This window comes from Pseudorasbora parva, chromosome 23 (assembly GCF_024679245.1).
Source record: "Pseudorasbora parva isolate DD20220531a chromosome 23, ASM2467924v1, whole genome shotgun sequence".
Lineage (NCBI taxonomy): Eukaryota > Metazoa > Chordata > Actinopteri > Cypriniformes > Gobionidae > Pseudorasbora > Pseudorasbora parva.
This window is the reverse complement of record NC_090194.1, coordinates 15,241,041-15,385,219: the sequence shown is the minus strand read 5'-3', so window position 1 is coordinate 15,385,219 and position 144,179 is coordinate 15,241,041. Positions and strand designations below refer to the sequence as shown.

The 144,179-nt window shown below is 39.0% G+C and overlaps 3 protein-coding genes and 1 long non-coding RNA gene across 10 annotated transcripts; 1 reads left to right on the top strand and 3 right to left on the bottom strand.

Annotated features, from left to right (window-relative positions):
• Positions 1-18,803: 18,803 nt before the first annotated feature.
• urm1 (ubiquitin related modifier 1) lies at positions 18,804-35,071 on the bottom strand. 3 transcript variants are annotated; one of them, XM_067433725.1, is made up of 5 exons: positions 34,995-35,071; positions 28,892-28,962; positions 20,866-20,947; positions 19,914-19,962; positions 18,804-19,384 (listed from the first exon to the last, which is right to left on the bottom strand). In XM_067433725.1, exons 1-5 carry the CDS (start codon positions 35,018-35,020, stop codon positions 19,316-19,318), a joined length of 297 nt encoding a protein of 98 aa, XP_067289826.1. In that variant the 5' UTR covers positions 35,021-35,071; the 3' UTR covers positions 18,804-19,315. The 3 variants fall into 3 exon arrangements, with proteins under 3 accessions (XP_067289826.1, XP_067289825.1, XP_067289827.1); XM_067433724.1 differs by having other exon boundaries at positions 34,976-35,043; XM_067433726.1 differs by lacking the exon at positions 19,914-19,962 and having other exon boundaries at positions 34,976-35,043.
• A 4,033-nt stretch (positions 35,072-39,104) lies between these two features.
• LOC137063165 (uncharacterized) lies at positions 39,105-46,374 on the bottom strand. Its single transcript, XM_067434233.1, has 3 exons — positions 46,354-46,374; positions 42,754-43,676; positions 39,105-39,234 (listed from the first exon to the last, which is right to left on the bottom strand). The coding sequence occupies exons 1-3, from the start codon at positions 46,372-46,374 to the stop codon at positions 39,105-39,107; spliced, it is 1,074 nt and encodes a 357-aa protein (XP_067290334.1).
• Positions 46,260-116,381, bottom strand: sh2d3ca (SH2 domain containing 3Ca). 5 transcript variants are annotated; one of them, XM_067432808.1, is made up of 14 exons: positions 116,276-116,381; positions 111,209-111,423; positions 108,267-108,987; positions 101,610-101,649; positions 66,928-67,056; positions 64,369-64,796; positions 63,115-63,189; positions 62,706-62,830; positions 59,139-59,629; positions 56,140-56,255; positions 55,590-55,761; positions 51,048-51,159; positions 49,960-50,166; positions 46,260-48,883 (listed from the first exon to the last, which is right to left on the bottom strand). In XM_067432808.1, exons 1-14 carry the CDS (start codon positions 116,353-116,355, stop codon positions 48,708-48,710), a joined length of 3,087 nt encoding a protein of 1,028 aa, XP_067288909.1. In that variant the 5' UTR covers positions 116,356-116,381; the 3' UTR covers positions 46,260-48,707. The 5 variants fall into 5 exon arrangements, with proteins under 5 accessions (XP_067288909.1, XP_067288905.1, XP_067288906.1 ...); XM_067432804.1 differs by lacking the exon at positions 63,115-63,189; XM_067432805.1 differs by lacking the exons at positions 63,115-63,189; positions 116,276-116,381 and adding an exon at positions 113,333-113,436.
• LOC137062045 (uncharacterized) lies at positions 112,811-140,074 on the top strand. Its single transcript, XR_010901193.1, has 3 exons — positions 112,811-113,087; positions 119,468-119,554; positions 139,789-140,074. It is a non-coding gene; the product is annotated as an uncharacterized lncRNA (long non-coding RNA).
• The last annotated feature ends 4,105 nt before the right edge of the window (positions 140,075-144,179 follow it).

Sequence of the window (144,179 nt, the reverse complement as noted above, 5' to 3'; positions counted from 1 at the left end):
TGTTTAAAGCTTGGGAAATCTCTTTGTATCCAAATCCGGCTTTAAACTTCTCCACAACAGTATCTCGGACCTGCCTGGTGTGTTCCTTGTTCTTCATGATGCTCTCTGCGCTTTAAACGGACCTCTGAGACTATCACAGTGCAGATGCATTTATACGGAGACTTGATTACACACAGGTGGATTCTATTTATCATCATTAGTCATTTAGGTCAACATTGGATCATTCAGAGATCCTCACTGAACTTCTGGAGAGAGTTTGCTGCACTGAAAGTAAACGGGCCGAATAATTTTGCACGCCCAATTTTTCAGTTTTTGATTTGTTAAAAAAGTTTGAAATATCCAATAAATTTCGTTCCACTTCATGATTGTGTCCCACTTGTTGTTGATTTTTTCGCGTATATATTAAAAAAATGAACTCTAAATATTAAATTATGCAATCTCTATTTAAATAGTTTTAGTAGTGAAAATTTGGCTAGCTTTAACTAGTTAATTCAATTAACACTAACTTGCTAATTTGTAGATCAATGCTTTGATAGCATTAGCAGCACTTATTCAATGAGTAAAACATTTAACATACTGTTTATCTGTTCTCAAACTAACCCCCCCCCCCCCCCCCAAATACCCAACATAACAGAAAATCTCCCACTTAACATTAATATTGCACAAAAAAATATTAGATAACACTTAATTTTAGCATATATTCTCCCTTTTACATGTCATGCCAAAGCATGCTGGGAAGTAGAAATCCCAGCTCAGTTTCAGTTAAATGTAAGTTGGTTTAAATTAATAAAATTCAAAACAATGAAACAATTCAGATTACTTAAAATGTGTCAGTATTGTGAACTCAAAAGGAAAAGAAAATTTTAAATACTCAATTTGATTGAATCTGTCTCTGCTTAGGGTTTACAGTGACACAATTTCATATTATATAGAATGTACTTTTTTAGCAGTTGCAAAGTAATTGCATACCATGTGATTTCTCAGATGCAGACCAAGTGAGTCTAGTTGAGTATATTCTAGGAATTGTAAGTTATCAGGGTATTCTATGTATATAGAAAATATGCATGCCTTTTACTGTAAACATACGAAAAGTATGCTATTTTGAACATACATATTTCTGAAGCTCAAAAAAGTTAGTCTGATTAATAATACTTCCAGCACTACTGTGAAAGTACACTGCATTTCAATTATTTTCTGTCTCTGGCTGATTCTGCAAAAAGATACATCTTTAAAGGAAGAACCGCTACTGGGGATGTGTTGATAGTATAGATAAATTGACTGGTAATCAGACCATTGGGTACCTCATATGTTCCCATTTGGCCAATACTGCGAGATGACCAAAGCACTTAGACGAAATTGCCTCAGTAAATCTTTAGCACTGTAGTGATTTTGTTCCATCAGTAGAGTGGGATTCAGTAACACCTTTTTAAGCAGACACATTTCTTAACACACTTCTGCAAACCATTGCTTTTTCATATTGAAGTAATAGTGTACTGTTAACCTTTGCTGAATCTTTTTTTTATTTTAATAAAGGCATAATTCTGTTGGTATAGTGTCACATCAATGCTTCATGATCGTATTGTAGTCCCAAAAATTTACATTCTGGTATTTACTCTACTCTACCTCTACTCATTCCAAACCCATATGCCATTATTTTTTCTTTTCATTCATTGACAATGTCTTCATATCTGCGAAGCTCCAAAAATGCCCACAGATAAACTGTAAAAGTGTTCCATTTATGGTCTCAACCAAAACTCAAATGAGAAACAGTCAAATTAAAGTCATTATTCACTGTCAATCTTACAGACGTAAAATCCTTTAAACCTCATTGTCATCAAGAGTCTTCTAAATAGTGTGACATAAACATCCATACTGCAAAGGCCAATAGGGGAACAAATGATAATAATAATAATAATAATAATAGATTTTATTTATAATGCACTTTTCATTCCGAAGAATCTCAAAGTGCAACAAAGGGGGGGGGGGGGGGGGGGTAACAACAAAAAATGAATAACAAGTAAAAATATAAAATACTACAAACAATCAACCAACACAGAAAACAGAACAGAAAACAGAGCTGATGGTGAACAGAAACAGAGCTGATGGTGAACAGAAAACAGCTGATGGTGGAAGTCTCTGTTAGCTCCGCAGCACACTGTGGCCACTCCATGTTTCAGATTTTTCCCAGCGGCAGTGTCCCGATGACATCGCCGAGGCAGGACAGCTGAAGACCAGATGATGGGTCTTCATGACGATTCAAACGATGGGGATCGCCGCAGCACCATGCAGGAGGCAGAACATTTTTTCGGGCACTTCTGTGGACACACCGGGGCCGGCGCAGAAGTCCAAGCCGCTCCACGGCCGCAATGCAGGACGGAACAGCGGCGCAGCCGAGAAGCGGAACATCCCAACATCATGCCGGACGCCGATTACGATGGCCCAGATGACGCTAGCCCGGTGCAAACTTGCCACCATGCAGCTTAAGCCCAAGGGAGACCACCAGTGAGCAGTCGCGGCGAGAAAGTGAAACATCAAATGTCCACCAAACCAGAACCAACCAACCGCAGCAATTCAAACGTAAACATTAGAAGCGGTGGAAAAACGGCGAAACGAGGAACAACGTCCTCTCAGTGGCTGCCAGCAATCAGCAACAGCCCCAATTGTAGCTCTGACTGTTAGACTAGTCACAAACATAAGGAAATAAAAAAAAATCTAAATCTAATAGTACATTAACATGAAATGAATGTAAATGATGTATATATTTTGTGTTTTTATTCCTTTGAATTTATTTAAATTTTATTTTTCAAACATATTATTAAAACAATTTTAAATGTATAAAAAATGTACACTCTAAAAAAAAATGCTGGGTTGTTTTAACCCAATGTTGGGTCAAATATGGACCAACCCAGCAATTGGGTTGTTTTAACCCAGCGATTGGGTAGTTTTAATCCTGTGGTTGGGTTAAATATTTGCTTAAGACAACCCAACTGCTGGGTTAAAACAACCCAACTGCTGGGTTAGTCCATATTTGACCCAACATTGGATTGTTTTTTACTCAGAATTTTTCACTGTCATCTTTTCATTCACCATCAAGTTTATGTTCAAATGTGCAAACGCATGTTCTAAACAGGGCTTGATGTCACTAACACCAAATTGTGATTCTTGTTACTTGTTACTGTCGCGACCATATTTAGTTTCAGTCGGTTTCTAGTCATGTCCAAAATCACCCCTATACACTCTAAAAAAATCTGAGTAAAAAACAACCCAATGTTGGGTCAAATATGGACTAACCCAGCAGTTGGGTTGTTTTAACCCAGCGATTGGGTTGTCTTAAGCAAATATTTAACCCAACCGCAGGATTAAAACAACCCAATCGCTGGGTTAAAACAACCCAATTGCTGGGTTAGTCCATATTTGACCCAACATTGGGTTAAAACAACCCAGCATTTTTTAGAGTGTACCCTTAAATAGGGCACTATTTAATGAGAGAGCCATTTGTAGTGGTGTCCAAAAGCATAGTGGATGTTATGTGCACTTAATACCCCACAATGCACCGAAGTGTACAATCAATTGCTGTGTTTGAAATCATCCATCCATTTTCCAAACTACTTGTCCGATCTGAGTATACATTTTCTTGCAGGTATACAATCATTTTTAATTCCTCACCTGTTCCTTGTTTTGTTAATCGTTTAGCCCTGTGTATTTAAGCCCTCAGTTTTCCTCTGCTCATTGTCTTGCCTTACTATTTATGGATCTTGTGTAGTGTAATTGCTCTTTGTGTTAATTAAACTCTATTATCACCTGTCATTCTCCATCACGCATCATCCTTCCTTGGGATTTAAACTACACTCCTGACAGTAATATTGTTACAAATTTAACATTGTAAAACAATATTCTTTTGAATACGTGTACATTTAAAGTCAGCTTTAAAAATACAGTCAAATTAAAACATTTGATTGAAATTGTAAATGAAAATTAATCCATTTTTGGGGTTTTTAAAAAATATGTTTTGACCTCATAAATGTTTATTCAAATTGTCTCACAAGGAGAAAAGCTCTGTCGCTACATCCGTTTATCATGACTTACAGACATACTTTCAATGAATAACAACTTAAATGGATAGTTTACTCAAAAATAAAAAAGTCTATCATATTCATGTTGCTCAAAATCCATAATTTTAAAGGTTGGGTTAAAGGGTTCGCTCAAGAGCGCATCTATCCATCATATAACTGCTCCACACGGCTACGGGGGGTTAATAAAGGCCTTCTGAAGTGAAGTGGCATTTGTGTAAGAAAAATATCCATATTTAAAACTTTATAGACTAAAATAACTAGCTTCCGTTGGTCAGTATGTTGACTTACGGCGAAAGAGTAACCCCTGACCATTGAACTCTTGACGCATGCATATTGACGAACGCAGAAGCGTAGAGGATAGAGCAAAACAATACACTTGTCATGAATTGGAAGTCTAAAACAAGAACTTTTTAAGAGAAATGGCAGAGGATTTTCATAAGAGTAGACAGGCTTGAGTTTGTTGCCCAACCGAGAGGCATCAAAGATTGTGATGCTGCTGTACGTCGCGTCATGGGTTAATCTTTTAGCGAAAGTCAACTTGCGCACTGCTGACCGCCAAGAAGCTAGTTATTTTTGTCTATAAAGATTTAAATATGCATATTTTTCTTACACAAACAAGCTACATCGCTTGAGAAGGCCTTTATTAACCTCCTGGAGCCATGTGTAGCAGTGGCAAATGGTATGGTAAATGGACTGCATTTATATAGCGCTTTCAACAGACCCTATGGCCATTCAAAGCGCTTTAAATATTGCCTCACATTCACCCATTCACACTCACTCATTCATACATCCGACGGCGATGTCAGCCATGTAAGGCATCATCTAGCTCGTCGGGAGCAGCTGGGGTTAGGTGTCTTGCTCATGGAAACCTCGACACTTGGTCAGGTGGAACCAGGGATCGAACCATATGACTTGGGGTATATTTTACCTTTTAGGTGAACTATCCCTTTAACTTCTATTTTATGGTGCATTTTTGCCTTTAAAGGCCCACTGAAGCACCTTGAAACGCACAGCATTATTCATTGTCTTGACTTCATTTCCACTGAAAAAAGGAAAATGGGGTGGGACATATCGGACAGCTCATCCCTTTCTTTAAAATAGTCAATAGCATTTTGTTTATATCACATCTTGGCCAGAGCCACCATTTATCTTGGTAAAGCTATAGTTTTCTTCCTAATCTCGAACCGTTTCTCCTCCTAATCTCCTCCATATATTGCTTTAAAATATAGCATTCTGTGCGGAATTCAAATGGGTCCGAATCTGATACATTTTGTGGTGTGCGCCAACTCGCACATATGATCCGCTCTGTGCTATCGTGTCTCTGGACCGGAGCAGGATTTGGGGCTTCCATGGATTTGACTTGTTTGTTCAGCACATCCCACAGATGCTCGATTGGATTGAGATCTGGGGAATTTGGAGCCCAAGTCAACACCTCAAACTCGCTGTTGTGCCCCTCAAACCATTCCTGAACCATTTTAGCTTTTTGGCAGGACGCATTATCCTGCTGAAAGAGGCCACAGCCACCAGGGAATACTGTTTCCATTAAAGGGTGTACATGGTCTGCAACTATGCTTAGGTAGGTGGGATGTGTCAAAGTAACATCCACATGGATGGCAGGAACCAAGATTTCCCAACAAATATTGTCCAAAGCATCGCACTGTTTCCGCCAGCTTTCCTTCTTCCCATGGTGTATCCAGGTGCTATATGTTCCCCAGGTAAGCGACGCACACACACCCGGCCATCCATGCGATGTAAAAGAAAGCGTGATTCATCAGACCAGGCCACCTTTTTTCATTGCTCCATGGTCCAGTTCTGATGCTCACCTGCCCACTGTTGGTGGCTATGGAGCCCCATACGCAACAAAATGATGCACTGTGTATTCTGACACCTTTCTATCAGAACCAGCATTAACTTCTTGAGCAATTTAAACAGTTCGTCTGTTTGAACGGACCACACAGGCCAGCCTTCGCTCCCCACGTGCATCAATGAGCCTTGGACGCCCATGACCCTGTCACCAGTTCACCACTGTTCCTTCCTTGGACCACTTTTGATAGATACTGACCACTGCAGACCAGGAACACCCCACAAGAGCTGCAGTTTTGGAGATGCTCTGACCAGTTGTCTAGCCATCACAATTTGGCCCTTGTCAAACTTGCTCAAATCCTTACACTTGACCATTTTTCCTGCTTCTAACGCATCAACTTTGAGGACAAAATTCACTTAATACATCCCATCCACTAACAGGTGCCGTGATGAAGAGATAATCAGTGTTTTTCACCTCTCAGTGGTCATAATGTTATGTCTGATCAGTGTATTTACTGAATCATTTCCTACCCCCTATATAGTGCACTATGTGCCATCCACAATATAGAATAGTAATTAATTGTGTGAACAAGTGGCTGGTTTCTTGCCGACCAGGCAGGATGCTTTAGATTCTAAAGAGTATTTGATTGGACAGACAATCTGATGAGAAGCTGAAGGGCAGGAAGAACTGGGAAGTTTTGAATGCTTATCTTCTACATGCAAATGTCTTATTGTTTTTGAGCACACTAGCTTATCAGTAAGGCTAACATATTCATACTAAAAGCCCAGGGCTTTAATTGTGACAGTCACTAAGCTTTCAGGAGCAGAGCAGCATGAGCATCCTTCAAAACATCTTGTTTTTGATGCTCACAAGAATGAACTCTTTTGAACAATATAAGGGTGAGTGAATCATTTTAGTTTTTCAAATTTAAATTGTTTCTTTAACTTGTATCAATAATTAAAGAAGGGTTTCCTTGGCTTCTGTGGCCAACATATGCACAGACTATAGTGCAATTTGCCTAATGGTGAGACCAAGTGCACCTGAGGACTCCAAATAGTGCCATATTCTCTATTGCTTTATTGCTTTCTCTATGATTTAACAGCTGGCGAATGGGATTATGGCCTAATTAAGCCCTTTTTCAAGAGTTGCAGCCAACTCCTTTAAATAAACTATCCGATGTTCTCTTGAAGGTTCTCTTGAAGTTTTATTTGCACTTTAAATATCTTGACTACAATGCATGACTACTAACTCTTACAAACCGATTAGGGCACAATTGAAATCATTTTGAAAAGCCAGCATCTCTTGTCGTTGTAGTGTTTTGTGGTTGTGGCTTTGTTGCGAGTGCTGTTGGAGTGTATGTGTGTACTTAAAGCACTGTGGCTCTGTGAAACCTACAACGAGGAATGAATTTCCCTGTAGTCTCTTTAACCTAAGTCACCGCTGCTTCACTCACTGTCCGTGTTGCCTGGCAACCAGCCAACCACAGTGAAAGAATCTGTGTGCCTTTTTTCCTCTTAGTGGAGGGGGAAGACGAGAGCAAGTGAGAAAGAGAGAGCAAGAGACTGTATACAAACCCTCCTATCCAGTTTGCCAACTAAGGATGGGGTTCCGGAAGTTAACAAGAAGTGCCCGGAATGCTGGAAACCAGAGAAGTGGCAAAAATTATTCCACACATTATCTTTAATGATGTCATCAAATATTAAACACTAATATTACGGCATGTAATGTCCCAATAGGGACTGTGCAATATATGCAGAATTTATAAGTAAAATACCATTGTCCCATTGTTATATTTTGTACAATATTACAATAAACATTACAATTATTTTATTTATTTTATTATTTTAATATAAAATACAATCAAAAAAAGATAGTAAAGACTGATTTGTTTTTCAATAGATGCTGATCTTTTAAACTTTCTATTCATAAAATAATCCTTTAAAAGGTGTTTTAAATTGTAATAATATTTTCCAAATCACTGTTTTTACTGTATTTTTGATCAAATAAATGCAGCCTTGGTGAGCAGGAGAGACTTCTTTTAGAAAACATTAAAAAAATTTACAGACTCCAAACTCGAACAGCATAGTGCATAATGTACTAAAGGAGTATTAGGAACACCTGTTCAATTTCACATTAATGCAATTATCTAATCAACCAATCACATGGCAGTTGCTTCAATCCATTTAGGGGTGTGGTCCTGGTCAAGACAATCTCCTGAACTCCAAAGTGAATGTCAGAATGGGAAAGAAAGGTGATTTAAGCAATTTTGAGCGTGGCATGGTTGTTGGTGCCAGACGGGCCGGTCTGAGTATTTCACAATCTGCTCCGTTACTGGGATTTTCACGCACAACTATTTCTAGGGTTTACAAAGAATGGTGTGAAAAGGGAAAACATCCAGTATGCGGCAGTCCTGTGGGCGAAAATGCCTTGTTGATGCTAGAGGTCAGAGGAGAATGGGCCGACTGATAGAAGAGTAACTTTGACCGAAATAACCACTCGTTACAACCAAGGTATTCAACAAAGCATTTGTGAAGCCACAACACGCACAACCGTGAGGCGGATGGGCTACAACAGCAGAAGACCCCACCGGGTACCACTCATCTCCACTACAAATAGGAAAAAGAGGCTACAATTTGCACAAGCTCACCAAAATTGAACAGTTAAAGACTGGAAAAATGTTGCCTGGTCTGATGAGTCTCGATTTCTGTTGAGACATTCAGATGGTAGAGTCAGAATTTGGTGTAAACAGAATCAGAGCATGGATCCATCATGCCTTGTTACCACTGTGCAGGCTGGTGGTGGTGGTGTAATGGTGTGGGGGGTGTTTTCTTGGCACACTTTAGGCCCCTTAGTGCCAATTGGGCATCATTTAAATGCCACGGCCTACCTGAGCATTGTTTTTGACCATGTCCATTCCTTTATGACCACCATGTACTAATCCTTTGATGGCAACTTCTAGCAGGATAATGCACCATGTCACAAAGCTCAAATCATTTCAAATTGGTTTCTTGAACATGACAATGAGTTCACTGTACTAAAATGGCCCCCACACAGTCACCAGATCTCAACCCAATAGAGCATCTTTGGGATGTGGTGGAACGGGAGCTCCGTGCCCTGGATGTGCATTCCACAAATCTCCATCAACTGCAAGAAGCTATCCTATCAATATGGGCCAACATTTCTAAAGAATGCTTTCAGCACCTTGTTGAATCAATGCCACAAGAATTAAGGCAGATCTGAAGGCGAAAGGGGGTCAAACACAGTATTAGTATGGTGTTCCTAATAATCCTTTAGGTGAGTGTATATATGGCATGTCAGCTAATTAGAGAACTATTATTCATCTAACAGTGTAAACATCATTCATTGCTTCAAATATGATACTGTAAAAATGAAGCTTTTCACAAATGTTTTTTTTATTTTTTTTATTTTAAATACGGCAAATCCATTGAGGAACTGATGTCTCTCATGAAATCACAGATGTCATAAAGATGGTCAATGTAGAAGATATCTCGGGGCTGTTGTTCACATCGTTTTGTTCTATAATATATCCAGCCCAGGCAGATACTCCATACTATTTATAGATTGCACTTATGTGAAGAAAATCTATAATGCAGTTGTGATGGAATAAAGCCAATGGCGAGCAATGAAATATAAACTGTGATAATAACGGCACGAAGAATATCGTTTTAATGGAAACAACATTGAGCCTTTTTAGATGCACATAACTTAAATGTGACAACTTCAGTTTCAGTCACGCAGATAAAAAGCACACACACACACACACACACACACACACACACACACACACACACACACACACACACACACACACACACACACACACACACACACACACACACACACACACACACACACACACATATCAAATCTGAAATGTACAGCAATCGTCATAATTTCCAGCACAAAGGTATTGTTGAGAAACACAAATTAGGTGTGATTTACAGTTATAGTTCTGCATGTTGTGTAATATGTTGGCTGAATAAGGGCTCCAATAAATGAAGTGAAAAATGTCAATAACAGAATGAAAGCGAACAAATTGTCCTTCATGGCAATTTATAGCCGACGCATAAAGAAAACTATTAAAGTTTCTGTAGCTCATAATCCTCTATAAGCATCTTTCCACAGATGGTCGGAGGTGTACATTGATCCACCCTGTCCTGCTTAGCTTATATAGCGCGCTTGAGATGTTTTCATCTGGTGAGGCTTATTTTAGAATTCTCCCTGGTCCATTGTTCCCCCTCCTCCTCCTTTCCAGAGGGGCAGTTTCATTGCCTACCCCGTGGATCTGGACTCCACTCCCCCACTGCTCCTTTCAGCGTCTGGGTTAAACATTTATCTGTGAATAGGGAAAGCACAGTGCCAAAACAAATCAATGTTTCCCACTGTCCTGATGTGCATGACTTGACAATATCCTGCCCAGCTGGCCCACTGGGCAACTTGAGTTTTGTGTACTTTTCTCCCTGCTAGTGGTTTGTTGCATTTGAGTCTCAAATTTGTTGAGTACAACAATGCAAATAACTTCAGACATACAGATCCTATAGAAAGCAACAACATATCAGTGTAACAACAATCCCCCCCCCCCCAGTTATAATTTATGCATTGAACTGAACGGTTGTGAATATTAAAGTTTTTTTTTCCTTTTTTTCTTCTTCTTCCCTTAGTTAAGACTTGTATAACTGGCTTTCAAAAATAGCACCTAAAATTTTATTTAAAAGAAAAAATGTATTTCAAATTGCCTAATTAAAATGAGCTAAAGCAACACAATTGCTATACATTATCTCCAAAATTAAATTGATCATGTTCAGTCCACTTAAATAGAAGTCAAATTAAAGTTTACTTAATGTGTTTGTGTTGAGATTACATTAATGATTTGTGTTGCATTAACTGAAATTGGGCAGGGCTTGTTAGTTCCCATCATGCTTTGCATATGGCTAAATCAAGAGAGAGTAGGCTAATGTTGTTATTTTAGGTAAAAGTGTTATATTATGTATTTTTAGGCAAAATGAGAAAGGGGGAGACTTGATTGTGCTTAACAGTGTTTAATATTCAATTATGTTGGAATTATTAGAACAATTTAAATTACACTGGATTACCATTGTGGAGAAGAGTGGAGCATTTGCAGTCTGTGGATTTATACAATGTCTTAACTGCTTAAGGAGCTTTTAATGCTCAACATTTAAGATGTGTGATAGCTAAAACTTTGTTAGTGCAGTAGGGCAATAAGTCAGTTGTATAATATTAAAGTATATGAAATTGAAGTGGTTGATTGATATATGAAATTAAATGCCTGGATCGTGTCAGGGAGCCATATACAACTCACTTTGAGACTATTTAATTGGGTCACTTAAAATGTATTCATTCCATTATGTTGAAGTTACATGAACAAAATTATGTTTGTTTTTTGATTGATGTGGGACCGATGTAGCACAATTAAATCATGTAAATCCAACACACTTTAAAAAAATACAACTATACATTGTTTGTTCATGTTAGTTCACAGTGCATTGACTAATGTTAACAATTACAACTTTTGATTTTAATATTAGTAAATGTTGAAATTAACATTAACTAAATAAATGCTGAAGAAGTGCAGTTCATAACTAATGAAACCCCATATGGTTCCAGAAGGACCATGCTTATGAATGTGGTATCTCAATAATGTAATAAATATCCTTCTTAATAATTGTGTATTTTCATTATATCCTAACCTTACATATTGTTGTCTGCATGTAAAAACCCTGAATGTTTTGTCAATTATTTTGTTATTTTTTACATGGCAAATTGTAGTAAAAATGACTGTGCTCTAACAAGAGTTATCTGGGGGAAAAAACAATTGACATTCAACATGTTATAGATGTAATGAAGACCAAGTATCTTCACAATCCTCGGGTGTCTGTAAGTCCATCATTGTGGGTTTATTTTTTGTCATACATCAGTTAATGATGTAACTTCAAACATCATTGTTTAAAGTTACAGTGTCTCTTCCAATTGTTTATGTAAAAACAATTATGTTGTAATAAAACAGTATTATCATGGAATAGTGGAATATATATGTATACAATTATCAGTAATATATGTAATAATATCTGCTATTACATATATTGCATATAGTGATTATAAAATTATCATCCTGAACTGAGCTCACATGCTCTTTTAAAATAAAAAAAAGAGAAGACATTATTGGTAGGAAACAAGTTACAAATTTGAAAGTTAAAATGTATAGGTGGCTGAGCTCCAGAATTCAGTAATGAGGTGGCTTTGACAGTTATTTGAAAAACAAAAAGGCGGCAATAAAGAACCCCAAAGGTTTCTTCAGGACGATACAATTCTAAATAGGCTACAACACTTTAGCCTAGCTACTACGTGTAACATTTGTTCAGAATGTAGATCCCCCCCCCCCATTTGGTTCCCATCATTGCGATCATTTTATAGAATTAGTTTTAATTAATTTAGTTTTCATTCATTACATTTTATAAATCAAAAATCTAGTAAACATACTTTTTCGCTAGAAAAATGCAATTATTTAATATATTTTACATGCCTTAAGCTTTTTTAGGCATAAAGCATTCTTCAAAAATGAGTCAAGAATAGGCCTAGTACTATATAGAACGCAGTTTAAACCTTTTTTTCTAACATTCTCTCAGCTAAGTGCGTCAGAGCACAGACTTTATCTTTAAAATGTAATTAAAAGCATAAACATCTTCCTTAAACTACACAAAAGCCATAAATTACATCTAAACGCCAATGGGGTTCCATTAATGCTTCTATTAAATGAGTATTATATCTGTGGATAGTGGTTTAACCCTCTCAAGTATAGGCACTCAGGATTGACGCTCGTGAAGCGCCTGTGAAAAGGCGGCAGCGGGAAAGACTCTTTTAGCGCCAAATGAGCAATGGATTGCACGCGGGCAAGACACCCCGCTGAACTGAAGAGGAGGTTAACTCGCTTACTTCAGTGAGACAGATGAAAGGATAAAATAGTTTCACTTTAAGAGGGAGGAGCAGCGCCCAGGAGGCGGGAGTTAGGCCGTGATTTATTAGGAGAAAAGGGACAGCGAGGGGATCCTTCAGCTCGCGCTAGTCACGCTGATGGGTTGAGCGCTCGAGCGGGAATTAATAGGCTATAGATTGTTTTGGATATGTTACCTCAGTAGCTACGTTGGTGAAATTTAAAGGTTTAGGTGTAGGTTGAGTGGTATAAATGGTAAATAACATTTAAGTGTTTCTCTTTCAGGTGGGCCTACCTCCAAACACCTGCTTATCAAATCCACAAAGAAGAAGAAGAAGAAAAAAACATAAAAACTAAAAAAGTGTTCTCTTTCTTAGGTAAAACAGTGCCCACAAATAGGTTTATATCATTTTTTTAAAATAAGAAAACGTTTAAGGAGTTGGTTTTTAAGTCAAGTTAAAATATAGGCTGTATAAAATATTTAGGCCTTTAAATAAATAATAATGCATTTTGAATGTAGCCTATCCTATATAGGCCCCCACATAGAAGAAAACGTGGATTTTAAAACAAACAAACAAAAAACTCTGGTAGTCAAATGCCAATTTTCGTCACCCAAAATATGCAGTTTAGTCACCTCTCAGCCTATTTATTATATATTTAGTAAATACGTAGACACATTTAAAATTATTTATGTTAGTGGCGAAAAAAGAACAAAAAAATCGAGCCAAACTTTATTGCAGACAATTCTAAAATCCAATACAATGGATATTTAGGATATGGCCTATATTAAGTAGCCTATTCTTTTAGTTCAGAAAACTTTCTTTGCAGCAAAATATATTTAAACGTATGTAGTCTAGAAATAAAAACAAAAAATAATAACTATACTGGTTATTATTATTACGCTATTATTATTTTCTCATATAGCCTAGCCTATAAGACATTTATTGTTTTACGATGATCAAGTGGTCATGAATTTTACGTAAGTGCCTGGTTACAGCGTTGTACTAGCTTTCCTCACCCCATAAAGGTGTCCAGAAAACAAACGTCATGCAGTGTGTGTAAACAGAATAAACAGTGTATGGATTGTGATCACTGTTGAGGAAAAAATGGGGCTGTTGTGTCTTTAAGAGGCTGCTGGTCCCTCGCTCGCAGCTGCTGGCTTGTGTGCAATAGAAGACAGTGGAGATTCATTACTTCTACAGCACAATGGACATTTATCACCCCATGGTGTTATTCAAATTCAGTACCAAGCGAAGATCATCCCCACTCCCTCTCGCCGTTCGTCGTGGCAACACCGGTATTGTTACGAGAGCCTGAGAAAAGCCTTCATAGGAACGTGATAGCCTGTGCCATTCCATAAGAACCGTCCCATCAAGGCATTGCTGAGGGCGTGCGGACTCTTCGAGCGACCCAACGCATCCCTTCTTCTAGCATTTGACCATTTTCTCCGCTTGCGTTAGTGAGGATACAGCGCTCGCGCGCACAGGACAGAGGCTTCTTTGCATTTTCATCACCGTTGCGTTGTAAGAAGAGGCTTTGCTATAACATCATCACACTACGGGCAACAAAACTATCGAAATGGGTCGACTGGAAATGTTTTTTGATAGTTTTTCGGTCTTTGCCAATATCAGATGATGATTTTGCTTGATGTCGAGAGGTGGAACTACAAGGATGTGCGCCCTTACAGGTGCAGAAATGGCGAAGAGCTGCTTCTGTAACAAGCAGGACTTTACAAAACTGCCTTTTAGCTGATTTGTATTTGATATCTTTTTTCTTTCAAAAGTGTTTCTTATTATTATGCAGTGAGCTGAGGCTTTGAATTATGTGTGGTTTATACAAATTTCTTAACAAGCGCACTGAAAGAGCGTCAAACTTTTAACACTCTTAAAGGAAATGTTTTTTAAAAGGAAGATAGAATACGTTCGAAGTTTAGAATTTTACCATGGATTGAATTAAAATAAAGTTAGTAGTTTATAGTTTAGAACTCGACTTTATTATATTTCTGAGATGAAAGACCAATTGCAACTTTTTTTTAAATGAAGAAAATGGAACTAGAAATCCTGAGGTAAAACGTACGTATACGGAGCTATAAACTAACGTCGGATTGTCTGTTTATTTCGTTAGAACAAACAACCGGATATACATGGCCTTTTTAAGGTAAAATACAGGCATTCAAAGAATGGAAAACGCGGAACGAACGTGTTTTAAATACTAGAATTATATATATTTTTTTGTGTGAAAATCTACTAGGCCCAACAGGGACACAAGATATTTCAGATAGCCTAGTAATTTTGGTTTTTGCACATGGAATATATTCAGGCTATATGGTGTTTTTTTTTAAATGTATGTTGCGATCAAATTATCTATTTCAAAGGGTCCTAGAAACTGATTGTCCAAACGCAATTCTTGTAAAATATAATTTAAATCCAAGAATTGTGCCTGGACATCTGTTGCTGGAGATTCCACATCTTCGTTCTGGAGGACATTAGGCCCTGCTTCTGCTGTCTGCTTCTACTGTAGCTACACTAGGCTAACTATTCATTTTCCTAAAGTTTCGCTAAGGTAAGACGCTCATTATGATACAGGAACGACTATTTTACTTTATTCGCATAACTTTGATGTTCCTTAGAAAAATGCAATACATTAAAATAATTATCCAAACACTTTTTATGCATTCGTACTATCCTTGATCATATTCGTCTGGGAAATGTAATATTGTTTATTTTCGTTTAAATGAAAAACGAAATGTATGCATAACCGCAATGTTTTCTTTTTCTTCTTTTTTTGAATGTTGCTTAAGCTTCTCAAGTTATGTAGGCTATTTAAACAATTTCCCAAACGAAATTCGTAGATTGCAAGACCTATTTGTTTGTGATAGTGTTTATGCTTTTCTCATTGTGAATGGTAAGTGAATAAAAAGTCACGCTGATTATAACAGCATGGTGGGAAAATGCTTTTGAGCATGCTTGGGTTTCTCATTCACTGAGACTGCCATCTTTGCCCAAAGCTGCATGGGGACTTTTCCATCAAACGGAGTGAACTAAAACGCTATTTAGTCTAGGCTACTGAATTCATTTTCGGCCTCATTTATTAAGCCAATTGCATCAATCCAGATACTGTTTTGGTTAGATTAGCCTAGCCTTATTTATTTAATTTAGCATTTTACTATTGTCGGTGTGTTTCAACGCACTAGGCCTGTAGCCTATGAGGCACAGGGTCAGGGAAAAAAAGTGTGTGTGTGTCGGCATCTGTCTAATTCTCCAGGACTAACACAAATTAGTTTAAGCTGATTCTGAATTTTCTTAAATCCTTGGGCTAAATGCAGTTTAACAGCGGGAAGCGTTCGGTAAATAGTTGTTTTGCCTTGATTTTATATTCCATTTCAGACAGTCGATTGATTGTATTGGTAACTATACGTCCCACTGGCTGAATCAATAAACTGCTAATTACACTACAAAGTAGTTTCAGTGACGTTTTTGACAACGAAAAACAGAACACCAAAATGTTCAACGCCCCTAGCACCGGGATTTTGTTTGATTCGGAAGCACCGACTTGAGGCCGAATTAAACATCTGCACCTGCACCACGTGTTATTTAGAAACCAAAAGAAATAGGCTAGCCTACTTTAAAATTCATTAGAAACACTACCACTCGTTTCAATTTAGCCGCTTTTTCGTTTGACCATAGGCTAATATTTTGTTGATTGTTATTAAAGTTAAACGCAGGGCCAGCTGGGCCCAACAAATTCTTTGAATTAGGAAGGCTTTGAATAATCCCTATCAGCGTAATTTATCAATAGCATAAGTCTATCATGTCGATTGTTCGGATTCAAGCAGTCATACGTTTTTATAAACGTTTATTAAACCTAATGACCAAGGCCAACCTTAAGGGTTATGCAGGGAAGGCCTATTAGGCCTACTGTTTACAGAGAAATTAAATCTAGTAACGCAATTTCATAATCTGCAAAATCAAGGAAGTAGCCAGTTTTCCACTTCACAACATTCAAAATGAGTTGCAGTTTTTACTGTAAACAAATTCTAAATCATATTATTATAACGTAGGCCTACATGTCTAAAATAAATGTGGTATTTTTTCTGTCACTGTTGTGTTGATAGGTTTTTGAAAAATGCTATTGCCTTGCCTGTCGATGGCGCACTTCTAACGGTTATCAACGTCCAACCGTTGACTAAACCAGTTCCAAAAAGATGCTAATGAATGTAGGCTATTAATACAATCATATCCTGGTGGACTGGTGGATGTAGAGGTAGGCTAGTACACATTCAAAATGTTTACTTTATTTGTAGCTTGCAGTTTTAAGCCTTCATGCTGCCTTCACGTGCTCTCGGAATTATTGTAGGCTAAATACGAATTTCTTATGTAGCCTATACTTTTCACATGAACGCCCTCACATTTTGAAACTTGCATGCAATGATCTCGTAATCACGACTTCAGAAGTCGGAATTATCAAATTTCCGATAGCATGTGAAGGCAGCATTTCAAGTGTCAATCTTTTTTTTATATAAAAACAATTTAGTAACAGACGAGAAAACATAATTGTTGATAGAATGAACGAGAAATCGAGAAATTTGGAATGTTTGTTAAGCTTTATAGTAGGCCTAATTTAAAAAAGGGCTAAATAACCGATGCTAGCCTACAAATTCGAAAGAATAACTTAATTGGCACTGTAAATGAGCATTTCTGCGTTGCATATTTTCATATTGCCCATTCAAATATATGTAGGCCTAATGCTTTTGGCTACGATATTCAACACTTGTTTAACAAGTTTATGGTGTTTTTTCCCCCGTCAATAGAGGAAAATGGCTTACCGTGCTCCATTTTGTGTAGGCTACTTAATCTCATCATCAAACTATGATATCAAACCATATAACCCTTTTTTTTTTTTAAAGACAAGCCACGTAATTTAAATTGTAACTGTAACGTTGTTATAAGATTTAGGCCTATTGTAGCCTTTATACAAAGTTAAATATTCGTAGGCTATAGCTTGTAGGCTATTTTGAAAATATTCTTATAAAATAAAAACAGTTATATCGCTGTTAAAAACAGAATATCACAGGGTGCTTAATCAAGTGGGTTAATTCCATTCTCGTTCGAAAAGAATGAAATGTTCGTGTGAAATATTAAGCCTCATCTCCACTGTCAAGTGTGCAATTAATAGAGCGAATAGCCTATATAAACGGTTAAATTTGTTTTTTTGTGTATATGTGCGCTACAATATTTTAGACTAATCAGTTGGCTACTCTTAGAATGTAAAGAAACGATTATTTTAAAAGATGAATTACTGGAATTAGGACAACATATAATTTTATAATATTTTTAATAATATAACATTTTGTCAGTTTATGAGCGATAAAAAGTAAGTAGGCCTAATCATCCCTATAAATAACATATTGAAAAATAAGCTAGAAGAAGTGTGGATCAACTACAAGCCTAGTTTAAATCTCAGTAGGAAGTGTCTTTAATAAAAAGAGAAACTCATTGCCTCCCAACAGGTCACACTGCAGGAGAATCATGTTTACCCATGTATTCCCCCCTTTCACTACCCATTACATCATTAGCATCTATATTATAGTGTTACTATTATCACACGGGTTTCCGTTGCAATTAGATTCCAAAAGATTTATGCTCGACCTTCCGACATCATCCTATAGTTTATTCTAATATTCCATATAAGGAAGCACAAGTAAATCAAACATAAAAGACAACATGTCATCTGACTGGTTTCTGATGTCTGACTGTTTCTGTACGATGTTATATGCTAAAGGAATAGGTCATCCCAAAGCATCAAAATAATATTTAGAGATAGACTAGGACTACTTTCAGGTGTAGGCCTACTATAGAAGTGTAGGAATGTAATAAAACCACATCCTCACATAAATATTTAATATCAAATAATCAACCTGCTAAGCTTATGACGAATATAAAAAATTAATGCATACTGGACTGCAGAAATATCTTTATTTAAACACTTTATTGCACTAAATTTGAAATCACATTAGTGCAAATAAAACATTATTGTGGTAATATTTATTAAATTCCGATAAAAAAAATAATAATATATGGACTTACATAGTAAACATACAATTGACAGCTGTAAAATGAATGAAAATTATAACAGAGCCATTTGACATAGGGCAACCGGTCCATCATGTCTCAAGAGAATCCATCTGGACACTGACTAGACAGAGTGACCTTCCTAATGAGCCCTTGCTCCCCATCGTCACCCCGCCACGGTCCTGTAAGGTATAGGGGACAGTGAATATCCCTCGGAAGCCAGATTCCCAGCGAGTTTACGTTTTATTGGACTTAAAACCAAAAGGATTGGCCGAAAAGCCCACGGCTGGGATTGAAATTGGCCACTGATGGCGTTGTTGATGGATCATCTGATATTTGACCTTTTGAAGGGCGGAGGGGCTCCTGTCTGGGTGTGGTGCTTCTCTTTTAGAGTCAGCTAGCCTCCGTGAAGAGTAGAGATAAAGACAACGTTATCCTGGTCATGAAGCTGGTATTCCAGTTCACCCTGCAAGGGATATGCACATACACACACACACACACGCACACACACACACGCAAATAAATAAACATTTAGTTCATAAATATCTTTCAAATATTTCTACACTGAAGAACTAATGTATATACAAAAAAACTATATATTTATTGTAAATTGTAGAAATCAATTGCAGCTTTAAATCAACATTTGATTTGCCGGTTTTAGTAATCATTGACAGTTGTTGAGACATTGACTTCTTTCAATTGATTGTGTTACTTTAAATTACGGTCTGATGCCAATACATGTTTTCCTGAAAGAACAACCCAGCACAACCTTTATGCACATTAGATGAATGAAGAGAAGCTGACACTAGACCTAAAATGAGCATGTCATTAAAATAGAGATTGGAAGAAGTGATTGAGAAACTGTACACACACACACACACACACACACACACACACACACACACACACACACACACACACACACACACACACACACACACACACACACACACACACACACACACACACACACACACACACACACACACTCTTACCATCAGTTCCCAGTCTGCATCGTTAATCAATACGAGAATCCCAGGTCTACTGTGTGTGTCAAAAAGAAGAGCTCATGTAAGTGATGTGAGCTACACTAAAACATGACAGTAAAGCAGCTCTCTGATAATAAAACGCAGCCTGTTTATACACGATGAAAATCGCCAGTGCTGCGGTTTTCTAAGACCCTTGCATCCACAGTTCATTAAATGAATGAGCTTTTCTCATACAAAACAAACACATGCAAGATGAAACACAATGAAGACTATGCATAAAACATCCTCTCACAAAGATAACACAATATTTATAATTACAGAAATCAATACAATATAACACAATTGGATGTTGCTTGGTTTCCAATTAATACCTGCCTACTCAGAACACATTTGAATTATAATAATAAGGAATTTTATATTTTGTACTTTATTTTAGATTTGAAGTAGAGGTGCTAGTGTAGGTGAAGGGGTTGCCCCTTGCATCTAAATAGTCATCATCGGTGAGATTGAAGACTACACTGTGTATCAGAGGTTTACTGCAGTATCCACAGAAGATTTCATTTTTAGTTAGCAATCCATGCTGTTAACTGCAATAAAGGTTATTTACGACCATTCTCTCTATAAAACCTGTTGGAGAAAGAATCATTTCGCTAAAGAAGCATCATTTTGAAAGAAATATGATTATATTAGAATTTTAAAAAATTAAAATCCACTCACAGTTTAGTTTTTCAGGGCTGATTAAGCAAGGTATAATTTCTTATACCTGATCCATTAGGAAAAAGTTAAAGTATTTTATCGTCACTGGCCGAATCACAAAAGGGAATGTGGTGTGATTTTACATCCTTGACCTCATGGCGAATCTGCAGTGAACACGTAGCACTGCATTTATGACGAGCGCGTGTATGTTTGTCTGAGCATCGGTAACGTATTTACTGTGCATCTGCGTCTGTGTACTTACACAGTGTTGCCCTGCATAAAGAGCTCTGGGCGCTCCTTCAGCATGTTCCCTCGGATCCATGCCAGCAGCTGCTTCATGTCCCCTGTAAGAGTACCACAGAGGTCAAAGTTCACAGGTCAGAGTTCACTGAGCCAGCCCCACGGTCGATGTGACGCGACAGAGCCTCGAATGCAAGGTGGGGGGAGGCATAAAGGAGGTACATCAGGGATAGTTTGGACACTGTCATTTTTGAGTGCGCCATTGAAAATACAGCAGTGATGCCGATTAAATTCAGATTCGTAAACACAGAGACGCCATTAACTGTAGCCGTATCAACCCGGAAGCACTGACCAGGTAAATGTTACTAGAATAGGTAGGTTTTAAAATACAAAGGGTTAGCACCGAAAAGCTGTATATCTATTGGAGGGTGTGTGTGTGTGTGTGTGTGTGTGTGGGGGGGGGGGGGGAGGACATAAACCCAGGGCGCTAATGTGAATTCAAATGAAATCTAGGATGTCTGCACACCCCCCCGTAAAACAAAAATGTGTTAGGTGCTGCCATTTGTAAACCTATGATTGGCAAAAAATAAAAAATTGCTTGGAATATCTAATTTTGTCTTCTCCTGAAGCCATGCAAATATTATCCAATCAAAACCATTGGATGTTATTCGACTAATTGAAGGGCAATAAAGTTTAGTCCTCAAGATTGGTGTTGTGTGATGATTCAAGAGTATGATGATGGATGATAATTATTTTATACATGTGTGAGCAATGAAGCTCTGCTGCCCAACATGGCGGAGAACACGGTAAGTCCAACATCAACATTGTATCATCAGCATCCATTTCTTGGAACGTACCAGTTTCCTGCTCAGAGGGGTGGTGGAGACAAAGACGGAGAAAGAGTGAGGAAGAGGGGGAGAGAAAGAAGGAAAAGAGACATTTGATCTGGGGAGGAGTTTGAATTTATTGTTTGCGAATTTGCTGTGGTCGACATAAGGCTGGGCACACAAATTGCGCATTTTCCGTAATTTGTATTCTTGAAGATCGCTAGTTTGTCCGAATGAAAAGCCATTAACTATTTTGGAAATATGACATCAGAGACATCAAAAACATGGGTAGAATTACCTGACATCCATAATGCTGCTGATCCCTGTGTATGTTTAATCCTTGTGTGACAAAAAACATACCCTTGATAACTTACCCTAATCTTTGGATATAAATAGGATGGGAATATAAAATCACAAGATCTCAATGCAATTTAATTTTATACAAACCTAAGACATATTGGAAGGTGCATTAGATAGCTGGTAATGCTTGTGTAGGTGTTCTTATGTGTGTCAGCATAGATATCAGCTATAAATCCGATAAGGGATGTTTTTTTTAAAGAAGGTACATTAACTGAGGTGTTTGGCAACATTTAACACTGAACACCATTTTACACGCTGTGCTGTGGTAGACGTTTTACTGACACGCATCTCAATTCAAGCAGCAGGGAGGAATATATAAGGTCTCAGGTGGGCAATGGTTACTAGAACCAGAGAACCTTTGAGGGGGGTTAGGAAACCCTTGATGGGTTTGAGGACACATGACGACCAGAAGACAGTCGCTTGTGCCATTGTGCTATTGCTAACTGGCTATGCAAACGTGTATAATTAAACCAGGACAAATTAGCAAGAGGATGAAAGAAAAGGGCAAGTGGGTGTAGGAGCGAAGGTCTGTACAATACTCTTGACTGGGCAAGTTTCCACCAGAACTGAAGCTTTCGGAGATGTCAGCACCAATGCGTGCAAGTGTGTGCGCTTGTAAGCGTGTGGCGTGCTTCTCAGCGAGAGGAAGGGGTCGAGCAACAGAGGCTGTTTCAGGTTAATTGGATCGCTGTCAGCCTCTTCAGTTGTGTAACGATCGTTGTACCTTGCAGCTCAGCTAGCCCACAAACCTGAACCTATAAAGAAGAGTGATGCTTGCCTCAGTGCTACGCTACCGCAATGAATATTGACTAGTACCAAAAGCCGGGGCGAAAAACAGACGTGATCACTTTCAGCCACATCGGTCCTTTGATTGGGAGAACTTGAAAAACAAAACAAAAAAACTAAGTAAAAGTCTCTTGCTTCGTACAAAGGGTGGCGTATGTGAGGCAGGGGAAAGGAGTGAGGGGTCAACAAGACGCCCCATGTTTCTTTCGGGGTAAGGGAAGAATGGAAGACGAAAAGGACTGGATATGTTGTGGTGAGGTAAGAAGAGACGGAGGGAAAACACGACTAGGAGGGGGGAGTATGCGTCACCGCAGACAGGTGCATGCTGGGATAAAGCCTGTGTGGGAGGGTGGCGGCGTCTGCGTAGCATAGTGGCTGGCTAACTCTCTCCTTTCCTTTCTCTTTTCATGATGATCATCATTATCACCACTATCTTTGGGTGGGAGGGAATGAAGTCATTCATCATGCTCAGGATATGAGGGTTGGAGTTTCTATGACAATCATGTGTGTGTGTGTCCAGCAGCGGGGGGCTCTGCACTACTCATCAATCACTCAGAAGGGTCTGGACCAGTGGACAGAAAATTTAGGAGGGATTAGTGTAGACCATCAGTGTCAGACTTAGCACTCATAGCCAGCCATCCGTGATGTACTCAAATGATGCCCAAACACATGTACAGACTATGGGCTTCAAATGTGCTCCAAGGTTATCCCCTAGGCCCTTCGAGGTCTCGGTGGCCACATTCCCTCCTGCCGTCCACTTTTGTGGACCTGTTGTCGTGGATACTCTGGTGCCATAGAGCTTGACCTTTCTCTTGTTTGGCAAGGCCACCAAAGTGCGCATAGATTTGAATGTTCTCGACCTCGGAGCTGCGACAGGGATGAAAAATTCGAACACACTTGGCCAAAATTTCGAGTCCAGTTCAATACAACTCAGACCTCAAGTGATGGACGAACACTGTCCAAGAGACAGAAACAGTTACGCCACAAATCTCAACAAATCCGGGTATTTTTTTGGTAGTAATTGTCCCACTAAATAACCAGATCATCCACGAGTTACCAGGTTGACTTTGCAGAACTCGTTATTAACAACTTTTACCAGTTGAGGGAAAGAAAGGTTCTATATCTCAGGAACTAAATGTTTGTGGAAACTGACCCACATGGTAAGCTCAAAGGAACATTATATCCTAACTATTAATAAATTGATTATTCAGATGGAATTTAGGGGGATCTCCTGCCTGCTCTGTTGATATCACCATCTTCTAATCACTTATCCAATCCCAAAATGTCAACTACAATTCTTCCAGGTACTTCTGAGCATGTGCTCAGGATATATGGTATCACTATACCAATCCATATTTTCTGCTAATGTCTTGCCTTCCAATCCAGAGATGGCAGAGAAAATGTTAGCCACTCACTGCTTAAATACAGGGGGCAATACAAGCCCTCCCCCACAACCAAACATCCTACCGCTTTCACCCAAATGTCCCACCAGGAAGCTGTAGGAATGCAAGGTGTTTGTAGTAGTGAGGCATTTGTACTGTCAGGCATCCCCAAAAATGACTGCACACAAAAAGGACTTAGTGCTTTGTAACAATTGTCCCTCCCTCCTTTACTGGCCCTCCATTCTCCATACCTTTCCTGTGACCCCAGCACTAGGCATAAAAGATCCATCAACAGTATCACTGGCTGCATTTACAAGTGAAAGGAGCCCAATAATGGAGCAGTTAGGGGAAGAATAGCTGGGCACAGGGAGGCTCACAGATGTTGGTGGTTGAGGGGGAGGTGGGATGTATGGGGAAGGGGCTCAGCTCCATTGTTGCTGAGGGAGGGGTGGAGGGAAAAAAAACCCTCGATTTGTGATGGCAGTTGTTTGCCATTGGCCCAATGTCAGAGTGAAAGCAGGACTGGCTGGAAGAAAAGGTGTCCAGGGAAGCGTGTGAACCAGGGCTCGAAGAGGTCAGGGGAGGAAAGGAGGCGAATAGGGAAAAGGGCATCAGGCAGAGGGACGGCAGAATAAAAGAAATAGATGTGGAGAAAGAAGCACATAATTTGGTATGATTTGTGTGGTGTTCTACTATAGGAGTATCAGAGAACAGAAAGGCATCCTTTAGTTCTAGAAGGGCATAAGGCCAATAAGTGAATCCTACATCCGAATCTCTGGTATTGGGAGAGAAAGGGTAAAGATATTTGGAGCTAATTAAGTCATCAGCGCTGAGAATGGTAATGCACTGGTTTGGAATAGAAAAGGTGATAAACATTTGAAGTCTGACAAAAGCCTCTCAGTACTACTGCATCATCTTTCATACATTATCAATGCGAAAGTGCACTTTAGTAAAAACTACTCTTTAAGAAAAGAGTAACAAATTAGATTTTCACAGTTTATTAAGAAAACATGAGGAGTTTAGCCATGCTAAACGTATGTTATGGATTTGCTAAGGAATTCTGAATTTTTGTACATTGCTTTGTGGTTACTTTACTGTCCTCAACAAGTTGAGTTATATTTTGAAATACATGTCAAAAAATCAAATAGAGCAGGACAAGTTACAGGCTTAAGGCCAAAGCCATAGTTCACCCAAAAATGAAAATTCTGTCATCATTTACTCACCCTCATGTAATTTCCGAACACATATGACTTTTTTATTCTTTAGAACACAAAAGATGATATTCAGAAAAATGTACATTTTGTCCATACAATATTTTAGACCCTATTGCCATTTATTATACAAACAAAAAGAGTAGAAACATTCCACAAAATAAAGTCATACAAGTTTGGAACATCATGAAAGCAAATAAATGATGGCACAATTTGACACAAAACTACGCTTTTAATACTTAAGAGGTTAGTTCACCCAAAAAGGAAAATTCTGTCATCATTTACTCTCCCTCAAGTTGTTCCAAACCTGCATGAATTTCTTTCTTCTGCTGAACACAAAGGAAGATATTTGGAAGAATGTTTGTATATAAGCAGATTTTGAGCCCCATTGACTACCACAGTATTTTTTTCACCTACTATGGTAATCAATGGGGCCCAAGATCTGCTTATACAGTATTGTTCAAAATAATAGCAGTACAATGTGACTAACCAGAATAATCAAGGTTTTTAGTATATTTTTTATTGCTACGTGGCAAACAAGTTACCAGTAGGTTCAGTAGATTCTCAGAAAACAAATGAGACCCAGCATTCATGATATGCACGCTCTTAAGGCTGTGCAATTGGGCAATTAGTTGAAAGGGGTGTGTTCAAAAAAATAGCAGTGTCTACCTTTGACTGTACAAACTCAAAACTATTTTGTACAAACATTTTTTTCCTGGGATTTAGCAATCCTGTGAATCACTAAACTAATATTTAGTTGTATGACCACAGTTTTTTAAAACTGCTTGACATCTGTGTGGCATGGAGTCAACCAACTTGTGGCACCTCTCAGCTGTTATTCCACTCCATGATTCTTTAACAACATTCCACAATTCATTCACATTTCTTGGTTTTGCTTCAGAAACAGCATTTTTGATATCACCCCACAAGTTCTCAATTGGATTAAGGTCTGGAGATTGGGCTGGCCACTCCATAACATTAATTTTGTTGGTTTGGAACCAAGACTTTGCACGTTTACTAGTGTGTTTTGGGTCATTGTCTTGTTGAAACAACCGTTTCAAGGGCATGTCCTCTTCAGCATAGGGCAACATGACCTCTTCAAGTATTTTAACATATGCAAACTGATCCATGATCCCTGGTATGCGATAAATAGGCCCAACACCATAGTAGGAGAAACATGCCCATATCATGATGCTTGCACCTCCATGCTTCACTGTCTTCACTGTGTACTGTGGCTTGAATTCAGAGTTTGGGGGTCGTCTCACAAACTGCCTGTGGCCCTTGGACCCAAAAAGAACAATTTTACTCTCATCAGTCCACAAAATGTTCCTCCATTTCTCTTTAGGCCAGTTGATGTGTTCTTTGGCAAATTGTAACCTCTTCTGCACATGCCTTTTTTTTAACAGAGGGACTTTGCGGGGGATTCTTGAAAATAGATTAGCTTCACACAGACGTCTTCTAACTGTCACAGTACTTACAGGTAACTCCAGACTGTCTTTGATCATCCTGGAGGTGATCATTGGCTGAGCCTTTGCCATTCTGGTTATTCTTCTATCCATTTTGATGGTTGTCTTCCGTTTTCTTCCACGTCTCTCTGGTTTTGCTCTCCATTTTAAGGCATTGGAGATCATTTTAGCTGAACAGCCTATCCTTTTTTGCACCTCTTTATAGGTTTTCCCCTCTCTAATCAACTTTTTAATCAAAGTACGCTGTTCTTCTGAACAATGTCTTGGAACGACCCATTTTCCTCAGCTTTCAAATGCATGTTCAACAAATGTTGGCTTCATCCTTAAATAGGGGCCACCTGATTCACACCTGTTTCTTCACAAAATTGATGACCTCAGTGATTGAATGCCACACTGCTATTTTTTTGAACACACCCCTTTCAACTAATTCAACTAATTGCCCAATTGCACAGCCTTAAGAGCGTGCATATCATGAATGCTGGGTCTCATTTGTTTTCTGAGAATCTACTGAACCTACTGGTAACTTGTTTGCCACGTAGCAATAAAAAATATACTAAAAACCTTGATTATTCTGGTTAGTCACATTGTACTGCTATTATTTTGAACAAGACTGTATATAAACATTCTTCCAAATATCTTCCTTTGTGTTCATCAGAAGTAAGAAATTCAATCAGGTTTGGAACAACTTGAGGGAGAGTAGATTATGACAGAATTTTCATTTTTGGGTGAACTAACCCTTTAAAGGGGGGGTGAAATGCTGTTTCATGCATACTGAGCTTTTTACACTGTTAAAGACTTGGATTCCCATCCTAAACATAGACAAAGTTTCAAAAACTCATGTTGGACGTTTGATGGAGTATTTCTGTGTCAAAAATACTCCTTCCGGTTTCTCACAAGTTTCGGCGAGTTTTTTTCGAGTAATGGGTCTACTTGACGTTAATAAGAGCGGAAGGTCCTTGTATGGGCTGTACAGGCTCTTCTCCCGGTAGGGTGCGCGCGCGCGTGACTAGAGCACGCTGTAAACAGTCTCTCAGATGCAGATCCAGTCGTCCAGTCGCCGCGCTCCACTTTATTCCTATGGGTGACGTCGAGCGACTTCAACGCTTCAGCACAGCATTCCGGGAAGGCAGCGCTGCATTTGAACCGATTTGAACGCAGAAATGACGGGAAGCTTGACAACATCGTTTCAGTTGCGTCTCAAAATGGATTTACACGCCACTGCTGTCACAGGACTTTACCAAATCATACCAAAGAAGTGTGTTTTTGACGGAGCGGTCCCAGCGATAAAGCTTCGACGGTGAGTTAACTTAAACTGCTTCAAATGTCTCTGCTATTGGCTACCGTCGCATGAGTAAACATCAGTAAACGACACGATCGCGTGCTTCGTCATTCAAATGCGCTAACGGTTACTCCATTGTTGTTCTCTGTATAACGTTACAGTATTCTGACGTGCAAAACCGTTTTGCTTGCTACTTCTAAGGTCTAGTCGCATACAATAGTCCATAAACCGAATCATGTCCTCATACACTGCGAGTAAACACACAGAAATGTGGAGAGGCCATTAAATACAGTAACTTACATACCACAGAGACGGACGTCCTGCTGTTGCCGTTTCTCCTGTTCAATTTATTTCTCCCTCAGATTTGATTGTGGATCATTATCTGTATTAGCTGAGATAGCCATGGGTTTCTCCACGCTTGAGGACGTCACCGCTTGGCGCGCTTGTCATTCTTTAGCTCCGCCCACACGATACGCCTCCAGGCGCTCGTTTTTTTCCGGAAAGACTCGGTACAGCCTATATTTCTTTTATAAATATGATAAAACTAAAGACTTTTCGGAGATATGAAGGATGCAATACTACTCTATAGGTACTCAAGATTGACATGAGATTGACTGAAACTGAGTGTTTCACCCCCCCTTTAAGATTTAGAGGTTTGTTCCAATTATGAGTAATTGTAACAGTGATACTTGTATTATCACCCAGAAACACAACAGAACAGTTTTTTTCATACTCACATGGATCTGATTGGCCAGGGAGTGTCACATGATGATTCTTTACTCCATCAAACAGAAGTTCTGCTCCCCCTCTGAAACAGGAAAAATAGTGCATACAATGTTGTTAATACCCCTTACAGGCAGAGCTTTTAACAAAAATGTTCAGTGAAGGTTCTCCTATTTCCAAAATCATTTAAAAGTATCCTCTATGCAGCTTTAATTTACTTAACATCTACTCCATGAAATTGGATTTTTGTCCTTGACGTTTTATACATCTGACACCAGATGTCACAGCAACGTAAAAGTTGATAGCACAAGATTTAAAGGTAGGGTATGCAATTTCCAAGAGGCTAGCAATAGCAAGCTTTGAAAGCATAAAACCCTACCCTTCCTTCAGATTCCCCAAGGAATCCTCCAAAACACAAACACACACAACAGAAGAGTCTGCAGAGCGTCACAAGGTGGTGTTAAATTACCTCATGTCTCAAAGCACAAAACATTACAATAATAATGGATGTAAACAACTTGGAGATATTATTTGTACCACCTGACTGGTACAGATTAATTTCAGCGTTGATAGTGTTGACATAGAAACTAGTGCTGGCACAATAAATCGATGCATCGTGAAATGGTTCTGGATAAATTCTGAGATTTCATGAATACATCGCGGTTCTCTAACGAAATGGTTGTGAGCTTAGTTTTTAACAGCAGATGGCACTGTGTGCTTTAGCCGTGTTGTCAGACGTGTTGGCTCTGCTTGCTTCCAAATCCTTACACACCACTTGAACCTTCTAAAAAAAAAAAAAAAAAATAAGTTCAAAAAGGTTGAAGCAAATTACAAGGGTCTTTGCAGTGGGCTATTTACATTAATATTGGGTCATAAAAGCATTCTGCGGTGCAAGTACATTCTCAGACTTTTGTGGACATTTGAGCATACGGTTAAAAACTAGCCTAGAGCATTATCTGCTGTTAAAATCTAAGCTCAGAATTGATTGTAGAAAATCGCATTGTGTTTGGAAAATCTATGAATAGATTCACGAATCGTGATGCTTTGATTTATTGTCCCAGCCCAAATAGAAACGTATACATCACAGTCTGACGACGTGAACAGCTCCGGATAGAATGTCACAGGTTGCCATCTCGTATTTATGGTAATCGCAACATGGCGTAAACGCAGCAAAAGCTTGTTGTTTTGGTTCAGGAGGAATTGTAAATGGTGGCTGCTGTTTGTTTGCGACTTGGTAAAAAAAAAACTCTGGGTTACTGTCTACAGCTCTGCATTGCCTTACTGAACGTGAAGTGCAATGTTTGCACAAGCAAAGTGCACGGAGGGATGGAAATATGTTCACAGGCAGGTAGAACATCATAATTATAGTACTGGCCTAAAATAAAACATGTATATAAATCTTCTGTGGAAGTCTCAGGACCAAATGTTTTTCATCCAATCATTGCATTCGGTCCAAATGCACTGATTGGACAAACCTTTTTTGGTCCTGAGACTTTTTTAATGTAGTTTTAATGTAGACCAATTCTATTATCAATCGCTATCAGGATGTAAAGAGAGTTTCAACCAGTATAACAAAGTGTTTATAAAAAAAAAAACTGCCTACCCTTCCTTTAAAACTCATTTTTTAAATTTTCAGATATGAATATGGTAATTTTCTTTTTTTGCATTTACATCAGGGGTTTTCAAACTGCCGCAAGTAAGTGAAAGGGGGTCTGTGGAAAAGTCGAGAGAAAAACTGTAAAACATAAAATAAAAAAACTATTGGATTTAAAATAGAGTAAAGCAATAAATTAGATCTAAATTAAAATAGATTAAAATTATATAAGCAAATTGAAAACATATAACAATACATTACTACATTATAACAAAATATATAATGTAACAAACAAATTTATTATTTTTACTAATAAAAGTTTTAAATTATAATTTTTTGTGTATAAATTTAGCGTTCTTAAAAAGACAGATGCCATATACATTTTAGGAAGGGGATCCCCTACACAGGGATGATCATATTTGGGGGTCCGTGGCAAAAGATTGAAAACCCCTGATTTACATAACACCTAAACTCTAACGAATTTATGCAGAAAAGACCTACTTTAAAGAAGACATCACAGTATACTGTACATAGTTTTGTACCAGTTTAGCAGAATTTAATAAACACAAACTCAGTAAGTGACAGAGAACTGTGTAAGATTGAAAGAAGGTGCATGTCAGTGGGGAAAAAAACACAGATAGGGACATGAAGTCAGAGTAGGACTCATGTAGCAGGTGCAGACCCAATAAAGAGAGCTCACATCTCCTGGAGAATGCCCAGTTGTCCTCCAGATCGCCAGGCCTGGCGAGATGCCCGTACCCAAGCGGTACAGAGAGAAGCCAGCCTGTGTGCCAGCCTCAGAAAGGCCACTCACAAACACCACCTCTGTCCATAGACAGTCACATAGGACTCTTTTGCGACTTAAAAGCAGTGAGAACTTTGACCGAATGCAACATTTTATGCACCCGATGAATTTTGGCCAAGATTTGTTTTGAGATGCTCTCCCTTTCTGTCACTATGATGCCATTGACATTCTCAGTCACTCTATGGCTATGTTTAAAATAGCACACTGCCTACAGCTTTTTCCTTTAATATATGATATGTGTACTATCTATGCACAGTATGCAATTCATACGATACCCTGATGGCATATAGAAAACTATCCCACAGTAAAATGCCCTCAACCAAACTTACCTGATCATACCCTTAAATTTTTGTTTTGTTGGTTTAACCTAATATTGCTAAAGGTCCCATGGCATGAAATTTTCATTTTATGAGGTTTTTTGTTCCCCTAGGCTGAATATTGTCCCCAAGTGGCTAGAAATTTCAATCGGTGTAAACTGATTTTTCTCTGCCTTAGAGAAAATGAGAGCTCGTCTAATCTTGAATTTTCCTTTTATGATGTCATACCAAGAACGAGAATTTGGCACGCCCATGCGAGCACTATATTTGTTTGTCCTCGAGAGAGCATGGCTTGTGAATGAGCGAAACATGGCAGTTGCTCAGTGTTTGGATTTACAAATGTATTTTGAATGTTCTTGACCTCGGAGCTGCGACAGGGATGAAAAATTCGAACACACTTGGCCAAAAGTGATGGACGAACACTGTCCAAGAGACAGTATTTTTTCAGTTCCTTCATCTGAGCCTCAGAAGAACCATTGGGTTTATTTTATTTTCTCTGAAAATGTCCTGATCTGTGATCAGTGATTTGTGATGTATAGCTAAGTTCACACTCTTTTTTAAATCGTTTAATGCTATTTATGCATCAGTGAATCAAGCCAGTGACTAAACGAACAACTACACATCATTTCTGTTAGTAGCATGAAACAAATTGTTATTTAAAGCTACACTGTGTAATTTTTTTAGTTTATTCTTAGCTAAAAACATTTAAATATTTGTGCTCAATAATGTATATTTACTTCTTTCAAGTAATAAAGTAGTCTCGTAAATTTATAATATGCCATTGAAAATACATACGGGTAAGGGGTTTGAATGCTGGTCGCCATGTTGCTCCTCCATCTTGAAAGTACATTAGCCAAAGAGGGACATACCCGTACATTCAAGCTTCGACTTTCGCGTTTTAACATGATGGCACCGTGTCGAATGTGAAGAGGGGGATTGCTAGCCTGACAAGCCAGACCCACATCAAGATGTTTGGTCTGGACACTCACCACAGACAGGGCTCAATCCGAGGGGCGGGATAAACGGTTGTCTTTCAAACTCCCTCTGCACGCGATAGGATAGCGCTTCAACCAACCAGAGCAACGTGAAGCGGAGCTCGTTGATAGATTAAACAGTCGCTGTATCCGGTCTGCAAAACTCAGAACACATCTTCCCTTTTTAAGGATGACTTCAGTGCCGTTCTTTGTTCTTTTCTCAGAGAAAAGCTCATGGTCAAAGCTGATTCGAAAGACCACAGTTAGCCAGCTTCTGTGTTTACTAGAAGCACGCAAGCGGAACTTGGCCATCATTATGTTAAGCCCTGCCTGCCGACTCTATACAAGATGTGATTGGCTTGACCAGAGTTTTACAGGTTTTTTGGATACTCGCGGCAGATTAGATTTGCTGCCGCTAGGGTGCATCTAGATTTCTAGGCTAGCGTTCCTTCTCAGATGATGTCAATTTGACGGATTGAAAATGCTTAACCACTTCCCTCCAATCATTAATCTGCAATGAGCGTGTGATGGAGAGGAGAAGCGCTGAAGTAAAACCCTGCCCTCTATTCAATATACCGTTTCACTTGGAAATACGTCACAGCACTGAAGAAAACTCACTTGGTACTTCCGGTTCACTGGGACTTTAAACATTCTTGGAATCATTTTGGATAATTAGGTCAACAAAATACTAGGGCTGTCCTCGACTAAGGATTTAGATAATCGAATCAGAATTGTCGAATCTCTCTATGGTCGACTGATAGTCGAATCATCTGTGTGTGTGAATGGGTTGGGAGGGGCATGACACTGTCAGCAGAAGGGTAAAACTATTTTTATTTTCCTTTACACACTGCACACAGCAACAACTTTTAATAAAACGACCAAAACTGCCTGCCAACTGACAGACGAACTGACAATGGCTTTCTTATTTAGGTTTAAATAGATAAACATTCATAAACCGTTTTCTCATAACATGTTAAAGCCGGGATCGAAATACAGAACATCACACAAATATATAAAAGAACATTTTGATAAATAAATAAACCTAAAAAAATACCTGCCTAGAGAGGAAAAGAACACTTTGAGTGCGTTCACATGCACGTTCTGAAGCCGATTGTGCCTAAAGCGGTTGAAGACGTACGCCAAGCTCAGCACATTATATACACGCAAGCTCAATTTTGAATTGACTGACAGATGAGCTGCACGAAAGCGCTCTGTGGTGCAGCGGGATTTTAAACAACTTCCTGAGTGGCCGCGGACAGGCACTGAATGCTGCCGCCGGTGTGTGTACACTCATTGAACGTGTTCTAATTGAGCACCCCCATATTGCCTGAATGGTATGATCTTCATTTCATAACACCCGCGAAGATTCGACCGTGAAATCGGTGGTCGAATCAGGCTCCGCATATCGATGCATCGAATCTTCGACTACTCGGGGTCACCCCTACAAAATACACAACACTGTTCTAATGGTTTCTTGATATTTTAAATAAAAAATCTTACATATTGTGCCTTTAAATTGCTTTTTTTTTTTTTAAATATAAAATAAATGTATTTAGATGTAACCACATGAAGCATTTAGGTTACCATTTTTAGTGTACTACTACTTTTTATAATAAATTAGAGCAAAAAGAAAAGAAAAAAGCCCTTTATAATACACCACTAATGGAAATATCATACATTATAAAGACACGGGTGCTACTTGAGTGCTGTCAAAAAAGGAATTCTGATAAATCTTTGAATCTGGGTCTCAAACCTGTTGATATGAGGGGAAAAGCTCTGGCTGATATTTCTCAGTAATTTGTTTTTAGAACAGTTAAATTAGTTTTGAATAAAGTGTTTGCTTTTGCATTAGATTTGTAAAGTTTTGCATTTTATGTGGTTTTGTGTGAGTTTCGAATGGCCATAGTTTCAGAAATTATGTTAGCAATAAAAAAAACAACAACTGTAAAACATCTCATTGATGTAACGTTAGCCATTTTTCTTGTTTAGAAACATTAGGAAACCAAATTTATATTAAGAACAAACCTTCTCCAACTAAGTTTACGTCAATATGGATTATTACTTTGCTAAATTTAACCGAGTGGAGATTATTCCAGTAAATCTGAAGCACACGCGCCACCTGAATGATTGACAGCTCTGACAACACCATCCGCACGCGCTGCTCCAAGAAATGAAATAACATGCATTACATTTATATTAGGTTACTTCATAATTTAAACCGGGGTTTCCTTGTTATCACGGCAGTAAAACCGCCAAAGAAATAACAGGCTTTATCAACCAGGTCCAATCGATAAAGCTTCTGTCGAATGGGTTTGAAGACTTATCATGCATTACGTCACATGCATTAATGTAACCACTGGAACACGAGGCAAATGCGAAGAATATTAAACAAAGCGATAAATACAAACCCAAACTCCAAGTGCAGACCTAAGGGCGCTGCCATGTTGCTGCATAACCCGGAAAGAATCGCACACATTCAACGGAAATGACTTCTTCCTCTGAGGATCACATTGAACATTTTACTGGAGCGGACGTTTGTGTGTTGTTGATATTCAGAGACAAGTCTTGTGGTTCGCCTTTGGGTATTTGTTCTATTACACGTGATAAATAACTAATAAATGTTTTTGACTGAACGTTTACCTTGTAAAAATATTTAATAGCATATATAAAAATGTATAAAACGATATATTAAAAGTAATTATATTAAAATTATATTAAATAAAAAAAAACATCATATTATAATATTTAATGGATTATACTTTTAATTTAACTATATTTTAACTGTATTAACTGTGTAGGCCATACTGTGGACATAATTACATTTAATTGATTCCATTTCTGTTGGCCTCAACAATATTTTAATCGTTATTTTAAGTCTTGTTTCGTGTTCAAATTCTACTGAAAAATGGCAGGTTCCAACGACAATTTACCTGATGCAGTCCAGCTATTATATTGCTCATTCTAATGATTATTTTAATGTGATTTAAATGTTAACATAATGTCTGAACTTTCGCTCCGTCTCCTCAGGAAAGCGTGATGTATGCTGGAGTGATGTGGCGGTCCCACACCCCCTCCGCCTCTGTCACACTGGTGACAGGTCTGTCCCGACTAGGAACAGATTGAATTGCAAATCTCCTGCCTTCTGTTGGCGTCCGAGGATGAACTGGCCCTTTGCAGCCGGCCATTCATGTGGTAATGTGAAGTCTGAGGGGCAAGGGGGGCCCTGGGGCCACAGAGAGTCACATGAGGGGACACTTGGGGCTGACTTCCAAAAAATACTATTTATCACAATGAATTTGGACTATCACACTGGTATGTGTACACTTACACTACATATGTTGTTAACATATAACCATGAATAACCAAACGGATGGGAGACATACTTGAGTTTAGATATCCTGGCTTCTGTTGCATTTTCTTTAAAAGCACAGTTATTAACATTGCAGGTTGCACACGACTGACAGTGACATGAGTTTAGCGGTGTGATGTGTGTGAATAAGTGTGTGTGTGTGTGTGGTGGATGCGGCATGAGCTCTAGATTTAGATGACAAAGTGTTAAAGCACCAAGACATGTAATCCAGTCACTTTACATGTACTTAGCCGTTCAGGACATGACAGGCTGTTCCTGTGCTGTCACCAGCAGATCCGTCTGTAAATAAATCCAAAAAAGAGAGCAAGAGTGAAATCAATTCTAAAAAAAGAAAAAAAAATGCAGCAAATGTAATCAAAATATGCTGGAAAGAATGTATACTGATGTCACCGCTTTTCCCAGCTGCTTTAACACAATTTGAGGCATTTTCAGAGCAGTAATGTCAAGCCCAGAACCCTGTTGAAAAACACTTTCCACAAAAATAGCCCACAGGCACACAAAAAAACATTTTCACAAGATTGAAAAACAAAAAGAAAGTCACATACTGCAGTCGAATGACAGGTTCACCTTGAACTTCCATTTATCTTTTGATTTAAATATTCTGTTTTGCTGAGCCAAAGTGAGCCGAGCCCAGTCGACACACACGCACCCACGCACGCACACAGTATATATATATATATATATATATATATATATATATATATATATATATATATATATATATATATATATATATATATATATATATTGTCATTACATATACATATATTGTGTCTCATATATACAATTAAAATATTTTATATGTAATTAAAATATATTAATGTAATAAATATATAAATATATTTTTGATTTAATAAAATATATGCCATGTACATCTTAATATTCTTTAGTAAAGCTAAAATTTTAACTTTTTTGGTTACCAAATATATACCAAATAATATATATATATATATATATATATATATTATAAAATGGAAGAAGCTCAACATGACTGTCAATCTCCCTCGGACTGGGGCTCCATGCAAGATCTCACCTCGTGGGGTCTCAATGATCCTTAGAAAGGTGAGAAATTAGCCCAGAAATACACGGGAGGAGCTGGTCAATGACCTAAAAAGAGCTGGGACCACTGTTTCCAAGGTTACTGTTGGTAATACACTAAGACGTCATGGTTTGAAACAAGCATGGCACGGAAGGTTCCCCTGCTTAAACCAGCACATGTCCAGACCCGTCTTAAGTTTGCCAATGACCATTTGGATGATCCAGAGGAGTCATGGGAGAAAGTCATGTGGTCAGATGAGACCAAAATATAACTTTTTGGTCAAAATTCCACTAAACGTGTTTGGAGGAAGAAGAATGATGAGTACCATCCCAAGAACACCATCCCTACTGTGAAGCATGGGGGTGGTAGCATCATGCTTTGGAGGTGTTTTTCTGCACATGGGACTGGCCCACAGTGGGCGACTGCACTGTATTAAGGAGAGGATGACCGGGTCATGTATTGCAAGATTTTGGGGAACAACCTCCTTCCCTCAGTTAGAGCATTGAAGATGGGTCGAGGCTTGGTCATCCAACATGACAATGACCCGAAGCACACAGCCAGGATAACCAAGGAGTGGCTCTGTAAGAAGCATATCAAGGTTCTGGCGTGGCCTAGCCAGTCTCCAGATCTAAACACAATAGAGAATCTTTGGAGGGAGCTCAAACTCACTGTTACTTAGCGACAGGCCAGAAACCTGACTGATCTAGAGAAGATCTGTTTGGAGAAGTGGGCCAAAATCCCTCTTGCAGTGTGTGCAAACCTGGTGAAAAACTACAGGAAACGTTTGACCTCTGTAATTGCAAACAAAAGCTACTGCACCAAATATTAACATTGATTTTCTCAGGTGTACAAACACTTATTTGCAGCTGTATCATAAAAATAAATAGTTAAAAAGTATACATTATGATTTCTGGATTTTTTTTTTTAGATTATGTCTCTTACAGTTGATATGCACCTACAATGACATCTTTAGACCCCTCCATTATTTGTGGGAGAACTTGCAAAATAGCAGAGTGTTCAAATACTTATTTTCCTCACTGTATATATATATATATATATATATATATATATATATATATATATATATATATATATATATATATATATATATATATACACACTCACCTAAAGGATGTGGGGTGTGGTCCTGGTCAAGATAATCTCTTGAACTCCAAACTGAATGTCAGAATGGGAAAGAAAGGTGATTTAAGCAATTTTGAGCGTGGCATGGTTGTTGGTGCCAGACGGGCCGGTCTGAGTATTTCATAATCTGCTCAGTTACTGGGATTTTCACGCACAACTATTTCTAGGGTTTACAAATAATGGTGTGAAATGGGAAAAACATCCAGTATGCGGCAGTCCTGTGGGCGAAAATGCCTTGTTGATGCCAGAGGTCAGAGGAGAATGGGCCGACGGATTCAAGCTGATAGAAGAGCCCCTTAGTGCCATTTAGGAATCGTTTAAATGCCACGACCTACCTGAGCATTGTTTCTGACCATGTCCATTCCTTTATGACCACCATGTACCCGTCCTCTCATGGCTGCTTCCAGCAGGATAATGCACCATGTCACAAAGCTCAAATAATTTCAAATTGGTTTCTTGAACATGACAATGAGTTCACTGTACTAAAATGGCCCCCACAGTCACCAGATCTCAACCCAATAGAGCATCTTTGGGATGTGGTGGAACGGGAGCTTCGTGCCCTGGATGTGCATCCTACAAATCTCCATCAACTGCAAGATGCTATCCTATCAATATGGCCCAACATTTCTAAAGAATGCTTTCAGCACCTTGTTGAATCAATGCCACGAGAATTAAGGCAGTTCTGAAGGCGAAAGGGGTCAAACACAGTATTAGTATGGTGTTCCTAATAATCCTTTAGGTGAGTGTATATGTATGTCTTAAAAAGTGAAATATATGCACTATATATATATATATATATATATATATATATTTAAAAAGTTTAATATATGCATTATAGTATATAATATAGTGTATATATATATTGTGGTTCGGGTCAAGGATGTAAGGAAGAAGGCGGGGTCGGCGTTACTGGGACTCGTCACTTTTATTACTCTTTTACTTTCAAACAAAACACGTGCTCGAGGGCACATCAACTCATTAAACTTCACACACAGGTTTCAACACTCTGCACTGCTATCACTCCCCAGACAGGCTGCGCTCCGAGTCCCAGTCCAAACTCTCTCTCTCTCGTCTCTCTCTGCTGTGGCTTATAAGCCGTCTCTCCACGCCAACTACTGCAATCAGAGACAGGTGTTAGTCATTTGCACTTAACCCACTTACGCCCCGCTCGGCTCCGCCTCCTCTCTCCCTCTGCCGATCCCGCAAAACCACGCCTCCCCTGCCACATACCCCCACCGCCCGACTCAGGCCGGGGAGCCATCCGGCCTGCAGCCTCCCCCCCCCCCCTCCGGGAGAGGAAGTCAGCCACAGCCATCTGAGCACCCGGCCTGTGGACCACCTTGAATTTAAATGGCTGTAAAGCTAGATACCACCGGGTGATCCGCGCGTTGGTATCTTTCATGCGGTGGAGCCACTGCAGAGGGGCGTGGTCCGAACAGAGGGTGAACTCCCGCCCCAGGAGGTAGTAGCGAAGGGTGAGGACGGCCCACCTGATGGCTAAACATTCTTTCTCTATGGTGCTGTACACCGCCTCCCTCTTAGAGAGCTTACGGCTGATGTACAGCACCGGCCGTTCCTCACCCTCCACCTCCTGGGACAGGACGGCGCCCAACCCCCTGTCCGACGCGTCGGTCTGCAGAATAAAAGGGAGAGAAAAATTAGGAGCCTGTAAGAGCGGACCACCACACAGAGCAGCCTTTATCTGGGTAAAAGCCTGCTGGCACCGCTCCGTCCACTGAACCGTATCTGGTACCTCTTTTTTAGTTAGATCAGTCAGCGGGCTAGCGAGGTCCGAATAATTAGGCACAAACCGTCTATAATATCCCGCTAGCCCCAGGAACTGTCTAACCTCCTTTTTGGTCTTGGGTCTCGGAGAAGTCGCAACTGCCGCTGTCTTATCAATTTGGGGACGCACCTGCCCATGACCCAAGTGGAAGCCCAGATACTTTACTTCTACCCGCCCAATCGCACACTTCTTCGGGTTGGCGGTTAGCCCCGCCCTCCTCAGCGACTTCAGTACAGCACGCAGATGCTGCATATGGCGCTGCCAGTCCGTACTGTAGATGATAATGTCATCTAGATAGGCAGCGGCATATGCAGCGTGCGGCCGGAGAATCCTGTCCATCAGTCGCTGGAAGGTTGCTGGGGCCCCGAACAACCCGAACGGAAGCGTGACAAATTGGTGCAATCCGAACGGCGTGGTAAAAGCGGTCTTTTCTTTAGACATTGGAGACAAGGGGATCTGCCAATATCCCTTCGTTAAGTCCAGCGTCGAATAAAAGCGAGCGGTCCCTAGCCGATCAAGCAATTCGTCCACCCTTGGCATTGGATACGCATCGAATTTTGACACCGCGTTGACTTTCCGATAATCTACACAGAATCGCACGGAGCCGTCCGTTTTGGGCACCAAAACTATCGGGCTCGCCCAATCACTGTTAGATTCTTCTATTACCCCCATGTCCAGCATCGCCTCTAATTCGTCCTGCACTACCTTCTTTTTATGTTCCGGTAGTCTATATGGCCGACTGCGAACCACCACGCCCGGCTCCGTCTCAACGTGGTGTTGGATGAGGTCAGTCCGCCCCGGTAGGGGCGAGAACACGTCGGCAAACTCGGCCTGTAGCTGTTTCACGTCAGTGAGCTGCGAGGGTGAGAGGTGATCCCCCCCCGGGGCCAGAGCGAGAGAATGAGGCTTTTGGACCGCCTCCGGCCCGAGATCCTCCTCCCCGCCCACTACCGTCGCTAGCATCACTGACTCCGCCTCTGACCATTTTTTTAAGAGGTTGAGGTGGTAGATTTGACGTGCCCCGTCCCTATCTGACCGGCTCACCTCATAGTTGAGTTCTCCGACTCGCCGCGTGACCACAAAGGGTCCTTGCCACTTTGCGAGCAATTTCGAGCTGGACGTGGGCAGCAATACAAGCACTTTATCTCCCTGTGAAAATTGTCGCAGCTTCGCACCTCTGTTGTAGAGCTGTTTCTGTCTGTCCTGAGCCTGGAGCAAATTCTCCATGGATAGCCGCCCCAACGTGTGGAGTTTTGCTCTTAGGTCCAGGACATACTGAATTTCGTTCTTACTCGCTGACGGCCCGTCCTCCCAAGCTTCTCTAAGGACGTCCAGCACCCCCCGCGGCTGGCGCCCATAGAGCAGCTCGAAGGGGGAAAACCCCGTGGAGGCTTGGGGGACCTCGCGAACAGCGAACAACAGAGGCTCAAGCCATTTATCCCAATTCTTGGCGTCTTCGTGAACGAACTTACGAATCATGGTTTTTAACGTGCGATTAAAACGTTCCACCAGACCATCTGTCTGTGGGTGATAGACGCTGGTACGGATCGCCTTAATGCCCAATAATTCGTATAGTTCGCGGATCGTCCGTGACATAAACGCCGTGCCTTGATCGGTGAGAATCTCTTTCGGGATTCCCACCCGGGAGATTAATGAAAACAGAGCGCTCGCCACACTTTTCGCCGAAATCGTGCGGAGAGGAACTGCTTCGGGATATCGCGTTGCGTAGTCCACGAGCACCAACGCAAAGCGATGTCCCCGTGCGGACCGTTCCAATGGCCCGATGAGGTCCATACCAATTCTTTCGAAGGGGGCCTGCATTAATGGGAGAGGGCACAACGGTGCTTTTGGGGTGGCCGGTGGGTTCACCAACTGACATTCCCGACAAGACGCACACCACCGGCGTACATTCTCGTGAATGCCCGGCCAAAAGAATCGGGCCATGAGACGGTTTAATGTGGCCGTTTGACCTAAATGCCCCGCCATTGGATTAGAATGAGCCGTCTGGAAAAGCATTTCCCGGCGGCTTTTTGGTATTAACAATTGCGTTGTATCTTGCTTTGACTGGGTGTCTTGGACCACCCGATACAAGCGGTTGTTTATTACTGAGAAGTACGGATAGGAGAGCGGTTGTTCAGGGTGGACGCGGTGGCCGTCGATGGAGCGGACCTGAGCAAAGGCATTTTTGAGCGTCTCGTCCCGGGACTGTTCCAAGGGAAAGTCATCGCGCTCTGAGAAGATGGGCGGACCCATTGCGCTCGGTTCCCCTGGAACTGCCCCCGGCGGTCCCGAATCCACCTCGCCCGCCTGCGCAAGCGCTATCCTCCCACCTCCGTTCTTCCCCCAAGAGGCATCCACACATAAGTGCCCTAATAATTTATTAAACGCTGGCCAATTCGTCCCCAGAATTATGGGATGCCGGAGGCGCGGGTTAACTGCAACCTCAACACTATGCGTTTGACCCCTAAATTGGATATCCACGGGCACCAACGGATAGTCCACCACTTCCCCGTGCACACACCTCACCTTAACCATGCGGCTGTTATCCAATGCCCTAGGTGAAATCAGGCTTTGATGGATGGAGGTTTGGTTACACCCCGAATCCACCAAAGCCTGATAAGTACCCCCCTTGATACTCACGGGTATCTGGTACAGGCCAGCTTGATCGGGGGCGGCTTGTGGCGCGTCGGGGACCCGGACCAGCGTCCCCACCTCCATCATCGGACACCGATCAATAAAGTGTCCCGGGTCCCCACAGCGCCAACAAGCCGGCCCCGGCCTCCCCGCCGCCCTAGTGGCTGGAAGTGGGTCCAGCCCTTGGCGTGGAGAGAGGGACGGAGATAAGGACCCCGGGAAGGGATCGAGGCTCCCTCCTCCCCGGGCCGCCGGCCGGGGAGTCGCCGCTGTCTCGGCCGCGGGCCCCGTTCTCCACCTCGGCGCCGGCCGGGGCGGCACTCCAGCTCTGGACCTGGGAGCGGGGACAGGTTTAGAGAGAGACGGGGCGGGGTTAGGAGGAGAGAGAGAGAGAGAAGAGAGAGAGAGAGAAGCCGCTGGCAAGGGCTCGCCGACCCCGTGGCACGCCACCATCTGGTCTTCCGCCAACTGGATGGCCTGGTCCAGCGACGCCGGGCGGTGGCACTGGACCCACTGCGCGGTCTTCTTCGGAAGCCGCGCGACGAACTGCTCCAGCACCACGCGATCGATGATCCCCTCGGCGTCGCATTCTCCGGCCATCAGCCACTTGCGGCACGAGTCCCGGAGCTGGTGCGCGAAGATGAAGGGCCGGCCGGACTCTTCGAGCGCCAGTGTCCGGAACCGCTGGCGGTGCTGTTCCGGTGTCCGGCCGACCCGCTGCAGGATGGCGCGCTTGAGGTCGTCGTAGACCAGGAGGTTCTTGACTGGCAGTTGGTGGGCGGCTACCTGCGCCTCTCCCGATAGCAGGGGCAGGAGCCGCATTGGCCAGTCCTCCTTGGGCCAGTCCCGAGCGGCGGCGGACCTCTCGAAGAGGTCGATGAACGCCTCCGGGTCGTCCATCGGTCCCATCTTCGAGAGCGCGATGGTGGCGGCTGAGTCGCTGGTGGGTTTGGGACTGGCCTGAACCTCCCGGTCCATCCAGCTCCGGAACAGCTCGCGGTCCTCATGCTGGGCCTGGAGGAGCGCCTCAAATCTTTTTTGCTGCTCCTCCCTGACGGCCCGCAGATCTTGATGAGTCTCCTGGTGGAGGCCCGCGAGCGATTGCACCAGGTCCGCAAGTGGGTGGCACACTTCTTCCTCCCGGGTTTCGGCACCAGTGTGGTTCGGGTCAAGGATGTAAGGAAGAAGGCGGGGTCGGCGTTACTGGGACTCGTCACTTTTATTACTCTTTTACTTTCAAACAAAACACGTGCTCGAGGGCACATCAACTCATTAAACTTCACACACAGGTTTCAACACTCTGCACTGCTATCACTCCCCAGACAGGCTGCGCTCCGAGTCCCAGTCCAAACTCTCTCTCTCTCGTCTCTCTCTGCTGTGGCTTATAAGCCGTCTCTCCACGCCAACTACTGCAATCAGAGACAGGTGTTAGTCATTTGCACTTAACCCACTTACGCCCCGCTCGGCTCCGCCTCCTCTCTCCCTCTGCCGATCCCGCAAAACCACGCCTCCCCTGCCACATATATATATATATATATATATATATATATATATATATATATATATATATATATATATATATATATGGCAAATATTTCATAAAAAAAATAAAAAAAATAATAGTAATAATATATATATATATATATATATATATATATATATATATATATATATATATATATATATATATAATATTCCTTGGTAAATGTGATACAATTTGTATTAATAAAGTAAAATGATAAATATTTAACTGAATATTCACAGGTAAAAGTGATAAACTTTTTCTGTTACCAAAACAAAGGGTAGATTTTACCACTCGTTTTAGTTATTTGCACATGAAACTGAATACAAAATCTTGTTAATGTTAACAAAAACACCAAACAAGTTGGCTGTGGCTAAATTGTACAATATTCCATATTCTGGCTTTGATAAGGTCCTGTTCTCTTTCAGAGCAGATTCTGTATTTATGCTATTGTGTAACTTGTCGTTTGAGTTCACAGACCACTGCGGCCTTCAATAAAAGATTTTAATCTGCATTTCCCCAATATTTTGAACACAGTGGCGTGTGACGGGCAGCTCGGCGGGTCTTTGTGTGCTGAGTGGGCATTCAGTGCTTCATGTCCCTGTGTTTCTGTCAGTGTGCCCCGCTTTACCAGCAGTGCCTGGTGGACCTTTCTCTGACTGACACAGCTGTGCTTGGGACATCACACACACACACACACACACACACACACACACACACACACACACACACACACACACACACACACACACACACACACACACACACACACACACACACACACACACACACACACAGAGAGAGATTGCATCATGGTTTCACTGCAACCCCCCACCCCCCTCCGTAGCCACCATCTTGTCTTGGCGAAGTCACTTTAGCCTGACGCACGACAACTCAAAGCCAGTACGCATGCTCTGTCGCAGTGCATTCACAGCTGCACACACACACACACACACACACAAACACACACTGGTGCACCTTAGGAGGACATTCCATAAGCGTGATGGTTGTTGTACCATACAAACATCTTCTCTCCCCTTACACCAACCCCAACCCTTAAACCTACCCATCACAGAAACCTTTCTGCATTTTTATACTTTTAATAGATCATTTTTTAGTATTTTTTTTAAGCCATTTTATTTACAAGGACTCAGGAAATGGCCTCTTAAACAATAAATTTTATGTTGTAATACCAGTGTAATACCCATGTCATTATACAAATTTGTGTCCTCATAAATCACATACAATCACACAAACTCTCAAACACACACACACACACACACACGTCTGGTTTGCTATCTTTGTCTCTCCTTAGATAGATGTAATGGTTTTTAGACTGTACAAACTGTATATTCTTCCCCTTACACTAACCCTTCCCATAAACCTACCCATCACACAAAACTTTCTGCATAAAAAAAACAACAACAAAAAAAAAAAAACATTCTGTATGATTTATAGGGTTGTTTCCTCATTCAGGTTGAAATCCACCAGGAGAGAACAAATATGTTCCCACAAACACACACACACACACACACACACACACACACACACACACAAGCAAGGCGTGCATATTTCATATTCTGTTAACTTTGATGAACATTTGAAAGATTTATGCAAGTTTTAATTAATTGGTTTAAAGGGTTAGATTTGATTCAGCCCAGTTGTAGAAACAAATCTAAAGAAATTCACCAACATAATATGACCACTAATAGATTATATTTAGTAGTTAGACACTTAATCTTGGGTCTACAGCAAACATATTAAAATGTGTGTTATTAAGTAGGGTCAAGTGCAGGGAGTTGAGAAGGCTGACGTCACTACGGATGACTGGAGCTGAATCTAGCTTGACTCTGCTGCCACCTTTTGGTCATATTGTAGAGCTACACAGTCTTAAACCCAGTAATAGTTTAGTAAAATATATATATTTTAAATAAATATTATTAATATCATAATAATTTTAACTTATATTAAATAATGATGTGAGCCGATTATCAGACATCAGTCATTTTAGATTACAGCAGGGAAGACAGACAGACAGACAGACAGACAGACAGTTAGATAGATAGATAGATAGATAGATAGATAGATAGATAGATAGATAGATAGATAGATAGATAGATAGATAGATAGATAGATAGATAGATAGATAGACAGACAAAATTAGAAACAATCTTAGGAGCAAATGAATCACAAAAACACAAGCTTACTTTATTTTATTTTTTGAAAAAAGAGTGCAAAACATATGACATACCAGTATGTACAGCACATAATAAAAGGATGCAATCACGTGACCTTGTCCACCTCGTCTATCATCGACCGTTTAGGGGTAACTATTTACAAAACGAAATAGTTACACGTTTACCTTTACAGTAGAGAAACCAAACACAAGTTACAGTCCTAGACCAGCAGGCCTTATTAAAAAAAGTTTCAAAAGGTTCAAAACTTACTTTCATTTACTGTTTTTAGCTTACTAAACAGAGCCCTCTTCTGGCTAAAAGTGAAATTGCATACGATCCACTTTTCATCCCATAATGCTCCCCTATCTGTGACAGACAACCTAATCTACTTTCGAATGTGCATTTATTAAGATACCTGAAAAAACACCTTCAGAAAATTCCCTGGAAGTATGCATTGATAGACTGGGTGTGAAGTATAGCAGCCTGTATATGATACACAATAGATCGCGTTAGAACCAGATACGCAGAACTTTTCTCTTTATGGTACCCAGAAACAAGGGTAGAACATTTACACTGCTGACAGAGGTATACGTATGTGACTTTGGGTTTGGTTTGGCTAAATCTACCAGAATATGAAAACAGTATTGGATTAATAAGGGTTTATAAATGTGTTGCTATCCGCTGAACTCTTTCAAACTTTTTTCTTCTTCTGCAGAAACTCGATAAAAATGATATCGATAGCCTACTTGTACAAAACTCGCCAGCAGGATGTCATAGTGTTGCTATGCATATGCTAGGGTGTTTTGGGTGGTTGCTAGGTGGCTACTTACTGGCACAAATCGAAAGAGCCCACATCCAATCGCTCCAATCCCTCATTGAAATATATGAAATAAAGTTTTCTTAAATATGGAAATCATATGTGGGATCACTTAGAAAAGTAATAGCCCACCTCTCTTCAATAGATAGCACAATATGAGGTATAATTCATATCTGTTGGACAAACGGATGATTTATGCGCCAAAATAGGGAGTTTTAGCTAAACTCCTAATCCTAAACATGAGCAATATGCATTAGAATTTCAACACAATGAGCCTTATTGCCATAACATTACTTTGAATGCTTTATTTAATGTATTTGCTAACTTGTGATGGATGATCCACATTTATTGTGATCTTGTCTCATTGAGAATATGCGTTTTGCATGTAAAAAAAACAGCTAAAAACTCACAGCTATGGCCATTTTGACTAGCCTGGTCTGTCATGAAAGATATCAAAGGGGTCATATTGTGATTTTTTCTTTTTTTTTCTTTTCCTGAAGTATCCAAAGCATTTAAAATAAAGTTTATCATGAGCATTTCCACTCTCTTTTTGATTGATAATTAATCAGACAGTTTTTTTATGCTGCTGTGCCTTTAAGACTTTGTCTTTCTTCACATTTGAAATATTTCATAGAACAATGCACTGAGCACTACAACATAGGGATCCTTCTGGAGGCTCTGGAGAGCTGTAGGTGCTACACAGGGATCAAAAACAGACCAATGTGTGGTGGATTTGACCACTTTCATAGTTTTACTCCTATTATTATTTCATCAATATATGATGAAATGCTGATGTGTAAAGTGGGTGGTCATATGCTAATGAACTTGAGTTTTGGAAGTCAGAATCCAATTTTGCTATTTAGTTTCAATAAACACTCTTTTTGCATTGGAGCTTTTAAGTTACAGAATGAACTCCATTATTCCAAATACAAAGGAAAATTTGATATGACCCAGTTATACAAAAATAAACCTGGAGAGAGTGTGAATGTGAGCATCTGCTAGACACTCATTAAAAAGTGAAGGCCCAATTCCTCACAGTAACTGTCAACACCATTTTGATCAATAAAGCCATGACAGTCCTGAAAAAAGTGAAGCCCCCCCTCCGGTTTGAATGAATGATTTGGCAACTTACATTCAGACATGTGACATGTGAGTGTGTGTTCAGTCTATTCCAGCAGTAAATCGTGACTGTAACGTCAATGCAGTCTCATCTCCTGTACGGAGACACCTCTCCAAGGCATATTCGCTTTTTGTTGACGCAAGCTGATGGGAACAAAATTATGGATTCACATAAAACAGGATTCAGACCCATTTGGGTTAAAGTCAGCTTCATCACATTCTCTCTTTTTGAAAAGGAAGTGGCCTTGGTCACCGCTGAAGTCCCACCACTGAAGAAGAGATTTTGGCTTTAGATTTTTATTTCATTCCATTGCTGTAGTTCACATCTGTTTTCTTTAGGGGGCGCTATCATACTCGCATAAAGCTTATCCCCTTTTGTGCCTTGTTTTGCATGAGTCCCCTCATGGAGAACAATCCTTCATGTTCTCCATTTCTGCCTGTAAAGCCTCCCCCCCAAAAAGCATAATGGTCCGGTCCAGGAGTAGGAGTGAGAGATAGGTCAGGGATCATACCATTTTGTGGGTGTGGGGGTGCTATAATTCACTGTGTCGTACAGGAGGTTCTAGCTTGTGGGACAGAGCGGTCAGGACCTTGTCAAACTTCTCATAGCGCTCGGCCTGGCTTCCTTCAGAGCCACGACTGCCCCATAAAAGCCTCATCTGAAATTCTGTACAGAAGATTTCCAGCACCTCCTTCCGCTCCTGGAAATCTGAGAGAGAAAATAAAAACAATCAAATCTTTATTAAAATACTTTCTGTGAATTTGGGACTAGTGCACTGCAATCCAAATCACAGTATGTTGATTTGACAGCACTAAAATATATATATTTAAAGTGTACATCCGTGTATGCTTTTAGGCTAATAATGCCCACAATACCTTGTGTATGAAAGAGGAGTTTTAAAGTATTAAATTTATATGAAATTGTATATTTACATATATAAAATAATTGACTTTTATATTGTCATTGTGCATAGTACATGGTTAAATATTATCTTGAAAATATTTCCTTTTTATTTAGTATACATATATGCTGTCAAATCCAAAAGTTTGTGTTTACATAATATGTGTGTGTAATGTGTATAACTATTATGTATATATAAATACACACTCATTCATGTATATATTTAGGAAATATTTGCATGTATATATATATATATATATATATATATATATATATATATATATATATATATATATATATATATATATTATATTTATATTATATAATATATATAACATTTATATTATATATAAATCTAAATATTTTATATATAAATTTAACATTTTTCTTCAATATATACATGCATGTGTGTATTTATATATACATAATAATTATACACAGTACACACACATATTATGTAAACACAAACTTTTATTTTGGATGTAATTAATCATGATTAATCGATTAAATTAAATTAAATATATATAAATTTACATATATATACATATATCGATTAATTGAATCAAATTGATTAATCATGATTAATTGCATCCAAAATAAAAGTTTGTGTTTACATAATATATATGTGTGTACTGTACTGTGTATAATCGTACATTTAATTATTATCTGTGTAAGTAATTAAATATGTTTAGCATGGTGTTTTATATATATATAATATATATATATATATATATATATTTTTTTTTTCTATTTAATTCTTTTGAAAAAACCCTGAGGCTGAAGCTACCGTGTGAACATACTTTTAGTGTGTATTAGGGATTTTTTACTTCTGGCCTGGTTGGAGACAAGTTTAGGCATAGGTGTAACACAGGTTAATAGTTTACCCTGTAGTTTGCTCTCAGTGTTGGTACGGTACAGTCCTCCGTGGTGAGCGATGGTGCGCGCCGCCTCCAGGTGACTCATGACCACGTCCACACCAGACTCCACACTCTCCCACGACTCCAGCGCCTCCCCTGCCGCCACACCGCGCTCCAGCAGGGACAACACCGGCACCACGTGAGGGAAAGAGGTGTTGGAGAGGACACAGGTCTCTGAAAGAGAACCACAATGATTAATAATAAATCTTAAAACAAGAAGTATTTATAAAAAAAGACAAAAGTACATATATCCTAGGGGTTAATGTTGAAACTGCAGAGGGTTGTTCTGTATAGTAAATGTAAGCACTTCATATCTGTGTGTGGTCTGCAAAGTCACTGATGTATTTTTATTTGAAAAAACTGAAAAACAAAACAACTCCATTATATGCCCCCCATTTTTATGGGAATTTCTAGATGTGTGTGGTGTACTGTGGTCTCATGCCTTCATTTGTGTGTGTATGTGTGTGTTCTGGATTGTGTTGGAATTATTATTGGAAGGATCCACGATGGACCCACGATGGAAGGATCTCCCCCCCCCCCCCCCTTTTTTTATTACAACCACAAAAATGACTTGTATTCAGCATGTTTTTTTTGCATTCCAATTTCAAGTGTGACAAAACCGACAAGGTATTATACCACTCCAATGAAAACTCAATTTAAAAAAATAAAAGAAAGAAAAAGAATTTCAGGTCAAAATGACACAAGGTGAGGGTGTTGAAAATAAAAATAAAGAAAAGTAAATAAAATGATACATGAGTCAAATAATAATATTTATTTTTTACTTAAATCATTTACTTAAAATTAATAAAAAATTAAAAAAGTTTATATGAATTATAATGAATATTAATTTAATTATAAAGAATAACACTATATTGCCAATGTAATTCTTTTTAGTACTGTTTTTTGTTTGTTTCTTTTTTAATACTGGCTTCAGTAAAAAAAAGTATCATTAATAATTGCTAATAAAAATCTTTTTGTAGTGTAGTGTTATTTTGGCATTGAGCACGATTCTTTGTTGTGTTACTGTCATTGTGAAGTGAGTGACTCTACTTTACCTTTCCCATCATTCATGGCCTTCAGGAATGGCTTGAGTTTCTTCTCATAAAGGATGGCCCCTTCTGTGTGTCTCTGTCGCAGTGTCATCCACGTCTGCTCCAGCCGTGAGATCTAAACAACCATCACAGAACATTTAACATGAGAAAATATTCTGTCCTCACACAGAATTCCTGAGCGCATGGATTCCTGTTGAATACTGCCTGCAAAAATGAGCCAAACAATGGTAAATGTGACTGCACCATAAACATTCCATATAAATAATACATATATTATGATTTGACAGTTTTACAGTGCTTGCTAAGTTAAGCATTGCTATTGCTCATTAATCAGTATTAACTCTTTCTATGGCCTAGTACATGTTTGTGAAAACACACCAAGCAGACAACGAAGAACTAGCGTAGACTGTTGTCACATCGCGTCTCCAAAAAGCGCTGCTCTTGAACACACCGACATACGCACACTGATGACCTACCGTTGGCTTGGTGTCTCACCACCAGTGTTGGGGAAAGTTACTTTGAAAAGTAATGCATTACAAAATTGCTTAAAAAGTATCCCCTAAAAAGTAACTCATTGTGTTATTTAGTTACTTTTTAAGAAAAGTAATGCATTAGCAGCATTACATTACTTTTGCGTAACTTTTTTCACCTGGCCTTGGCTTGTATTTTTTTTTTTTTTAATTACAACCACAAAAACGACTTGGATTCAGCAAATTTTTTGTTTGCATTCCAATTTCAAGTGTGACAAAACCGACAAGGTTTTGTACCATTCCAATGAACACTCAATTTAAAAGAAAAAAGAAAAAAAAAGAAAAAGATTTTCAGGTCAAAATGACAAGGTGAGGATGTTGAAAATAAAAAAATATATATAATAAATTAAATATTAGGTCAGCAGCAAGTACATTGTAGCCTAGAAACCTAGACGCACCCTAGCGGCAGCAAATTTAATCTGCCCGCAAGTGTCGTCTAGCATATGAAGGTAAATTGATGCCATATAGAATTGCAAGCGTAGGGTAAGATTTGTGAAAGTGTACATAAGATTGCAAGCATAAATTAAATTTGCATGCACAGGATTAGTTTTGCAAAGGAGTAAATTGCCTTTCAAGTGTAAGAAAAAAATATTTGCAGCATTTTACTGTTATTCATAAGTGTAATTCATGTATTGTGAAACTGCAGCTTCATGTTAACGCAAAATAAATATGATCTGTATTCTTCTGACTTCCATTTTTCTGCGCTTACCCTTTTGACAAGTTTCTTTCGCCAAAATACGGCCAAAAGCATTGCACGCCTGTGAACATCGATTTGCAAGTGAAAACAACAGAGTCAGGAACTGCAAAATAGATTGAGCGTGTAAAACCAACCTTTGTGTAAAAAAAAATAAACTGTTGCAACTGTCTAAATGACTTGTTGTGTGCGTAGGGCAAAAAAGGCTCCCGAAATAAACCGATTTGTACAGTTCCGTCTTTCTTTTAGCGGCGCTTACAGTTTTGGCACGATTCTGTCACTGACTGAGTTTATCAAGCGCGAGGAGGAAGGCGGGTCCACCTTCTTCAGGAGCCAATCAAATGAGCTGCTCGATTTACTCTTATCTGATTGGTTCAACCAAGTTGGTTCAAACCTCAGACGCCAGAACACATCTTTATCTTCTTTTACTTTTAATGCACAAATACATATAAATAAACAAACAAATAAACAAACAAACAAACAAATAAATAAACCACCATTGCTTAATAATCTGTGCACCGTTAGGTTTAAGACTTATATGTTTCAATCCTGAATTCTGAGCTGGTGTGTTGAGAAAGAAAATGTATGTGAATTCAGTGCATGTATCATCATCATCATCATCATCATCATCATCATCATCATCATCATCATCATCGTCATCATCCTGCCAGATATAAGTTTGTAATCTTGATGCTGCTAAAAGTAGACCTAGTATTTGCACTGCAGGCATAATATCACCTGACTACTGATCAGAGGCGATTCCAAAATTATTATTATTATTATTATCAGTAGTAGTAGTAGTAGTATTTTGCTAAAATTAGTTCATAATAACAAAAATATGTTTTCCTTTAACATGTATTTTAAGGGTACCTCTAAATTATGCACCATTTATCATCTGTAATGCCATCGTTAAACCTCTAGATGGCGGTATATCCCTACTGTATGGCTGTGTATTCCTTGTTTGCTGAATTTTGATTCAGACATAATTAGTTAGTTTGCATTTGATTTGGATATATATATATATATATATATATATATATATATATATATATATATATATATATATATATATATATATATATATATATATATATATATATATATATATATATATATGAATCATTATAAAAGGCTACTCTTTGTCAAAGTTAAGTTTTATATTGATTTGAAGTATCAGTTTTGTATTATCCTACAGTCAAATCTGGACAAAAAGAAAGCATTTCCTTTTTCATACTAACTATATAATAGCTTGATCTGTCTACACAACTACACGATCACTAATCAGAATCAATATTGACAGTGACCAGAACGATATTTCAAAATATATAATTGATTGTTAAATACCATGAAATGTGGTCTGAAAAAGTTATTCAGAATGGTATTGTTACATGGCTATTAAAGAATGGGAATGAAATGTTTTGATTGTGAAGTTTAACATCAGCTCAGTGGCATATATATATATATATATATATATATATAAATATAATTATACAATTCCAAACCAATGACTACACTAGCTCGAAATTCAGGATGAAAACATAAGTCTAAAATGCACAGCTTATTTAGCAATCGTTATTTGTTTGTTTGTTTATTTGTTTGTTTATTTATATGTATTTGTGCATTAAAAGTAAAATGAAGATAAAGATGTGTTCTGGCGTCTGAGGTTTGAACCGACTTGGTTGAACCAATCAGATAAGAGTAAATCGAGCAGCTCATTTGATTGGCTCCTGAAGAAGGTGGACCCGCCTTCCTCCTCGCGCTTGATAAACTCAGTCAGTGACAGAATCGTGCCAAAACTGTAAGCGCCGCTAAAAGAAAGACGGAACTGTACAAATCGGTTTATTTCGGGAGCCTTTTTTGCCCTACGCACACAACAAGTCATTTAGACAGTTGCAACAGTTTATTTTTTTTACACAAAGGTTGGTTTTACACGCTCAATCTATTTTGCAGTTCCTGACTCTGTTGTTTTCACTTGCAAATCGATGTTCACAGGCTTGCAATGCTTTTGGCCGTATTTTGGCGAAAGAAACGTGTCAAAAGGGTAAGCGCAGAAAAATGGAAGTCAGAAGAATACAGATCATATTTATTTTGCGTTAACATGAAGCTGCAGTTTCACAATACATGAATTACACTTATGAATAACAGTAAAATGCTGCAAATATTTTTTTTCTTACACTTGAAAGGCAATTTACACCTTTGCAAAACTAATCCTGTGCATGCAAATTTAATTTACGCTTGCAATCTTATGTACACTTTCACAAATCTTACCCTACGCTTGCAATTCTATATGGCATCAATTTATAGCAACTCTCAATATACCCTTCTGAGCTGTATTTCTCTCAATCTGGACGGGCCAGTCACATCGTGTATAGAGTCGGTGGGCGGTGCCATAATGACGACGGCCGAGTTGCGTTTGCTGCTTCTAGTAAACACAGAAACTGGCGAACGGCGGCGGTCTTTTGAATCAGCTTTGACCGCGACTCTGGAAGACTTGGAGTTAAGCTTTTCTCTGAGAAAAGAACAAAGAACGGCACTGAAGTCATTCTTAAAAAGGGAAGATGTGTTCGGAGTTTTGCCGACCGGATACGGCGAATGTTTAATCTATCAACAAGCTCTGTTTCACCTTCGTTGCTCTGGTTGGTGTAGCGCTATCCTATCGCATGCAGAGGGAGTTTGAAAGACAACCGTTTATCCCGCCCCTCGGATTGAGCCCTGTCAATGGTGAGTTTCCAGACCAAACATCTTGATGTGGGTCTGGCTTGTCAGGCTAAGTACATTGGTCAATTAAGTGAGATTAAATGCATTAAATATTTGCTTCATTTAACAAATTTAATTATCGAAGGTTTGCATAGTACATATTTCACTGATTTTATTAATTTTGAGGAATACTGAATCTTTTTTTTGTGCAAGTGAGATTAGTAAATACAATCTCACATTTAGTCTAGAACTACAGTAACCATTATGAAACAATGCCTCTGCACTTATAAATTGTCTCATAACAATTGTCTCAACATGGGGACAGGGGATCTGTTAGTCAATAAATGGGAAAACAAAGTAACTTGCATTACTTACTTAAAAAAGTAACTCATTTTTTTTTGTAAATTTTAAAAGTAATGCGTTATTTAACTAGTTACTTTACTAGATCGCTACTTTACTAGTTACTAAAAAAGTAATCTGATTACATAACTCAAGTTACTTGTAATGAGTTACCCCCAACATTGGTCAACACGCTTCTTAAACGTTGGCACTTAAGTCATCTTGCACTTTTTTGCTACGGAGTTGAAATCATGTGGTTTGCTGAGGAGAGGTGTGTGTTCTCACCTGCGGCAGCTCCAGGGCTCTCATGACGGCAGCGAATCCGTACATGTTGCCCATGTTGCTCTTGAGTTCAGCAGCCAGCTGGATGGTTTTATGCAGGAGGGCGGCTCTCTCCTCTGTGCTGCCCGTACATCCCAACAAGTCAACCGCCATCATTATAGACATGGTGTAAAACCTATTGAACAAGTGAAAAAGAAAGTACAGCTGATTACTTCAAACACAGCAAATACAGCTGCAGTGGTTTTTAAAAAATAAAAAATACAGTAAAACAGTAATATTGCGAAATTTGATTACATTTTAAAATAGCAGTTTTCCATTGTAATATATTTCCGAATGTAATTCGTGTGTGAATGAATTAAACGTTATCGGTTGTTGATGCTTCTATTGCTCTCCCCTTTTTTGTAAGTCGCTTTGGATAAAAGCGTCTGCTAAATGATTAAATGTAAATGTAAATGATGCACACTGCCGGTTTCTGAGCTATTCCTTTAACTTAACATTTGAAACATCTTGATTTTGATATGTAAGCTATGTAAATGTGTGCGTGTTTCCTAACCTCTCCAGCAGATCCAGCCTCAGCTGGTGTCCATGCGGAAGAGTCAGCAACTCCAGCCCAGAGTTCACTCCCATCATCCTCTGCATCTCCTTGGTAACGCCCAGTATCCTAGCAACCTGCCGATGGCCACACAGTTACAAGAGCAATATATTCAACCCCACCCCTTTATTCCCATCCTAATATATTCACAGCCAGAACAGAAGAAGACGTTTAATTAGCCTTGAACTCATCACAAGATGAATGTGGTACACAGCAGTGTGGAAAGAGTTTATTAACCCTGAAGGTTTAGATGTTAATGGCAGACAGCATTGAGAGTGCAAACAGATGAAAGGTTTGGGTTGATGTCCAGACCTAATCAGATGTGCCTCACGTAATGTTGTCGGCTTTCATGGATCAGAAAACAGAATGCCGTTATAACTGTCTGCTATGGGCTTTACCTGTCGTTTTTACTGCGATGTACTTTAGGAGTGTTTGGAAATATGAATGCGGTATTAATCAGGGATAAGTAAAAAGTTAATTATAGTAAGATGTTTGGTTAAAGGTGCTAATCATGATAACAGAGATATAAATGGGCATTAAGAAACCAGAGTCTGGCCAAAACTAAGACCATGTGACCATTCCTGAAAAAAGTGATCTGTTTATTATTTCTGTACATGTACAGCTTTCAGTGACTGATTCAAATAATTTATAATTTTATATAATTAAGAACTTTTTTATTATAACTGAAGTATTATTAAATTATTATTATTATATACTTGATTTGTTATTAGTGCTGTCTAATAGATTAATTGCATCGGACATACCGGTAAGTTTGTGTGTGTGTGTGTGTATATATATATATATATATATATATATATATATATATACACACACACACACACACACACACACAGTATATGTATACATACACACATATATATTTGCAAACTTTCAAGCTAAATACGATTCATTGCGACTAACATAAAAGTTTGTAAATACATTTGTATATTTGTGTGTGTGTGTGTGTGTGTGTGTGTGTGTGTGTGTGTGTGTGTGTGTGTGTGTGTGTGTGTGTGTGTGTGTGTGTGTGTGTGTGTGTGTGTGTGTGTGTGCGTGTGTGTGTAAATATATATAGGTCCTACAGGGTGTCATAGAGATGTGAAGTGTCTAAGTCACATCATCTAGCTACTAGAGTTCCCCAGGGCTCAGTGCTTGGACCACTTCTCTTCTCCATCTACATGTCATCATTAGGTTCTGTCATTCAGAAACACGGCTTCTCCTATCACTGCTATGCTGATGACACTCAACTCTACTTCTCATTTCAACCAAATGATCCTACAGTCAGTGTTCGTATCGCTGCCTGCCTGACAGACATTTCTGGCTGAATGAAAGAGCATTCACCTTCAACTCAATCTTGCAAAGACAGAACTACTTGTGGTCTCAACCAACCCAGCACTTCATCAAAATTTCTACATTCTGCTCAGTTCATCAAACATAACTCTTTCCAGGACAGCCAGGAACCTTGGAGTTGTGATTGATGACCAGTTAAACTTCACCGACCACATTACTGCAACAGCTCGGTCCTGCAGATTTGCCTTATACAACATTAGAAAGATTAGACCCTTCCTAAAAGAACAGGCCGCTCAACTCCTGGTCCAAGCTCTTGTTATCTCCAGGCTAGACTATTGTAATGCTCTTCTAGCTAGCCTTCCAGCATGCACTGTCAAACCCTTGCCCTTATCCAGAATGCAGTGGCGAGTGGTTTACAATGAGACGAAGAGAGCGCACGTCACTTCTCTCTTTATCAATTTGCACTGGCTGCCAATAGCCACTCGCATCAAACTCAAGGCACTGGTGCTCGCCTACAAAGCAACCACCGGCTCTGCACCAATATACCTAATATACCTAATATAAGGTATATACCAATATACCGTCACTTGCGTTCTGCAAGTGAATGACATCTCGTGGTGCCATCCCAAAGAGGCATGAAATCACTCTCACAGACCTTTTCCTGGACCATTCCCACCTGGTGGAACGACCTGCCTTTTTCAAAAAGGTTTCAAAAAACGATTTTCAAAAAGACATGATTTGACAGCACTATTTATTATTATAGCACACACACACGTCTTGTTCACTATCTTTGTGGGGACTCTCCATAGACGTAATGTTTTTTATACCGTACAAACTGTACATTCTATCCCCCTATTAATCGATTTGACAGCACTACTTATTATTATAATAATTTGTTTTTATTCTACAAAATATCACCCAACTCAAAACGGTCTATATGGGGGAAAACATACAATATGTATGCAGAGGTTTAGTGAGTATAATCTATGAATCACTTTGGGAAAAGACAATATTCAAATACTCCAGTTATGGATTTTTAGAAAAAAGAACTTAACACAGTGATCATAAATAATAAATCAGGCTTATGCCATAGAGTCCCTCTGGCCCACGGTTCGGGTTGTTTTCGGATCTTCTAAAGATTCAGATCCAAAAGGACCCATCGCATTTTCTTTCACGTGATGATTCTGCATCTGCTCTTATTGCTACTGCAAAAAAAGTTATTTTAAAAGTGTGATTGAACTATCGACCTTAGTTACGTCTGCTTGGATGTCATATTTGATGGATATTGTGCTTTTTCAGTGCATGGAGCCAATACAACACAATCTTGGTCAGACTTTATTGTCACTGACATCTGATATTTCAAAACTGTAAGCTACACTTCGTACCCCTTTTGTTTTTATTTTTCTGGTTATGGGTATTATTTTGTCTGTCACTTGTTTTGTTGATTGTAATCGCCATTCTCTTCAATTTCATCTCTTGATCATTGGCAAATCTTAGGCATTGTAGTATAATTTAAAAAATATCACAAAAAATAAGAATAAAATGGTTAAGAAATAAGCAAAATAATAGTTTTAGTTAATTTAAAAAATGTCAATGAAACAAATGTATTTTAATGTAATGTATGAGTGTCAGTTTCTTCTGGTGGCAGTGAATGTATTTGTGTGTTTTACCGTGCAGTCGGCCATGGTGATGTGCTTGGCTGCTGTTTTGGGATCCACCTCCGCCAGCAGCTCCTTCACCCTCTTCAACACACTCATCTCCAGAGGTTTATTCTCAGCTGGCAGAAGAGTCGACTGGTATTTCCCAGGCTTGAAGGAGGAGTTGGTCTCCACCAGGGGGAGTATGAAGCCCTCCACCCCGTCTGGAGCTCCAGAGCCCGTGCTTTGGCCCTCCTCCACCCTCAGCCTCTCTACGTAGCTCTTGCAGGGAGGAGTGGGGGCTTGTCCGGGTCTCAGCTCGCAGTAGCTGCCGCCTTGCTCCGAATTCTCGGATGGGTAACCGTGGGCAGGTGTGGAGTGGGTGCTAGGGGGTGTGTCCGAGCAGGGAAGGTTGTTATTGGAGGAGGATGGCGAGAGATGGGGATCGCTAGAGCGCCGCATCACTGGAGAAGGCGGGATCATGGCGAGGATACGCCCACCTGACCCATGTCTGTGGCGGGAAACTGGAGAGACAAAACAGATTTTACTGGGTGAATTTGATGTGTTTTTATAATTTTATGTTTTTTATTAAAGTATTTTTTATTTTATTTTTTACTTGTCCTTTAGTGTGTAATATAGCTGTTTGTGCATGTATTTGATCTGAGAGTCATAAAGCACAAAGTCCATGCCAAAGGGAGCCTGAAATGCCTCTTTTGTAGTCCTGCCATTATTTTTATGACTCAAGGCTGATTTATACTTCTGCGCTGGACCTATGCCGTAGCCTCTACGCCGGGGGCTACGTGTGTCAATTTTCCACGTTGACGTGCAGTTACACATGCAGAAGGAGCATGTGTACCCCTGAGGGAGGGGTTCTGGCAGATCCATCACAGCGCTTGTGGTCCGCGTAAAATCGTGCGTTGTTAAAGGGGTGATGAATTGAGAAATCAACTTTCCTTTGAGCTTTTGATATATAAAAGGTCATGGTAATATAAGATTATTCTGTAAAGTTCAGAGCTGAAAACATCCTTGTTAGTCAAAGAAAAGCTTTTATAGACAACAGGCCCAGAAAACGACTTCTACTGACGTCAGTGCGCGACGAAACACCGCCTCTACAGAATAATAAGCGCGTGAAGTTCAGTAGCCCCGCTCACCGACTCATGGGATCACGCAAGCAGCAGCAATAAACAAGCTGAAGATTATAGCAAGGCACTGCACTATTCCTGGATGTGGAAGAACACAGTCGCTGCATAAGATTCCTTTGGATCTAATATTAGAAATGAGTGGTTGAACTTTATTTTTAATGAAGTTCCAGCTCAGGTGGGGGAGACATGGTGTTCACTTATTTTACCGTGGTATCGTTTGTAAACAAATCTCACTGTTACAATGCTATTCTTCTATATTGGGTCCGACAGGAATGTTGCAACACACTTATGTGAGCAAAACGTGTTTTTATATGTAATAGTATTGCATTGTTATAGACCGTTTTGCTTATGTGTACATGTCTAACAGAGCATAACTTTAGCACGCTGGACTCAGACACATATGGGCCAGGGCTCGCAAAGCCCAACGTCCCAAAGCTGTGCGTTTTCTCCCAAACGGAAGCCCGTCGGCAGGCCGATGAATCTCGTAATATTCCTTTTGTTCTGCTGTTCTCTCTCTCTCTTGACGTGACATTTGAAGGGTGGTTCGCGCTTATATCGACCGATCGTGCACGTGCAGGCCATGTAATACACAAATAATAGTCCAACCAATCGCGGGTAGGTGAGAAATATAAATAACTGTTTGTTTGATAAAGACGTACTTGAATCAGTCCGGTTGCCGCTTTCAAATAACCCTACCTCATGTGAACTGAACTGACAGGGGCTAGATATGACAGTGGAGCTGAAGCTCATTAAATATGCAAATCTTATCCAATCCTAGCCGTGGGCGTTTACTTCCAAGTCTCCAGTGCGGCACGCCCATCAAAACCCTGCGTTTTGGGGAGAGCCTCAAAAACAGTGTAGAAAATAGCCTAATACTTATTAGTTATTATGTTTTTGAATGTAAAAACCACACAAACGTCATTAGTTGACCTCAGACAACAGTATAAAAAAATTAAAAAGCCAGTTCATGACACCTTTAAATTGTTGGAGAGGTGCACATCAGAGTATGTCTTAAGCTACACGTGCAAAACACAGCCAACTACATACACTCAACGCAGAAGTTTCAATTGGGCTTTGGCAACGTCAGCATGTTAGACATTTGCATAATGCCTGTCTACTGGATGCTTTTATCTGCCCTCAAAGAACAGTTGGCTAAGTGTTTTTGTGATGTCTATTAGACACTTTTTTGTCCGTTGCTCATAAAGATTATGGTAAGGAGCGTTACATTTCCCACACACGCTCTAAGCGTTTGATCAGTCACAACAGGGTCAGCTGACCATTTAGAGCAGACTGGGTTTTTCAGAAAGACATGATTTAAAGACACAGAATCTAAAACAAGTGAGTGTTTCAGGCAGAGGATGAAAGAGGTGCAGCAATATACAGTATCAGACACGTTGTTTTTTTATTTGTTTTTTTTTACACCTGAAATCATTTAAATGTACACTGAAAAAAAAAGATTTTTACTGCTTGTTCAAATTGCTTAATTAAAATGAGCGAGAGCAACACAATTGCTTTACATTTTTTCCAAACTTAATTTGATTGTGTCCAATCCACTGAAATATAAGTCAAATTGAATTCAAACTCAATCCGTTTGTGTTGTGAATCATTGTGAATGATTTGTGTTGCATTAACTGAAACTGGGCGGGGCTTGTTAGTTCCCAGCATGCTTTGCATATGGCTAAATCAAGCGCGAGTAAATGTTATTTTATATGTAAAAGTGTTTTTTTCATGTATTTTTGAGCAAAATGAGAAAGGGGAACACTTGATTGTGCTTAATAGAGTTTACTATTAAATTATGTTGGAATTATTAGAACAATTTTAATTATTGTGGGTAACCATTGTGGAGAAGAGTGAAGTAATTTGCTTAGGCTGTGGACTAAAACAACTAATGTCTTACTGGCTTTTCTGAAGGGGTTTTTAATGCTTAGCATTTAAGATGCTAATGTGTGCTCTTACTCTCTAGAAGTTTGTCAACTAGCTAGTGCAGTATTATAATTCAGTTGTGTAACTAAAGAATATGAAATTGAAGTGGATGAATGAAAACTGAATGTTTGAATCATGACCGTGAGTCATATAAAATTCACTTTGAAACTACTTAATTGAGTCACTTGATGATGATATTAAAGTTACATGAACAAATTATGTTTGTTTAATGCAATTGATTCATGTGGGACCGATGTACACAATTAAATCATGTAAATCCAACACACTTTTTTCAGTGTATTCTAGCATATATTAGATTCAGTTATGAATGTATAAATTAGCATATTATAGGCACATTAAACAGTCCTACACTGATTTTTTTTTTTTTACATTACAAGTAAAACATTTAATTTAACATCACTGACCCAACCTATATACATTTATTTAAACCTACAAAAAATGTATATAGGCTAAATCAGGCAGAAATAGATCTTTAAATGTTCAGATACATGCATGAGAGTGTGTGTGGACTCACTGGAGCTGTAGGCAGGGGACAGAGGTGCTTCCCCCACAGGGGACAGCGGGCAGCGGTATTCTTGGATCTGGTCCATACTCATGGCGCAGTTCCTCATGGCATCCTTATGGTGCACTGTAGAGGGGCTGGAAAAGAACAAACATGCTTTTACATTCCTCATTCTTTATGTCAAAACAATCTAGGTTTAGGTATATACAGTATTTTTGGCCTCTAATTTAGGTAAACAACACACCACAGCTACAAGCCCTCTAAACTACACACATTCAGTGCTATTGTGACGACATGCACAGAAGCAAGTGAAGGGTTTCCATGTGGCCAAATCTGTTTGGAAAACTGAGTGAGGAGGAGTGAATGGGAGGGGGGTCTGTGCCAGCTGTGAACACACACATAAACATACACACACACACACCAGCTGCTGCCCTCCGCTGATTTCACCTCTGGCTCGACTCTCTGAGGCTCATCTGGCTGTGTAGATGGGGCGGCACTGACAATACAAGACATCCTACATGAGCACATCACTCCTGCATCTATGGCACATGTGTATATGGCCTATTGAAACACTGTGCACCCACCAATATGCCTGAGCTGAAATACCTGAACTCCAAGAATGTAACCAAATATTCTAAATTAGGAGATAAGGCTTGTGAAGCATAAACTTAAATTGGAATTTTAGAGATTATTTGGAATAAGGAAAACCTTAGTTTTGCCCATCATACACTACGCAATTTTATGTGATTTCTGTCAACTCCTACTGGCCAAAATCTGCAATCTGACACATACATATCGCAACTATTATTGACTTGTACATAGCGTTATAAATATACAAATATCCTGGGTTGAAACAAGAAACATTTCCAAACATGAAGCATGTTGAAACTTTCAACAAAACAGAACAAAATATTATGTTATTTTGGGACTCTGAAATAGTTGAACTCCTGGTAGTCACCAAAAACTCCAAATGAATATGGTCCAAAACAAAAACCAAACCAAAACGAATCAAAACAAATTGTTATTTTAGGGATTATGAAACAATTGAACTCCTGGTAGTCACCAAAAACACTAAATTAATATGGTCCAAAACAACAATTTTTTTATTTTATTTTGGGACTCTGAAACAATTTAACGCCTGGTGGTCACCAAAAAAACTAAATGGATATGGTCCAAAACAAAAAACAAACCACAAAAAAACAAACCACAAAAAACAAAACAAATTATGTTATTTAGGGACTCTGAAACAATGGAAATCCTGGTATTCACCAAAACCACGAAATGAATATGGTCCAAAACAAAACAAAACAAAACAAATTATCTTATTTGGGGATTATGAAACAATTGAACTCCTGTAAAAACACTAAAATAATATGGTCCAAAATAAAAACAAAAAACAAAAACAAAACAAACAAAAAAAAATTATGTTATTTTGGGACTATGAAACAATTGAACTCCTGTTAGGCACCAAAAACACTAAATTAATATAGTCCAAATATATATATATATATATATATATATATATATATATATATATATATATATATATATATATATATATATATATATATATATATATATATATATATATATATATATATTTTGAGACTCTGAAACAATTTAACTCCTAGTGGTCACCAAAAACACTAAATGAATATGGTCCAGTTAGGTCTACCTGTGAGGAATGATCTTCTCTGTGGTCAGTCCATCTGTCATAGTAACACTACGTCTCTTGATGTGCGCCCCCCTCTGGGCCGATGGTGAATGTGCAGATCCTGGTCTCCCACCAGCTAAAGCAAACGTCGCTTCCAGGTACCTCAGCGGCAGCGTTCGGTTGACCGGACACAGCAGTTGGGCTCCGGTGCGCGGGCACACGGGTCGACCTGTGCCAGCATGGTGCCTGACCAGTGTGGGGACAGAGTCGAAGCTCTCATGCTCCAGCATGTACTGGATTTTCGTTTGTCCGCTTTTGACCAGGACTTTACTGATACGACAGTGGATCACTTCCTGCTGCCAGCGACACGAGAGGACATAGTCTCCCACGGTCGACAGGGAGTCCCGTACGAGGAAGTCTCCGCTACGTTGAACCAACGTTTCTGAAGCCTGTTGACATGAATAAAACAAGAGGGTTTATTAACTGAGATGTTGCGAGCTAAACTCAAACCCACATTTCCCACATGAGCACCAAAGCTCAACATGTCAGAGGACTTAAGATAACTGCTAGGCCAATTCTGAGGCTACTATGCGTTTATTTATTTTTGAGTTGACATCACGTTTCTTTGTTTTAAATGATTAAAATCTTTTTTCTTTCTTCCCCCCCCCCTTTTTACTAAATTGGATTTAGAATCCCCAAATTTGTCTTCAATCCCAGATGAGATCTCAGACTGTTGGACTATAATTTCTTAAAAACGAATGAATGAATGAATTAATATTTTTTTCCACCTAGAATATTCCAGTGAAAAGTAGCATTTTTTTCTTTTAAATAAACATTTGAAATTAAATAAAAAATGTATTCCTGTGGTAATCCACAGCATTCATGATTGAGTTTTTGTTAACATATTTTTACTTCACACTATTGGCAACTGAATAAACAGAAATAACTTGTATATTTTACACAAGTACATTTTAAAAGAAAGTTGATTAAATGGCACATATGCTGTATGTGATGCATGCCTCTGCTCCAGCAGATGGCGCTACAGTACATTTGGTGAGGTCAGAAGTGCAGCATGGGGGCGTATCACCATGGTGACTAGCTATAGTTTTAATAGAGAGGGCTGGAGTTTTCTTTACTCCAGCTTGAGCAGGAATACATTATGCTAATGCCCAGATGGCCGCTCTCATAGTAGAGACAGTGTGGGCTGCAGTTTGACGGCTCTACGGTGCAAAAACCGACACAAACATACTCACACACACACACTTACCAACAGAAAAAGCCAAATAAACAAGTACATATAAATTATACAAAAGGCACACAGAAAGCCCTCTAAAATGGCAAACAAAAGTTCTAATGTACCGAAATCTCCAGTTGCATGCTCACTGTTTTTTTGTTTGTTAACATAGTGTGGACTTCCCATTGACATCCATTAATGTCAAAGTTGAAGTGTATAATCTTTCTGAAGTTAAAATACTGTCTTCCATTCCAGCTTAACATGCAGAGACAGCTATAAGTCATTTGTATGCGGGTTCCCTGAAGAGTGTAAACACTGGCACTTTCAAAACATTGCTCAGACAACAGATTGGGATTTTGGGAAGCATAGCCATAGACTGTCCGCAGTCCTTTCAGCTGAGCATGTGATGCATATTGCACACAAACACTGACTGAAATCTGCAGTTCAAATCTGATTGGCTAGCTGTACACTACTTTCAAGGATATGAGCTTTTTTATGGTCTATGTGAAAAAAGGTATAGGGATGATTCAACATGCCTTAGTTTTGAGGAGGAAATAAATCCATAAAATGTACTCACCTTCAAGCCATTATAGTGTATATGACTTTCTTCTTTCAGCCAAACAAAATCAGAGTTCTATTAAAAAAATATCCTGGCTCTTCCCAGCTTTACTGATATTCAATTGAGTTTTTTAAGCTCCAAAAAGTGCACCCATCCATCATAAAAGTAATCCATATGGCTCCATTGGATTAATAAATTCCTTCTGCCGGAACTTGACTCCCTTGTGAACACACGTACGGCTGTTGTCGGAAGCCATTGATTATAGTTTATAAAGTTTTAAATATGGATCTTTTTCATACAAAAACCCATCGCTCTACTTTAGAAGGCATTTATTAACCCATTGAAGTCGTATGGATTACTTTTGTGATAGATGGATGTGCTTTTTGGAGCTTCAAAAAATCAGACACTACTCAGTACCATTACAAAGCTGGGAAGAGCAAGGATATTATTTAATACAACTCTGATTTCGCTGAAAGAAGAAAGTCATATACACCTAGTTTGGCCTGAGGGTCAATTATGGGAATTCTTTTAAGTTTTGTTCAGTTCTCTTTTCGTCCATTATTGTGGTGAAATCGATTCCACATAAATTCACCTCTAAATTACACATAAAAACAAAATGAACCATGACTGGACGATTTACATGTCAGTCAGACAGTCTCTTTCTGTATTAGTGGATGGTACTAGAACAGATTCCAAAGTAGACCAGCCCTTATGTTGTTAAGTCAAAATTTGGACTGCTTCAGACAGTCAGCATTGTACCATAGCAACACTTGAAAAGCAGACGCACCTCTCGTGGAATATGGCCATGGTACCAGCCGTGGCTCCTCATATCACTGCTGCTGAGTTTGAGTTCCTCCTCCAGCTCCTTCCTGAGTTTTTCCGGGGGCGACTCCAGCAGGTACTTCTCCTTGGAGAACTGAGAAAAACAAACAGAACCAACACGTAAGTCACACTGACCTACATCATGAACACACAAACATGTAATAGAGCAAACTATTGATCAATTTTAATAAAAAAAACGACATTCTTGAGCAAGAATTACAAGGTTTATTGCATCACTTATCAAACTGACATATCAGTCCATATATGAGATATTAAAAAGTAATTTGAGTCACACAGAGCCTCATCGCACATTCTTCTTTAGAATTTATTTAACATCTAACCCTGCTGCTAGAAAACAAACAAAAGCATACAAACACAGCCTGCAGACTTTCTTGTCTCACCCAAAGAACAATACTGTCCCGAGCGAGTCTGTTTAGACAGTAGAGCTCTGGGTACAGTAGAAAGCGTAATCAATGAGTGTGGCAGGTCAGGGCAAAGTGTCAACCCTATGCGACACAGGAAAACTAATCCAAACACACGAGCAGCATTGTAATGAGGTCAATAAAAAAGACAACGGACAAAGCTGAGGGCACTAACAGGGCTCAGCAAGGCTGTGAATATAGGAGATGTGGGATCAATTTTGCAGTCTTGGGTCACTCTAATGGTCTCTTCCTCTCTCAATCAGAGCTAAACTGATTAAACATCTGCTTCCTTTCCCTCTTCGACCATCTTTTACACATAGGGAACAGGAAAAGATGCTAGATTTCAGTAATCCCACTGTCATTTAAACAGTTGTGTGTGAATGTGTGTGCGTAAAGTGTATAAAGATAGTGAGGCAAGGTCAAGTGTAGGGAGTTATTGCTTTTGTCTCTGCCTCCAGGGGCCGAATCCTCCACCCGGGTCTAACCAGAGCTCTCTGTAATCTCATAGAGGCGTCTGTAATTGTCTTTTGCTGCTTGAAGATGGCCACTAGTCTCATATATTCTTGATTTAAGTCCAAGGGGAAAATCCAGTGTGCAAGTGATAACAGGGCTAGGCTGATATGAGGACTTATGAGAGGTGTATTTTACAGGAGACCCTTTTCCGATGTTCAACTTTATTAATGTTTATTCAAGGAGTGAGTTCAGTTGTTTACATAAAGTTTTGCATATATTGTGTTTCTGAGGAAAAAAAGATGAGATGGGACCAGACAAGGCAAGACAAGATACAAAAAGAAGAGATGAATCGAGACAAGAAAAGAAGCAAGATGAGAAGAGTCTAGATGAGAAATGACCAGAGACGATGAAGTGATGTGAGATAAAAAAGGCAAAACAAGGTGAGACAAGATGCAAAAAAAGATGTGAAATGAGCTAGGAAAAGAAGAAATGAGACAAACTGAGAAAAGACAAGACGAGACAAAGTTAGGTGACAAGAGACAAGAGCGAAATAAAACAAGGGGAGAAAAGATGGAAAAACTAGAGATGAAAACAGAATGAACTAGATGAGGTATGGTGAGAAAGAGCAAGATGAGAAGAGATGAGATGAGAGAAGAAGAGATGAGACGAGATGAGGAGAAAAGACTAGACGAGGTGAGGTAAGACAAGAGCAGGACAAAACGAGGCAAGACAAAATATTAAAATGAGAGGTGATTTGAAAAAAGAAGAGAGGAGAGATAAGATGAGAAAAGACATGACGAGACAAAGTGAGGTGAGACAAGAGCGAAACAAAATGAGACGAGGTACAAAAAGAAGAGGTAAATCGAGACAGGAAAGAAGAGATGAGACCAGATGAGAAGAGATGAGAAAAGACTAGACAAAGTGAGGTGAGATGAGAGCAAGACGAAAACAAGGCAAGATAAAAAATATAAAAAGAAGAGGTGAATCAAGAAAGGAAGAAATGAGACTAGACGAGAAGAGAAAAGACAAAACAAGAATGGAGGTAAGGTGAGACAAGAGCGAGGCAAAACAAAGGGAAGACAAAATATAAAAAAGGTGACGAGACGAAACTGAAAAAAAAGGAATAAAAGAAGAAATAAGATTAGATGAGGCATGAAAAAAGGGGGATCAGGTGAAGGTGAGAAGAAAGACACAAAGCAAGGCAGGAGGTAAAAAAAAGAGATGAGCTGAGAAAAGCAGCAAGGCAAGACAGGATACAAAATGATGAATCAATACGAGAAAAGAAGAGATGAGACAAGATGAGAAGAGACTAGATTAGAAAAGACAAGAAAATACAAAGTAAGGTGAGATAAAAGCAAGACCAAACAAGGTGAGACAAGGTGCAAAAAATGTGAAATGAAAAGAATAAATGAGACAAGTTGTGAAAAACAGAGACTAGATGAGGAAAGACAAGACAATGTGAGGTGAGGAGAGACAAGAGCAAGATAAATCAAGAAAAAAGATGGAAAAACAAGAGATGAACCGAGACCAGAAGAGATGAGTCAAGATGAGACGAGATGTGAAAAGTCTAGACAAAGTGAGATGAGAGCAAGACGAAAACAAGGCAAGATATAATATAAAAAAAGAGCTGAATCAAGAAAAGAAGAAATTAGACAAGACGAGAAGAGACGAGAAAATACTAGATGTGAAGAAGTGAGGTAAGATGATACAAGACCAAGGCAAAACAAGGGAAGACGAGATATTATGAAAAGGTGACATTAGATGAAACCAGAACAGTAGAAAAGGAGATAAAAGAGAAGAAATAAGATGAGATGAGGCACGAAAATAGAGGAGAGGTGAGGATGAGAAGCAAGACACACAGCAAGGCAGGATATAAAAAGATGAGATGATGATGAGACAAGGCGAAAAAAAGGAGATGAGCTGAGAAAAGCAGCAAGGCAAGACAAGATACAAAAAGATGAGATGAATCAAGACAAGAAAAGAAGAAATGAGACAAGATGAGAAGAGTCTAGGTTAGAAAAGACAAGAGAAGGCAAAGTGAGGTGAGATAAAAGCAAGACAAAATAAGGTGAGAAGATGAAGTGAGGTGAGAAGGGACAAGAGCAAGATAAATCAAGAAAGGATGAAAAAACAAGGGAGGAACCGAGACCAGAAGAGATGAGTCAAGATGAGAAGAGATGAGAAAAGACTAGACAAAGTGAGGCGAGATGAGACAAAAACGAGACAAAACAAGGGAAGATACAAAAAGAAGCTGTAAATCGAGACGAGCAAGAAGAGATGAGACAATATGAGAAGGAAAGAGATGAGATGGCAAAAGACAAGATGAGACGAAGTGAGACAAGAACAAGACAAGACAAGATACAAAAAGAAGACGTAAATCTAGGCAAGAAAGAAGAGATGAGAAGAAATGAGAAAAGACTAGACCAAGTGAGTTGAGATGAGACGAGGGCAAGACAAAACGAGGCAGGACAAAATGCAAAAAGAAGAGGAGATTCGAGAAAAGAAGACAAGACAAAAGAAACGAGAAGAGACAAGACAAGATGAGACGAAGTGAGACAAGAGCAAGGGTAAAAAAAGGTGCCATGAGACGAAAAAGAGCAGAAGAAAAGGGGATAAAAGAGAAGAAATAAGATGAGATGAGGCTAGAAAGAAAGGAGAGGTGAGGTGAGACGAGATGAGACAAGGCAATGCGAGATGACAAGGAGAGATGAAAAAGATGCGAGGTGAGATGAGACGAGACAAGGTGAGAGCAAGACAAATCATGGCAAGATGAGTAATGAAAGAAAGCTGTGGTGAGAGGAGATGAGAGCCAAGAAGAGATGAGACAAGCCGAGAAGAGGCGACACCTGGCAAGACGAGAAAAAAAGGGGAGATTTGATGAGAAGATATGAGGTGAAATGAGACAAGACGAGATGAGGCGAGAGAACGATAAAGCGAAGCATTGTGACAAGCGAAAAGAAGAGAGGAGACTAAATGAGATCAAAAGAGAAGAGAGACAGGAGTTCTGAAGACGCTTTAGCATGCAGGTGTCGTCGTTTCTGGAGAGATTCACTCTTAAAGAGCCTGAAGAGAGATTGAAGGAGATCAGGCTGCTTTCAAACACTGATGTCTGGAGACTCCAGAGAGACACCTGCGCTGTTTCAAGTCCCCTTGCCCCACTTAGAGCTGCTCCTGGAGGGCTAAATGCCTTTCTCACTGCCCTCTTTCTTCCACGGAGAAAGCACTTCTGGCAGTCTAATGAAGCGCATGCTGGGGGAAATGACCTGACCACATGCACACACACACACACACACACACACACACACACACACACACACACACACACACACACACACACACACGCGCGCGCGCACCAACTCACAATGTAACCTCTACAGAGGCACAGGGACAGAAAGAAATTCAGGATACAGAGGAGATAGAAAGAGAGATAGAAAGGGGGTTATAGGACCTATGCCGATCACACCCCCCAGCACCGAAGCTCTGGTTGTCATGGAAACCTCCTATTGTGCGAGTCGGCCCGGTGCCTTCCTATGTATCATGCACCACACACACACACACACACACACACACACACCTCAAGCATTTTAAAGCAAGAGGGCACTGCATTATGAAAAGATAAAAAAAATATATACTTCCTGGAACATGATCTGCATCAGAGACAGAACTGATGATAAACTTCTTGGGATGTTAAATCTACACTTCCCAGCAGTTCAGAAAATGTCTTATGTTATGAGATATCTGGAAGTCAATCATTCAGATATGCTTTCTCACATTTTCCAATGGATAGATAAATCAGAAAACATGGGTTATGAGATTCAAACAGAGGTCACCAACTAGTAGGCCGTGGTTTAGATTCAGACCCCAATCTAGATCACAATATACACATCATTTACAAATAGTTTAGTATTTGCATTCATAATTTTAATACAAATGGATATATGTTGAAAATAAAGTAGGTACACAAGTATTCAACCATTAAGGTAACAAATGCCCCCATTCTCGTCTAACCTTGCGTAGCTGCGGAGAGACTACTTTGTCTGTTTAGGATTGATTATTTCATATTTTTACAAAGCTGGACAAATGCACAATAATGCACACTGCTCATTTATTTAATAGGCATTTAAGCCATGTTTGCAAAGGGGCAAATGGAGACTGGACCTCCTGAAACTTTAATTGAATATTCCTGACCTGGAACCTTACGATATATCGAACAAACTGTACTTCTCTCCGTCATAACAGTTTCTGTGTGTCAAATAAAATCTGGCATCTAGGTCTATGATGCTTACTCTCTAGAAACAATATCTTTATTTAAATCATTATATTTGTGTTACAATGCACCATAAATTTTGTTTGTTAGGCAAGGTCGACATCAGAGCCTCATGGGTCTGGGATCACTGTCTGCTGTGTTATTTTGAGTAAAGCTAAACAGCAAACAGAGTGTTTAGTTGATTCGTGAATTTGGCCTCCTTTTCCAGAAAAAAAAAAAATCCTTGAAAATCTCTAGATGAATTCATGCACAAACACCAAACCATTCAGAGGTGTTTATCTTCAGACCCCCATGGCTTGTCATGAATAACATCCAGCCATGATTCATCACCAATTCACCAATTCCAACTCAGCACCCCCATCCTCTTCTTCCACCAATCGAAGCGCTCCGTCTAACCAGACCCCCACCCACCTAATTCTATTTCCACCAATCAGAGGAACCTTTGCAATCACTCAGATCATGTGTGTGTGATTGAGTGCAGCTGCCCCTCTGGGTGAAAGGAACGCCATAGACGCACAAAAAACCATTAGGCTGACACGAACCAAAGATATGGCAGATACAGATTCACAGGTCAGTGCCTGCCATTGAGTCGGCTCTCTAGGGTAGAGCTAATCCAGTCAGCCCAGCTGAGCAATGACCCAATGCTTTGAGAGATAACAGGACAGCTGGTGTTAAAATCACCTGCCACACTGATATGGAATATGATTTAGACCATAAGTGGTTCCTTTGTACAATAACGTTCATTCTTCGGTAACTGTGGCAGTAACACCTCCATACTTTGGGGGGGGGGGGGGGGGGGGGGGGCGATAGAGGTACCATCAACTGTGGCATTACTATTTAGGTAGCTAGCTACAAACATGACCATGGTCAAGGCACCGTTTACCAAAAATCGGTGAGGTTGTATTCACTGTATAGACGAAAGAGACACTGAGACATTTTTTCAATTTTGGTGAAATTTCACAGACCAAAAAATGTATTTGTCTATGACCACCTGAACCCGATGTGAAATCTGCATGAGGAAATCCTTCACCCTTACATGCCATTTCTGATTGCGTGGATCGCTATTAAAATGACTTGATATTGGCCACAAAATTTCACCAAATTAATAAATGAGGCAGCACCTTATGCCGTACCGTACATTTTTGACAGAAACAGTTTGACAGAAATTATGAAACATATTTTTTTTGTGGATAGGGCTACCTATCTCCTAACTACCTAACTCCACCCCAATGAACCGGGTGCCAGTTCAGAACCAGTGCTAGTGTCAGTTCTAAGTTGGTTTGACTTGAGAGCCTTTAAGAACCGGTTTGGCTTTCCACAGGCTAGAGAGCCACCAGAGAGCTAGGTCTTACGTCACTGTATACGTCTCACCTTTCTCGCTAGCGTTTTAGCAATGCTAGCGAGGCAGTGGGAAATACAAACATACCAGGCTCATTCCAGATGCATCAGCGCTGCACGGACCGATCCGCGTGTGATATCAAAATACTGCGCGAGCGATTCAAAAGCATAAGGAGTCGTTTGCGCTCGCTGTACTTTGATGCCATACGGCGATCGGTCTGCACAGTGCGTCAATGCATCTCGAACGAGCCTTCCCTCAATGGCTCATGGCTTTATGATCCTACATCGGCATCAAAACACCATGAATCCAACGCATTTTACAATCGGAGATTACAATCGAGCAGCTGTTAGCTTGATTAGCTTCTATTTAAAAAATGGCAGTCACAAGTTTGTGTTCGTCTTGTTGATCACGGTAACTCTGCCTCCAGCGACTGACGCGAGAGTTTCTTACTTCTAGCCCAACAAAATTTGGGTGCTATACTTAAGAACCCCTTTTCCTGGCTCGGAGCTGGTACTTGGCTGTGGAAAGACATAGAACCGATTTGAAACTAGGCTCTGGCTCCGAATTAGCACCAGCACTGCCTTGGTGGAAAAGGAGTAATACTAACTTTTACTTACTAACATTTGGTTCACTAAGCTGCTCCACCATGACAGCTGTTGACCTGAAAAAGCAAATTGACCATAGAGGTTTATGCTTAACATAATCTGTAATGCCTTCTGTGACCAATAATTAGGGGTTCAAGAGTGTAGCGCTGAAATTGTATTTATTACATTTTCCAAGGATCAGTATTCTCCTTCAAAAAGTGATCGGGCAGACCAAACCATAAGTCGTAGAGACTTGAAACTTTGAGGGCTGGTAGTACTCACACCGCCTACAATGTCACCAAGGCTTGCCCTGATCAGCCTGACGGGGGTGGTACAGCAGTCAAAAGTACAAAATGGCTGCAAGCTACTCCTAGGTTTTTTGCCTGATCGGAACCAAGCCAGTGCAGAAATATTCTCTGGACTGGAGAGTGAATATAATTTTCTAAGGGTATAAAAAGGTTTGATGTGACCGGGGCCACTTTTACTAAAATGGCTATTACTTGAACAAGATATAAGAGCTAAATGGAACAAGATATTTTTGCTAAACTCAGGAAATGTATGAGCTCAATCTGAGGTCAAATGAAAAAATAATTGCAACAATTCGCCACTTGTCTTTGTCCATGGTGCCATGCCTGTCTATGAGGCCATTGCCATATTTCAAAAAATATGGCCGCCATTGGTCAATGAAATTTGAGCATCTATTAGACAAGGTTAACGAAGGCAGAGTGGAATGAAACTTGGTTTGCATCATCGGCACAATGCCCTGAAGGAGCCTGATAAGTTGAGCCAGTGCTTTTCATGGGAGTCCTCTCCTTAGACTCCTGAATCCTTGCCGAGTCCAACAATACCAAACATGCCAGGTTTCGACTTAAGGCTTACTAGCGCTTAAAAAAAACTTTTGGAAATACTTTCGAAACCGATCCGAGGGGAAACCACCGCTGGAAATTCAAAGACATAGGTCGATGACTAAACAATAGTGCTCAAATGCCAGCATTTTGATAGGAAGTGACAAACAAATCCAATCAATTTTAACCATGTGTAATTTTTATGCTCTCATAAATATAAGTAATAAATGACTTGTTAAGTAATATAGAATACCAGCAGCCATATCACCCTGTAGACCTCCTGGGAAAAGTAGGTAGCTGCTGGAAGAGGTGTTAGTGAGTTGGTGGTGGTTGAGGAAATCCCCCCGTCCAAATTAAGCGCTTTGTTACAATGTAATGTATGTAACATATTATAAGTGTCAATAACTTATAAGATAAATTCACACCACATTTTACACACACATATGCATGGGCACACTCTGAGGACACTTAAATTATTTCTATCTATGATCTAAGTGGTTACATGCTTGCTAAATAAAACATAATATATTTTTACGCATGTGCTTAAAGGCCTTAAAAGCTTGAACCCTGATAATTGCTGCTCGCAGCTATATTAGTCCACCTATTTGGTTATGAAATTCATGGTCATAATTATTTTAAATGTTTTAATGTTTAAGGCATTTTGTGTTGGATTGCTATTTGATGTTAAATGTAAAGTCTTGGTATTGAAGCACAATCACTGGACTATCTAGTAGGTTTTTAAAACTTTTACCCAGAGTATTTCTGGGTAATCGGACAATGTTAATATGACATTTGATGTGTTTACAACTGTGGTTTGAGCAACAGTTTCTTTCTCTTTCGCCAGAGAAAAACACACATAGTCCTGTGACCTTTTCCTCAAGTCCCGATTTTAAGACGTTGTCCATCTGCTGCCCATGCAGTGTTGTTGTCCCTTTATCCCACCTTAAGCCATCTTAATGCTCCTATCATACCCTTATCTCCAAGAAAACCATCTTTGCATTATCCCTTCATCTATCCCTGCTGTCTTACACCACCCAAATCTCCACCAAATCCCCATTTCTGTCATCGCTGGCCAACATCCCAACACATTAGGTCTTAAAACGATTTCTGTTTCTTAGATTTTCTCTCTCAGTCTGTCTGTTTCTCTTTCAACCTCCCCCCCCCCCCCACACACACACACACACACTGGTGTTTAACAAGCACATATCCAGGTCAAATGAGGTATTAGATCTTATATGGCTCTATTAACAACAAAACTAAGCTGACATTGTGCATATTTAAGAGGTTTAAATAGATAACCATGTTTACATGAACATCCATATCCACATACTTTAAATATTTCTGAACTCATCAGTTCCATCAGGCATCAGCTCCTTTGTCCAGTAAGATGACCTTAATTATAATACAAGAGGCCAAAAGTTCATATCACATTGATTTCTTAAAGAAATAGGTTCCCAAAAAATGAAAATTCTGTCATTTACTCAATAATTCGATCATCTTGCTCATATAGTGTAATTTTCCCACAAAAGATGTTAGGAGAATTTTCAAGTAGTTTTTTCCGTACATTGAAAATGGATGATGATTTACAAAATTTCAAAAAAGCACCATAAAAGCATTCTATATTTCAAGTGTTCTAAAGCCAAAATGTCTCATCTGTTATAGATCAAATCTCAGATCTCATTAAATTCCAAGTTGCTGCTTCCAAATATTTTGAGGCAAATTTGATATGGATTACAATGCACAAGTAATATGTACTGCTTTTTAAGTATGTTTATGGTGCTTTTTTGTCATTTTTGGAGCTTGACAGTCTAAATCTCCATCTATTTTCACTTTATGGATAAGAGAAATTTGTACGTTCTGGAAGAAAGACAACTATACATTTGGAATGACATTAGGGTGAATAAATCATGACAGAATTTTCTGTAACTATTTAATACATCAAACCTTGAAGTTCAACCAAAACAATATTTTTTTTATTTCCTATTAAAACCAAATTTCTTTTGAATTTAAATGAACAGTTTACCCAAAAAATTTTATTCTGTCATAATTTAATCACCCTCAAGTTGTTCCAAACCTGTATACAAAGGAAGATATTTGTAAGAATGTTTGTAACCAAGCAGATCTCTGCCCCCATTGATTACTATAGTAGGGGGAAAATACTATAGTAGTCAATGGGGGCCGAGATCTGCTTGTTACAAACATTCTTCCAAATATATTGCTTTGTGTACAGCAGAACAAAGAAATGTATACAGGTTTGGAACAACTTAAAGGTGAGTAAATGATGACAGAGTTAAAACATTTTAATTGAAGAATTCACTATAACCTTGAATTCAGCCAGTCTCAGAGAAGCTAAAGGAAAGGTCACTACAGTGTGTGGTTAAAACAGTTCTTATCTCCATATTTTGAGTATCTGAGTCAATGTCCTGGAGCGCCCTGAAGAAACGCAGCACATGGTTTGTGGTCAGACTGCATGGGCAGTGAATCTGGAACATTTTATTAATTCAGTACGCATGGGATGATGCTCTCTGGATCGTGAATGGACTTGTAAGCGTGATATCAGACCCCCTAAAACAACATGTTTTGATGTGTGTGCAAATGTGTTTAGCAATGTTTTTTTTTCTTATAACTTTCCATTTAGCTTTTCACACTGCGTTTAACACTGGGTTACAATCTTTTTAAACCCCTTGCAGGCTGAGGCCAAGGCAAATGAGTTAACTGTAATAAAGATACCATACTATTTGTTTAAAACAGCCATAGCAGACTTATATGATGATGACATTTTCAAAGATGAACAAGCAATTATTAAACCAGGTCAGGTTCAGTCAGTTTGTTGTGAGCTGTATTCATCCAATCAGTGTTATTGACCTCCTGAATATGCACATAAAAATGTGAACTCAAGGTTTACAAATGTAAAGTCTGACATTTTATACCTCTTGTATAATCTCAGCAGTCTTTCTAGCTTGGAATCAGACCTCAGTCTCTCTGTCCTTTCCCCTTCTCTCCTGTTTCTCTCTGTTCTGTCTTCTGCACGTGTTTCTCCCTCTTGTGCTTTTCACAAAAATTGAGTTGTAATGACTCTTGACTGTGAAGTTTGTAGTCTTGAAGCAGACTGTATTGCTGCCATCAAGTAGCTTTACTTAAACTCTTAAGGTCAACGTGAAGTAAAAAAATACTGTGGCTGTACTACGGTAGTTTTTTTTAATGGTATTACCATGGAACATGTCCGAAAACTCAGAAGTTTCTCTTTTATAACTTTTGAGAAAACAAAGTAGTACCATGGTATTTTTAATTGATAACACAGACAATACAGAGGCACATACACTCACCTAAAGGATTATTAGGAACACCTGTTCAATTTCTCATTAATGCAATTATCTAATCAACCAATCACATGGCAGTGGCTTCAATTCATTTAGGGGAGTGGTCCTGGTCAAGACAATCTCCTGAACTCCAAACTGAATGTCAGAATGGGAAAGAAAGGTGATTTAAGCAATTTTGAGCGAGGCATGGTTGTTGGTGCAAGACAGGCCGGTCTGAGTATTTCACAATCTGCTCCGTTACTGGGATTTTCATGCACAACAATTTCTAGGGTTTACAAAGAATGGTGTGAAAGAGAAAAACATCCAGTATACGGCAGTCCTGTGGGTGAAAATGCCTTGTTGATGCTAGAGCTCAGAGGAGAATGGGCCGACTGATAGAAGAGCAACTTTGACTGAAATAACCACTCATTACGACCGAGGTATGCAGCAAAACATTTGTGAAGCCACATGTGCAACCTTGAGGCAGATGGGCTACAACAGCAGAAGACCCCACCGGGTACCACTCATCTCCACTATAAATAGGAAAAAGAGGCTACAGTTTGCACAAGCTCACCAAAATTGGACAGTTGAAGACTGGAAAAATGTTGCCTGGTCTGATGAGTGTCGATTTCTGTTGAAACATTCAGATGGTAGAGTCAGAATTTGGTGTAAACATAATGAGAACATGGATCCATCATGCCTTGTTATCACTGTGGATGCTGGTGGTGGTGGTGTAATGGTGTGGGGATGCTTTCTTGGCACACTTTAGGCCCCTTAGTGCCATCTGGGCATCGTTTAAATGCCACGGCCTACCTGAGCATTGTTTCTGACCATGTCCATTCCTTTATGACCACCATGTACCAATCCTCTGATGGCTGCTTCCAGCAGGATAATGCACCATGTCACATAGCTTGAATCATTTTAAATTGGTTTCTTGAACATGACAATGAGTTCACTGTACTAAAATGGCCCCCACAGTCACCAGATCTCAACCCAATAGAGCATCTTTGGGATGTGGTGGAACGGGAGCTTCGTGCCCTGGATGTGCATCCTACAAATCTCCATCAAATGCAAGATGCTATCCTATCAATATGGGCCAACATTTCTAAAGAATGCTTTCACCACCTTGTTGAATCAATGCCACGAGAATTAAGGCAGTTCTGAAGGCGAAAGGGGGTCAAACACAGTATTAGTATGGTGTTCCTAATAATCCTTTAGATTGCATATCATTCACTTGCATATCACTTTAAAGAATTAGTAGCAGAAGTTTGAAGAGTACAACACAGCAGAGCAGGAATTAGGTCATCTCAAAGCCGCCCTGCAGTTCCTGTTTATGGCAACCCTCTCAACCCATTAAAAATTAAGGAGCTCTTTAGCATTTTGATACAGTCAGCCCCACATCAAAACACACACACACACACACACACACACACACACACACACACACACACACACACACACACACACACACACACACCCACACACACACACACACACACACACACACACACACACACACACACACACACAAACACACACACACACACACACACACACACACACACACACACACACACACACACACGCTCCTGTCAAACACGATCAGTCAGCTGCATGCCACGGGGGGCATTTTGTTCTGCTGGGCTCACCCAAGGGTCACACAGGGTACAGGGAGAGTACAGGCTGGGTGTGTGAAAGCAGAGACGTCTCATGTGCCAAGACTGTGACCTCAACTCTCAGAGAGCAAACACCTGGTCGTGCTGTTGTCATGGAAATGCTGATTGGTCCCCTCTGATGGGACGTCTCAAGGGCGGTGCGACGTGTCTTGGGAAAATGAGGGGGAAATTTTGGTAGGACATATGTGGACAACACCCCATCAGCCAGCTGTTCTGTCTTCAACATTAGGTCTCTGCACATGGCAAGCCACTGATCTGCTGTTCTGGTGTGTTGCTGGGAATTCAGGGTGTGCTAACATAAATTACAGTTCAAGCATTTCTATAAACCAATGTCCCTTTCAGGCAGAGATAGGAGAGATAGGAGCTGCCTCTTGGGCAGCTTTTTTAGTCATGTCAAGCTCTTATCTCTTTGAATAGGGAAACATTAAATTCTCCGAAGCTGTTTATCCAGCTCACGATACATTTTTTATTGTGGCAAGCTGGGCGAGGCAGAGAGTCCTGAGAACAGAGCGAATGCTAATGTACCACCTGCACACGCCACACCGGTCTCGAATCTCACAGAGGAAGGATAAAAGGAGAGGCCACAGCGCAAGACAAGAGAGGACCATGGCTTGACATTTATGCTGGTGTTTTTATTGTTTATATGAGTCAGTTGTCTATGAGACAACTAGGGGGATACCACTTTACTTTTATTTTGTTGTTTATCTTTGGATTAAAACTTTACATTAAATGTTTGCAGATCCCCACCTCCTCTTTCCCTGAGCCTTTAAAGGGATGGTTAAACACAATTTAACTTTTTTACTGTTTAAGCATAAACAACATCTGCAAAATTACAACATTCAAAGTTTAAAGCCATTTTTATCACTGTGGAGAAGAGTAGGCTGGAGCAGTTCCAACTTTGAAAACGGGCCACAACCTGTATGAATGATTTATTTTTCGTTGATGTGTTTTCCTGTAATAGTTTGTATTGTTAATTGTACAATGTAGCAAGGAAGTTAACAAATGACAACACTGTTTTGTTCTGCAAACCAGTTTGTTAAATGCTCATTCATACCATGTGTAAAAATTGAGGTAAAAATATCCGAAAAATGACCAACATGCATCAAAAGAATGAGAAGAAATAAGGGCGATGATGTCATTAAAAAAATATGAAGTTATAGTGCTGCAGAGATATCAACCTTAATTAGCAGTAGCATTACTAGCCCCGGCCCAACAGGTATCTTAATACCAGTCTCTGCCATGGAAGGCGGTATGCGGGCAACATAACCACCAGCCAACCTGGCGTACTTGAACCTGATGTCAATTGTGTGAGTGGACGGATGGCCGAAGCCCTTGGTCCCTTTTAATTAATCTGATATGATAAAAATAGCTGTTTTTACCTAACCGGAAAAAGCGGAAGTGCGGGCCCGGCGACTGTGTCGCGTCCCGTCATAATAAAAGTCCCGGTACTCGCGAGCCGTTTAGAATAGACTCCCTCCAGTGGACGAAAAGTTGCATAGTGCACCTTTAAAGTTATCCGACAAACACCTTGCGTTACAAACTTTTTAAAAATCTCAACAGCGAACTTAGAATTAGAGTAAATTATTCTTTGATTAGAGCTTTTATATATTGTTTATCTACATGCTAGTTTATCTACAGGCATGATAAACATGGTTCTGTCTTTGATTTGGCTACTATAGTGAAGCCGATGTTTAGTGTTCATTTTGGGTTAATGGTTCTTGCAAAATATATTTGGCTGTAATCATTCTAAAAATACAAAAGGTGCCATTCAGTAGCTATCATTATTGAGCCGGAGTCTTTACAGACTACCGGTAAAGGTACTAGGCGGTTAGTGAATCACAACACACTGGGCCAGCTAACCTATCTGAGCCCATTGCGTATTTTTGAGGAACCGGCTTTATAGAACCCAGAAACCAACCATCAGACCGTTTTTACAAGGAGGGATAGAGCAGTGTAGAATAAAGGTAAAATATGAAAAATAATGCAATAAAAAAAAGAAGAAGCATGAACACGTTCAAGTTCACCCCACAAACACAATCAAGTCTTTGAAAGAAAGTGTTTTACCACCTCTTTAACTTTGCTACAGTTCATATTTTAAATCACCAATGAAATCTCACAACAATTGTCTCATAAATTGTGTTTCTAACAAAATTATGCATGTCTTGAGTTCCTGTTTGCGTTCAAGTGTACCAGTGTGTCCAAGGTGTGTCCACAATGTGCAAATAATTTAACATATTGCGCATTCCACTTTCTCCCATTCATAGTAATACGAGTGCATGTCATTGTATATGTAAAAAATTTTTTTTCAATAAACCCTGAGTGTTTCTTATGTTCTATCAGGCCTCAGGGTTTGAATGATTTCCTATGCATAGGTAATGATGATTCCAAATGAGATTGATAATTAAGCATCAATTATGAATTAGCTTCAATGCCTCTAATTCAACTGGAGAATGGTGGGAATTACTAGGATTTGCTGGATAATGGAGCGTCCCTGCACATGATTGTCTGTCTAAGAGTGGATTCGCTCATTATTTCCTTTCCTGTCAGTGTGTGTGGAGGTGTATCCACTGGTGTAGAGGATGCGTATCTTTCTACTTGGGCCCCCTCATGACATTTTAAGTCAATTATATCAGGCAAAATTAGCCATTTCTAGACAACTTTGACAGATCTAAACTGTAAATATATACAGTGTGTTTACATAGATACAGAGAGGCGATATGAGTGCATTTACGGTTCAGAAGAAAAATTACTGTATCTATTTTCATCTATGAAGATCCATTTATACTGTTTCACAAGTACACCAGCCCATCCATTCAAAATAGTTAATGGTAAATTATCTTGGCTTGCTGTCCTCGATGGAGGCTCAAGACCAAGGCTCAGCTCAAGCTCGGAGCTAAATCCCCCTATAGCGGTATTACGTAGAGGGAGAATGAGAGAAGGGAGAGAGGTGGAGATGGGGAGATAGATAGATGCAATACGCTTGGAATAATTATTGACAGAACTGAACCTACTGCTCCTAAAGATTTGGAACTTCATTCATAAAAATGAAGAGTGAAAAAATTCATTAAAATGTTTCATTCATAAAAATTAAGTGTGTACAAGTGTGTTCATTCAAGATATGTTTATTTTGAAAGACCTAAAAATACAGATAAAAATAGACTCTAGTTTCAAAAAGTCTAAATAAGATAAATCATAAACTAAAACTATACAGGCATAAAAAGTAAAATAATGATAAACTACTACAAAGAAGGTTAAACCACATGAAATGACAATTAGTCATACTATTTAACCCTGATACAAATTCTCATGCCTGACATCATAACTTTAGGCAAGGCTTGTGTCTCGTGGTTTGTGTTTGGGCCCATAAGATTGTGTGTATTTTTGTGTGCTACTGCCGGTTCATAATGCATCTCTGTGACACATGGGTCTGTTACATTGACAGGCGCAGGAGAAACATCCTGATTACTCTCTTCCCTCCGGGCTCACACACGAGAGAGAGAGAGAGAGAGAGAGAGAGAGAGAGAGAGAGAGAGAGAGAGAGAGAGAGAGAGAGAGAGAGAGAGAGAGAGAGAGAGAGAGAGGATAGCCAGCAAGAATAAACTGGCCATATGGGGTCTACGGGTGGTTTGGTCCCTATGTGTTAGGGGAGCAGCTCAAAGCAAGTGTGTTTCAGAGGGTTTTGGGCATATGGTGTCATAGAGGGGGGCAAGTACCACAGGAAAACACACATGACTTATCTTTCATCACGGGTTTGGAGAGAGCACATCTCTGTGGATAAATGCCTCGACATTCGCCGCATCCGTATTAGCCAAATAGCGTCTCAGCCCTGTGATTTAGTGAGTGTAACAAAAAGCTGAAATCATAGAAACAGTGGGAGCCTCATTCAAGATTTGAATTCCCACAAAGAGTACCCAAAACCGCAACGTTCAGAGAATACATAATGATTGTGATGGTTAACTTAAGTGCTGAAATGTTTAACTGCTCAAATGTTGTAGTTTCATTGTTAGGGTGTTAATGTGTATGCGAACACATAATAACTCTGCTTTAAATCCGAGTGCCAAGCTGTCTACCTAGACAGCACTTTATCTCTCTAAATTCATCTTTTGGATCTAATTATGAACTATTCATCTATGCACATTTATATATTTTTTTAATTAAATGTCCTAAAATGTCATAACTCAATAAAATGCCTTCTCTCTTGTGACTTATGCAGGACTTCTCCATACATTTATCCAATCCTCGCCTCTTTCTTACAAACGACTGCAAGTTCCCATTCAGATCTACCTCCAGTCAATCAACAGAACCATGTCTCACCCTAGACTTTTTAAACTTGATAATCCATTATAGACAAATGTATGCAACTGGCGCACTGACAATTTTTCTGTCATTAAACTAGCAAAAGTGGATTTGGACATGTGCTTCAGACATGTGCTCAGAGTTTTAAAATAGGGCCCTATGTGTGTTGTATATTTTTGATTATTAGACCAAATTATTAGCTTAGCAACATGTGCAAACCCAAAGACACTTGTGAGCAGATTCTTTTCAAATCACCTCAAATCACCATCCCATTAAATCAACTCTCGCTGAGAATGAATGACTTCCATTGGCCAAAAAAAACTCTTAAAATGAATGGTAATTGCATTGACTCATTAGACCTCTACCTCTACAAGGCAGTCGAGAACAAGGAAGCTCACTAGGTTTGGAAAAAGGGCAGTAATTTTTCAAATGACGCAATATTTTTGCAACACTGAGAGTCACCTGACCTGACCGCACAAGCGTTAATATTCATGAACTGTCACAAAGAGCCATTGCAGTCCGAAGACACCTCTGCTTCCTGTTTGTCTAAGAGAGCAATTAGGAGCCAATTTACGGGTTGTGAGGGGTCAAAAGGTCAAAGCACTGATGGATTGTGGGGTCTAAGGATGCATCAATATAACTTAATCAAATACTGTTATGAATCCAACATCTCTGTCTGTGAAAAGTAGCAGCATTTGTGTGTGAGCATTAGACTTGTGTAAAAGTCTAAGGCCAAGGGCTGTTTTATGTTCAAATAAACCGCACATCCCATAACACAGCACTGGGCTCAGCCCCAAAGGAGAAAACTGCAGCAGGGGTGAGTTGGCGAAGGAATATAAAGACACGTCCAATTGATTAATCAATAAATGTCAGCCGTAGATTAATTACACAGCCTGGAAGACGTACCAGCTGAAATTATGAAGAGACCAAATTCAATAAAAGACTTTGGGCAGCACTTCTGGGGAGCATCAGTTATACAATAAAAGTAAAAGGGCTATGAACACGGATCTACTCATCTGATTGGCAACAGACTTAAAATTAATCTGACGTGCTAAACTCACTCCAGTGGAGTTCATCTTGTAGGCTGTTTCCGGATTCACATGAATGGAACGGAATCTATTCTGTGCCATCTCAAAGTGAAAGGGCGGTTTGAAAGGTCAATACAAGTGAATTTATGAGAGTAACCTTACAGGCATCTTCCATCACATCCACCATCCATCTGTCAGACCTTCGGAGTGAGGTAGAGGGAGAAAAAGATGACAAGAAGTGGCTGAAAAAGCTCATGCGGCCTTTAGGAAGCACATGTCAAGCACTGGCAGTGTTTGTGCTTTGAGGAAATGTTAACGGATCATTTTGCTGATGGAACTGCAATGCTATGGATGTGTATGGATGTGTGTGTAACTTTCAAATCAAAAATCCGTGCCATTCTTGTTTTCGGCTCAAATCCAATTTTCTTGTGAGGTTGCTCACATTAGCTTTTAATTGTGGTTCTACTTGGCTCGCTCTGACCGGGATTCGAACCAGCATGGGAGGCAGGTATGCTAACATGGACCCTAAAAACCAGAGCCTCTAGCATCAGTCGCCAACATGCCTCTTGGGTAAAGTTTTTTACTAGCTGGCCTCCATACACTTACCTCTTAAACTTGACTCCTTTCTGGGTCATGGCACCAATATGTCGCCTCTGGTTCTACTCGCCTTGCTCCAACTAGGATTCGAACCAGTACTTCGGACATGGGAGGCAGGCACACTAAGAAGGACGCTAAAGGCCGCAGCCTCTAGCATCAGTCACAAGCATGCCTCTTGAGACCAAGGGAGTGAGGTTTACCCACATAGATCTTTACTAGCTGGCCTCCGTTAAACGTACCCCCTAAACCTCACTCCCATCTGGGTCACGATATCAATATTATTATTCTGGTTCTTCTCGCCTCACTCCAACTAGGATTTGAACCAGCACTTCGGACATGGGAGGCAGGAACACTAAGAAGGACACTAAAGGCTGCAGCCTCTAGCATCAGTCGCTAGCATGCCTCTTGAGACCAAGGGAGTGAGGTTTACCCACACAGATCTTTACTAGCTGACCTCCGCTACACTTACCCCCCTAAACCTCACTCCCATCTGGGCGGTTCTACTCACCATGCTACAAGCGCAATTCGAACCGGCATGGGCAGCATGGGAGGCAGGTACGCTAACAAAGAACCTAAAAACCACAGCCTTTACATCAGTTGCTAACACGCCTCTTGAGGCTGGATGAGTGAGGTTTACCCGCTCAGCTCTTTAGCTGACCTCTGATAGACTCACCCCCCTAAACCTCACTCCCATATGGGTCACGGCACCAATGTAACTCCTCCTCTACTCTAGTTCAACTCAGCCTCTACTAGCACATCCATTTATTTTGAAGGGGAGTAAGGGGACAAAAAAGGTCACATTTAGTTCCTGAGATAAACTTTGCAGAAAAGGGTCTGAATATTTAGACAAATCTAATTATTCTTTTAAAAATATTTTTTTACACATCTGGTCATATGTACTCTAGTAATCTGAATACTTTCACAAGACATTATATATATTATTAACATTAGTGGCGACATAAGAAGCAACATTTGTGGCAACTATATTTCCATAAAGAAAATCTAACCTATACTGTTTTTATATTTTAATTTGCTCATAAGGAAAACTGTAGGGGAAAACTGTCTGTGTGAGTTTTATTGATTAAAAAATTATGTTCAGGTGGAGTAATCCTTTAAATGTCAAATCACACGAATTCCAACCGAACTTTTCAAAATGAAGACACACTTCAATGAAAGTGGCCCAGATTAGAATTGAAAATGTCAAATGTCATTGATTTTTGTTGTTCACACTATCCTTCAAACATTTGGATAATTGGGCAGCATTAAACTGCATGTGTGATTGTAGCCTACGTGTAAGAGTGGGCCTGAGCACTTCTATCTTTCAGTGATGACTATCAAGTGAGTCACGACGTGATCCATACACATGCTCATCACTTTCTCTGATCAATACACACACATCAGCCTTCAGAAGGACATCAGGGTAAGGGGAAGCCTAGCTGTCACTGATGTGTCAAAACTGTCCCTACACACACACATTATACAATCTCCTATACAAATAGTGATGACCTGTGTACTGACATTAAAGATAAGCACGTCTAATCATTACATTATTTAGAAAAAGAAAAATGATGTGTGACTGTGAATGCAAGCTCAATTTCACACATTTTGTTACAAAATACAAATTCCAATACAAATAAAAATTGTAATCTCAGAACTGCCACAAGGCATGCTAGAGATAGCATTGACATAAATGGTCTTTTTCTGTGTTCAGTTTTCTCTTTAGATTAACTACAGTCATGGTAGAGAGACACAATTTAATCCTACCAAATTACAAAATAATCTTGCTCAGCAAATTAGTTCAACTCAGTAAATTTGTGGACTTATTAATAGCAGAGTACTCAAATATTACATCTAGTTCCACAGTATAGAACATTTAAGATAAATACCCTAAGTACTGTGGTATGTTATAATGCAAAAACACATATTGAAGCACCATTCACACTAACAGCAACGTTTAGCATCAAAACAAGGCAATAGTTGAGTTTCCAAGAACGAGTATCAATGACCATTGGACCACACATTAAACATTGGCCAAGCATTCGCATCTGCATTTGTATACTTGCATAGAGTATGTTTCAGGCCTATAGAGAGAAAGAGCACAATAAAAGGGTGAGGTCTGATTTTATTCCTTGTCACATAAGTACATGGAAATGTTGCCGTTCTGGTTTAGGTTATGAAGTGTTTACTGAATGTTGAAAGCCATGGCGCATTGAACATTCAGACATTCAGTGTGGTCAGCAACCCCTGGGCAAGTAGTCGTATCGTCCCAGTAGAGATGCACATACACACATTGGCAAGAAGATCTGCCTCGTAATGCCGGCTGGCAGGTCACAGAGAGATATCACTGTAGATACACACACACACACACCTGCCCTTCTGTCATCTGCAGCCTGATAGCACCCAAAATGCGTTTGAGGTCATTTCAACATCATATCTGGTGTTTGCACTGATCGAAAGGATGTCGCCACACGCTTCGTTGCATTTCTGCCTCTTTCGTTCTATCTCACCTCAGAGACACTCTCTCTGTATATCTCATTGCATTGTTGAGCTTGCAGCAGTCAGCCCTTGAGCTATGCTACGATTGGCTGGAGATGATGTCATATCTTCCGGAGAGCTCCGCAGCGGTGCATGCCATTGGCTGGCAGAGTAAACGGCGGTGGATTGCTGAGATCTCACTTTCATTCATGTACAGCTGGGGAGGGGCATTTATTGGCGGGTGGCCCGTGACCTCTCAGCTAGGGTCACATGGTAGCGGTACACTGTTAAACCGGCACAATGATACTTCAGAAATACACTAAAATGAAGTGCTAATGGGAGTTTATAATGGGATGAAAAAGTGTGGAGCCCAAGGCTTTGTTCGTGCAGCTCAGGTGTGTACAAACCCACACACACATGCGCGTTAATGTCTGCACCAGCAGGCTGAACGGTGTTCACACATTCATTACACACACATTTACACGCAGCCACATGGTGACAGGAGCAACCTAATCAGTGCGTCTCTGATGGGGGTTGGGATACGGGGGTGGGGTTGTCCGGGAGCGTGAGGCTGTCACCATGGCGACACTGCAGATGATGCACTCCTCCTGGAGTTGGGGGAGAGGAGTAAAGATGGAGAGTGCTGGGGAGCTCCCTTAGACAGATAAACACACACCAGACTGCTTGCGTGCGTGTTTAGTGCCTCTTAGCTAACCCCACTGGACATACTCTAACCCTTCTCAGCATGTGTTAAACCGTTCCATGCACACTAGGTATTAGCCAGCAATATCCCACTGTGATGTAAATGTCCCTTTCTCTCCTCTCTCACTCTCGTTCTCCACCCTGTACATGATGTCATTGTTTTTCTGTAGTTGCTGCAGAGGCATATGAACATGATTCTTTCCAGGATCTTTGTGGAGAAATCCACTCTTCCGGATGTTCAAAAATGCGCAGTTTTCTTACTGCTTTTCATGGAGGAAATCCACCAATATGTGCCAATGAATAAGACTAGAGGGCCTGTCTTGCACACTACCAGCAAAACTGGGTTAATTGAATTTAACATACAATGCAAAACTGGAGATTACATGGTATACACAAGTCTATAACTAATCCAATCCAGACAGCACAACAGTCTAAAGAAGCTTAGAAGACTCAGCTATGCCGTTTTCTGCCGCAATTTCAATTTTGTTATCACTACACTTTGCCATGGTGCTGCTGAAATGGAATTGAATTCATTCACAGCAATTAACGGTCTAATCTTTCCTTCTCATCATTTTGTCATTTAGGGTGATTTGGTTGCTGCATGGTGGGTGGTTTCACTTCAATCTCAGACAATAAAAAGCATTTTTATGATTGTTCTGATGTATTGTGTTATCAAGCGAGGAATAATTCTCTGCTGTCGACGGCAATTCACTGTAGTGGCTCTTCTAAATTGATGGGTGCTATGGCAATGTATAAAGGGGCAGGTTGGAATCCTAATGGAACGACTATGAATCCAACAAGTTGCTAGTACTCAAATGTCACAGAGATAGGAAACGCATGGTCCCTGCTTGAACTGGTCAAACACAGGAAGATAAACACAAGCCCGGCTTCATGCATGTCTGACACAAATATCCATACTTTTTGAAATACCACAACAACAATGTGAATGGATATAACATCACCTCACAAAAAAACTATAAAAACCAAGGGTTATTGCACTAAACCCTTTGCACTGATAAGACACGAAGCCACATACTGGCCATATTTTCAACACTAGATAAGGCCATTTAAAGAACACAGTTTTAGAATAACTAGGATAAAAAAGGCAAGAAGTTCAAAAGGACAAGCTATGTCTTTAAACTTCCTTTACCAATCAAGTGTATTCTACTTACATGACTGATTCTACCTGTCTACATTTAAGTGGCTTCTTTTGATGTCTATTGAAGTGCCCTCTCATATACATGCATTCCTCCTTTTTATCAGTGAACTGGAAAAGGGTGCACTGCTGTCTATTGACCCTAAGGTCAAACCAGGATAAAGGTCAAGTGGACACACAAAAGTGACCTCACTCCAGCCTAAACCACTTCCCAGCCCCCCCTTTCCTTTGGTCCCACCTGCTCCACAGATCCTTTCAGGGGCTGAAACTTTAGGACTTCTCTTCCATGATAGGGGCTTTTCTTTCACTTCAGAGGAAATGAATTCCTGGTGGTGTTGATAATCCACTGTCACTGAAGCATCTGATAAGGGATGCCTAAGACAGAGACACTTCCTGTTCAGCGCTAACAACCAATTGCACTGACCTACTGGTTTTACAATGTAATTGGCTTGGATATTAAAGCAGTGGAGAGGATGTGGAAGGGATAGAAGATAGACATGGTGAAACCTGCACTGAGAAGAGCTGAAAGGCTCTCTGTGATCTCCCCGCTCTCTTAAAGGGACAGGCGTATTAAAGAGTTCTGATGGCTTGTCATGAAAAAAAAACTCCCTTTCATCTCTGTTCAGACAATAGAAAAAAACATATCTCATTAATTCCACTTCCATTTTACTAACATATATAGAATAAATAAAAAAAACAGCACACAACCAGCTCACAGTTTCTTTGATATAGTTCACTGACAGGACTCAACCAAATTTGATTTCAACACAGGGACAACAACGCAGAAGTATAAATGAAAACCAACACGTAACTTGAGGAAGCAGCGTAGGTCAAACGCAGTGGCATAGCACCAAATTTTGGGCCCTGGGTACAAACCATCTTGCTGGGCCCCCGTACCTTGTATGTGTATGTATAGAAAATGGACTTCCCTGCTTAGGGCCCTGGTTACTCAGTACCCTTTATCCCCCCAGTCCCACGCCCCTGGTCCAACGCAAGAATAAATCAGCCTTGATCCAGGTGGTCATTCAGGAACAGAGAACTTTAGAATGGTTGAAATGTTGGCATTTGTTGGGGCAGTGTGATTCACAAACACATCCAACTTTTGCACAGATGGTGAGTGTCTAACTTAGCGTTTTTTGACAACTTCAGCATCTCATTTGTGTGATAAGCAAAGCAGAACAAACATCATTAGTCTGAGAAGTATACACAAAATGAATGAAGACTAATCCAGTCTCTGAGGGACTGCTAGTTCAGCCACATTATCAAAGGGATGAGAAGAAATTGGTACAGAAACAGTTCGGGTGGGGGGGGGGAATATAAAAATCCTGGCACTCCAAATCCGCGTGCCGTTCATTAGGAGAGAAAACAGCCCTGCGTAATTAGGTTATCCTCACATTCAGTAACAGGCAGATTTACTCTTGAACTTTTCTGTTTAACAGCTGCTAAGCCGCCGCAGCAGCCCTGGGGAAGAGACAGCAGCACCAGAGAGGATTTGGAGAGGATAGAAAGGAAAACATAAGAAAAAGAGAAGAAAGAAAGAGGGGAGAGGGAGAGTCATAGCCCTGAATATTTAAATATGAAATTAATATTTTTTTTTGTAATGGTTGGAAGGGGGAATCTATGCAAATGAATCACGCACCAGCTTAGTGAGACGACACCAAAGCAGACAATTACACTACACTTAATATGTCTGGAATCTGTGTTAATGGTAACGGGGTATTCGTTTTGGACCCCAAGTGTGATTGTGGTCCCAGACCCCTGTGGTTAAAACTGGCATGACCATATATGCAAGTGGGGTCGCAGGCGAAAGGACGGTCGAGCTGCCAGCCGGTTGAGAATAGGGGGATTAAGATGAAACAATCAAAGTGCAACTGCAAGAGACAGATGGAGGATTTGGGGTTGATGCTGTCCCTGATAAACATACAGTACCCTAACCCAATTAAAACCAAGACTGCACCATCTTTACTGGTATAAAGAGGCTGATGCAGGGACAAATTTGAGATTACTGGGAGAACTGCACACTGAATCCCTGGGTACAAACTGGATCGTAGGACTTAAATCCAAGTCTAAGGCAAGATGTTGTTGGAAAAATTGCAAGCAAAGTGTTAAAACTGTCTTAGAATTGGGTTTAGAAATATAAGGTTAAGGCTTGAGTTTCTTGGGCCAAGCTATCTAAATTAACATGCCAACCAAAATGTCTACCTATACAACTGTACATTCCATAAACCTAAAAGCAGAAATCAGTGTAACGCAAAGGTGCATACAAGGTCAAGCTACTTGACAGACAAAGAAATTCTCCACTGTCTGCATGTGAAATTCACTCAGAATGACTTTTATCAATTTGCAGCTGAGACACCGTCATCTCCTCCTGGTGAGCTCTGAGCTCAGGTGGCCAATGGGACAAACACATACATCATTACAGACAGTCCATGGACCTCATTGGCCCCTACATGGATTTGAGTATTTTCATTTTGTTCTTTGTAAATGCCAAATTGACACAACTGTGGGGTGTGTGTTGTATATGGCTTGCTCCAAGCTTGTGCTGTATACATACTAGCCAGGAGTTTTTCCTGCACAATGTAAGAACTATAAAAAAAAATATTCCTCTCACATTTGTACAGATTCGATTATACTAAAAGTATAAACTATAAAGAGAACATAGTGGTAAGGCTTAAGTAACTGCACCCTTAGGGCTAGACTGTGAAAGCTGTAAACTGTCTATAACTAAAAATGCACTGTAAACATTTTGTTTTTATATGGACATTTTTGCTATCTGAAACTAGCTGTGCATTTATAGTGAGACAGTGTCACTCTGGTACTCTGTAGTGCAAAACACTTTAATTTCATCACCTTAAACGCCCTCTGTTTAGCTTTTAAAAGGAACAGGAAAAACAAACAGAGAGAGAGGGTGAGAAAAGTAAATGAGGCAAACAAGTATTGTCCTTCTTTGTATAGTGGTTATAGCACCACCCAAACTCAGAGCCAAAATTGTACTGTTGTTATCCCGTCCAAGTTGGCTGAAATAGAGGACAATTAGACGACACCCATTCCCTTTTCCAGCCTTCCCACTGAAATCCTGTGTTGTTCTGAGATCATGTATCAGACCTCGACAGAGTAACTCAGAGTTTTTTGTATTCTGAGCCTTGCATGAAACAATATATCATTACTTTCAGATATAAAAAGCATGACCTCCAGAGCTACTTTGATGCATTCTCCTGTTTCCTGAGCCCCATTACAATCCACTACATAACCGCAGGGTGACAACAGAGCCCTGCCTGCTCATCCAACTGTGCATCATCAGCAGTAGTGTTACAGCTGAGCCAAAGTGAGCTGAGCCCAGTCGGCACATAGACTCACACACACACACACGCACACGGTGCAGTGATATCATAGCCCAGGCTGGTGGAATGACACAGTTGTTGGGTTTGCACAATTGTACCGGGCCAAACACATAGCCCTGAGGGGCACCCTTCCCTGCAAGCAGATGCCCTGAACGGAATCAGAGGAATCAATATGTATACACCACACCACATTGGAAATGTGACATGCATCTTCTTCTACTTCTCACGCAGGAACTCCTGATGGCACATTTAGAGATGATGTAATCCAGATCCACACCTTTTCTCACGCATCACACAGCGTATACATGCACATACTTTGTGGATGCATGCTCACAAACAAGCATTCAGGGGATGCCCCTCTCTCACCTGCACCTGCATGAAGGAGCCCCTGTAGAAGCAGCAGGCAGCCGCTGACAGGGCACTCCACAGGCTGCATCTCTCCGTCATGGCTCTGGTCCTCCTCTCTTCGGCTCGTCCACCCCTGGAGTCCACTAGAAGCCCCGGGTCATGCCCTATCTCCTAGCGTTCACCCGCGCTCAAGCCACTGCCGCAACTGATCAGTGCTATCGCTGTTCCACTAGAGCCAGCGTCATCCCAGATCTGCACCGGCTTCCTCTCTCTCCCTTCTCAATGTCTCGATCTCTCTCTCTCCCGCTCCGACTTTTAATGTATCTCTCCCACTCAGTCCCACTGCCTCTTACTCTCACTCTAGCGCTTGCTATGCTTCACAGTGCTGGCAGGGATTACCTCATCGCTCTTGGATGAAAGCAGTGGGTGGGGGGAGGGACGGAGGGGGAGAGAGAGGGATGTAGCAAGAGAGAGATGCTTGCAGGCACTGAGACCCCACCCACCCCCTCCTCCAGGGCTCCAAACAATGCTGGGGGGAGCGAGACAGAAAGAGAGAGAGAGGTATGTGGCGCACGCATTCAGCACCTACTCAAAGGAATTTTCCCCTTTATTCCGGTTAAAAAGACTGCAAAAGAAAAGCAGGAGGGGGGCAGTCAGTCTATAGACACTCACCCTCATGCACAGACACACTCCCACACCCACAGAGAGTTGCAGAGAAAATAGTTAAATCCAGGCACACATGACTGTTTGTATATGAGGGGTTTTTTAAAACAGGAATGGATGTTGTAAGTCTGGGCATGCAGGATCTATTTAGAATCTGAGTTGTGCTTGGAAATAAAATTATGTTTTCTAGGAACGTAGTAAAAACCTGCTAATGAGCCTCAGTCCTTGAATATTCCCTTTTGGATACTGCCCACGCATGCACACACTTACTCCAGATAAAATGAGTCTGAATCTGGCACGGCAGTCTAGGGTGGGGCGTTTGGTCCCTGGGGACTATTGTGACATCAAAATGGACGCCTTGCTATGGCAACCAACTCAAAGCCTTGACAGCAACACCTTAAAGGAATAGTTCATTCAAAAAAAAAAAAGGAAAGACTGTCATTTGCTCAAGCTGAAATTGTTCCAAACAGGAACAGGCTGGAAGTTCATTAGTTATTCACAGATAATCATTCCCTCTGTAACAGCTTTCAAATATTATTTATGCTTCTTTATGTATTAAGACTTTGCAGGTTTTACATCAAATGGCAATAGATCTTGCATGTCTTGTAACCAAAAAAGCCACGTCAAGTTTTAATATGTTAAATGAGAATAGAGAGCTACAGTGGTGGAGTAGGAATATCCATGAAAAATTACAAAAATGTCCATCTGTTACATAAAATCATATGACTTCAGAAGATGTGAAGTCGATTGGACTACAATTATGGTGTTTCTCTTTAAACTCGGAGCTCCCATTCATTTTCAATGTAAGGAAAAGAGCAGTCTGGACGTTCTTCAAAACTTCTCCTTTTGTGTTCCATGGAAGAATTCAGATTTATATAAATTATAATTATTGGGTAAACTATTCCATTAAATCAGAGGTGTCCAATCCTGTTCCTGGAGGGCCAATGTCCTGCAGAGTTTGGTTCCAACCTGCTGCAACACATTTTCCTTGTAGTAATACTAAAATCTTGATTAGCTGGTTCAAATGCATTTAATTAGGATTTAAACACTGCCGGATAGTGGCCCTCCAGGAGCAGGATTGAACACACCTGCTGGACATCCATCATCTAAGACCAGACAGCCATGTGTTTGACTGTAAGGTTCACATCAGCACCGTCTATACATTTGGTTCTGTAACAAGATTACTAAGCAATGAAGCTTACAGTATCAATTAGGGAATTTATACAATGAAAAACAAAAGCTATAATTAGACGAAGGCCATTCTGCAAAGAAATCGTACTGCTATTGTGCATTTGAAGATAATCCACTAAGAACATGTTAATTTCATGTTGAACGCTCATCAGCCTGAGACAATAGGAGGATAAATGTCAAGTTGCAGCTCTTAAAGAGTAAAAGATAGTGGTGTAATCCGTTCTGTGGGTTAACATCATATGTTATGGTGTGGGTTTGTCTCATGAGATCATGTAATGAAAAAAGGATTTCATGTTATTACCACAGATATAGTGAGGAGTCTCACATGACACACACATGGTGACAAACATATGGCAACCACAGACAGATATTTGCGAGAGATGAAATTACTACCTAAATTGACTTTTTGTAGCTTGATTTCCCTGTGGCTTTGTGGTAGTATCAAAGCATTGCTGTGCTTATTTGAGTGTCCTGACCAGAATACTACAGGAATAATTGGCCAACCAATGGTGTTATATCGGGGCGGGGCTACCTGTTTATTTAACCAATGGCAGATGGAAGGAAATTGTTTGAAATTGCCATTATTCTTCCAGTTCCATCCCATTGAAACCACGACCATGTCTTGCTACCAAGCAGTATTTGAGATGCAGGAACAGATCTGAAAAGTAATCTTTAGCTAAATTGAATCTCATGTCTAGGAGAAACAACTGTGATATTAAAGCTAACTTGATGTTTCTTAACTTCCTCTCTGTCCTGGATCTTCTTTCTGTGCTTGCTCTCTAGTTCTTGTTTTCGGTATCACGCTGTTGTGTGTATCTATGCTGATCATGGCTTTTCCATCACAACCCCTCCTCAATCTTTCATTCAATCTCTCTCTCCGTTAAATATTAATTACACAGTGAGTGTCCTGCAGGCAGGGTGCAGCGGTACAATGGAGAGGAGCTAGACTCTGTGAGAGAACTGATAATGAGGAGGTGGAGGGGGTTTGTCTCTACCTCCATCTGCCTACAGGGCCCGTACGCCTCGCCTCCCCCTTACCATTAACATTAATGAGCTCGACCCCCTTGGAATTCTGGGTATTGTGGTTGCCGTGCTATATGGCTCCGGCCCAAGTCGGCGCTGCTTTTGCTGATCAAGCAGTTTGGTCATTTGGTTTGATCTGTAGCAGTAATAGAAGACCATGAGAAGCATGTTAGTGCGTGAGGTCTAGTCAATTTACAGTGCTAATCAATGTAGAGCTGCGTAGTGATTCGATCTGACTGGAATAACTGGCTGTTCTGTATGTATTTCCATGCTGAAAAACAGGAGGGAGTGGAAAAAGAGGGGTATCACAACCCCCATCGTTCACCAGCTGGGTGTACATCAATTTGTCTCTCATTTCAGTGCCTGTCTTTCTTCATTGAATGTTCACCTCTCTATGTCTTGTTCTTTTTAAGCATAACTATTACTATTGTTATTTTTAAAACATATAAAACCCCTTGCCAAGAGAGCACAAACCATACAGCTTGTTAAGGAGATTGTGCTGTTACTTTACTAAGCAATCTAAATTATGATCTTTGCCTGGCGCACAATAAAACACCATTGAAAGAAGGACCGAGACATATCTTGCATCTCAAATATCACAGAGGCCAGGGATTGGCGTCTTTTGACCAGTAAAAAAAGCCATCTAGAAAACCCTAGGAACCCCTAGAAATGCCTAAGCAACCCACCATAACATTGTTTCAGTGAGAATTCCATGGAAAAACACCACAATTGCTATCTTTACTACTTGTTGTGTCCAAAATGGACTCTTTGAAATCAAAATCGTATGAATATGTTAGCCTTGAGGTTATCTATAAGCTAGTGCGAAAATTGTGCAAAATTTCACATTTAGAAAATATAAGCATTCAAAACGTACAGTCTTCTACTTTCGCTAATATGGATGACATCACTCTGCTTCTCATAATATTTTCTGTCCAATAAAATGCTCTCCAAAATCTAAAGCATCCCACACCCTACATTATAAAGAAGCTGCTTGATATGTCCCATCCTGTCTTCCTGTTTCAGTGGAAATTACTTTAGGCACTTTAGTGGCCCTTTAAGTACAAATATCAGTTAAGTCTTATTTTCTTTCGATACAAATGAAACCATGCTAAAATGTAACAAAAGGTACCATGGTCCTAATAATATTTGATGGACATGGTACAATGGCATACCATGCTACTAGATATGTTTCAATTGAAATAAGTATAAGTATCAAAGTAGAATCATGGTATTACTTTGAGTATTGCTCTTTCAGTAGAATGATACAATTATTGAAAGGAAACTGCTAATTGGTGTTAGAGGCAGAGCGGAAAGGTTAGAGGTTCAATCCTAAGGTGCTGGGAAAGGTGTGAGATCTAGAAACAGCCGAGATAATGAGATGACAGCCCAGCAGAAAATAAACATTTGGTATTAACGGCTGAATGGAAAAATGCAATTACGAACACCAGTGTCTGGGCCTCTGGGAACATTCTGTTCTGGAGCAAAGACCAGTTTTTCATCTCTGTTTCCAGTTGAAAGAGCTGTTTTTTGCCATTACAGTGAACATTCAGGGCATAGACTCATTTTAACTCAGACATTATTAAAGTTTCATATTGTGGTGAAGAAGAGAGCCATCCAATGAGTGGAGGGGAGGAACTCTGTGCATCCAATCAAACTAGTACAGTAATCTACTGCAAAATGAATCTGTCATTTGGTGGAAACTAGTCGAATTTAACGTGTTTGGTTTATTTCATTCTGTAACCTATTTCTAGTTCTACAGATTTTGTACTATATGGCCAAAAGTATTGGGATAAATAACTGACCTCCAAATAACTGAATGTAGGTCTTCCAATCACTTCCATGGCCACATGCGTAAAATCCAGCACCTAGGCATGCAGACGCTTCTACAAACATTTGTGAAAGAATGGGTCGCTCTCAGGAGCTTAGTGAATTCAAGCGTGGTATCGTTATAGGTTTCCACCTGTGCAGTAAGTCGATTCATGAAATTTCCTCACTACTAAATATTCCACGGTCAACTGTTAGTGGTATTATAACAAAGTGGAAGCAATTGGGAACAACAGCAACTCAGCCACAAAGTGGCAGAAAATCACAGAGCGGGGTCAGCGCATGCTGAGAAGTTGCCAACTTTCTGCAGAGTCAATTGATACAGTACTCCAAAGTCATGTGGCCTTCAAATTAGCTCAAGAACAGTCCGTAGAGAGCTTCATGTAATGGGTTTCAGCATCTGCATCCAAGCCTTACATCACCAAGTGCAATGTAAATCGTCAGATGCAGCGGTGTAAAGCACGCCGCCACTGGACTCTAGAGTTGTGGAGACGTGTTCTCTGGAGTGACAAATGACGCTTCTCTGTCTGTCAGTCTGGGTTTGGTGGTTTCCACGAGAATGGTACATACCTGACTGCTTTGTGCCACGTGTAAAGTTTGGTGAAGGGGGGATTATGGTATGGGATTTTTTTTTTAATTTTTAGGGGTTGTCCCTTAGTTCCAGTGAAAAATAGTATTAATGCGTCAGCATACCAAGACATTCTGGACAATTTCATGCTCCCAACTTTTATGGGAACAATTAGGGAATGGCCCCTTCCTGTTCCAACATGACTGCAGACCAGTGCACGAAGCAAGGTCCATAAAGACATGGATAAGCGAGTTTTGTGTGGAGGAACTTGACTGGCCTACCTAGTGTCCTGACCTCAACCCGAGAGAACACCTTTGGGATGAATTAGAGCGGTGACTGCGAGCCAGTCCTTCTCGTCCAACATCAGTGCCTGACCTCACAAATGCCCTTCTAGAAGAATAGTCAAAAATTTACATAAACACACTCCTAAACCTTGTGGAAAGCCTTTCCATAAGAGTTGAAGTTGTTATAGCTGCAAAGGATGGGTCAAATTCATATTAAAGGTCCCATGGCATGACATTTTTATTTTATGAGGTTTTTCAACATTAATATGAGTTCCCCTAGCCTGAATATTGTCCCCAAGTGGCTAGAAATTTTGATCGGTGTAAACCGAGTTCTGGCTGTCTTTCTCTGCCTTTGAGAAATTGAGAGCTCAGGTGAGCCGATCTTAAATTCTCCTGTTATGACGTCATACCAGGAAAGGTTTCCTCCCCTTCCTCTGCTTTTCCTGCCCAGAGAAATAGTAGAGAATGGATTCAGTTTATCAGTTGTGATGTCAGCAGTACAGGCTTTACCATATGGATTCAACAGCACCGCCACAAACAGTGAGTAAAAGTGTTCATTAATGCCTGATCTGGTTTCAGTGAGTTCTGATGTGTAGCTAATCATTCAAATTCACACAGACTTGCTTTCTAAATCATTTAATACTGTCAGTCCCGCCGCTGGTCGTCTTGATGCATCGGTGAATCAAGCCAGTTACTAAAATGATCAACTTCACAGCGTTTCTGTTAGTAGCATGAAACAAATCTGTTATTTAAATGATTAAACTCCAGAGAGCGATCAAAGAACACTTTTTATAATGTTCGGATCTGTCAATCACACGTATATAATCAGTGCACACTTGTCCAAACTGCCGTTAAGCTGCTCAACAGAAGCTCTTACTGTATTCATGTTGAAGTCGTGTTAGCTGTGGTGAAAGCATTTTGTGAGAGAAATAATGTTGCAAAGTTTACTCGTGCTTATTCAGAGCTCTCAGATACAAACAAAATATAAACTTGCGCTCTCAACAACAATCTTTCCCCAGCTCCGTCTCTCTCTCTCTCTCTCTCTCTCTCTCTCTCTCTCTCTCTCTCTCTCTCTCTCTCTCTCTCTCTCTCGACTGGCAGTGAGTGCTCAGGCTCACTAAACCACGCCCCCTCTGCACCTAATCTCATTTCAAATGCAAAGATGTCAGCCAATCACAAAAGTGGGTGTTTTCACTGAAGACTCACAGCAGACACGCCTCTTGAAACAGAGCATTCAAGCCCGAGGGCTAATACCAGTATATAGAAAAAATGCCTTTTATTTCTAAATTATGACATTTTTTGATGTAAAAACCATACTAACAAAATAAGTACACCTCAGGAAACATTAAAAAATAATAAAAAAATCCATGCCATGGGACCTTTAAACCCTACGGATTAAGAATGGGATGCCATTTAAGTTAATGTGCATGTAAAGGCAGGTGTCCCAAAACTTTTGGCAATATTGCGCATGCTACATTCTACATTTGAATTAAATGAGTACAACTGCACACTCTCTTAAGCATAGGCTATTTATTTACCAACAATATGGCAAGTAGCCTTTGTCAAGATATCAGGCCCTTTGATTAAAGATGCAAATGTCAGCATTTTTTTTGCAAATGTTTGTTCCTCAAATGTACTAAAATAATTTAGGAATCGGAATTGTTTACTTCCTCACAATTCCCATTCATAAGAAACATTAAACTGTGTGCAAGAGTAAGGTGCAAGAGTAAAGAGGAAGTTTCAGTATTTATCTGCACATTGTTTATATAGTGTGTGTGTAAATGAGAATGTGTGTTTTAAAGGCTTGAGGTTCATGTGGGCCTGGCCACACCTAACCTTCCCTTACACAGAGCTTCAGAGAATGAAGATCAGTTTATAGCACCATCTAGAGGTAGCAGAGTTCACTACACAGCAATTAAATGCAGACTCTAATATCTTAATGAGTGTAAATAAAGGCAGGGACAGGCAAGACATTAATTTGCACCAAATCAGCACATTCCTTAGAACTCATTAGATTAATTTCTTATTACATCTCCAAATGGTGCTTTTAGTTAATGAATACAGGGATTTTGCCTAATTAAGCATGAAATAACCATATTCAGCAAGTTGTCAGGAGAAAGCCTCAAAGAACAGACATATTGAAGTAATAGACAGATATATTAAGATAATTCTTTCCAGTGCCTCCCTATCAAGGATGAGAGATTTGCCTAGTTTAAATACACTTTATCAAGTGACGTTTTGCTAAGAGAAAGAAAAAATTCCTTACTTCCACATATTCCCCTTGGTTGTCTGTGGTGTCCAGCTGTCTGTGAAAAGAAAAACACTGTCAAAATAATTTTGTAGCACAAACTATTCATGTTATATAATTATTCAATATAGTTAACAGTCAACTAGTCATATTTGTACTTACACATTGCAAACTAGCTAAATAAATTGACAAACATTTTGTGTCATTATACAAAAGTACTATATCTATCAGAATCAAGTATTGCACAGAATTATAATACATGTTTATACCTATGAAAATTTTTGAAAATACATTTTTTTACTTTTTTGTTATGTTGAGATCACAAGAATATAAGTTGTGATCATGAGACAACTTATGTCAAGATCACAAGATAATCAAGTCGTGATCGAAAGAAAACAGAAAAATAATCATCCTCTTAGGGGTTCCGTAAACTTTAATTTAGGATGCTCTGGAATTTAGGATGAGAATGAGAGATGGATTTCATAAATAAGCTATTATCTTAACTATTCCTGTTATGATTCCTTTCACGTCAGAAGATGCTTCATAAATCTCACAGAGGAACTTAACCTTTTTTTAACATCCAAAGGAAGTGAAAATGCTGTTCACGTTCCTCCTTCAGCACGCCACATCAATGACAGGATGAAATGAGGTTCAACCAAAAACAGGAATTGCACAGATATAGCATTAACCACAGTAAACGGAATGCTACTGACATCTTTCTTTCTGGACCAATTAAAAACTTTGAAAATTAGAAAAGCAGCATTATTTTGGATGTTTTCGTTTGTGTGGAATATTTAGAATAAAAGAGGAATATAGTACTGATTCCTGAGGAATTGTCATTGGTGTAAAAGTGTGATATAACCCCAGTCTTTCCTAAAGGACAGAAAGCGTTTTTGGTATGAGAGAAACAAATATAATTTTTGCTTTCAGACTTATGAGACTTTCAGCATGGGAACTGTTTCATAAAAGCAGAAGTGTGTAAAACGTTGAAGCCACTGCTAAACACACTGACTAGACATTGAATGAATGCTCAGTCAAAGTGAAACGATGTGTGTGTGTTGAACACGTTTCTTTTTCTGAAACACAGGAATGGAAGCAGATAAAAACAACAACCGCTTTTTAAAAAGATGAGTGTTTGCCTTCGGGTGTATGCTAAGCCAGTTTTGACATCTTGAATTTTACACTGACATCTTGTGGTGTGGATGCAAAAAACACACTGCAGCAAAAGATGCCTTTGAAGAAAACTGAACTGAAAGTGTCCAAAAAAGGGTTATATTTTGAATTTGGCTGGTCATGTGATATCAAAATAGTAATTTATTTAATTAATAATAATAATAAATCATTATTGTTTTAATGTTATGAATACAATAATAATATTAATATAATTAATATTATTAATAATATGTTAATTGTATTACATTTATATTCATTTTATTGTTCATTCTTTTACTTTTATATTCAAATGAATGTAATTGCAGTATTAGTTGGAAAAAAATGCTAATGTTGTGCGTTCGGAAGGATTTGGGGGAGATCTAGTACACCCAACTTGCAGGGACGAAAAGTGTAGGAACTGAATCCTCTTTTTTTTTTTTGTCTTGTATCCCATTAATTCATGTTTAATGGTCCACCACTCATAAAAACAAAAAGTATGCATGTGTCAGCAATCTAGAAGCTGCTTACTGCTGAATACTGCCACAAAAATTTTATGAGATGGCAACTGGAATTTTGACTATGCATGATCTTCGTTTAGTGAAAGATACTCTTTTATAGTTTTATCAGAGGTTGTCCTGGTAGAGTGATGCTGGTGAAGCTCTTAAAACATTCCTTACAAAAGCAGGAAGACACTTAACGCTGTTTCCTGAAGACATTTCTCACATCCTCCAGCTGTGCTGGTTGACCTCACATCATTATTCTCTTTCAGCCGCATTTACAAATGACAGGGAAAATATCTGCCATGCAAACAACAAACCAAGTGTTGTTTATAAAGATAACTAAGTACAGTCTTCTACAATCCAGGGTAAAATGCTTATGCATCATACCGTTTGCTAGGCTAACAGTTTGCAGTATCTGCATTAAAACGCCTCTCCAAGATGAGGTACCATAATAATAATAATAATTTTCTCAAAGTAACAAAATCATTATTATTTGATATTATAACTATACGCCATATTGCTATGACCAAAGGACACTTTTGTAAAGGCTATGCTGAATTCAAAGTATACAGTATAGATTTAAAGTTCACTAATTTGTTAGTCAAGTTCACTATTTACTCAATATTAGCCTACTATCATATGCAATTTAGCCACCACTGTCATCAAGATTAAAACTGACACAAGATTATGAAACTTGGTTTTGTAGTAGCAGTCAAATAAAATTTTAAAGGAAATGATGACCCTTTTTTGACATTTACACTGCAACACATAGTACAACACTGACAATGTTAAACTTACCTTAAGTCCTTGTGCAAATTCATACCCAAATAACACAGAAAGAAAACTACAACAACAAAAACCTTTTCTTCAAAAAAGAAGGCCTAAGTTTAAAATTGTAAATTACATTTGCCAGTCTGTTGCTTCATATGGCTTGTCGAGTCCTTATGGACGCTGAGCAGATTGAACAGCAACTTTCATTTGCATCCCTGTTCATCCTGTTGCTCTCTGCTGCCCTCTAATGTGAATTTATCAGGGTCAACACTTTAGGTTGACCTCACTGATCAATCAAACAGTCGCAGATTTGTGATCTCATAGCCAGTCATTTGCATGCCAGCAAGTGAAATGGGAAATATGGCTGTAGTTGTCATGTGTGTGGCTGTAACAGGGAGAAACTTCTTTAAGGGAGAAACGCAGGAAAACACAACCATGTTAAACCATAGAAAAGATGGAAAGTAAGGTCTAAAATACACAAGGAGAGTTAGTTAACCAGAACAGAAACGGCTGATGTGAGATTGATCAGAATTAATGACCAAGGAACACAGAAAAGGAGCAGGATGAAACTAAATAGACATAACCTTGACAATACCATGCAGGGGGCGTAATAATTTAAAGCCTGATATAAAAAATAATTTTTAACACCCGCATTCCTATGATGGATCCCAACATCAAATATTTTTAAAGGGATAGTTCAGCCAAAAATTTAAATTCTGTCATCATTAACTCACCCTCAAGTTATTGCAAACCTGTATGAATATCTGCGAAACACAAAAGAAGATATTTTGAAGAATGTCTGTAACCAAACATTAAAGGGTTAATTCACCTCAAAATGAAAATTATGTAATTAATTACTTACCCTAATGTCGTTCGACACCCGTAAGACATCTTCGGAACACAAATTAAGATATTTTTGTATTATCTGATGTCTCAGACAGGCCTTCATTGACACCAATGTCATTTCCTTTCTCAAGACCCATAAAAGGCACTAAAGACGTCGTTACAGAGCCCATCTCACTACAGTGATTCTACAATAATTTTATGAAGCAACGAATCAGGGAGCAATCGGCCCATCACTCTATAAGTCGTTATTTATTTTTTTTGCACAAAAAAACCTACATAAGGACTTATATAGTGATGGATTATCTAGTGGCTTATTATCACTTATATAGTGAGTTCAATACAAAGTTTCGAACCGTTATGAATCAGCGTATTGATTCATGATTCGATTCGCATGTCAAACTGCTGAAATCACGTGACATTGGCGATCCGAATCATGAATCGATACGCTGATTCATAACATTCAAAACTTGGTTTTGAAATCGACCCATCACTATATAAAGTCATTATTTTGTTGTTTTTTGCGCACAAAAACTATTCTCGTCGCTTCATCAAATTGTAGAGCCACTGTAGTGAGATGGGCTTTGTAACGACGTCTTTAGTGAATTTTATGGGTCTTAAGAGAGGAAATGACATTGGTGTCAATGAAGGGCTTTCTGAGCCATCGTATTTCAAAAAAAATATCTTCATTTGTGTTTCGAAAATGAACTGAGGTTTTACGGGTGTCGAACGGCATTAGGGTAAGTAATTATAGACAGCATTTTAATTTTTGGGTGAACTAACCATTTAACTTTCATAGTATTTTTTTTCTTCCATATATGGAAGTCAATGGGGCCAATCAACTGTTTAGTTACCCGTTTTCTTAAACATATATTTTGTGTTCAGCAGAAGAAAGAAAGTCATACAGGGTTGGAACATCATGAGGGTGAGTAAAATAATTTTCTTTTTTTGGGAAACCATCCCTTCAATACTCTGGAATTTTGATATCAATATTCAAAAAATAACACAATGGTTTCCACTGGAGTCTAAGCCCCTGAGATAAACTGTATTAGATACCAGAGCAGATACGGAAGAATCACGGTAATGTGTTTTTTCTCAGCCTCTATCTCGTGAGAACATCTCAAGCGTGACATCAATACTGATGTACATGTATAATGAGCCAGAACTGCTGTCACAAAAGAACAAGAGCATATATTGTTTCACAAAACCACACTGTCATGGTCTGTGGTCAGACATGAGGATTAGTCTAGTCTGACATTACAGTGCAGCTTCCTGATAGATCTGGAAAGAGTTGAATGAATGAATGAATGAATGATTTATATAGCTTTTTATTATGTACTACTGTACACCTAAACACGCTTTACAATTATATCAGGGGGTCTCACCCACACTACAGTGTTCAGTATCCACCTCGATGATGGGACAGCAGCAAAAGTGCAACGGCACTAGTGTGCTGCTCACCACATGTCAGCTATATAGGTGGAGAGGAAAGAGAGTGATAGAGCCGATTCAACAGATGGGGACTGTTGGGAAGCCATGATTGATAAGGTCAATGGAAGGAATTTAGCCAGGGGTTATACCGCTATTCCTTCTGTAATTCTGTAACTCACCGTAATGTCTCAATTTATGATCAGTTATCAGTTCATTTGATGAACTTTCACCAACACACACAATGGCACACTCCATTGTTCACAAGACCGTAAGTGCACATGAAGTGTGCCATTTGGGACAGGGACAGTATTCGAGACGCTATTGTGTGAACAGGATATTTCGTTACTCAATTTCTCAAAACTGGTCTTTGTAAATACAAACAAATGCAAAAAAATATGAATGTCTATCGGTTTTACTTTAAAAGTCATTGATTATATCAAGGACTTTTCAGCTAGAAAAACAAGAAAGAAAAGTTTGTAAATGTAACAGACGTAGGACAGAAAGACAGTTGTTAGTGTAAACCTCACTGCCCTGGCCTCAAGAGATCATCAAGAGACGCGCACTAGAGACTGACACTCGGAGCGGGTCGAGTAGGACCGGTTAGTGCCATTTGGAGTGCACATTGGTGCTATTGACCTGGATGGGAGTGAGGTTTAGGGGGGTGAGTGTAACAGACATAGGCTAGTAGAGCTGTGTGTGTAAAGAGCCTGGCCTCAAGAGGCATTCTAGCAACTAATGTTAGAGGCTGAGGTGTTTGCCCTCCTTGTTATTGCAACCACCTCCCACGCCGCAACAACCTCAGAGCAGGTAGAGTAGGACCAGTTACATTTGGGGCAGTGCTAGTAAAGTGGTTAGTAGTCTGCGTTGTGGCTGCAGCAACCCCGGTTCGAATCCGGGTCACGGCACCAAATGCAACCTATCCTACTCAGAGCGGGGTCTCAGGCATGGTAGTCCCTGCTTACACCCTTACTTTACCCTGGTTTTTAAAAAAATCATGCGTCCACTACATATTCACGAGTTCACACTTACATCAATTAAATAGAGTAAAGATTATGCGTATTTGGTCCGGGGAGGGCTCCGGGCTCGGAAAATTTGCCCGAATCCAGAGTATGCTTTTTTCTCGTACTTGTGTTTCCAATGAAAAAAAAAATCTGATGCAGCGCCAGTGGACTCGAAACGTCACCTGTGATGAGAACACGAAATAAACGGTTTTCTATTTTTGGAACTGTGGTGTACCAACTTTTCCTTCCTTTTTCCATTTTTTTTTGTTTTCGTTTTTTGAATGAGTAATAGAGTAAATGAAATTGATGTCATTAATGACTCACCCTAATGTCGTTCCACACCCGTAAGAACTCTGTTCATCATCGGAACACAGTTTAAGATATTTTATATTTTAGTCCCAGAGCATTTGCAGTCAATGCCCACTTTACTGTTCATGTCCAGAAAGGAAATAAAAACATCATCATAGTAGTCCATATGTGACATCAGTTAGTTGATTAGAATCTTTTGAAGCATCGAAAATACATTTTGGTCCAAAAATATCAAAAACTATGAATTTATTTAGCATTGTCTTCTCTTCCGCGTTCTTCCAAAAAGATCTTGCGGGTGTGGAACGACATTAGGGTGAGTCATTAATGACATCAATTTCATTTTTGGGTGAACTAACCCTTTAATACAAGAATTTTCGGAAATTTTCTGAGTTGATCTCCCCTTCCTTCTCACAATCTGCTTCATCACATGAGGGTAGAATACATTTTTTTCTCAATATGGGATTCAACAATTCCCAATGGACAAATTCAAGCCCTGTCGTATTTTTTTTCTTGTTCAAGGAAGAGAGTTTTAATCAGATATACGTCACAATAGGGAAGAAAAGACTATTGCAACTTCAAGTGTACTGAATGAACGTAGCTACTGAACTTAATGGTACATAATAAACAAAGATCAGTTAGAAAAATCAAGTAACGTGGCTTATTTTTACCTGTTAGGCTCCATCTTTTCCTGATTGTTTGGTTTACAGTCTGATCCTATATTAGCATGTTCTCCTACTGCTGTCTTTGCCTCCATCTGGCTGCTCATCTTCAGAGGCAACTGAATCAAGTTACTGTCCACCTGGAGCTCCTCAGCATCCACGGAAGCGTCTTCTCTATGTTTTTTCTTGGGCAGCACTGGCTGGACCTTTGACTCTTTGCTCAAATATAGATCTGGTGAAGGTTCAAGATATGCACTCGGTGGGTCAACGTGTAGCTTGGAGTCAACTGCAGGCTCCTTATGTTCATCTTCCAGCTTTGTTGAGTGTCCATCCACAGTCGGGGGAGGTGGAAGGTCACGATTCTGGATGTGACTATCTCTGGTCCCTACAGTTGGTTTGTCCTCCATTATGGGGTCTTCCAGGACCTCCAGGCCCTTCCAGGAGAGTACGCTGAGAAGGGGTGAATCAACTACATGGTCTTGAGCAGGTCTCATGCTTTGACTCTGATTGAGGTTGTTCTTGTCCTTGGACTTGCTCTTCTTCAAGCTTTTTTCCTTCTTCGGGTGACGCGGCATGGTGCCCATGTGCGTGTACATTTCACTGGAGCTGGCATAATTCTGGCTCCGCGGACTCATGCCCATATCGTCAGCGGAAACCTCTTTGAGAGCTTCATCCTTCTGGGAATCTGATTTCCGCCGAAGGTTGGTGAGGCTACCAAACCACTTGAAGCCTGAGAAAGGAGAAAGCATGTTATGCATGCTGTAACTCAGTTTTCTAAATGTCTTGAATGTTTAGGGGAAAAAACGGTTTATGACGCCCACTCAGGGCTGACTGTGCACCCTAGGGTCCCTGCCATTCCAAAAGTTCTTTCAATGTGAGAAAGAAAAATGTAACTCTTAAGTAAACATACAAGCCCTGACCTTGTCTGTGGGAAAAAAATCTCTGGTCTCGTAAGTCTCTCAAACATCCATCTGAACCTTTCATGAAGCCAGAATATTTCTTTCTTATGAAAATCATGTCATGGTTGCAGAACAGTGATAATGATGAATGGGTGAGGAAATTAAGATACTGTACAAACAGGAAGGCCATTCTTAAAATAAAGCTTTATCGTAATTTGTTTCTAGCATGATATTCAATGTCAGGGCCTGCTCTAAATTTTCACTGTTGGAATGTCTATTCATTTATCTTAATAATTATAGCTCTCGGGGGAGCGTCACAGTTTAGCCCTGTTCTGGTTTTGTTTCTTGTCAAGTGGTCTGAGTATATACATCATCAGACAGACTGAAATGAATAACACATGAGACTGTTAAAAGTGATGTAGTTCTTTATGGATTTTTCCAGGTGTTGTACTTGATGAAGAAACACAGCTATGCAAATTATTAAGGATATTAAGGGAGAAACCTGTTTTGTGTGCCAAGACTGCTCTTAAAGCAAAATAAAAAAAATATGTGATAGAGTTTTCATCACTTTCCAAAAGAGGGAAAAATTTAGAGAGATGAAAGAAAAGAGAAAGATGTCAAATTTGCCGTCGCTCCCTCAGCCGCTTTATTAGAAACACCCTTACAGCAGCGTTAATTCGTTTTGTTTTTTACTGACAAGGAAATATAACACAATATGTAGTGTTATAAATTTAGTAAATTTAGTAAAAATGTAAATATAAAAAAACTTTACTAGATTTGTGATGCTGATAAGCGTCCATAGCAATTCCTAAAACATATTCAAATATCGACTTTACTGTTAAATTATTTTAAGCAATTGCAATGTGTGCATAATTTGAAATGTAAACATATACACATTTTCATATATAGAGAGGAGGCACAAAACCACACTGGACTACATAGTCAATCTATAAAATAAAAATAGATTTGAACTGAAAGGTTACGCTATTTTCTCATGAAAAGACTATATTTCATAAAGTTCAGGTCGGGGTATTTGTCACATTATTGTCACATATATGTGTTTTATATGTTGTCATTTTATAGAATAACAATAATTATTGATCAATATAAAGCTTCAATATTTATGTATGCTTGCTATATTTACTTTAATAGTACTGTTATATTTTGTTTGTTACTGGTGATTGTCATTCCATTGTGACAGCTTTTAGCAAGGCAAAATTTTATTTATCAATATTTTTACTGGCAATAGACTGGCGTGTGTACTGTATATGAACATGCATGTTATTTAAATATTTTTTTAATAGATTTTAGGTTTTAAACTTTCCTCTAACTTCCTTAAACTTCTGCTTCTGTTATTCCTGAATGATAACCATAAAAACTTAATGAGTGTACATGACGTTTAAGAAGACTTCTGTGGAAAAACTTGTGACTTGTATGTGGCGTTTTTCTTTGTCATGACTGTGCTTTTACATTTTTTTTTACATTTGCTCACAATATTACACAATATTGAATACATCTCTCAGTTATACTCAAAATAATCTGATATAAAATGCTTTTATTTTCATCATGAGTTTGTTTTCTCTTGGTCGATGTTCAATTTGGCTCATATTGATCTAGTCTGAAGTACATTCATTTGCTTGGTTCAGCTGAATCCCCAAATGTCATTACGGTATTCCCATATCCCATCACTGTCTTCAGAATGTTGTGATTCTGGCTTTGGCTTTACCTCAAGGCATGTGAGCAAAACAACAAAAACCTTTTTAAAAAACATCTATGTTTATGCACTAGTGCCTTCAAATACACTAACCTTCATAAGAGTGGAACATTACCCTTTAAAGCCATTATAAAAATCAATAATGTCAACAATTCTGCTCCTTTAGAACTCGCTGGTAGCTTCACAAGGACAGTGGGGCATTATTTAAAGGCATTTTGAACTTTAATAGACTTGCTTAACCGACCAGAGACTTCAACCACAATAACAAGCCTCATGGCAAATAGATGTCCGTCTGAAGGATTACACTTTGACAGAACTCCTCAATCAAATATACTCACTCAGTTTGCGTTTGATCATGGTCTCTGACTCCTGTGTCCAACAGGATGCAGATGGTCTTTTATGGGATGGGAAGCCACAGGTCTTCACTTCTGGCTCTTGTAGGTGTGTTGCATTTGTGTGTACAGAGAGAAGCGTGCACTTCCGCTGCACAGGGCTGATGCTCTGTAAGAAACAGCAGCGAAAGAAAGACTTCCTGTGGTTGCTGGGCGGATACCTACGAAACAGTAATGCAACACTTACTCAATAGCACTAAATAGCACTTGACATGCAAGAGCTTGGGTTACTCTGTCAAAGGTGACATGGCCGAATAATAGCACGTCTAACAAAATGTGCATCATCCTACATACCTTATATTATATTAAAATAGTACCATACCTTATTATAAAAAGCCATTTTGTTTTTGTGGCTTACCTACCACTTTATTTTTATAAAACTTGATCTCTGACTTTTTGTACAAGGTCAATTTCACAGCTATAGTCAACTAGAATTAGTGAAGAATAAACATTTCTTCCTAGTTAAATCATTACTTATTTTTTGTTTGTTTATTAGCCTTGAGTTGAAGTTAATGTGCACCAAATTATGAGAATATGAGTTGACAAGCAGTCATCTGTAATTAAAAATCAATACATCTTGTAAGTGACATTTCTTCTTCATTACATTACTTTACTTTACACATTAGTCGATGCATAGCAATAAACAACACATTTGTTACAGTATTTATTAATCAGTATTAACAAGTGGTCTTTGTTAGATCATGCTGAACGCTATTAAACAATGTGAACAGATACAATTTTTGGATTTTAATAATTAGTAGATGCTGACATTTATACACCGTAAAAAAGTTGCTGCCTTAAAATTAAGTACAATCAACTTGGATGTTTAAAGTTACTTCAACCTTAAATTAAATCAAACTGACCTAAAAAAGTTTAAAATTGCTTATTTTGATGTAAAAATTTTTTTAAAACATAGGTTGTCATAATTATTATTATTATTATTTTTATTATTTATTATTATTATTATTTTTTTTACAATGTATGAACTAAGATTAAATAAGGATTATGACAAAATAAATTATTCTGAAAGTTTTTTTATTCAACAGTAACTTTTAAATATAACTGATGTGTTTGTCACTCTCAGTCATACTAATTGAACATCATAAACTGAACCTTGAACACAAACATTGTGTGTGTAAGCATGTTTGTTACTGTCAGTCATAGCCTTGGCCATTGTAAAATATTGAAATTAAACACTTGAAGGTGTGTGTAGGGTGACCATATTTTGATTACCGAAAACCAGGGGCCTATTGCACAAAACTAGGATAAGGGATTAAACTGGTATATCTTGGTGATCTATTCATCTGTATGCAAACTCACACACTCACACCAAGAACGATAACGATAACTGTATATTAGCGGATAAATTGAGCCAGGACCACCAAGATTAATCCCCTATCCTAGTTTTGTGCAATAGGCCTCAGGACATTGGCCCAATGAAGTTCACTCAAAGATTCCTTATAAATTTCAATACATTTAATGGGGGGTATTTAGCTGACGTCAGATGGGCGGGCATTCTCATTCTCCCTCATGCCGTAGTCACGGGACTTCACGAAACCAACAATGTCCACAAAGAAGTGTGTTTTTGGTTGTCAGGGCAAGACAACCCTGCACAGCTTCCCAAATAACACAGCTTTAATGGGACATGATGAAGTTTGTTTTTCTGGAGCAGCAACGGAGTTGTGCAAGTGTTTTTGTTTGTTCCCTGCATTTCCGCGACGATGATTTATAAACAAGTTCAACTCCGGATTTGTAGCTCGTCTAATGCTGAAAGATGGAGCGGTTCCAGCTATTAATGTTCACGGTCATGTGTTTGAAGCAGTTGGTGAGTAAAACTTCTTCAAATGTCTTTGTGTTGTAGCTAATAGACTCAAATGCGCTACTATTCTATTGCTTTTCTATGTAACGTTACGTTATTCTCACTAGTCTGAAGCAAAACCGTTCAGCTTCCGTCTGCTAACATTAAATCACATAAAACAGTCCATGAACCAAATGATGTCCTTATAAACCACGAGTAAACACACACACATTGTAAAACTTGCGCAAATGCAGTAGGCCTAACTTACATACCTGATAGAGAGGTCCTGCTGTTGCTGCTTCTCCTGTTCAATTTCAGCCTCTAGATCTGATTCTGGATCATATATGTATGGCTAAATCTGATTGATCTCCATGGTTTATTTAGGAAAACGATTTCTTTTCCACGTTTAAAGCTACACTGTGTGATTATTTTCCCCCATTTAGCGGTAAAAAGGTAAATGACATCCAGTGAATATTAGTTTCTGTTCCTCTCAATTCTGATTTCGGTTTAACTCCTACGTACGGTGGCCGATTTAGTTCAAGATTAACATGGCAATCCCCCTCTTCGCATTTGACACGATGCCATCACATATATTTTTGAAAGAACTAAGTGTTTTTTTTAAATCTAAGAATAAACTAAAAAAGTTACACAGTGCAGCTTTAAACATCCAAGTTGATTGTACTTAAAAATTTAACAGTGAACTATTATTTAACAAACAGAACCTTATTTCTAGACTGTTAAACTTTATTTATTTAAATCCCATATTTTCATACACACTGTATAATTCTAAACTTATATTAAACAAATATATAACAACTATATTACATTTCTCTGTGGATTTGTGGCCACATTAATGTCCATTAATTATGATGAAGCTAAAATATTTTGGAGGACTTTTCTTCTTCACATTTCACACATATAAAAGCACACTACATTTGCTGAATAAGAACAATGTTGCTTATAAATGTGTTGCATCTCATTTCCTTTCTTGTAATCTGCCCTGGGCCTACTTCCTGTTTGAACACAAGGGCGTATGTTTGTGATACTGACAGAAAAAGTGAGAAGTTTAAAGGCATTGCTAGTTTTTGTTGCATTTTTAAGTTTTAAAGACAGATACACAAATCACATTCTTACAGATCATCATTTCCTAATCAAATATTCTCATACACACCACATAAGTGTCCTGAATTTGGTTTAAACCAACTACATATAATATGCTGTTGCATCTGTTATCTGAGTCAGTGATGTTGTTCTTGATTTCAACACTGCAGTCGTTCTGTCGTAGTAGGTTAAATGTTCCAATTTGCATACTATCCATCATAAATAGTATGACTATAATACAATTTTAATCAGAATTTCGCAAATCATAGTTTGTTGAAAACAATATACCAAAAATGCCTGAATATCTGTGTTGTTATCATTAACTAAAACTATTTAAAACATATTTATTAATTGACATAAAGCTGAAGTAAAATAAAATACTTTTTTAAAACGTTGCCATGACCACTAACTACCGGTAATAACTTCTTAATACTAAATTACTAAGTGTACTAAATCTAAACTGAAATAAAAACGAATTAAATCTGTTTAGAAACAAAAATGACAAAATCAAACTAAACATTAAACTGAAAATAGGAAATGAAAAGCTTTTTTAAAATATTAGTACAAATTATAATTGTTTAAAAATAATAAAACAATGTGATAATATCTATGTAAACTGGGGCACAGCTAATATGACTGATACTACGCAATGAAACAATGGAATATCGGACCACTAGAGGCCAGCAGAGTTCCACTGTTACTTACCACACCCGCGCTGTAATGCTTAATATTTGCTAATTATCAAGTTGCCATGAACTGAGCATAGGCTATTATCAGCATATTAGACTTGAGATAGTTTTAATGTGCACCAAATTATGAGCAGCATTAGGCAAAAATCAATCGGCTGTAATTAAGTCAAGGAAAATTACTGTACATCTTGTAAGTGACAAGGCTGTTAATAACTTCATGACTGAGGCCTTCACAAAATAAATGACAGTTTTTCAAATGGAGCACTGCTAAAATTGTCTCGACAATATAGGCTTAAAATGTGTTTAAAGCAGCAACAGCAATTTGAGTACCGGTCAAAAGTTTAGAAACATTACTATTATAATAATAATACTATTTTGAGTTTCTATTTTTTTTTAAACAATCTCCTTCATTGTATCAACTCAAACTTTTAATTTCAATAAACTAAACATTTTAAGGGAACCAGGTTACTTACTTTTTAAGTTAAACCAACAATATTTTTTTACATTGTATCTTCTGCTCATCAATCATGTCTTATATGATAAAAAAATTCAGACAAAAACAGCAATATTGTAAAATATTATTACAAATTGAAATTTATAAGGATTTTCTATTTTAATATACTTTTAAAGATAATTTATTTCTGTAATCAAAGCTGAATTTTCAGCATCATAACTCCTGTCTTCAGTGTCATATGATCCTTCAGAAGTCATTCTATTATGATGATTTGATACTCAGTTATTATTAATGTTGGAAACAGGTGTGCTGTTTAATATTAATCACAGAACCTGTTAACCTTTTTTCAGGATTCATTGACGAATAAAAATTTAAGAAGAACAGCATTTATTCAAAATTTTCTAACAATATAAATCTTATTTTTTATTTTATTTTTTTAAATCCTTGCTGAATAAAAGTATTAATTTCTTTGAATGGTAGTTCATATAAAAAATATTTCTATTTTAAATAAATGCTGTTCTTTTTTAACTTTTCAAAGAATCCTGAAAAAAATATTATAAGTAATATTACAGGCAGCACAACTGTTTCCAACACTTATGTGACACTGAAGACTGGAGTAATGAAGCTGAAAATTCAGCTTAATCACAGAAATAAATTATATTTTAAAGTAGCTTAAAATAGAAAACCATAATCTTATTATACCTTACCATATTATAACAGACTTTCATAAAATGCTCCTACATTGAGTTTTTAGTCACAACCTGTCACTCGCACGAAATCCACCAAGAGCAAACCACAACCATCCAACCATCCAATCAATTCCCTGTGGACAAAATCTTGTCCCGTCATATACTATTTCTTGTTTGAGAAGCCATTTCACTCAGATATACATTACAAGAAAAGACTATTGCAACTAACTTTAAAGCAGAAACGTTCTCTAAAGCTAGATGTTTAAACCTAGTTCCACTTACAGGTAGGTGATGAAGAGTATACAAGTAAAAACGGAAGCTAGAGTGACACTTAGAGTGCTGTTAACATATATCTTTGCCATAACCTGGCATTATTTCTGTGTTAAATGATTCACAGGTGACGTCAGAAAATAATGGAAAGTGCTTCAGTGGTGAAGGTGCACATGGCTATTTAAAGCTACATGTACATCCACACACCCACACAGTCAGTTTGACAGCATGGTTAGATTGTCAACATTTTTCAAGTTTCATTAAAGTGTCTTTACCACAAGGTTGTTCGAACCTAAATGGATTTTATCATAGTGGAAATGTTCAGGGTAACAAAGGTTAGCATTAGCGCTAACAAAACACATCAGACCTCTTGAGTTCACAGCCAGATTCGGTTCTTAACTGTGGTGAAATCACTGTAAAACCATACAATATTAAATGTATCAACATTTAATAATCAAAATACACATAGTCTATAGTTAATCAGTAAGATAATGTTGGATGTTGGCAGTTTACAGTTGCAGTAATCCAGAATGTGCATGTATATTTTTTAGTCATGGTTCTTGTACGGACCAAAATTTCTTTATTGTATTTAATAATTCACCACTCAAAACCCATTCCCTGCAAACAAAAATATGTTTTCAGAATGTATTCCATTAAGTTATCAAAACATTATTTCTAAATGTTCTCAGAATGTTAAAAAATGTTTATCTTGGTTATGTGAATTTTAGAGAAAGCATTCTTATCAACCAATGACTGTAAAAAATATGGAGGACACATCTTTATTTCCTTCCACTGAAGAAAAGTGAAGCCGCCAATGCCCGAATATGGCGCTGACATCTTGTGCAGATTTGGGACAGAGTCTGCGCAGTAGAGAGCAGGAAGTAGAGCCGCAATATCAAAAAGCCGCCCACACTCTCGCAGATGCAGAACTATTAATTATGTTGCCGTGAAATAAACAGTTATGGAAATGTAGAAATTAAACCTAAAACTCCAATCTCCTCGCGAAAATCATGAAAAAAAGTATGCCTCCGTGACTACCTCACTCAAAGAAACCGTCAATCTCAGCCGTCTACTGAGATTAGGTCCTTTGGGTCCTCAACTAATGGGTCCTTTGCGAATGTCCCTTGTCAGACTGTACGAACATGATTCCCGATGTAAGCCATGTCACACTGTAAGATCTCAGTTGTCATTAATGTCAGACTGTACAATATCAAGGCACGCTAAAAACGGGCACACGCAAAAAAACTCATCCGGTGTTTTATATCATCAATGAATGAGCTGCATTACACCCGGGGCTGAAATGATGGCTACAAGGAAATCTCTAACTCTCGTTTTGGTCATAGTTTGTCTTGAAAAACCGAGACATTTGTCGTAGGAGAAGTCACACTGCAGGATTGTGCGCCAAATCTTCTGACACTGGCAGAATTTCGTCTGAGGTAAAATTTAATCTTAGCGCTCATTAATCGGCTGCCGGTGAACATGTCAAACTAATGATCGAAGACGTCAGATTTTAGCTTATCTAAATAAGCTTTTTTGGAATCTTTTAGGATTTGCAAAATTTGTCTCAGACGGCCAAATCGTGGGCAAAATCGCACAGTGTGCACCCGGCTTAAAACCTAATTTATAAAAAAAAAAACTTGAAATGTAACCATTGTGATAAAAACTGCCTACAAAACTGCTATACTGACAGAAGCCATCTTTTGCCATCGTTTGTCTCGCGTCCCATTAGAATACGTGGAGGGGCGGGAGTTATGAGCTATACTGGGACCAACCACCTGGTGACGATCGTGACGCTTTGGCTTCAGTTTTTTGTTTTTCAACAATTAAACACAAGCTATAAAGACAAGGAAGGAAAACAAATATGTTGAAATCTAATTTGTATAATTGTTCACTCGCTGATAAAGGGATTTGAAGAAACATCTGCTACCCAAGGCTCAGCTCAGGACTCTGTGAACACACATATTGCTTTTCTGACACAGTCTAGGAAACTTGTAATCAGTCTTCCTCCATGTGACAAAATCCATTGATTCTTTGACTATCACGTTATAGAAGATTTTCATTGTCTACTGTATCTGACAAGTTGAAGCTTTTGATGTTCCTCTTCGAAATGTCTTCTTTATTGAGAAGGACAAGATGTCAGTTGAGCAGTATACTGAATATAAGCTGAATATCATCACATGTTTCAGAGTGATGAGTGGCACTGGTTTCATTTACACACGTGCATCTTATAATGGCTTATTGTTAGAGTGGCTCTGTCGTAAATGCTGCTTCTCACGAACTCCATCTGTAAGCGCTGTGAATTTACATGCATTTGGAAACCCATCATGCGCTAGATTTGTTTGAAAGTGAAGAATTTGATAAACAGATATTTTCAATGCAACTTGTAGTGTAAGGCATAGGCCGACAAGCTGAGACAGGAACACAGGAGCGAGGAAATTAATACACATCTGGGGAAGGTCAAGGAGAATCAAGATCTGAGATGCAGGGATCAGATTTAAACTTTTCTTTATCCATAATCCCTCATTCTAAAGAGAGAGATACAGGAGAATAAATATTATTTTTTATTGAAGTTGGTATTATAGTGAAATTAATTCAGATCACCATTGAACATGATAAATAAAGGAAGTAAGCAAGAGAAAGTAAACACTGCAAGTGCCTTGTCAACACTAATACGTTTAAAAAAACTTTTTCTCTCCGTTTTGGCCTTCCATCCACAGTGAGACGGCATAATGGCTTTTTGAAAACATTTGAAAACGACATTTTTGCGTTGTAGTGTGGACTGTAAAAACTGAGGTGTTTAAAAACAATGACTTAAATGTATCTATCTGGATAAATTGAGGGTATGTTTACAGACGACAACGTTGTGAAAATGATCCCGTTTACTATGAAAATCTCTCTCATCCTGCAGATGCTAAACATGTCACTTGTACAGTGTACAAATTCACACTGTTCAATGATTAAGACGTCTTTATTTGGTTTGCGTAAAATGTAAAACGTCACAATATTATTGGCTTCTTCTGTGTCCATAGACATTTTTCAACGATCAATCAGTAAAATGCTTTTTAAATTTCTTAACTGTGATTGATATAATTCTATATAATTAGACTAGTAAAATATATATATATTTATTTTTATTACTATTATTATTATTTGAACTGACATTTAAAACAAACTGTATTTATTTTATTTGCCTTTCACTTTCAGAAACAATGGTTCAATTGGGTTCTAGCTGCTTCTCCACAGCCACAACTATCTTGAGCAACGCGAATGTGTCCTCGCCTGCTATCAAAGGTTAGACACGCATCTGATAAATTCACCATTAGAACAGATAAGCAGTCATTTCCTGAGTGAGGAAAGTGTATACAAGACAAGTGTGTCATGAGAAATCGAGCCCCCAAGGAACTTGGGTCTCCTTTAGGACCTAGGCAGTAATGCCTGATCAAAAGTATCACAAACATTATTCATTTGAAACATGTAATTATTTGGGAACTATATTGGAAGCAACAAAACATACTTGTAATTTTTTTTGGTTAAAAAGGATCCAAAATAATTTTTTGAGAAAGTACATCACCAGCCAGTGTTCAGTGATTCACAACGGAAAGTTTGTAATAATGTGTTATGATTTTAAGTGGTGTTGGTGGTTTTCTGCAGGAAATTCGCAAATTAGTCATGTCTGTATACAAGGAGTCAGGCTAGTAGGCTCAAGGGCATGTGATGAGTCTGCAGGTGGCAGACCATTTATAGCCTTTTCTTTTTGGATTGTATGGTGTAACCATTATGACCACCTTCCTAATATTGTGTTGGTCTCCGTTTTGCTGCTAAAACACCCCTGACCCATCAAGGCATGGCCTTCACTAGACCCCTGAAGGTGTGTTGTTGTGGCATCAAGATGTTAGCAGCAGATTGTTTAAGTACTGTAAGTTGCAAGGTGGGGCCTTCATGGATCAGACTTGTTTGATCAGCATATCCCACAGATAATCAACTGGATTGAGATCTGGGAAATTTGTAGGCCAAATCAACAACTCAGACGCGTTGTGCTCCTCAAACCATTCCTGGAACATTTTTGCTTTGTGGCAGGGCGCATTATCCTGCTGAAAGAAGACACAGCCAAAAGGAAATACCATTTTCATGAAAGGGTGTACATGGTCTGCATCAATGCTTAAGTAGGTGGTATGTGTCAAAGTAACATTCACATGGATGGCAGGACCCAAGGTTTCCCAGCAGAACATTGGCCAAATCATCACACATACCTCCACTGGCTTGCCTTCTTCCCATAGTGCATCCTAGCATTACGTCTTGAGCAATTTGATCTACAACTTGTCTGTTTGATCGGGACACATGGGCCAGCCTTCGCTCCCCACGTACAATGAGCCTTAGCCGCCTATGACCCTGGTGCAGGTTTACTATTGTTGGAGCACTTTTGATAGATACTGACCACTGCAGACCGGGAACACCCCGCAAGCGTTGCAGTATTGGAGATGCTCTGACCCAGTCGTCTAGCCATCATAATCTGGCCCTCGTCAAATTTGCTCATCCTTACACTTTTCCTGCTTCTAACACATCAACTTTGCTGACAACATGTTCACTTGATGTCTAATACATTCCAGTTTTATTATCAGTTTTATTCACTTCACCTGGTCACTCATAATGTTATGCCTGACCGGTGTGTAAAGGCTGCGTCCGAAAACCTAGGCAGCTGACTCGTTGCCTTATGAGAAAATGGCTTGAAAGGCATCATTTTGTGCATAAGATTTCTAAGGAAGTGTAACCGTTTAATGATCTACAGCAAAATAGAGTGAGCTGTGGTGAGATCTAAACAAATATTTAATTACTACATTAGTAATTTCTCGCTAGAAATGACATCCGAAGTGGAAAATATAGGTAAAAAAACATATATTTACACTCAAACCGACCAGCAAGCGCAACTTTCGGAGGCCATCCTTTTTTTCCGAGCTCAACTGTGACAGAATGGAACGCACAGGATTGTGGGATATCAAAGACAGCTAAGGATACATCCATGCTGCCTTAAAAAATCCATCAGATGAAGGTCACTCAGGAGACCAGAAGTGAAGCAAACATTAGATTCGGAAGTTGCTTGATGCCTTCCTGCCTTGAAATGTGTCCTCCGAAGGCAGCATTTTCCAGGTTTTAGGAAATTGGATAAAACTAGCGATATCAAAGAATTCAGATTGATAGAATACCATTTAGGATGTTTTTGTGCTGTAAAAAGATAAAATAAAAGGTTATAACATTTATTTCAAGAAGGAAATTAACTTGACGGAGCTCCAAACTCAAACCAACGTGGCAGCAACAAACACAAAGTGACGTTTGCTCATTTTAAAGAACATTTTATGCCAAAAAGAGACATGTATTAAATAATTGCATCAATTCACATTTGAAGGGTTATTCAGATTCTTCTAGTAATATAGTATGATTAAGAGCTGTTTAATTCATAAAATGACTGCACAGGTCTAGCCGTTCCTGTGCCCTCTTAAGTGTATATAGTGTGTCACAACTGTTGCTATATTTGAAGGAAGGTTGGCAAAGTGGTTCAGGCCAGGTGTGAGAATGATGGAGGTTGTGATGGCATGAACGGCAGTAGGGAATGTGAAGGTGACTCGAGCAGAGCTCTACTCACAGCAGCTAGACGGGTGTATTTTTAGAGCCGCCTCTCTCTTTGCTCCTCTCTTTATTGGCTCTCTCTTGTTTTCATCTAGGGCTTTCTTGTGTAATTTATCCTCAATTAATAAACTTAATTTTAAGTAAATATTAGTGTTGTCACAATAGCAAAATTTCACTTAATGCATCAAATTAAACTATACTAACTTTAAAGATAAGGAAATCCCATTGAACACAATTTTTACTGTTTAATTACTTTAAAAATTTTAAATGCATATTTACATTTACATTTATATACGGTATTATAAATGTATTATGTAAAAAAATACTTTTGTCATCACTATCATAGACATTATTGTATCATAGATTATGAGATTTAAATACATTTGACCTTTATGCAGGAGGTCACAGGAAAGGGTAAACATCTGCACGTTTCTCCTCAGTCATTATCAGAAAATTCTGCATTTTATGCTAATGCTATAATAATTATTGAATCATTTCAGGAAATTATATTTTCTTTCTTCAGAGTTCAGACTCAAGGTACCAGGGCTGTAACAGTGGAGATTGGGGGAACAGCATTAATGATAAACATCTATGAGATTTTCAAAGGCAGATTAATAAACTCTAAGTAACTCGAGTAAATCTACTAATAAAGAAAGGAAGCAAAAATTTTGTTTTTGGAAAACCAAATGTTGCCTCAACTAAAGTGTTGTCCTGACCTCAGGACAGCCATCCACATGAGCCACACCAAAAATAGTTAAAGAGATTAAGGCCAAATTACCCTTTGAAGATAATGAATGCGTCTGACCCATTGGTACAGAAATAAACAGGATAAAGTCATTGGTATAGAGGACATCACCTTGTTTAGACACCAAATATTCATAAATATTGTCTCATTCAATAAGGATTGAATGAAGCAGGGTCATGCAGTCCTTATGAGTTGCAAATGTTCTACATAACAACACCATTTGAAAGAATGAGTTTGGGGCTGGCAAATTTATATTACCATTGCTATAAATCCCCTTGTTATTTGAGATGTAACATGCCTGTAAAACGTACATAATAAAACGTTGGGAATATGTGTATAACTGTATGTACATTATTTACCAACAAACATTTTTAGCAATTTTCCCTGGTTAAAAAAAGAAGCCAAAATATCCCACACTGCAGATTATGTCTGTGCAGTACTGATTCTGAGGTGGATTGTATTTGATACAAAACTAACTTGACTAAATCAAATGAAAAAGTTATAAAGGTATACTTTCAAGTTTTCTCAAGCAAAGCAAATTCTGAAAGTCACTGAAACTCGTAGTCTCACATTTTTGGCATAGACAAAGTATGTTGAAGGTACAATTTTCTAAGGACTGTTATTGTTCCATTTTTTTATTTTTCTTTAATTATTTATTTTTTTGGTGTCACTCACACTCTCTTCCTTTTTGTGCTTGGCAATGTTAGCTTTTTTAATTTAGCTCCATAAAACTTTATTATGATGTAAAGAGCTGAAACACGAAAGGTTTTCCTCAAATTTTTGTCCTACAAGATTTCCATCCAGAATTCGCACTTTCAACACACGCAAAGGCACGGTATTAGATAAATCTCTTTGTTGCCAAACACACACTATTTATGTCCCACTTCATGCAAATTGTGACATTAGAAATTACCTTAATGCCTCACAAAGGTCTCTTCCCTCAATGTCTTTGCTGCCCACCTACACGTTTCTCCATTTACATCCAGAGAATAAGACTCTCTCTCTCTCTCTCTCTCTCTCTCTCTCTCTCTCTCTCTCTCTCTCTCTCTCTCTCTCTCTCTCTCTCTCTCTCTCTCTCTCTCTCTCTCTCTCTCTCTCTGTCTCTCTCTCTGTCTTTCTCTCTCTGTGCGCGCGTGTGTTTAAAAGCTGCAGCACGTAAGGGGTCGGATGAATCATTTGAGAGACATTTAGACTAATGTTAGAGCCACAGGTCTCTCCACGCACACAGCCTCTGACTGCTAATAGAGAAACACAGATCTTAGATTAGTTTAGTAACTGGTTAATTCCCATTTCTCATCAGCCTCCTGCTCAAAACTCTAACCCTTTAGCTAAAGGCTCAGATCATAAACCACTAGGCACTGAACACTCTAGTGAGGGGTACTTGATGAAAATGAGCCCTGATTACAGAGCAGAGACAATTATGATATCTAGGACAAGGTTTATTGACTGTCAGATTACTCACTCTACCTAGCCCTGCAGAGAAAATGTGTGTGTGTGTGTAATGTTTAGGCTTATGTTTATGTTTGGAATAGCATACTTGCACACTACTTTTACTATTTCTGCAGTATACAGTAGGTGTGTTGTCATATGCATGCATGCTGAACACCCATATAAATATACCAAAATATAATACAGTTCATTGTTGCAGTGTGCCATAATGCAATGCAGTTTCATTTTTTTGAAATGAATAAATGTATATGTTTTGTGTATTTATTTACAAATATTAAACAGTACACAATATTCACTGTAAAAAACAATGGCATTAAAAATTGGAAGCTGTGGTTGTAGTAAAACATAGGAGCAAAATATTACGTTTTACAAATTTAAATAAAATTTACAGTAAAAAGTATTTACTGATATACCAAATTACTAAAATATTTTTTTTTAACCTTGTAGTTTATATTGACCCCCACCTTTATCAAAGTTCATTACAAGTAGCTTTTTCGATGAGAAATAGAAATACAAAACACCATCATGGTAACACACATAATTCTAAAATAATGCAATAAATATTAATTTAACAACATAAGACATTGTAACATTGAACCGTAATATACATAACTGTACATAAGAAGAAACTATGAAGAACCCGTGGAAAAAACATCAAATATGAGCTATCACATGGTTTCTCAATGTAAATTATAAGATGATTTGTTCATTTGAAATATAACTGGTCTTTTTCACTTCAAAAAACTGGTATTCTGGTATTCAATTCTGAACAGCCGTTACCCAAATGCAATATCACAGTGCTTGCCACATGATGGAGCTCTTTCTGTTAATTATACTCTTGTCACAGCATCGACTTTGCATAGCTCTGTTTAATAGGCATTACTTTTTGCACATTAACACTGCTGTTAAATTACAAAAACCTTTGTTAGTTAGAAATTGGTTGTATACTCCACTGCAAGCATCCCTATATTGCTCATAAGTTAACAATTAAGGGTTTTTTAGTTACACGTTAGTGCAGAATTTATCTACAGTTCTGATGGTTATTTTTCTAAATGCCTGGGAAAACTTTTACCTGTAGTGTGGAGAAAAGGTCTTAGGGAGGCACGGTGTGCTCTGAGGAAGTGCGGATATGTTGACGGAGCAGAGTCTTTCTCCCTGGAGTGCCATGAGCAGGAACACATGGAAGAGCAAGTGATTTCTCAAAAGAGGACAGTAACTCAAGGGTCAAAAGCCACAGGAGTAAGAGAGATGGATTGGGTTTGATGCCATATATAAGACAAATAGACTTTAATTACAGCGCCTGCACTGTAGCAACTTATATTGCTCAAACATTCACATTAGAGGTTTCATTCTAAGTTTCCAATTTTCCTAATTCAGCTTAAATAGCCCAAATAGCTATGTTTGTTTATTATATATATATATTATATATATATATATATATATATATATATATATATATATATATATATATATATATATATATATATATATATATATATATATATATATATATATATATATATATATATATATATAATCCGCTGTATTATTCATGCCAGACCAGTAGATGGCGAGATGGCGTTGTATGTCACTTTGTAATTAACTAATTTATGTTTTTATAGCGTAGCCTACACTGAGACAAAAACAAAATTGTTTTCAAATACTTGCACTTCACGTACTTTAAAACCCGTTTTCAAAAGTATGCCTTTTTAGGCCCATAATTGTATTGTAAATTAAGAAATGCATAAAAAGTTTTACATTTTTTATTGAATATGGTGTTGTGTAAATAGACCCTTAAGCCACATTTCCACTTAAAATTACCTGGAACAATGTGTCCCAGTAACTTTTTCCCCCCACAGACCTCTTGCTGTCTGCGTTTCCATCGCGGTCTAAACAAAGTACTGTGAATCCCGCTGGATTTCGTCCTCTGCATATAATCTTAATAAATCCTGAACATCGTCCTCGGTCCATCCGTCATATTTTTAAAACTCCATTGTTTCGAATAGCAAACAACTCTTACTGCACACACCGCAAAAGACTTTTAACTCTTTACCCGCCAAACACAGAATTTTTCGTTATTTGTGAGAAAATGCTTCCCGGCCAAAAATTGAATTTTCCGTGTTTTCACTGTAAGACGCTAGGGGGTGCTATTACGCATCCTCTGAATAAGTACTGAATCTCCTGATCAAAACACATGAGGAAGACACTGTAAAACAAACGAACACATGTAATCATATAAAAAATAACGTGATCATCATCATTAAACATCATATGAATCAAAAAACTATCTAATGTTAGTGAATGAAATGTGGATCCAAGACGAGCCACATTACTGTGCATGTATTAGGGGTATTGATGGACTCGATGTTCATGTTTGATCTGTGTTTGATCATCGCTCTAAATCTGATCTGGATTCAGTCTTTTACAAAAATGTGATTTTTCTCAGCAAAGCATTCATTATTTTGATACAATGTATGCTCAGATATTCATTAAACAAAATAGTCTATGGGCTATTAAATGTTTTTGCAAATTGTCGAAAACACTGCTGGTGGCTGGCAACTTCTTTTTTTTAACGCTGGCGGGGAAAGAGTTAAAGGGGTCATGAATTGAGAAATCTAGTTTTCATTCAGCCTTTGATATATAAAAGTTTATTGTGATATAAGAATATCCTGTAAATTTCAGAGCTGAAAACTTCCTTGTTAGTCAAAGAAAAGCTTTTATTATTGCGTTATTACAGATCATTTGATATGATTGTGTACGTGCCTAACAAATACATAGCCCTGACTTGTCACAACCAAGACATATAAAGCATGTGTAAAACGCAAAATTGTTTCACAATATTAGTAAATATTTGAATTTTGACTAAACTTTTGCTAACATTTTCGATTTTACTATAATATAACATTAGAAAAACCTATAAGAAACATTAGTCATAAACCTTATTAAGGATAACTTACCAAGCAAAGGCTGTTATAACAGTTGTACTTGAGCTGTTCTTTGTTTATTGTCCTGCAATTCGGGATCAGACTCTGGGTCCAACATGTATGGGCGAATCATTCCGGTTGCCATTTTTCCACATTGGACGTTTTTTTGTTAATTCCAAAAGCAATACATGCTTAAAAGTTAAGAAGCTCTTATTTAAGTCGAAATCATACTAGAAAAGAAAGGTTTCTACATTGTGTTTATTTGACAAAATTATGCTAATACATGCCGTAGAAATCCATAAAAATATATTTTACCAACTGTTCTTCATACCAGTGTTAATATTGATTGTCTTTTGTCTAAAGTTTAATTTTGTCACATTTTAGGCATCTGAGTTGTTTTGATCTTAGTCTAGTTTTACTTAAATTAAGTTATTATAATTTTTTTTAATCCATTTTGCCATCTGTGACTTAAGTACAGTGCTCAAGTAAATGTACTCTGTTACTTATAAAACTGTATAATCCAAATGTAATGGAAATAGTAGTCTGTTAAATTTTACTGGAATTTTTTACTGGAACATTGTACATATCCTTCAAATTCCTTTTTTTGCTGCCATTTACACATCAACATGTATATTTCACTAAAATAGCCAATCAAGTTTAATTGAAATGTATCAATCAACAGCCAGCAAATACTACTTTTTAAAAATATAAAACATAAACACAAGGGCTGCAGCAGATAATTCTCCCATTAATGCTCTATTTGCATGCAGGCACTCTTGAGTAACTGTCTCACTGGTGTATCCTGTAATTTACAGGCCTGCTGACATTTCAGAGCGAGCTCCTTTTTGTGGTGCCAGTTGTTGTAATTGTGCAAGCAGCTGCAGCCGTGTTATTTCTCTTTCGCTCTGCTGCCTGTGCCATCCCTAGGTGATGCTACCTGTCGGCCGGGCAACAGGGACGGAGGATTTATGGGGTGTGAATTTGGTGCGTGTCTGTATAGAGGCGGTGACATTCGGGAGTGTTGTTAATCATTTGCCCAATAGGATCCACTGGGGGATTTTTAGATTGAGCTCCTTTAAAGAGAAAGAAAGTATATTCATAGAGGCTAGTAGTGCAGCTCCGCCTCTGGGACCGTGGAGCCTCACGGCAGAGCTGCATCAGGGAGCACATGCTGATCTCAGCTTTATGTTAAGTGATCTTCGCTGTGGATGGATGGCAGGACCCCTGAGAGGGGAAGAGTCCTGCCGTAGAGGGGACAATGTTAGTTTCTAGCTAGGAGATTGTTGTTAAGCATCTGCCCAATGAGGGATTTGTAGGCTGAACTTTTGAAAGGGAATGAATGAAGTTTATTTAAGTAAGCTCTGCCTATGGGACCAGGGGGTCTCACGGCAGAGCTGCATTAGGGAGCTCATGCTGATTTCAACTTTTTGTTAAGTGATCTTAGTTTTGGATGGATGTCAGGACCTGTGAGAGCAGGAAAGGCCTGCTGTGGAGGAGGGACGGCTGTAGAAAGGTGAAACAGATGGTCTGAGTTTTAGTAAGCACAACGCAGCAGGGCGGTGTTAAAAGTTTTTGAGGACTCAGTCTGCAGGAGTGTTTTGGCATTTCATTTTACCTTTGAGTGTCAGATGGAGGCTTTATTCTTGGCGAGCGCCGACATACGACTTCAAGGAAAATCTTCATCTCGAAACGCTTCCAGTGCCAGAAGAGTGAAGACACAGATGCCAACGCACCAGCGTCCAAATGGATACCTCTTTCTATCTCCTCTTCTCTTAAACACTTTCGTCTCTTTTTTGAATCCTTGCTTAAAAAGACCAGCATGGACGGTCATCAGCATATGTTATGTTTTGGATGCTGTATGGGATGCTGATGTCCTCACTAGGCTTCTTTAACCCTGATTTTAATTGCACAACGATGCCTCTGGATAAAAAACTAATTTTTGCTTTGAAGAACTGTCCTCTGAAAAAAAAGAAAGAAAAAAAAAACATTTGGCTTATGCTATTGGAGCCAGTTTTATAATTAGTATGTAGCAGTTAGTGTAAAGTCTGTCACAGTTTTTTTAGTGTCATAAAATGGGTTTTATATATATATATATATATATATATATATATATAGAGGTGGGCATTTATTAATTAAAAAAAAAAGAATCTAAATTAAAATGGCTGATCTGAATTCTGCCGAAGGCTTTCAGAACACTCTAAAAATGCTGGGTTCCAACCAAGTTGGGTTGAAAATGGACTGGGTTTGTCTGGACTGCCAATTTCTGGGTTTGTCCATTTTCAACCCAACTTGGGTTGTTTTTAGTGCAGCATTTTTTAGAGTGAATGTGTGTGCTACTCTCTCACATACGTTACGCTAGGGGTGTAACGGTACAGATTGCTCATTGTTTCGGTTTGTATCACGTTGTAGGTTCATGGTTTCGGTATGGTTCTGTATTTACTGTGTTCAAAGAAAAAAGGACTATTGTTAAATAAAAATAAAGAAAATAAGAACAAATAACTTAAATACAAGCAGCAACACAAATAAATACTACTGAGCAAAGATACTAATAAAAATAAACAATGCTTTTCAAGTTTTTCAGGTAGGTCTAACATTAGTTTTTACACTCTAAAAAATGCTGGGTTAAAAACAACCCAAGTTGAGTTGAAAATGGATAAACCCAGTAATTGGATTGTTTGAACCCAGTGAATGGACCCATTCAAACAACCCAATTTCTGGGTTTGTCTATTTTCAACCCATCTTGGGTTGTTTTTACCCCACCATTTTTAGAGTGTAGGTAGAGAAATATCAAATGTAAAATAATTGCATATTTCACTGTTTAGATTAAAGATGAATCCTTATTAAACTTACACAAGCTATTCAATCAAGAGCAGTGAGTGGTGTTCTTATCTTTTGTTTGACATTAAACAAAGTAGTAAAGGCTACTGCTAGCCTGACAAGCCAGACCCACATCAAGATGTTTGGTCTGGAAACTCACCATTGACAGGGCTCAATCCGAGGGGCGGGATAAACGGTTGTCTTTCAAACTCCCTCTGCAAGCGATAGGATAGCGCTACACCAACCAGAGCAACGAAGGTGAAACAGAGCTCGTTGATAGATTAAACATTTGCCGGATCCGGTCAGCAAAACTCCAAACACATCTTCCCTTTTTAAGAATGACTTCAGTGCCGTTCTTTGTTCTTTTCTCAGAGAAAAGCTTAAATCCAAGTCTTCCAGAATCGCAGTCAAAGCTGATTCGAAAGACCACCGTTCGCCAGTTTCTGTGTTTACTAGAAGCACGCAAACGCAACTCGGCCGTCGTCATTATGGCCCCGCCCACCGACTCTATACACGATGTGATTGGTCCGGCAAGAGTTAGGGGAATACAGCTCAGAAGGGTATTGAGAGTTCCTAGACGACACTTGCGGGCAGATTAAATTTGCTGCCGTTAGGGTGCGTCTAGATTTCTAGGCTAGGCTACTGCCCCTTTAAGACCTAATGCAGGGATAGGTGTCGTCTTTCTCGACTGTATAAAGTTCACTTAAGGCATATACAGACTGTCTGCTAGGATACTCATCAAGATGGACATGTCAACTTACTTCTTGTGTGAGTTTGTCCGTTCACGCGCAAGACTTGAAAGATAACTCAATATTTGCGCGCTGTGAGACGAGTGCACGGTTTGGGACGAGTGCACAGAGACTGATCTTCTCTCAGCGTGTAACTTTCAGTATTTTCAAGTTACAACCCATATAAAAGATGGGTAATCAGATGTGAGATGAACCGCTGTGCAAGTGCGTTCCGGCACCTTTTACATGGCACCCCTGCTCATGTCAGACGGCACCCTGCTCGCCGATTCAACCCAAGTTGGGTTGAAAATGGACAAACCTAGAAATTGGGTTGTTTGAATGAGTCAATTCACTAGGTTCAAACAACCCAATTTTTGGGTTGTTTGTATATATAATATATATATATATATTTTTTTTTTTGATGGGTTTTATATATAATCATTAAATTATGAAATACATAGTACAAAGCGTCACTAAATCCATAAAATTCATTACTCATCTACTGAAATTTTGATTACCATATTGAAAATCTAGTATATTAAGCATTTCACAATAATCACCATATTGTGAAATGCTAGAAATATTCCAAAATTAAGTCAGTGTTTCTTGGCCTTTAAATATTATTTTTACTGACGATTCTTATATAATATTTTACAGCTTGGCATAACTACAAAAATTGTATTCTTCACAATAATATCCATTGGTGTTTTCATTCATTTACAATGTTTTTTCTTTCTAGAAATTAATTTGAAAATGAGGTTACCTCATACAGTCGTGGTCAAAATTGTTGGTACCCCTGGTAAATATGATCAAATATGGCTGTAAAAAATAATCTGCATTGTGTTTCCTTTTGATCTTTTATTAAAAAAATCACAAAAATCCAACCTTTCATTTAAGTAAAATAATTGAAAATGGGAGGTAAATCACATTATGAAATAATTTATTTTCTCTAAAACACGTTGGTCACAATTTTTGGTACCCCTAGAATTTAGAAGAGTAAAATATCTCTATTAATGTATATTTACATTAATATATATATATATTTTTTTAGCACACCAGGGTGACAAGGAACATACAGTTGTCCCGCTATGATGTCTTGTTGCACAGGAGTATAAATATAAGGAGGCAGAAAAGTCAAATTTCCTTAATCATTTATCAAGGTTCGATTTTTGTGCATTTTTTAATAAAAGATCTAAAGGATAATCGATGCATGTTTATTTTTTACAGCCATATTTGATCATATTTACCACCAGGGGTACCAACAATTTTGACCACCACTATATATATCTAGATTTTAGATTGAATGGCACTTGGAAATATCTTGAATTGTAGTCATTTTAGCTTATTTTAATGCTTGTTTAATTTTATTCAAGTAATTTTGAGGCCCTTTTGGAAGTTTGCTTAGGCCCCCTAGTGGGCCCCGGACCCCTGGTTTAGAACCACTGCTCTAAGACTCTGTTTACACCTGCGCATTTCCGTTTTAAAATGCATAACTTACGGTTACGCCTGGCATCCTCACTACTCCGACCCTCCAAAAGAGAGACTTTTGAAAATGAAGTCATGGCTGCCCACATTCGCTCCATCTTCTGGATCATTGAGTATCCTTCCTTGATTCGTCAAGCCTCTATCATATGACCATTACGCTACAATACATGACATAACAGACTAGCCTTGACGAACATGTAAACAATAACATGGAGACAGAACTACAAGCTTTGCTGACTTTGTTTTTGATCTTTTTCACAGACATTGTGCAGTTCAACTCTGCATTTTATAATACTACAGCTGCAACACATCTAATTTCAAGCGGCATAAGCCCTATGTGGAACGCGCAAACCCAGTGCATGAATGGTCATTTGACCATTTTCAGGTTGTGTAGTGTGGATGGAGATCTTTTCTGAAATGCCAGTATGGACAAGGATCGTTTACATTTTAAAATGCTGTGTTAAAAAAAATGCACTAGGGTGGACATAGCCTGAGTCTCATATCAAGTAAAGTTCCTTTTTTGGGTGAACTGTCCCTTTAAAACTATATGGTCTGCCAGCTAGTCCTGCACTGTCCACCGTAATCCAACATGGAAATTCAAGCTGGTCTTTTCAATAGAGATATCTTTTCCTGCACTCTGCATGTGTCTCAATTCTCAAGCTCTCTCGCTTACTTTCTCTCCTCCATTCCTCCAGACATTTATCCTTCTCTCTATTTTCTCTCACCTCAGGATAAAGATGAAGAGCATTCACTTCAGGAAGCAATGTGAAATGTTGACTAAATCGGCTGGGCAAATAGGGCCATTTGTTTGGCTGCCCATCCTCCCGAACATATAATCTCCTCTGCAGTAGAGTTGATGTGTATATCATATATCACGATCACATGAGCCCACCGTACTCCCACAATGCACCCCACCGGGCTACTAATTGGATGACGGGTTGTAAAGGTGACACCTCGCCCTTCTCCGCCCTCGCCCCTGCCCCCACCTCCACAGGGGGAAGTGATGTTTCGCCACCTGACCTTGAGTGCCTTTGGCTGCCGCTGATTGGCTTGTGCTGCTGCGGATGAGCAAAGTCATCAAACATTAATGTGCAAATCTAATAAGTGCCGGAGGTTCAGAGGGCTGGCGTGAATCTTGATCGCAAAACCTCAGGTCAGCAGAAGCCAACCCCACCCCACCCCCCCACCCCAAAATCAATCCGTCAATCAATGGGCCTGCATTATTACAGCATCTCACCACTGCTTGCAAAAATTACACCGTGGCGGCAAATTGTCTCTTATAACAGACCGGAGAGGTATCAGGTGAAGAACTGATCGATAAGGCCACAGATGCTTTTCAATTCTGCATTACAGTGTCAACACGACTACAAAAGATTCATTTGGATGGTTTATGAAGAAAATGTCTGTTTAAGGCCTGCTCAAATTGAGAGTTGAGACCTCTCAATGACACGCTGTCCTTGAATTTTGCTTCCTTGCATGTATGCATTTTCGCAAGCTGATGATCAATACAGTTTGCCATCAGGTTAAAGTGGATATCTGAAGGTACGCTGCTGTTTGGGGTTGAAAGCCTTCGATTAGGGGCTGAGTGATTTTCTCTCTCTCCCCCTGGCCGATTGGTGCAGACACTGGGGAGTGATGGATGCCGCTGTTTGTGGGGCCGCCTACCGATTCATAATTAAACATCATGCAGTCAGATGGTCGTATTTACTCTGCTGCTTGATTGCCTTGTGGTGAGAGGAGCTTTCAGGGGCCATCATTAAAAGCCCTGTGTGTGTCTGTTAGTGCCTTTTTTGACATTTATGCTTCCCAGTGTGCATGGCAAGGTTGTGTGTCATTCACAATTGGATTGAGTGCCTTTTCCAAATTAATTATAAAAAAAAAAATTTATTCAAGTGTTCTATTAGTATACTTGGCCCCACTTTATATTAGGTGGCCTTAAGTACTATGTACTTACATCAAAAAATAAGTACAATGTACTCACTGTGTTCAAATTGTATTGCAAAACACCTTTGCTGATATTGAGGTGCATACGGGTAGGGACAGGTGCGGTAATGTGGGTCAGTTTAAGAGTAGGGTTAGGTGTAAGGGAAGTGCCAACTGTGTGATTACAAATGTAACTACAGAAATTAATTACAGACGTAATTACATGCAGGTATTTTTTAAAATGTAAGTACAATGTAAAAACACGTATGTACACAGTAAGTGCATTGTATCAAATGAAAAATTACAATGTTAGTACTTAGTAGTTAAGGCCACCTAATATAAAGTGGGTCTGTATACTTTCAGTCTAATTTTTATATTCTTCTCAGAAATATACTTTATGTACTTCTTAGATATATACTTTAAATTTGCACTGACCGTAAGTATACTTGACTTATACTGACAGAAAAGTTTAAATATATTTGGCCTATACTTGTACTCAAGCATTTGATCTATATATACTTAAAAGTATAAATAAGAATTCAGAGTATACTTGGCTTGTAATTGTGTTTACTCTTTTGATTGAGTAGCCTATTAAAAATACTTTTTTGTTTACATATTTTATACATAGTGTCTTATGAAACTTACATTGTTTAGAAATATTGATTAGTATATTGATAGAAAACAGATATGTTCCAAATGAATTTTTGTGTAGGCTAGTTCACTGGTAGTGTACATTTGCCTGACAAGCCAGACCCACATCAAGATGTTTGGTCTGGAAACTCACCATTGACAGGGCTCAATCCGAGGGGCGGGATAAACGGTTGTGTTTTAAACTCCCTCTGCACACAATTGGATAGCTTTACAACCAACCAGAGCAACAAAGGTGAAGTGGAGCTAACGTTAGTTGATGATTAAACTTTTGCCGTACCCGGTCAGCAAACCTCTGAACACATCTTCCCTTTTTAAGAATGACTTCAGTGCCGTTCTTTGTTCTTTTCTCAGAGAAAAGCTTAACTACAAGTCTTCCAGAGTCGCGGCCAAAGCTGATTCGAAAGACCGCCGTTCGCCAGCTTCTGTGTTTACTAGAAGCACGCAAGCGCAACTCAGCGTCATTATTTTAAACCCCGCCCACTGACTCTCACTATACACGATGTGATTGGCCTGACCAGAGTTTGGCGTTTACAGAAGTGTATTGAGTGTTGCTAGACGATACTCGCTGCGGATTCGATGTGCTGCCGCTAGGGTGCGTCTAGATTTTTAGGCTAAGTGTACATAGTAATTTACTTTAAATCTACTTTACTCTTTCCCCACCATTGACTGAATTTTCAAGCTATCCATGTTTTCACTGTTATACGGTAGGGGGCACTTTGACATATCTTCAAGTACAGAACCTCCAGATCAAAATACAGAAGAAGAAGTAACAAAAACAAGTGATAGAAGATTGGCTTACACAAATGTAAAATAACGTGATTATCAAACATTATGTAAATCAAAACTGCCTAATGTGTCCAAATTAAATGTTGAACCCATGAATAGGAAACGACTATGAAGCTTTGGGGTTGCTGATTTACTCCGTCTGTATTTTTATCATCGTTCTTAATCTAAGAAAGGCGTAGTCTTTGACAAAAAAGTGATTTTCGCAACTTTTTGTTTAAAATGTTGCCTTTCTTTATGAAACTTAAGCCGGGTGCACACTGTGTGATTTTGGCCACGATTTGGCCGTCTGAGACAAATTTAGCAAATCCTAAAAGATTCCTCAGATCCTAGGCTAAAATCTGACGTCTTTGGTCAGATTTTGGTCAGTCTTTAGTTTGACATGTTCACCGGCAGCCGATTAATGAGCGCTGCGATCAAATTTTACCCCAGACGAAATTCTGGCAGTGTCAGAAGATTTGGCACACAATCCTTCAGTGTGACTTCTCCTACGATGACAGTCAAATATCTCCGTTTTTCAAGACAAACTATGACCAAAACGAGAGCTAGAGATTTATTTGTAACCAGCATTTCAGTCCCGCGTTTAATGCAGCTCACAGTCACCGAACACGTCATTCATTGATGATATAAAACTCCGGACGAGTTTTCTTGTGTGCGTCCGTTTTTAGCGCGCCTTCACTATCGTGCAGTCTGACATAATGCCAACTGAGATCTTACAGTGTGACATGGCTTACATCGAGGGATCATGTTCGTACAGTCTGACAAGGGACATTTGCAAAGGATTTTGAAAAATCGCACAGTGTGCAGGACTTATTACTCATATTTAAGTGTTGATAAACAAAGGATGCATTAAGCTATAATAAAATGTTTTTAAAATGAGTTAAAGTAGCCTACTGTTAATGGTATATTTCAAGTATAAAAAATTTGAACCTTTTTTGAAAATAACATAAATAGTAAACAATAAGTATAATGTTATGTTCACTTAAAGAAAACTTACAAGTATAATTGCAGTATAAACTACTAAACTAGTAGATCATTGAGAGTATACTTAAAAAAAATCTACTAGTATACTTATATGTTCACTTGTTGACAGATGCAGTACAAATGAGAAATCTAGTTGTGCACTTTAAGTTTACTACTATTACACTTATAGTACCCCTAAATGTATATTTTATTTGCTTAAAGTTGACCGATTTAGTCCCAAGCAGTATTACAAGTTAACTACTAGTACACATTGATATTAGTACATAAAGTATACATAAAAATATACTTGAACATTACTTAAGTATACTTCATAAAATTAACTTTTTCTTTTTCATAAGGGTTGTCAGCTTAAACACAAAAATATGAAGTGTTTTCAACATTGATGATAGTAAGAAATGTTTCTTGAGCATCAAAACAACATATTAGAATGATTTCGGAAGGATCGTGTGACACGTGATTGTGAAAATTCTGTCTACATATTTTCTGTATAATTTTTTATTTAGTTTGAACAAATATTTAGTCATAAATGTATGAATCTTTATTTGTTAGTTTATAAAAGCTGGTGTCATTTATAACACTCTGACATTATTTACATAAGTAAATCTATGCAGGATTGCAGCCATCGGTAGCCACAGGAAGCCTGCCGAGATCAGGAAAACAGCCAAGCTTACACATAAACAGCTTGCGAAAATAGAAATACTGAAGGAGAAACCAATGTGATCACAACAACATCCCTGTGTGATGAATGACATGAAAAATTATATCCAAAGTCAATGTGATTTAAATACAGTACCTGTCAAACTATTAATGTTTTTGAAAGAAGTCTTGTCTGCTCACCAAGGCTGTTTATTTAATCAGAAATACAGTAAAACAGTAATATTGTGAAATATTATTACAAAATAATATAATTTTTTTAAATGTTATTTATTCCTGTGATCAAAGCAGAATTTTCAGCATCATTACTCCAGTTTTCAGCATCACATGATTCTTCAGAAATCATTCTAATTTGATGATTTGATGCTCAAGAAACATTTCTTTTTATAATCAAATTTTGAAAACAGTTGTGCTTTTTTGATCTTTTGACATTTATAAAATACTGACATTTATAATATAACATTAAATATCCTGCAAGTTTTGTTGCTTAAAATAATAGTGTGGCTGGCATCATGACGTCACACTGGCAAATGCATTTGCATATGACTACCTCTAGATTATATCTTTGTTCGGAGCATTTGACTACAGATTGTATTGTACTGTAAATGAGGCACAGTGTAATGGAGAGTTTGCAAAGAATCTTTTGTTGAAAGATGAAGCAGCTGACTGTATTGGATCTGACAGCAACTGCATCACAAACCACAAGTTCATTATTTCATAATTGCTTTATAGTCTGTAAGTGATGGTTTTATATGTATGTTTTCAAAACAGTAACTCATGCGCAATAGCGAGTGGCAGTTGATACGGTTTCCTATGCAATGACGTTCAATCATAAAAGTGTCTGTTAACTGGCGAGACTTTTAACAGCCGCCCTTTAAAAACGGATTATTTCAGACAGAGGGGCAGAATAAAGGTTGAAAATGATCACTTTTTTTGTGTTTTGAAAAAAAATAACGTTAAAAGTGAACCTCAAGGAATGTATTAAAAAAAAAAAAAATCTATGTCATGACCGCTTCAATATATTATAGTTCTGTATTATACACACGGGTCTGTGTTTTGGACAGTGGTCAAAAAAGGTTGAGAATCATTGATTTATCACACCAGATTATTACATTACCTGTGTCCAAATTCAGAGGCTACATCCTGCAGTCTGTGAAGGTCAAACCGAATGTTGTTATGGGACGGTTTTGTCTATAGAGAATTGCTTGTCATCAAACAACTGTGACAGCTGCCGCTGACTTTTTTGAAAGTTTGTTTTTTAACTGTTAAAACGAAACAGCGTTCACAACCTGTCTAAATATGTTCATATTGCTCCAGGGGCGTAGCACCAAATTTTGGGCCCTGGGTACAAACCATCTTGCTGGGCCCCGTACCATGTATGTGTATGTATAGAAAACTGACATCTAAGGCCCCCCCCCTGCCTCGGGCCCTGGTTACTCAGTACCCTTTATCCCCCCAGTCCCACGCCCCTGTATTGCTCCATTGCTCCAAAATATGTCAACATTTGCTTTGAACTTTTTGTTTTTATTTTTACATTTGTATCATTAGATATTCAAGGAAGTTAAACCCAATCTGGCAGTTTCTTAGAAAACAAAAAAATCCGGTCATCACTGGCGCACAATAAATTCTGGAATAGGCCACAAAGGATTCATCTGTTGTATCCTTCATCGCCTGGGAAATTTTGAGGGAAGGATCCTTGCAATCTGGAATGGGGACAGCCTTCGTCACACTGCTGTGATGCAATAGGCAAAAGAATGCAGCTTCTGTCTTGTTAGCTTAGCAACATGCTAACATCAACAATTGGAATGTGTCTAGTTTAAAATTAGCCACTTATGAGGTCCTGTTTTGCTTGGCATTCTCTTAGAAGGCTGCTGTGTATGTGCAGTGGTGGTCAAAAATGTTGGTACCCCTGGTAAATACGATCAAATATGGCTGTAAAAAATAAATTTGCATTGTTTATCCTTTTTATATTTCATTAAAACAATTCACAAAAATGTAACCTTTCATTGAAGTAAAATATTGAGAGTAAATCACATTATGAAATAAATGCTTTTCTCCAAAACACAATGGTCACAATTATTGACACCCTTTTATTAAGTACTTTTTGCAATCTCTTTTCCCAAGATAACAGCTCTGAGTCTTCTCCTAAAATGCCCAATGATTATGGAGAACACCTGACAAGAGATCAGAGACCATTCCTCCATATTGAATCTCTCCAAATCCTTCAGATTCCCATATCCATGTTGATACTTCTTCTCTTCAGTTCAGCCACTTATTATCTACAGGGTTCAGGTCAGAAGCCATGGCAGAAGCTTCATTTTGCGCCCAGTGACACATTCGTGTGCTTATTTTTATGTTTGTTTTGGATTGTTGTCCTGATGGAAGATCCAACTACGGCCGGCAGAGGTTTAGATTTTTTATCTGTTGGTATTTGCTAGAATCCATGATTTCATTTATCTGAACAAGATGTCCAGGACCTCCAGCAGAAAAAAAGGCTGTACTTCCAGCTGTACTTTTAGCCTTGGGCATTGGGTACATTTTATCCCTGTTTGCACCAAACCCATCTGGTCGATTTGCTGCCAAAAAGCTCTTTTTATAGTTTCATCTGACAACATAACTAGGTCCCTTTTGAATTTACAGTCATGTCTGACAACTGAATATGCTGGAGTTTGTTTTTGGATGAGCGAGGATGATTTTTCTTGAAACCCTCCCAAACAACATGTGGTGATGTAGGTTTTTTTTTCTTCTTCTTCTTTTTAGGCTTTCTGACCCCAAGACTCATCTAATCTCTGTGATTCTTCATCTGTGGTCCTTGGAGAGTCTTTGTGCACTCAAACGTTCCTCCTCGCCGTACATTAGGACAATATACACTCAATTTCTCTTTCAGGCAGATTGGTAACATCTTTAGTTGATTGCAGTTTCTTAATTATTGCCCTGATGGTGGAAATGGGGATTTTCAATGCTTAAGCCATTTTCCTACGGCCACTTTGTGAAGCTAAACAATCTTTTGTTGCACATCAACTATATTCTTTAGTTTTACTCATTGTGATAAATGATTATGGGGAATTAGGCTTTTGTGTCTCCTTATATTTATACTCCTGCAACAAGACATCATAACTGGACAATTTAATGGATCAAAATGATAAACAGCCATTTTTACAGCCATATTTACCAGGGGTACCAACAATTTTGACCACCACTGTATGCAGTAGACAGCAAGACAACTCGCACAGCTTTGGACAGTTTTTCACACAATTTTGGAACACAGCTATAATGTCCAAGTTAATGTATGCAGGATAGCCACAGGAAGCCTTCCGAGATCAGGAAAACAGCCAAGCATACACATATAAACAGCTTGCAGAAGCTAGAATTACTAAAGGACAAATCAATGTGATTATGAGAGTACAAAAATGCCTTTGCACAAACTGTTTATTTGAGGCAAACTTGCAGTTAATTTGTGGCAAATTTATGGCTAATGAAATGTTTTGCCACAAGCGTTTGGCAGAAGCTCGCAGCTCTTCAGCAGTAATGGCCACTCACTTCTGGAAAACCGTTATGGCAGAGTGGCGAAAATTATTCCCGTTTTCATCCTGTGAATGAAATTAACATTTAAAGCACATTAAAGTGAAAAACGTTATAATGAAATTTTTTAAATGTCTCTCTTATGTGGTTCAGAAGCTGTGCCACAAATACTGACGAGCCATTGTGTGAGGCAGTTAGATACTGTATTGCAACTGCACTTTAACCAGTAAAAAGACGTTTTTATTTCTCATTAAAAAAAAGAGAAATTATGCTGGACAAGAATTAACTCTATAGTGTGCATGTGTCGAGAACCTGTGTTCACACATGCTATTACTTTATATGGCTGTGTTCTCTTCAAAAATAGTTTTTTCTTCCCTATTGTGACATATCCACGTGAAATGGCTTCTCAATCATGTGAGTGACAGGTTGCCTCGTTCTCGTGCCAGTAAAGATTGTCAGAGAAGAAAAGAGCTGCAAGAGGGAGGGGACGTTTTTCTGATTAGAGATTATAAGGGCTCATATCAAAATGGAAGTAAATAATCAACCAGCTTTTTCAAAGAGATGCAAAAGCATCACCCACAAGTGTTCTGAGGGTATGCGTCATTGGGGTTGCAGGAAGGCTGACAGACAAAGATAATAAATCCAACATGACAGGTGCTTCTAGCAATCAGACAGCAACACACTAAACTAAGATGGTGAACAGACAAGGAGTGACCGAAAAGGAAGAACTTGTATAGGAACACAAACAAGGTTATGAGCAAGCACAGCTGAACAGAATAACCTAATATGAAGGTAACCATGGTAACAAAGAAGTAGCGGGAAACCGAACAAAAGAGCACATGAACGAGTCAGAATACGAACAGAAAGTCCAGACACAAACAGACATGTGACATTATGCCCCCTTCGAGAAGGTGGGGCCTCACGCCGTAGAGGGAAGATGGCGGCTTGGGAGGACGAGGATGTGGCAAGGGCCAGGTACCGGGACAGGAAGACAGAGGACGATGACCAGGGTGGGACAGAAGGAGGTAGCATCCATTGTGGTAATGCGGGTAGGAATGGCCAGGTGGAAGTGATCCAGAGCTCAGCCATGCCAAATGCCCAAGGCTGAGTTGACGGCGGTAGGAGCCATGGCGATTGATCCAGGGGGAGGACCGGATGTACTGCATAAAGCAAGGTCCATAAATGGATGGATGAGCGAGTTTGGTGTGGAGGAACTTGACTGGCCTGCACAGAGCCCTGACCTAAACCCAACAGAACACCTTTGGGATGTATTAGAGCGGAGACTGCGAGCCAGGCCTTCTCGTCCAACATCAGAGCCTGACCTCACAGATGTGCTTCTAGAAGAATATTTAAAAATTCCCATAAACACACTCCTTAACCTTGTGGAAAGTCTTCCCATAATAGTTGAAGCTGTTATAGCTGCAAAGGATGGGCCAACTGCATTACTCCTGTATTGCAAACTCGCAAATCAGTCACTTATGAGGTTCCTTGACAGTCACAATTCTACCTTTGAAGGTAGCTCCCCTTGTAGACACTAGACAGCAAGCTCATTAGGTTTTGGAACAGAGAGAATGATAAACACACATTCTGACACACACTAATGCAGTCAGTGTAATGCCTCACTGAATAACTGCTCTGTCAGTAATAGCAGCCATAACAAATGCGTGTGAGTGTGTAGGGGATGTATTTGAAGTGTCTAATACGTTTATCATGCACACAGTGATGATTTACTGGCCGTTCTCTCAGTCTTCTAATGTGTCCTTGTTCTTTTATTGAATTTTAATGCAGGTAAATAGGAGATGTGCAGTAAGTGGTGTGTCCGGTGTTATCAGTAAAGGCCGGACAGATAAGCCTGCCAATGCAATGTTAACCCTGTGTGTGTGTGTGTGCCTGTGTGTGTGTGTGTGTGTGTGTGTGTGTGTGTGTGTGTGTGTGTGTGTGTGTGTGTGTGTGTGTGTGTGTGTGTGTGTGTGTTTGTGTATAACAGAAACTAAAAGACAGGATGTGATACATCATCGAGAGATAGTATGTGTTAAACTCTACATGGGTGTTAAAATCAATCAGGTGCTTGTAGTTATCGAATGCTCTTTTAACATATCCAACATTGTTGATTATATCGATGTAGTTTTATATCATGTTGATCGCCTACAAGAGTTTTTAATAATATTGAAAGAAATGCTCATCACGACTGCATTTATTTGATGAAAAATACAGTAAACAAGTAATATTATGATATTTTCTATTGTAATATATGTTTTTAAATCATTTATTGCAGTGATCAAAGCTGAATTTTCAGAATCATTACCTTACCTATTAGTCAGTGTCACATGATCCTATCTATCTGATATGATGATTTGATGCCAAGAAACATTTCTTGAAACTTCTTCATTTCTTCACGGATCGTGTGTCAAACTGCTGAAATCACGTGACATTGGCGATCCAAGTCATGAATCAATACGCTGATTCATAACCGTTCTAATCTTTGTTTGCGGATTGAAATCAAACATGGAAGAGAAGACAATGCTGAATAAAGTCATAGTTTTTGTTATATTTGGACCAAAATGTATTTCCGATGCTTCAAGAGATTCTAATTAACCAGCTGATGTCACATATGGACTACTTTGATGATGTTTTTATTCCCTTTCTGGTCCTTGTGGAAAGGGACAGTATACTGTGCATACGTTTTCTATGGAGACAGAGAATCTCTCGAACTAAATATAAAATTTCTTGAACTGTGTTCCGAAAATGAACAGAGGTCTTACGGGGGTCGAATGGCATTAAACTGAGTCATTAATAACATCAATTTTATTTTTGGGTGAACTAACCCTTTAATGACTTTGTTCTAATTTATTTGAATATGTAATTGTGCATTCTCATTTCCCCAGTTTTAGTGCTGTATGTTTAATGTAATGACACAATAATATAGAATTCATAATTTATACATTTATAATACCAATCAAACACTCAATCTCTTTGATTGAGATTGTATCTTTATCAACCAGAATTTTATTCACTTTGCAATCCATTCAGTATCACGTTATCCACTGCCTGATGCTGTTAGCCTAATAGCAGCCAACGGTACAAAGACATGGTGACTGCATTCACTTAAACACTATCAGTGTGAACACACCTCAAGTGTAGGCGTTTATAAAGGGAAAATTGTCGCATGGCACAGATCACTCACAGAAAGTGTGTTAGAGATGAAAATGAAGGTGGGAAGAAGTTCACTCTTGACACCTTCCAGAACAGCCTGCCTTGTGCCCTTTTTTCTCCATATCACCTCATCTGTCTCTTTCTCACCCTCCCTCCCTCCCTCTCTGCTCCAGTTTTTCCCACTTCGATTTTTATTATCAACACATTTAGCTCTGAAGGCGGTGTACACCAGTGCCTCCCAACAGTCAGTCTGTTTTAGTGGTTTAATAATTCATTCAATTAACTACACATCTAGAGGAGTCTTAATGGAGCCCATGCTAAGTTTTAATATTATGCAACGTTCAACCCAATAGAAAAATAAATGCATCAAAACAGAGTTTCTCTCTAATGCATTTTTTTGTAGTCTTTTTAATCTATGGGAATATTATGAGAATCTATTGGAAATCTATTACACAAGATGCTTTGAGGCAGATTTT

Bases quoted from the DNA above. Each gene is read 5' to 3' on its own strand.
- sh2d3ca (XM_067432808.1), bottom strand. From the start codon at position 116,355: ATGGCAAAGATATATGTTAACAGCACTCTAAGTGTCACTCTAGCTTCC. The intron at 59,630-62,705 runs GTGAGTCCACAC...TTGTCTCTCCAG, and splicing joins GTCCCCTGCCTACAGCTCCA to TTTCCCGCCACAGACATGGG. The intron at 50,167-51,047 runs GTAAAGTAGAGT...GTTCTCTTTCAG, and splicing joins GGCCATGAATGATGGGAAAG to AGACCTGTGTCCTCTCCAAC.
- urm1 (XM_067433724.1), bottom strand. From the start codon at position 35,043: ATGTGTGCGATTCTTTCCGGGTTATGCAGCAACATGGCAGCGCCCTTA. The intron at 28,963-34,975 runs GTTTGTATTTAT...TTCCTGTTTCAG, and splicing joins GGTCTGCACTTGGAGTTTGG to AGGGGGAGCAGAACTTCTGT. The intron at 20,948-28,891 runs GTGAGTATGAAA...GTACTCTTACAG, and splicing joins CCCTGGCCAATCAGATCCAT to GGGACATGAAGCAGCTGCTG.
- LOC137063165 (XM_067434233.1), bottom strand. From the start codon at position 46,374: ATGATAGACGAGGTGGACAAG. The intron at 43,677-46,353 runs GTCACGTGATTG...GAAACCCGGGAG, and splicing joins TGATAGACGAGGTGGACAAG to GAAGAAGTGTGCCACCCACT. The intron at 39,235-42,753 runs GTCCTTATCTCC...CTCTGATTGCAG, and splicing joins AGCCTCGATCCCTTCCCGGG to TAGTTGGCGTGGAGAGACGG.